The sequence below is a fragment of the Jaculus jaculus genome, chromosome 1 (assembly GCF_020740685.1).
Source record: "Jaculus jaculus isolate mJacJac1 chromosome 1, mJacJac1.mat.Y.cur, whole genome shotgun sequence".
Lineage (NCBI taxonomy): Eukaryota > Metazoa > Chordata > Mammalia > Rodentia > Dipodidae > Jaculus > Jaculus jaculus.
Genome location: NC_059102.1, coordinates 294,876,415 through 295,001,373, shown reverse-complemented (window position 1 = coordinate 295,001,373; position 124,959 = coordinate 294,876,415). Strand labels below are relative to the sequence as shown.

At 43.0% G+C, this 124,959-nt stretch overlaps 2 protein-coding genes across 4 annotated transcripts; one reads left to right on the top strand and one right to left on the bottom strand.

Moving 5' to 3' along the window:
• Nucleotides 1–16,595: 16,595 nt before the first annotated feature.
• On the top strand, nt 16,596–53,384 carry Dhx9 (DExH-box helicase 9). 3 transcript variants are annotated; one of them, XM_045155046.1, is made up of 28 exons: nt 16,596–16,751; nt 20,863–20,995; nt 23,060–23,200; nt 25,979–26,093; nt 27,928–28,040; nt 29,524–29,672; nt 31,775–31,821; nt 34,250–34,386; nt 34,792–34,881; nt 34,977–35,138; nt 36,194–36,271; nt 36,563–36,754; nt 39,531–39,672; nt 40,182–40,264; nt 41,060–41,216; nt 42,091–42,191; nt 43,882–44,095; nt 44,249–44,343; nt 44,588–44,661; nt 46,060–46,212; nt 46,842–47,002; nt 47,930–48,041; nt 48,727–48,888; nt 48,977–49,104; nt 50,124–50,353; nt 50,441–50,556; nt 51,289–51,489; nt 52,469–53,384. In XM_045155046.1, the coding sequence occupies exons 2-28, from the start codon at nt 20,885–20,887 to the stop codon at nt 53,136–53,138; spliced, it is 4,134 nt and encodes a 1,377-aa protein (XP_045010981.1). In that variant the 5' UTR covers nt 16,596–16,751; nt 20,863–20,884; the 3' UTR covers nt 53,139–53,384. The 3 variants fall into 3 exon arrangements, with proteins under 3 accessions (XP_045010981.1, XP_004658782.1, XP_045010988.1); XM_004658725.2 differs by having other exon boundaries at nt 27,925–28,040; XM_045155053.1 differs by lacking the exons at nt 16,596–16,751; nt 20,863–20,995; nt 23,060–23,200; ... (1 more) ...; nt 27,928–28,040; nt 29,524–29,672 and adding an exon at nt 30,946–31,078.
• Nucleotides 53,385–58,274: 4,890 nt separating this feature from the next.
• On the bottom strand, nt 58,275–104,305 carry Shcbp1l (SHC binding and spindle associated 1 like). Its single transcript, XM_045143539.1, has 10 exons — nt 103,778–104,305; nt 97,773–97,922; nt 83,002–83,213; nt 79,855–79,941; nt 79,565–79,783; nt 73,570–73,675; nt 68,155–68,308; nt 66,867–67,117; nt 64,291–64,413; nt 58,275–58,526 (listed from the first exon to the last, which is right to left on the bottom strand). Exons 1-10 carry the CDS (start codon nt 104,303–104,305, stop codon nt 58,275–58,277), a joined length of 2,082 nt encoding a protein of 693 aa, XP_044999474.1.
• Nucleotides 104,306–124,959: the final 20,654 nt, after the last annotated feature.

Genomic DNA, 124,959 nt, shown 5'->3' with positions numbered 1-124,959 from the left:
AGGTGGCCAATAAGTCCATTTTTCAGGGCACTGACATGAACTCTAGGTTTAAATGGAGGAAGAACTGGGGAAGCAAAGAGGCAAGATGTATGCACAATTACAATTGAACAGCTTGGGTCAGAGGAGTCTGGTCTGGTCAATGGCTTTTAATCTTCATTTTGGTTCTACAAGATGCTCTAAAGAAGTTCTTCCTGGAGAGGCCCTACCTCAAGAAAAAAAAAAAAAAGTCCTTACTGGAGAGACCCTACCTCAGAAAACAATAACAATAAAAAAAAAAAAAAGTCCTTACTGGAGAGGCTCTACCTCAGAAAACACACACACACAGAGTCCTTACTGCCTGAGAGGACAAACTGGTTCTCTAGAGATAACAAGGGCTGCTCCAGAGGATTTACCATTATAGATAATTGCCCTCTGCTAGGGCACTAGTCATTCTGTGAGGCTCTGCTGTTCTTGGAATTCACAATGATTACAGACTTAGGACAGTGACTGGAGGCCTTATGTACCTTTAGGGAGTTTGGAACAGGGCATGGTAAAAAGGTGACTGTAACTTGTTCTTATGTTTGTGCCTTCAGCTTTGCAGGGGAATGAGATAGGAGTTACAACAACCCCCTTACTGTATAATGTATAAACCCAAGAAGTCCTCTTCCCATGCAACTATTATGGATCTTCACTGTTAAGGCTTTTTCTTTTTCTTTTCTCCCTCCACCCCCAAGTAAGATATCCCTCTAGCCCAGCTGATTTAGAAATCATTGGTTTTTAGATAGATGCTGAGTGCTTAACAAGCCTATGAGCTGAGGTCAGCAGGTGGCCAAAAGCAAGAGACAGATACAAAATGAAGGCAGAGATAGCAGACTTTCTTTCTGCTCTTAGTGACCTTGTAGGCTGATGTGAGGAGTCAGAACTATTTAGTAGAGTGGTATGGCCAGACTTAGTTGTAATTTCAATCTGATCATCACTCTACTTGCTCCATCTAGATTCCTGTTCTTTAAGAAGAAAAGCCTCTGCTCAAAAACTCCAGGAAGACATGAGATATCTCACCCTGGAGTCCTTTCCTTCTCAGTTCCTCATTGTATCCCTGATATACTTAGTAACAAAGACCAATACTGCCACCCAAGCAGCAGATCTCAAGCTCACTCCATGTTGTCTTTTTCTAGGACAAGGACAGTTATCTCAAAAAATTTGTTCATAAACATATACTTTAGTGTGGTACACACTTTTAATCCCAGCACTTGGAAGGCAAAGGTAGGAGAATAGCCTAGAGTTCAAGCCACCAAGACTACAGGTCAGCCTGGGCTAGAACAAGACCCTGCTTCAAAAAAACAAAAAAGGGCTGGAGAGGTTGCTTAGTGGTTAAGGCACATCCCTGTGAAATCTAAGGACCCAGGTTCAACTCTTCAGGTCCCGTGTAAGCCAGATGCACATGGTGGCACATGCAGATAGAGTTCATTTGCAATGGCTAAAGGCCCTGGTGTACCCATTCTCTTTCTCTCTCCCCCTCTCTCTGTCTCTAATAAATAAATAAATAATCTTTTTAAATATGTGTGTGTACATGGGCTTCAAGGCCACTGAGAAATCCTGCTGAAACTGAGCTGATAACCTCCTCCATGTAGACCAGATGACAAAAAGCTGGAAGAAGCCATTCTGCATGCAGTTCAATGGGAGACAAATCACCAGTAAAGATACTCAACAGTGGACACTGCAGGCCTTATATTTGGCCAGCCAGGCCAAATGAGCCAATGGATGCAATAGTGGCACATCTGTTATGGGGGAAACCAACTGCCCTCTATTTGGACTGGAGGCCCGCTCCATGAGAGAGAATACATCCCTGATACTGAAAACTTAAAACAGGGGTAATCATGAGCCCAAGGGGTGTAATGTCTGCTGCTGTCTGGCTACAGTATATACTCTGCTTATCAAACTGCCCAGTAAGCACTTTTCTTAATATTCATACCTTTAGATTAATGCTACTCTCACTTTTGGTAGAGAATCTTCTCTTTTCAGATGGCAGTGACCTTGGGATGACTCAGAAGGTATCATGGTGTTGGAAAGAAGTGACCGGAGTGCTCAGTACTGTAATATCTCTATCACACCTTCCAAGGCTCAGAGTCCATGGCGGAAGAGGTGGCAGAAATAATGTAAGAGCCAAAGGAAGGGTAGGACTCCTTACAACGTACTCCCCCAGACACAAAATGGCCTGGATATCCATGACCTCACAGTGCCTGACACTACCTACACAAGACCATCATAAGAGGAGGAAAAGATCATGACATCAAAATAAAAGAGAGACTGAGAGGGGGAGAGGATATGATGGAGAATGTAGTTTCAAAGGGGAATGGGGGGAGAGAGGGTATTACCATGGGATATTATTTATAATCATGGAAGTTGTTAATAAAATATTAAAAAAAAAAGAAAAAAATGCGCGTGCACAAAAACAAAACACACAAAAACATGTGTGTGTGTGTGTGTGTGTGTGTACCTAAAGCTTTAGATGGTGGTAGAAATATTCAAGAAAGATGTTAGTTGAGTCCTGCATTAGAAACTAATGGATGAAGATAGAACAGCAGGGAGGTACAGATGAAAATCTTTTGTATTTGTAAATAGTAATGATAAAGGTTATAGGGATACTAAATCTTTCCAATTGAGCTATAGATTTACTGCCATTTCCAATAGAAATTCCAACTGAGATTATGTTTAACATAAGCCAATACTTAAATGTTTATGGGGCTAGAGAGATGGCTTAGTGGTAAGGCACTTGCTTGTGAAGCCCAAGACCTATGTTTGACTCTCCAGGTTCCGCATAAGCCAGACGCACAAGGTGACACAAGTCCACAAGGTTGTACATGCACACAAGGGGGTGCAAATGTCTAGCGTTCTGTTGCGGAGGCTAGAGGCCCTAGTGTGCCAATTCTCTCTCTCTCACTCCTTCATTTAAAAAAAAAAAAAAGTCAGTCTGAGCCAGGCATGGTGGCACATGCTTTAGATCCCAGCACCTTGAGACTACAATGAATTACAGTCAGCCTGGTCTAGAGTGAAAAACCAAAAAAAGAAAGTTGGAGGGAGGTCACTGATACCCCAAAACATCACAGGCCATTCTGGAGGCTCTTGGTTTCCCACCAAGAATAAATGGTAAGACCCTATTGCTGAAGACTCCTCATACTTAGGCTGCAAGCTCACTAAGAAATCCTGCTGGAGCTGAGCTGGAAACCTCCTCCGTGTAGACCAACTGACAGAAACAGCTACTCTGCATGCAGTTCAATGGGAGAGAGAGAAATCACCAGTGGAGATACTCAACAGTAGACACTTGTAAGCCTTAAATTTGGCCAGCCAGGCCAAATGAGCCAATGGGTACAAGAATGGCATGTCTGTTATGGGGGAAATCAACCATTCTTTAATTGGAATGGAGGCCTGCTCCATGGGAGGGACTATATCCCTGATACTTAAAACCTACAACAGGGCTGGAGAGATGGCTTAGCGGTTGAGCGTTTGCCTGTGAAGCCTAAGGACCCCAGTTCGAGGCTCGGTTCCCCAGGTCCCACGTTAGCCAGATGCACAAGGGGGCGCACACGTCTGGAGTTCGTTTGCAGAGGCTGGAAGCCCTGGCGCGCCCATTCTCTCTCTCTCCCTCTATCTGTCTTTCTCTCTGTGTCTGTCACTCTCAAATAAATAAATAAACAAAAAATATTAAAAAAAAAAACCTACAACAGGGGTAGTCATGAGCCCCAGGGATGTAACGTCTGCTGGTGTCTGGCTAAATGTATATACTATGCTCACCAAACAGGCCGGTAAGCACTTCTTATTGTTCATACCCATATATTAATGCTACTCTCATTTTTGGTAGAGAACCTTCTCTTTTCAGATGGCAGTGACCTTGGGATGACTCAGAAGGCATCATGTTGCTAAGAAGTGACAGAGGAGTACTCAGCACTGCAATATCTCTATCACACCTTCTAAGGCTCAGGGTCCATTTTGGAAGAGGTGGCAGGAAGAATGTAAGAGCCAAAGGAAGGGTAAGACTCCTTACAATGTGCTCCTCCAGACACAAGATGGCCTGGATATCCATGACCTCACAGTGCCTGACACTGCCTACATAAGGCCATCATAATACGAGGAAAAAATGATGACATCAAAATAAAAGAGAGACTGATTGAGAGGGGGAGGAGATATGATGGAGAATGGAGTTTCAAAGGGAAAAGTGGGGGTAGGGGGGTTACCATGAGTTATTGTCTACAATTATGGAAGTTGTAAAAAAAAAAAAAATTAGGGCTGGAGAGATGGCTTAGAGGTTATGGTGTTTGCCTGCAAAACCAAAGGACCTTGGTTTGATTCCCCAGGATCCATGTAAGCCAGATGCACAAGGGGGAGCATGCGTCTGGAGTTTGTTTGCAGTGGCTAGAGGCCCTGCCGCGCCTATTCTCTCTCTGCCTCTTTTTTTCTCTTTCTCTTAAATAAATAAATAAAAATAAAAAATAAATTAAAAAGAAAGTTGGAGAAAAAAGGTCAGTCTTTTGGGCATGCCTCAAAAAAAAATAAAAATAGCTGGGTGTGGTGGCACATGCCTTTAATCCCAGCACTTGGGAGGCACAGGTAGGAGGATCGCCATGAGTTCAAGGCCACCCTGAGACTACATAGTAAATTCCAGGTCAGCCTGTACTAGTGTGAAAACCTACCTCAACCCTCACCTCCCAAAAAATAAAAATAAATTTAGCTGGGCATGGTGGTGCACGCCTTTAATCCCAGCATTTGGGAGGCACAGGTAGGAGGATCACCTTGAGTTCAAGGTCACCCTGAGACTGCCTAGTGAATTCCAGGTCAGCCTGAGCTAGAGTGAGACCCTACCTCAAAAAACTAAAAATGTCGGGAATCTGAGTTTAAGTTTGTAAAAATAACAATAAAATAATAATAATAATAATAATAATAATAAAGATGTAGTGAAATGATTAAAAAGAAAAACGAAAACAACTGCCAGGCATGGTGGTGAACACCTTTAATCAGCTCAGCCCTGGGGAGACAGAGGTAGGAGGATCTCTGTGAGTTTGAGGCCACCTGAGACAAAGGCTTCTGCCTCCCAAGTGCTGTAGTGATTAAAGGTGTATGCCCGGCAGGTTTTATTTATTTGTTTTTTTTAACATTTTATTGATTTATTTTTATTTATTTGAGAAAGAGAATTGGCATGCTAGGGCCCTAGCTGCTGCAGATAAACTCCAGATGCATATGCCACCTTGTGCATCTGTTTTACATGGGTCCTGGGGAATCAAACATGGATCCTTTGGCTTTGCAGGCAAGTGTCTTAACTGCTAAGCCATCTCTCCAGCTCTTATTTTTGTGTTGTTTTTTGGTTTTTGAGGTAGGGTCTCACTCCAGCCCCAGGTTGGCCTCAAACTCACAGTGATCCTACTACCTCGGCATCTGGAATGCCTGGATTAAAGGTGTGTACCACCATGCCTTTATCAGTGTTTAACACACCCAACCAGTACAAAGTTTCCCTTCTATATTCTGAATTGCAATTCCTAAATCCAGGAATAAAAGTTATTTTCAAAAAAAAGCTATTTTTCGAGCCGGGCATGGTGGCGCACGCCTTTAATCCCAGCACTTGGGAGGCAGAGGTAGGAGGATCACTGTGAGTTCGAGGCCACCTTGAGACTACATAGTGAATTGCAGGTCAGCCTGAGCCAGAGTGAGACCCTACCTCGAAAAACCAAAAAAATAAAAATAAAAATAAAAAAAAAGTTATTTTTCTTTCACAGTCTCCCACTTTAGATTTTTTTTTTAATTTATTGATTTGAGAGCAACAGAGAGAAAGAGGCAGAGAGAGAGAGAGAGAATGAATGGGCGCACCAGGGCTTCTAGCCACTGCAAACGAACTCCAGATACATGCGCCCCCTTGTGCACATCTGGCTAACGTGGGTCCTGGGGAATTGAGCCTTGAACCGGGATCCTTAGGCTTCACAGGCAAGCACTTAACCACTAAGCCATCTCTCCAGCCCCATATTTTATTTTATTTATTTACTTATTTATTTGAGAGAGAGAGGCAGATAGAGATAGATATATAGGGAGAAAGAGAAAGAGAAAGAATGGGCATGCCAGGGCCTGCAGCTGCTGCCAATGAATGCCAGATGCATGTGCTACCTTGTGAATCTGATTTACGTGGGTCCTAGAGAATTGAACCATGGTCCTTTGGCTTTGCAGGCAAGTGTCTTAACCACTAAGCTATTTCTCCAGCCCTTAGATTTAGAATGATTGACAATGGGAAGTACTAGGGTCAAAATTTAACAGAGGTTAAGGTGCTGGCCTGGGATTGATTCCTCAGTACTCACATACGGCCAGATGCAGAGTAGCACATACATATGGAGTTCCTTCAGCAGAAGGTGGCACTGGCATGCCCCACTTTCTTTTTCTCGGCTTGCAAATAAACAATTTTGTTGTTGTTTTTTCGAAGTAGGGTCTAGCTCTAGCCAGGGCTGACCTGGAATTCACTATATAGTCTAGAACTCACAGTGATCCTCCTACCTCTGGATTAAAGGCATGTACCACCGCACCTGGCTAAATACTTTCTTTTTTATTTTTATTTTTTTAAGCCAGGCGTGGTGGTATATGTCTTTAATCCCAGCACTTGGGAGGCAAAGGTAGAAGGATTGCCAGGGGTCTGAGCCCACCTTGAGACTACACAGTGAACTGCAGGTCAGCCTGGTCTAGAGGGAGACCCTACCACATAAAAAATAAATAAATAAAAAATTAAAATAGCATATGAGCCAGGTGTGGTGTTGGTGCATGCTTTATTTCTTCTCTCTCTCTCTTTAAAAAATATTTATTTTTATTTTTATTAACATTTTCCATGATTATAACAAAAATCCCATGGTAATCCCCCCTCCCCCCCACTCTCTCTTTTTTTATTGACAACTTCCATAACTGTAAACAATATCCCATGGTAATTCCCTCCCTCCCTCCACTTTCCTCTTTGAAACTCCACTCTCCATCATATCCCCTCCCCCCTCTCAATCAGTCTTTCTTTTATTCTGATGTCATCATCTTTTTCTCCTATTATGATGGTCTTAGGTAGGTAGTGTCAGGCACTGTGAGGTCTTGGATTTCCAGGCCATTTTGTATCTGGAAGAATGCATTGTAAGGAATTTTACCCTTCCTTTGGCTCTTACATTCTTTCTGCCACCTTGTGGTGCATGCTTTAAAAAAAAAATTATTTATTTGTTTGAGGGGGAGAGAATGGGCACACCAGCCACTGCAAACGAACTCCAGACGCATGTGCCCCTTACGTGGGTCCTGGAGAATCAAACCGGGATCCGGTTTGCAGGCAAATGCCTTTAAAGCTAAACCATCTCTCCAGACGGTGGTGCATGCTTTTAATCCCAGCACTTGGGAGACAGAGGTAGGAAGAGGATTGCTGTGAGATCGAGGCCAGCCTGCAACTACATAGTCTGTATGAATTCCAGATCAGCCTGGGCTAAGCAAGACCCTACCCTAACCACTAATCAACTGTTAGAATCCCATGAAATTACAAAGCCTTTGTACAGCAAAAGACACTGTGAATAGAGCAAAGCAACAACCTGCAGAATGGGAGAAAATCTTTGCCAGCTATACAACTGTCACAGGATTAACATCCAGAATATACAAATAACTCAAAAAAAAAAAAAAAAAAACAATAAGAAGTCAAACAACCCAGTCAAAAAATGGGCTATGGACCTAATTAGAGAGTGGTGGCGCACACCTTTAATCCCAGCACTTGGGAGGCAGAGTTGGAGGATCGCCATGAGTTTGAGGTCACCCTGAGAATGCAGAGTGAATTCCAGGTCAGCCTAGGCTAGAGTGAAACCCTACCTCGAAAGTCCCCCCCACCAAAAAAAAAGAAGCAGAAGAAATACAGATGGCATATAAACATCTAAAGAATGTTCTACATCCTTAGCCATTAGGGAAATGCAAATTCAAACTACCTTAAGATTCTATCTCTCTCCCATCAGAATGGCTACCATCAAGAAAACAAACGATAAGCCGGGTGTGGTGGCGCAATAGTGAATTCCAGGTCAGCCTGGGCTAGAGTGAGAACCTACCTCGTAAAATCAAAAAAAAAAAAAAAAAAAAAAAAAAGACAATAAATGTTGGCAAGGATGTGGTAAAAGAAGAACCCTTCTGTACTGTTGGTGGGAATGTAATCTGGTACAGCCATTGTGGAAATCAGTGTGGAGGTTCTTGAGACAGCTAAAAATAGATTTGCCATATGATCCAGCTATAGCACTCGTAGGCATATATCCCAATGACTCTTTCTCACTACCTTAGAGATACTTGCACAGCAATATTTATTGCTGCTCTATACACAATAGCTAGGAAATAGAACCAGCCTAGATGTCCATCCACAGATGAAGGGATAATAGAAATTGGTATATAATGGAGTGCTATTCAGAGATAAAGAAAAAGTAAATTATGAAATTTGCAGGGAAATGGATAGATCTGGAAAGAATTATACTAAGTGAGGTAACCCAGGCCCAGAAAGCCAAACTTCACATGTTCTCTCTCTTTTTTTTTTTACAAGTCCATATCCAAGTTTAAACACTATAACAGTAATTCATAAAAGTTAATATTCAACAATGTTTTGGGTATAGTGGCTTACACCTTTAATTCTAGCACTTGGGAGGCCAAGGAAGGAGGATTACTGTGATTGAAGTGAGCCTGGGCTACTGGGTGAATTCCAGGTCGGGTTGAGCCAGAGTGAGACACTGACTCAAAAACAAAACATCAACAAAAAAGAAAAGAAACATAGCAGAAGACATCATGGTAAAACAAAAGTACCTGGCTAGCCAGGCCTGGTGACAAATGACATGTTCTCTCTTATATGTGAATCCTAGCTACAAATATATAGACTTGTGTGTGATCTGGAACCAAAAATCAGTAGCAGAGGCCCATAAACTAGAAAAAGGCTATAAGGGAGGGAGGAGAGGGAAGGTCTTAAGGGGATGGTATTGTATATATATGTAAGTGGAAGAACAGATCACAGGTAGGGGAAAGGCCTAAGCGAGGTCAGGGGAAGAGATTGTATAAAAGAAAGATGGGGGATGGTCAACCAAAATTCAAGATATTCTGAATAAGACATACAAAAATCTACTTTCTCAAATAATGGCACATCCAGAAGCCATAGATTGGGATACCTGCCAGTGAGTTATTGGCCAGGGAGGTCCCTGTTGCCTCCAAAACATTATAGGCTATTGCCAAGGCCCTTGGTTTCCCATGAGAAAGAGATGGTAAGACCCTGTTGCTGAAGACTTCACATGCCTGAGCAGCAAAGTCACTGAGAAATCAAGTTGGTGCTGAGCAGAAAACCTTCTCCCTGTAGCCCAGCCAACTGAAAGCTGGAAAAAGCTGCACACTGTATGCAGTCTTATGGGAGACAGATGTTATCAGTGGTGAAAACAGTGGATACTGGAAACCTCAAGTTTGGCCAGACAGGCTAAATGACTGAATGAGTGCAATAGTGGCATGTCTGCTCTGGGGGAAACCAATTGCTCTCTCATTGGACTGAAGGCCCACTCTGTGGGAGGGAATACATGCCTGGTACTGAAAACCTAATCAAAAGCCTATGGCAGGGGAGGTCATGAGTTTTAGGGGTATAAAGCCAGCTCTTGTCTGAATAAATGCATATATTACTCTCACCAAATTGCCCTGAAAGGACTGCACTTAATGTTCATACTCACATATTAATGCCAATCTCACTTCTGGTTAGAGAAGCTTCACTTTTCATATGGTGATGACCATTGAGATGACCCAAAAGGCAACACAGTACTGAGAAGAGGGGTCAGAGGAGTGTCCAGCACGGAAACATCTCACACCCTCCAAGGCTCAGGGTCCATTGCAGAGAGGTGGCAGAAAGAATGTAAGAGCCAAAGGATGGGTACCACTTTTTGCATACAACTGTCCGGACTGAATTTGGCCTCAACATCCAAGACCTCTCAGTGCCTAGCAATACCCACACAAGACCCTCATAATAGGAGAAAAAGATGATGACATCAAATTAAAAGCGAGACTAATGGAGAGAAGGAGGGGATATGACAGTGAGCAAAATTATGAAGGGGAAAGTGGGGGAGGGGAGGGAAATACCATGATCTGTTGTCTGTAAGTATAGAAGTTGTCATTAAATAACTGTATATATATGTTAAAAATTATTAATTTAGCCGGGCGTGGTGGCACATGCCTTTAATCCCAGCACTCGGTTGGCAGAGGTAGGAGGATCGCCATGAGTTCGAGGCCACCCTGAGACTACATAGTGAATTCCAGGTCAGCCTGCGCCAGAGTGAGACCCTACCTCAAAAAACCAAAAAAAAAAAAAAAAAAATTATTAATTTAAAATAAATAAATAAATTAGGGACTGAAGAGATAGCTTAGTGGTTAAGTCCCTTGCCTGAGAAGACTAAGGACCCAGGTTCAATTCCCCAGGACCCATGTAAACCATATGCACAAGATGCAGCATGTGTTTGGAGTTTGTTTGCAGTGGTTAATGGCATGCCCATTCTCTCTCACAAATTAAAAACAACATTATATATATGAAGAAGGTGGAGGTATCAAGGCTTGTTGAGGCCATTAATGAAAACCTTACTTCCTTCTGGTCAGAATAGAATGTGAATTTTACTTCTAGCCCCAGTTAGGAACATAACAACCCAAACTGCACAAAACATAAGATTACAATCTCCTTCAGACAGTCCATCTTGGCCTATGGTATGGAAGATGGCTCAGTCGTTACAAGGTGCTTCTTTCCAACTGGGCCTGTGGAGCAGAGCATCTGGCCAGAGCCCACCCCTGAGGACACATTAAGGTGATGGGAGTTATAACAATCCCCTTACATTACGGACCCAAGGAGTCCTCCTCCTCCCATGCCTGGCCTGGAATTCCCTATGTAGACCAAGTTGCCTTTGAAATTGTAACAACACTCTGGCTTTAGCCTTCTGAGTGCTGGGATTATAGACATATACCATCATTTTCAGCTCTTCTTCCTACTCTCACTCTTCTTTGTTCTCCTCTTGTGCAATGCTGTTACTGGAATAAGGCTCATACTGTTTGTTATTCTACCAAAAAGCTCGAGAGACAGAAATTAGTGGAAATAATCAAAATTGTGCCCTAGGAAAATAGGGGTGACTTCTGTCTCAAATTTCCATATTGGGGAAGGTTCAGGGCTGGGAAGACCTTTTATGGGACACTAATGGGTTAAAATAAGACACTAGGCAGGCAGCAGGAAATCCTCTTGATAGAGTATTTTCTTCTCTTTCTTTCTTTCTTCCTTCCTTCCTTCCTTCCTTCCTTCCTTTCTTTCTTTCTTTCTTTCTTTCTTTCTTTCTTTCTTTCTTTCTTTCTTTCTTTCTTTCTTTCTTTCTTTTGGTTTTTCAAAGTAGGGTCTTACTCTAGCTCAGGCTGACCTCGAATTTACAGTGATCTTCCTACCTCTGCCTCCAGAGTGCTGGGATTAAAGATGTGCACCACCATGCCTGGTCAGAGCATTTTTCTAAAAATCACTGTTCTCAAGCTTGGAGGTAGCTCAGGGGTTAAAAGCACTTACAAAGCCTGCCAGCCATGTTTGATTCCCAGCACCCATGTAAAGCCAGATGTACAAAGTGGTGCATAAATCTGGAATTAGTTTGACTAGGCAAGAGGTTCTAGGGAACTCATACGCTCTCAAATAAATAAAATTATACATATATTCCCCCCTCAGGTTGTTCTTACTGTCACTGTAGCTTAGACCGACCTGGAATTTACTCTATAGTCCCAGGCTGGCATTGAACTCACAGCAATCCTCCTACCTCTGCCACTGGAGTGCTGGGATTAAAGGCATCATGGTCCACCATGCCCAGCTGAACAATATTAAAAAAAAAAAAAAATCACTGTTGAGCTAGGTGTGGTGGTGCACGCCTTTAATCCCAGGACTGGAGAGGCAGAGGTAGGAGGATCACCATGAGTTCAAGGCCACCCTGATACTACATAGTGACTTTTAGGTCAGCCTGAGATAGAGGAAGTCCCTACTTCAGAAAAAGAAAAAAATAAAAAATCGCTGTTAGGCTGGAGGGATGTTTTCAGCAGCAATGAAGGCACTTGCCTGCAAAGCCAAAGGACCCAGATTCAATTCCTCAGTACCCACATAAACCAGAATCATGCATGTGGAGTTCATTTACACTGGCTAGAAGCCCTGATGCACCCATTCTCTCTCTCTCTCAAATAAATTAATTAATTAAATATATATATATATATATTTTATTTTTCAAGGTAGGGTCTTATTCTGACCCAGGCTGACCTGGAATTCACTATGTAGTCTCAGGGTGGCCTTGAACTCACAGCTCTGCCTATCTCTGCCTCCCGAGTGCTGGTATTAAAGGTGTATACCACCACACCTGCCCCCCCCCAAAATATTTTGTTTGTTTTTGTTTTTCGAGGTAGGGTCTCACTCTAGCTCAGGTTGACCTGGAATTCAGTATGTATTCTTAGGGTGGCCTTGAACTCACTGCGATCCTCCTACCTCTGCCTCCCAAGTGCTGGGATTAAAGGCGTGCGCCACCACTCCTGGCTCAAAATGAAATATTTTAAAAATCACCGTTGTTTCATCTTGATAAATTGTTATGGGGCTTCCTGAGCTTAACTTCTCTAGTTTATTCACAGACACATTACTTTTCTGTCGGTCAATTCACGTGACCTGAGAGGAAGAAGCCATTTATAATACCATGTGAAAGCGATGGTTCCTTAGAACTATAGCGGAAGGAAGCCGGGCGTGGTGGCACATGCCTTTAATCCCAGCACTCCACTGGGGCGGCCAACCTGAGACTACACAGTGAATTCCACGTCAGCCTGGGCTAGAGCAAGACCCTGCCTCGAAAAACCACACACACACACACACACACACACACACACACACACACACACACACAGAACTATAACAGAAGGATTAGGGACAGAAAGCAAAAGTGGTTTCCACCTGCTCTCTTTCAGAGCTGAGGAATAAATCAAGCCTCTGCATGCTCTGCAAGCACTCTGGCAGAGCTTGATACAGGAAACTGAGGCTCACAGGAGCAGAGAGAGAGTGGAGAGTCAGAAAATTTACTCATGTTGACATGGACTCAGGGGAATAACATCCAAAGTCACAGTACTGAGCTCTGATAGCTAGGGGGAGTTTGTAGATAGTGTGGCAGGCAGTTTGGCATCATCTTGAATTCATTATACCATTGGTGGGTTACAGGATTTCTAAGGTTACATGAGTTTTCTCTTTTTTTTTTTTTTTTTTTTTTGAGGTAGGGTTTCCCTCTAGCCCAGGCTAACCTGGGATTCACTATGTAGTCTCAGGGTGGCCTTGGACTCACAGGGATCCTCCTACCTGCTGGGATCAAGCCACTATTATGCCTGGCTCAAGGTTGTGATTTTGGGACACAAACAGAAATTTCCTTAGCAATAAATCAGTGATAAGAACATAAAAATGCAGAACAGCAAGCTGTTTGTTCAGGGGTGTTTGTGCCTATGGTTGTACTAACCAGATAACATAGATAGGGAGGAGACTCAGGGTCATGCTGACTCCCTGGCAAAGCTTGTACAGTAGAAACTGTTTCAGAGTATCCTCTAGGCCTGGTTTGTTAAATTTCTTCTATCATAAACTAACAACATTCAGAGCCTGGGAAAGTTTTTTTTTTTTAATGTTTTTATTTATTTGAGAAAGAGAGAGAGAGAGAGAGAGAGAGAGAAAAGGACAGATAGAGAGTGGTCATGTGAGGGCCTCCAGCTGCTGCACAGGAACTCCAGATGCATGTGCCACCTTGTGCAGCTGGTTTACATGGGTCCTGGGGAAGTGAACTTGTGTCATTTGGCTTATCACTAATCCACCTTCCCATCCCAGAAAGGTTTTTTTTTTCCCCCCTAAATCAGGGTCTTACGCTAGTCCCAGTTGACCTGGAACTCACTCTGTAGCTCAGGGTGCCCTCCAACTCACCATCCTACCTCAGGCCTCCCAAGTGCTGGGATTGAAGACCTGTGCCACCATGCCTGCTCATGCCTGTGGAGTTTTAAATATGTTCTTCCTTTAGAAGTTATAATCGTTTTGTTTGTGTGGCCTTAGGCACAGAAAGCAAGCACTCCACCTCCCTTTCACCCTCAACCCCTAGGTCATTTTAATCTATGAAATAAACTGACAATAGGCAAATGAATAGGGGGAAATAGGCTGAGTTTGGAGTGTAGGTTAGTGGAAGGTCATTTGACCAGCATGCATAAGGCCCTCAGCTAATACCCAGCCTGGCAAAAACAATGAAAAAGAAAAACAAACAACAACAAAAATCCAGTTATTGGAAAAATATGACTCAAAGGAAGACTCCACAGTTGATATTATCCACAGGGAATTTTAGGGGTGGGCGGGGAGTGCTCTAGTAGTTTGTGGTAAAGGTGGAGAGGAGGATCTAGGGTGGACTTCTTCTGCAGACGAATCTTCCAGGTGATTACCATCTGTGGTCACTTCCAGCTAGGTCAGGAGTCAGACTCTCCCAGATCTCAATTTCCTGTTAAAGGATCTTGGATGTTAAAAAAAAAGGGGGGGGGTTGCTGGAGAGATTGGCTTTGTGGTTCTGGTGCTTGTTGCAAAGTCAAAGGACTCAGGTTCAATTCCCCAGGACCCGTTAAAGGCCAGCTGCAGAAAGAGTTGATTTGTAGCAGCTGGAGGCGCTGACACGCCCATTTCTTTCTATCTGCCTCTTTCTCAAATAAATAAATAAACAAATATTTAAAGATCTTGGGCAAGCCAGGCATGTCTTTAATCCCAGTGCTCAGGAGGCAGATGAAGGAGGATCGTTATGAGTTAGAGCCAGCCTGGAACAACATAGTGAATTCCATCGGGTCAGCCTGGGGTTACAGTGAGACTCTACCCCAAAAAGAAAAAAAAAAAAATCAACTCAGGTAGAAAGGATATCACATATCAATTTACATCAGCTATGTAAGCCAAGTTTTTCCTTTCTCCCCTCCCACATTTTGTTGAAAATATTTTTATTTTTATTTCAAATATTTGAGAGAGAGAGAGAATGGGCTCTAGGCACCACAAACTAACTACAGACTCATGGGCCACCTTGTGCATCTGGTTTATGTGGGTCCTGTGAACCTAGGTCTTTTGGCTTAACAGGCAAGTGCCTTAGCCACTAAGCAATCTCCCAGGCCCCCTCCCACATTTTAGAACAGGATGGTGGTGCATGCCTTTAATCCCAGCACTGGGGAGGTAGAGGTAGGAGGATCACTGTGAATTCAAGGCCACCCTGATACTAGTAACACAGTGAATTCCTGGTCAGCCTGGGCTACAGCGAGACCCTCCCTCGAAAAGCCAAAAAAAAAAAAAAAAACCAAACCCAAAATAACCAGGATCTTCCTATGTCGACCAAGCAAGCCTGAATTCAGTCTGGTTTGCCTGCAGCATTTTGATTTAAAGATGTGCTATCATGGCCTGGCTGAGTTTCTATTCTCTCTCTCTCTCTCTCTCTCTCTCTCTCTCTCTCTCTCTCTTTTTTTTTTGTTTATCCAGGTAGGGTCTTGCTCTATCCCAAGCTGACCTGGAATTCACTATGTAGTCTCAGGGTGGCCTTGAACTCAGTGCAATTCTCCTTCCTACCTGTGCCTCCCAATTGCTGGATTAAAGGTGTGCGCCACCACGCCCGGCCGCAGTTTCTAGTCTAAGGAACCTCAATCACCCCTAAATATGCCATTCCAAAGTGCATTTTGGGGGCAAATTTCAAGATAAATATTTGGAGAAACTACAGATGGGATTGAAAGGCTGCCTTTTAGGTGGGCATGGTGGCGCACGCCTTTTTAATCCCAGCACTGGGGAGGCAGAGGTAGGAGGATTGCTAAGAGTTCAAGGCCAACCTGAGAAATCACCACATAGTGAACTCCAGGTCAGCCTGGGCTAGAGTGAAACCCTACTTTGAAAGAAAATTTAAAAAGGCTGCCTTTTGTAAAATAAATATCCAAAAGGCCGGAGTGGAGACCAATGCCCTCATTACTAGAGAGGCAGAGGTAGGATGGCTGAGCTCGAGGCCAGCCTGAGACTGTATAGAGTTTCAGGGTAGCCTGGGTTAAACAAAAGACCCTACCTCGAAAAATAACTACAATAAAAAACATATGTTTGAAGTTATTTTTAATCCACTCGCCCAGTTCCCGTAACCCTGGAGACCCTCCTTGGTGGCATTATGATATTAATTGTGGGGTCATAAATGTAAAATGTTTTATTTTATATAAAATCTATCTACATATGATAAGGGAAATTCGCCAGGCGTAGTGACGCATAACTGTAAGTCTTGCTCTCGGGAGGCTGGGATAGGAAGATGGCCACAAATTCGAGGTCGGTCTGGGCTACCCAGCAAGGCCTCTTCTCAAAAAACTCAAAAAACCCCCACGCCGCACACCCTGCAGCTTCCCACAAACGCTCAAAGGCGCCAAAACTCCTGACAGGAAGTAGCGAAATTGCGCGCGAGGGACTCGGCGCTACCCATCTCCCGGGCGACCTCGAGCTCGAGGCCGGAAGTGGCTGCAGCCCCGCCCCCACTTTCGGCGCCTTCGGCCCGCGAGCTCCTCTTCTGCGCAGGCGCGCACTGGTTGACTCCACCTCTCTGGAGCCGCGGTCGGAGCCATTTCGCCGCTGCTTCCATGCGGGGTGGTGGTGGTGCGTCTGTCTCTCGTCTTTGTTGAAGATCGGAGCTGCGAGCTGCGCTTTTAAAGAAAGGGCAGTGCTCTCGAGCACGCAGAAGCGGAGGCCGGTAAGAGGGGGACGTTGTGGGCCCCGGGCTGGGCGAGCGGGCGGGCTGGCGGGCGGTAGCTGCGCAGCTCTGCGGCGGCCTTTGTTGTGTGAGGCGCGGGCGGCGGCGGTGGGGGAGGGGCGGGCGGACGGCGGGTACCCGGATTACGGGGGTTGAGGGCCGGCCGGGTTGTGGCGCACTTAGGCGGCTCGGGCCTCCGGGCTCTCGGGTCTTCACCCACACCCGACCCTGGCTTTTCCTCGGTCCCGTTGGCCGCTCGCCGAGGCCGCTCTCTTTCTCCTTGGGCCTGGCACGCGGCGGGCCGCCCGTGGGTGGTAACAGCCCGAGTGCCACGGCGCCCTACATCCGGGCATCACGCGAGGGCCGCTCGGGCTCGGGGATGAAGTAACCCCCGCCTCGTGCTCGCTCGTCGCCCTGCGGGCCGGCCGCCCGGCGTGGGGGGGGGGCGGCGGCGGGGGAGGGAGCCGTGAGGAGCCCGCGGAGGAAAATGTCTGCATGATTCAGAGGATCCGGGGAGGGCGGGCGTTCGGGTAACGGCATCGAGTAACGGGGATACCTGAGCCTGTACCTGGGCCTCAGGACGTGGAAGGCGGCCATGACGGAAGGCCCGAGAGCAGCCTGGCGGTGGAAGAGGGGCCGGCCACGTGACTGGAGGGAGGCCGGCATAATCAGCCCGGCTTTTATTTGTTTCACTTGAGACTTCAGGGGATTAAGAGGAGAAAGTATAAAGACTGTACATCCATGAGAAGGCAGGAGCGTTTCTTTTTTATTTATTTATTGTTTTTTCGGAGGTAGAGTTTTTCTCTAACCAGGCTAACCTGTAATTAGTCTTAGGGTGGCCTCGGACTCGGCGATCCCCTACCTCTGACTCCCGAGTGCTGGATTTTTAAAAAGGCGTGCGCGTCCGCACACGGCAGAAGGGGTATTTTGGGAGGGGGCTTCGAGGGAGGGTCTTTAGCCCAAACGGACCTGGAATTCACTCTGTAGCCCCACGCTGGCCTCGAACTCATGGCGATCCTCCTACGTCTGTCTCCCGTGTGCTGGGATCGAAGGCGTGCGCCACCGCGCCTGGCGTATTTTATTTTTTGTTCGAGGTGTAGGATCTCAAGGCGATCCTCCTACCTATGCCTCGGGATTACTGGGATTAAAGGCATGAGCACTATGCACGACCAGAGGGAGTTTTTATTTTTTATGTTTTCCGAGGAAGGGTCCCACTCTAGCCATGGGTGACATTGAAATTCACTATGTAGTCTCTGGGTGGCCTCGACCTCGCAAGATACTCTTACCTCGGCCTCCCGAGTGCTGGGACTAAAGGCGTGTGCCACTTTCCCCGGCTCTTTACATACTTAATATTTGCAAGCGGAGAAAGTATGGGCACTCCACGGACACCATCCGCTAGCGTCATTGTACATCACGTGGTTATTGGGGACTCGAAATCTGTTCGTTAGGCTTTATGGACAAGCCATGTCCCCTTGATCGCTGAGCCCCATCTCTACAGCCAAAGATAGTTCTTTTTAAATTTTAGAGGAGTGTAGAACGGGGTCCCTAAAGCCTTCACCACAATGGAACTCCAGACGCATGCGCCACCTTGTGCATATGGCTTTTGTGGATACTGGGAAACTTGATACGGGGTCTGTAGTAAATGCAGGGAAAATCTTTGAATTCCAAACCTTAAGTTTCTGTTTGTATTTAACCGAAGAATTGGGCAAACCTAACCGGATAACATTATCATTTAGTTTGAAAGGAGAAAACCAAGGGAGGGAAAATGAATGCACCCACGTGGTCTGAGAGCCCATGTGGGCCTAGAAGAAACGTGAACAGATTTAGAGGGAAGAGAATACACAGCTCCTGCCATGTAGAGGGTAGGGGTAAAGGATTCTCCCCTTGTCTTCAGCCCAGCTGGGCCAAGAGGATGGAGACTTATTAGGACCTGGAGTTTAAGGAGTGATAAACCAGCAGCCATGAGGGCTTCCCCTCCCCTCCTTTTTTCTTTTTCTTTTCCTTGCGATAAGGTCTCTAGACCAGGCTGATAAGGAATTCACAGCAGTTCTCCTAACTTAAATGCCTCCCAAATGCTGGGATTGCTCTGCGTCACCACGCCCAGCTTTTGGAGGGGGAGTTCAAGGTAGGGTCTCAACTCTGGCCCAAGGCTGACCTGAAATCACTATGTTGTCTCAGCCTTTCCTTGAACACAAGGCAGTCCTACTTGTGGCCTCCCAAGTGCTGGGATTAAAGGCGTGCAACACCATGCCCAGCTTCTCCCCTCTTAAACATATTTAAAACAGTGCTGCTGGGCTGGAGAGATGACTTAGCGGTTAAAGCACTTGCCTGTGAAGCCTAAGGACCCCGGTTCGAGGCTTGGTTCCTCAGGTCCTACCTTAGCCAGATGCACAAGGGGGCACACGTGTCTGGAGTTCGTTTGCAGAGGCTGGAAGCCCTGGCGCGCCCATTCTCTCTCCCTCTATCTTTCTTTCTTTCTGTGTCTGTCGCTCTCAAATAAATAAATTTAAAAAATTAAAAAAAAAAAGAAACAGTGCTATAGTGGGATTTAAACTTCTGGCTCAGGAAGAGGTCAGCCATGACACCTAAATTCTGGCAACTGAACTTGACCAACAATGTCAGGAGTAGATCTAAATCCTAGGAAAGGGGATTCCCCCCCCAAGGAGGGTCTCAGGTTGTTTGTGGAAAAACAGTTCTAGGGAACTATTTCAGGGGAGATTTAAAGAAGTCACAGCAGAAACTGCTTGCAAATAAAAAAAAATTAAAGGGCCAGAGAAATGACTCAACAATTAGGGCACTTGCCTACAAAAGCCTAAGACTGGGTTTGATTCCCCCAGTAACTATGCAGGTGGCTCTTTGCAGTAGCTCGGAGGCCTTAGTGCACCCATATTCACCCTCCCTCTCTGCATGCAAGTTAAAATATTTATATTCTTTTGATGCAGGGAAAGAGAATGGGTGTGCCAGGGCATCAGGGCATTGCAAACGAACACCACCTTGTGCATCTGGCTTACTTGGAACCTGGAGAGTCCAGCCTGGGTCCTTAGGCACGTGGCTTAACCACTAAACCATCTCTCCAGCACAAAGTAAAATATAAAAAAGTCAGATTGGCTGGGCCATTAATCCCAGTACTCTTTGTTATCTCTCTTCCTCCAGAGTGGTGGGATTAATGGTTGAAGCCATCACTCCCTGCAGGGGAGTAGTTTGTAAAAATATTTGAGAGTGTGCTGGCTAGGTCCACTGCAAAACTGTAGTGCATGCATCACCTTGTGAGTACTGGGGAGTTGAACCAAGGCTGTTAGAATTTGAAAGTTTAAAGAAACATCTGAGTCATCTCCCAGCCCAGGAATGTATATGTTAACTTTGTTTTCCAAGAAAGTGTTCCAGGCTGATTTGCTTTTCACTGTGGTCAGTCTCAGGCTAGCCTCATAATCCTATCTCTGTCTCCCAAGTGGTGGGATTAAAGGCCTGAGCCACCATGCAACACTCATTTTTTTGTGTTTTTTTTCAAGGTAGGGTCTAGCCCAGGCTGATCTGGATTTTTGGTTTTTCGAGGTAGGGTCACCACACCATGCCAGGCTGCTTCTTGATATTTTAAATTAAGTTTTTTAGTTTGTAAGAAGAGGGACAGAATGGGCATGTCAGGGCCTCTAGCCACTGCAAATAAACTCCAGACACATGTACCCCATGTGCATCTAGCTTATATGGGTACTGATTTCTTCTGTGAAGGACAGACAGTAATTGTATGTTTTTCATTGTTGGGATACTATTAAATAAGGCAAACCACAAATTAGGACTAAGGTGTTTAAAGATGAAAATCTACTCTGGGGGCTGAGGTAGGATCACCATAAACTGGAGGTCAACTGGGCTACAGAGGAGGAAAATTGAGGTTAGCCTGGAATAGTGAGACTCTGTCCTACTACCCCCTACCAAAAGGCTGAAAATGAACTCTCCAAAGATAAACAATGGGGCTATTTCTTTCCCATCTTTTTATTTAATGTACTTGAAATATCATAGGATGATGATAGCATTTTAGAATATCTTGAGTTTAAGATTTTTCTGTAATTTCTGGATACTGTTTTAGGTTTTACTCACAATGTTAACTTTTTTTTAGGTCTGAAGAAGGCACGTGAACCATGGGTGACATTAAGAATTTTCTTTATGCCTGGTGTGGCAAAAGGAAGATGACCCCATCTTACGAGATTAGAGCAGTAGGAAACAAAAACAGACAGAAATTCTTGTGTGAGGTACTGAAATACTGTTTGCTTTATGAAGGGCATTTGGGGGTTGATATCATTTGAAAAATGTTAACAATCTACTGTACATTGTGGAAGAATAATATTTATTTGTAAGGGAAGGAAAAAAGAATGTATGTGGACTGTACAAGAACTCTAGATACATGTGTTAGTTTCTGTGTATCAGGCTTTATGTGGGTACTGGGAAGTCAAATCCAGCCAATGGGCTTTGCAGGTAAATGCCTTTAATCATTGAGCAATCTCCCCATCCCGTTTTTTTTTTCAAGGTAAGGTCTTGTTGCCCAGTCTGACCTTGAATACACTACACAGTCTACACAGTCTGGGGGTGACTGACCTCAAACTCACAGTTGGGATTAAGGGCATTCCCCACCACCCCTGGCTTTATTATAAAATAGATTTTATTTATTTTAAAATAGATTTTATTTATTTGCGAGAAAGGCAGAGGGAGGGAGAGATGGGTGTGCCAGGGGCTCTAGCCATTACAAACTAACTCCATATGCATGCACCCCTTTGTGAATCTGGCTCACATGTGTTCTGGGATCCTTTGGCTTTGCAGGCAAACACTAACTGCTAAGCCACCTCTCCAGCCCATAAAACGGATTTCCTTTTTGGCTTTTTGAGATGGGGTTTCACTGTAGTCCGGGTTGATCTGGAAATCACTATGTGGTCTCAGACTTGGAGGGATCCTCCTACCTACCACTGCCTTCAGACTTGGAGGGATCCTCTTACCACTGCCTTCCAAGTGCTGAGATTAAATGGAAAAGACTGCACAACCACAACTAGCTCTAAAGTCATTTTTACCTTACCACTTGCAAGAAGGGAGAATGAGGGGGAGGGGATTGTGTACTCAAGGGCCTCTTTTTGGTTTATTTTTATTTATTTGAGAGCCCAGATAAAGGCAGAGAGAGAATGGGTGCACCAGGGCCTCCAGCCACTGCAAATGAACTCCACATGTATGTGCAACCTTGTGTATCTGGCTTACCTGGGTCCTGGGGATTGAGCATTTAACCAGGTTGATAGGCTTCACAAGCAAACACTTAACACCTAAGCCATCTCCAGCACTCCTGGGCCTCTTCCACTGCAAATGCATCAATCTTACATGGATATTGGGGATCTAAACCTGGGCCACCAAGCTTTGCAAGCCAGCACCTTTAAACACCTAGCTGTCTCTAGTCTTAGGTTGAATTAAAAAAAATTTTTTTTTGAGGTTAGGTCTTAACTGTAGCCCAGACTGACCTGGAATTCACTATGTAGTTTCAGGGTGGCTTTGAATTTAAGGTGATCCACCTACCTTTGCTTCTGGACTGCTGGGGTTAAGGACACATGCCACCATGCCCTGTAATTTAGCTACATTTTTTTTTAAAGTGAATACATTTTATTTTTTTAAATTTTTTTGTTCATTTTTATTTATTTGAGAGTGACACAGAAAGAGTCAGAGCGAGCGAGAAAGGGCATGCCAGGGCCTCCAGCCACTGCAGACGAACTCCAGATGCATGCTCCCCCTTGTGCACCTGGCTAACATGGGTTCTGAGGAATCGAGCCTCGAACTGGGGTCCTTAGGCTTCACAGGCAAGCACCTTAACCACTAAGCCATCTCTCCAGCCCTTAGCTACATTTTAGTGGGGGGTGCTTGTTAATATGTTAAAGAGAATATCGGATTCAGTATTTTTGGGTCAGCGTTTATAAAATAGTATAGCAATTCTTACCAGAAGCAACTTAAGGCTTAAGGTTTCCTGGGGAAGGTTTGCCATAATGGAGAAAAGCTTGGCAGCTGGCAGGCAGATAAGGAGCCTCAAGAGCTGCCCCTAGTGGCACCTCTTTCAGCTCCCCTTCCCAGAGGCTTCACCAGCAGGGGGGCTAGGTTAAAAAGATTAATCCAGTACTTGAGGCTAAGGGGGACATTTACATTCAAACTACAATAGATACTTAGTGTATTTGGTATGTTACTTTTAGTGCATATATAATATATAGATGTTTGTTATACTTGGCTAAGTTTTTAGTTCTTGAATGCATGAATTGCTAAGTTTTAATACATTTTTTTCTCAACTCTTTAAGGTTCGAGTAGAGGGATTTAATTATGCTGGCATGGGGAATTCCACCAATAAAAAAGATGCACAGAGCAATGCTGCCAGAGACTTTGTTAACTATCTGGTTCGAATAAATGAAGTAAAGAGTGAAGAAGTCCCTGCTGTTGGGGTAAGTACTTATGGCCAAGCACTTGAAGTGTGTTAGTCTCAGGTTGCTGGGATGCACTTTCAATCCAGATGCAGTTTATGTAATATCAGGATGGCCTGGAACTCCTGCCTCTGCTTCTCTAGTGCTGGGATTAAAGGTGTGGGTCACCACACCCTAGTCAGGTTTTTAAAAATTTTTGGAGGGTAGGGTTTCTCATCAGCCCCTGGCCTAGGCTGACCTGTAAGTTACTCTAGTTTTATGCTGAATTCCAGATCATGGGCAATTCTCCTACCTCAGCCTCCCTAGTGCTGGCATTAAAAGTGACCATCATGCTTTTTTTTTTTTTTTTGAGAGATAAGAGGGAAACCAAATTGGCTTGCCAGGGCCTCAGCCACTTAAATTACACCACCTAGGTGGGCATATGTGACCATGTGCTTGTATTACTTTTGTGCATCTGGCTAGCTGGGGATCTAGAGAGATCAAACTTGGGTCCAAAGACATAGGCAAGCATTTAACTGATACACCATCTTTTCAGGCCGCAGCTGTTTTTTATACAGTCATCAATGAACATTTGTTGAATTCTTCCCCAGTGTTCATAGGGAAATGGTAGTAATTGTCTGGGTGTGGTCAATTTTGCATTTAATCTGATACTGCTAACCTTCCTAAATTAAGATTGGGGGACAAGGGACTAAAGTAGTCTTCTTGACAGATAAATCCTAAGAAGGCTTCTCATTTCTAGTACTTTTCCAAGTGCCAAAAACTTGGAAGCCCAAGAGACACAGTTTGGGGATAGCAGTCCATGAAGATCAGTTGTAAGGATATTCATTTTCCGGAAGGATCACACAGTCTAGTCCATGTTGGCCTAGGACTCTTGAGGTCCAGGCTAGCTTTGAAATCAGTGATCCTACCTCAGCCACTTAAGAGCTGGGCTCTAATACTGGTCTTAAAATATGTTTTTGTAATTTATGAGAGAACAAATGTGCTGGGCAGGAATTCCAGCCACTGCAAACAAACTTCAGACATGTGTGCCCTCTTGGAACATTAAGCTCACATAGGTACTGGGGAATTGAAGCTGGGCCCATTGGCTTCACAGACAAGTTCCTTAACCACAAAGCCAGGGCTCTAGCCCAGGCTGACCTGGAATTCATTGTGTAATCTCAGGGTGGCCTGGAACTCACAGTGATCCTCCTTTCTTTGCCTCCCAAGTGCTGGGATTAAAAGCCCAGCATAACCTGGATATTTTAAAACACTACCTATACTTACAAAGTGTTGTGTGGTAGACTTTCTGAGGCAGGGTCTCACTCTAGCCCATTCTGACCTGGAATTGCACACAGGCTGGCTTCAGACTCATAGCATTGCTATGCCTGTATCCAGAACCAATACAAAGTCCAACAAGACTGGCCTTGCTTTTTTATGTGGGGTTGGGGAGAGAATGACACACTAGGTGGGTAGTGGATTTGGGTTCTGACTAAGATTAAGAAGTCCTGTCTTTTTTTTCCCTCTTGAGGTAAGTTCTCACTACTGCAGGCTGGCCTGGAATTCACAGTGGCGTCTCAAAGTGGCCTCAAAATCAGAGCAATCCCTCCCAAGTGCTAGTATTTAAGGTCCACAGCCATGCCCACCTAAGAAGTCCTGTCATGAAATATTTTCCTTAATCTGTTTTCATTGGGACACAAATTTGTTAAGGCCATATGCTATTAGGATATCCTTAAATATATCAAGGGGCTGGAGAGATTGCTCAGAGATTAAAGGCACTTGCTTGCAAAGACTTGTCAACTGGGTTTGAATCTCTAGTACATAAAGCCAGATGCACAAAAGTGGCACATGTATCTGGCTGAGGTAAGTAGGATCACATGTGAGTTCAGGGTCAAACTGGGATAGAGTGAGACCCTAACTTAAAAATAAAAAGCAGTGGAGAAAGCCAGTACGATGCTCTGCTGTGCTTCGTATGGCCATCCAAAAACCACATAAGCTGTTTTTAAAACAAAAAGCATTGGTTTTGAACTGGCTTGGATGATAACAGATACTTGGCATGCAAAGCCTGGGTGCAATTCTCCAGCCTCCATGTTAAGGCAGACACAAAGTGGCACATCTGGTACTCCTGTGTGACAAAAGACCCTGGTATGTCCACACAGACCACACATGTGCCCATAAATTAAAAAATTTAAATTCGCCAGTTGTGGTGGCACACCTCTTTAATCCCAGCACTTGGGAGGCAGAGATATTATCACAGCGAGTTCAAGGCCACCCTGAGACTCTAGAGTGAATTCCAGGTCAGCCTGGACTAGAGAGAGACCCTACCTCAAAAACCCCCCAAAAATAAATTCGGTTTGGAGAGATGGCTTAACATTTAAGTTTTTGCTGGTGAATCACAGTTCAAGGCTTGATTCCCCTTGGCCAAATAAGCCAGATGCACAAGGCAGCACATGTGTCTGGAGTTCCATTTGCAGTGGCTGTAGGCCCTGGTGTGCCCTTTCTCTCCCTACCTTCCTCCCTCCCCCTCTCCCAGTCATTCTCAAATAAAATTTAAAAAATTAAAAAAAAAACTGAGTGATGGAAGTCCAGTATGGAGGCACACACTTCAATCTCCTAGCACTTGGAGGCATAGGTAGGCAGGATCATTAAGAGACCATACCATTGGAAAAAAACAGGAAAGATTAAAAATACTACATGAAATAAAATATGGTGGGCAAGGAGTTAATGATTGATACATGGGTCATTTTGAAGTTCAAATGGAATTTACTAGTTCAATTCCACGCTGAAAGGCAAAGCACTGATCCTTCACTTTCTGGCTTGTAGGTTGTACCTACTGCGACCCCAACTACTGAAACATCTGATACCACAGCGACTACTGGAGAAGGTTTACCATCATCTATGGGAGGACCACTTCCTCCCCATCTTGCTATTAAGGCAGGTAAGGTATCTGAATAGGTGCACACAGTTAAATAACTCAGAAAGGCAGATGCAGAATATTAATGGCCATCTTTATAATTTGAATAGCCAGCAGATTTTTTCAGTTTTAGTGGAAAGTCGTCTGGCATTGTTTTCCTTTGTGTGTACACAAGGTTGATGTACAGAGTTGCTCTTTATGTCATTATTTGGTTTGAGGTAGTGAAAGCATAGGGAGAATGAATAGGCATACCATGGCCTTTGCACTGCAAATGAACTCCAGGTGATTGTGCCACATTGTGCATCAGGCTTTATGTGGGTACTGGGAATTTAAACTTGTTGCCATCAGGCTTTGCAGTCTACGTTATTTACTTGCTGAGCCTTTTCTCCAGCTCCAATATGTAGCTTTTGTATGGGTGCCAGGGATCTAAATGGTCCTCATGCTTTTGTAATGGGATCAATATGATGTGCTACAAGGCATACACATACTATGGAGGTCTGAGGACAATTCAAGGTGTCCTTCATCGGCTTGAGATAGGATCACCTTTGTTTATAGTTACTGTTCCTTTGTGCAATAGTTACAGTCCAGAAGCTTCTGGATTTTCTTGGCTCGGCTTCCCATAGGCACCACTCACATGCCACATGCACTTTATCCAGTTTTTTGTGTGTGCTGATGAATCAAATGTGGGCTGCTATGTTTACTGAATCATTGAACCATCTCTTCAGCCCCTAAGTTTCTAGATTTTTTTTTCCTCTTAGGGGGTAGGGTCTTGACCTACCCAGGCTGACCTGTAATTCATTATGTAGTCCTCAGGGTTGACTCAAAGTCTGGCTAGGATTTAAAATAATCTGCATTATTTTTGAAAGCAGAGATAGAAGAGATAAAAAAGGGATATGCCAGGACATCTAGCCATTGCAAACTACAGATACAGGCACCACCTTGTATAGCTGTATTTACATGGGTACTGGTGAATTGAACCAGGGTTGTTAAGCTTGGCAGCCAAGTGCCTTAAACCAGTGTGCAATCTCTCCAACCAACAATCTGCATTTAAAACATGCCATGGGATGGGGCCATAGCTCAGTAGTTAAATGCTTGTTTGTGAAGTCAGCCGGCTCAGGTTCATATGAATCCAGCCTCTCTCTTCCCCCACCCGCCAGGTCTCACTGTAGCCCAACCTGACAGGGAACTCACTCTAGTCTGAGGCTGGCCTCCAACTCAATGATTATACTTCTGCTTCAGTGTGTTGGATTAAAAGCAATAACCATCTCCCAGTCTCAGGATCAATTCTGTATCCATCTGTGTAGAGTTAACTGAATATGCCTGTACAGGGGCAAGAGGTCTTGCCAAGGCCATACACGTGCATGCAAATAAGTGAAAAATAAAATACATGCTGTATTGTCAGTTACTTTCATTGCAAATCAGTAAATTCATAGGAGTCTTAAAATTTGCAATTTAGAAATACATATTTCTGCTGTACTTATTACTCTTTTCAAATTATAACCTTGGAATTTTAAACATAGGATACCAAAATCAAAACTACATTAGGAACAAATTTTTTTTCAAGGTAGAGTCTCAACTCTACCCAGGCTGACCTGGGATTCCCTATGTGGTCTCAGGGTGGCTTTGAACTCATAGTGGTCCATCTACCTCTGCTTCCTGGGATTAAAGGCATGCAACATTACGTCCAGTTTTGTAGTAACACTTAAAATGTTTTCTATTAATTATGGCTAACATGGATACCTGGGAATAGAACCTCAAGCCTTTAGGCATGTCTCCAGCCAAGAAATACTTAAATATTAAGCAGTTATTTGTGGTTTGATTTACCAAACTTAACAATTATTTTAATTATATTTAGCAGAGAATAATTCTGGAGATGAGTCACTTGACTTTGATTCTTCTGGAAACGCTTGGGACCGAGGAGCAAACTTAAAGGATTACTACACAAGAAAGGAGGAGCAAGAAGTACAAGCGGTAAGGCTCTCATACCATGTGTTGTCATTTGGGATTTACTTTATAGCAAGGTTTGAGGATACTCACGAGTTAAGTGATGTGTCTTTTTACTTATGTCAGTGTGTGTTGGGATCTTGCTCTGGCCAAGGCTGACCTGCAATTTACTATGTGGCCTCATGATGGCCTTGAGCTCATAGCAATCCTCTCCTTTCCCAGTGTTGGGATTAAAAGCTGGCACCATCACATGTGGCTTTTTACGTTTTTTTTTTTTTTAATTTTTTTTGAGAGTGACAGACAAAGACAGGGGGAGAGAGAGAATGGGCGCGCCAGGGCTTCCAGCCTCTGCAAACGAACTCCAGACACGTGTGCCCCCTTGTGCATCTGGCTAACGTAGGACCTGGGGAACCGGGGTCCTTAGGCTTCACAGGCAAGCGCTTAACCGCTAAGCCATCTCTCCCTTTTAACGTATTTTTTAAAAAGTGTTTCATGTAACCCAGCCTTTTAACGTATTTTTTAAAAAGTGTTTCATGTAACCCAGCCTTATGTAGCATCCATATGTAACTAAAGATTTTGAATTCCTGTTGTTTTTTTATCCTCGAGGTAGGATGTCATTCTATCTCACATTGACCTGGAATTCACTATTGTAGTCTCAGGGTGGCCACAAACGCTCAGTGATCCTTTTACCTCTGCCCAGTGCTGGGACTAAAGGTGTGTGCCACCACACCTGGCAAACTCCCGGTTTTATTACCCTTTACCCCAAAAACTATGATTATAAACTTAAGCTATCATATACAATTTGATTTTTCTAGGATAAGATTAGTTCAAATGAGGAGCCAAATAAGTATTTAAGTTGCTTAAAGGTCTCCTTGGAAGTGAGTAAGGCACACACCTTTAATTCAAACACCCTTGAGAGGCTGAGTAATTCAAATAAAATTAAAACTAATCAAGTGCATGTGGTGATTCTATCATTTGGAAGGCTGAGACAAGAGCAAAGGCTAGCCAGATTGACACATTCTCCCTAACATCTTGGGAACAATTTGGTATATTGCAGCATTTTAAAGGCTTGTTTAGGGCAGTAGGGTTTACAGGTAGACTAAAATTGGTTCTTGTTCAGTTGTGACTCCAAATGCAGTCGTGATAGTAGTTTAGCCTATTTTGAGACATGGTCATGTCTGTATTTCTGGTGGCCTAGAACTCAGTGCTTTCTGCTTTCCTACTAGTTTGAAACTGTTGCCAGTTCTTGTAATCTCATCCCTGGGTATGTGGGAAAGGATTATGGCAAGTCTGGGCCAACCTGAGCTATATGTAGTTGAGATCTAGTCTAAAATTCAAATTTTGAAGATGCAGCTCATTAGCTTGCCTAGCATGCACAGGGCAGGTTTCAGAACTGCAAAAACCTGGCCTTTTACATTGTAAAGGATGGAATAAGTATACAGTTCAAAATCTTGAAGTATGGATAATTTTTAAAAGGTGCAGCCAAATTTAATCATTATTGATTCCACAGACTTTAGAGTCAGAAGAAGTGGATTTAAATGCTGGGCTTCATGGGAACTGGACATTGGAAAATGCTAAGGCTCGTCTGAACCAGTATTTCCAAAAAGAAAAGATCCAAGGAGAATATAAGTACACCCAAGTGGGTCCTGATCACAACAGGTTTGCTTGTTTCACTCTTTTCCTCTTAAAAGTTAAGGTTGTTTGGATGTTCATTATTAACCAAATTTGATCTTTTTTTGTGATGGTGAATTATGAAGACAACTGTTTTAAGATTTAATGATTTATAACTGATTTTTGCTTAGAACTGCAAAAATCTGCATGGTGACTCATTGAGGCAAAAGTTACCTGCCACAAGTAATGAGTGGCTTGTTGCTAATTGTCTACATCAGCTAGAGGTGGTTAACTTGTTCACAACAGTGTTATTAGAGGCAATTTTAAGTGCTTTTTCTTAATTTAATTAAATGGGTTTTCTTTGTTCCTAGATCTAAATATCACTTGTTTGAAAGTTGCCACCTCTTAGACTCATGCATTAAAAATATGTTAAATATAGCCTCAATCTTGATGTGGTTTAAAGTAGCCTAATTTTTTCTTCTGTTAAGTTTATAGGCTAAAGGTAAGGGAAGATATGTGACCGTATGTTTCTCAGCCTGCTTGATGTTCTTCCTAAGAGCATTCCAGGGTGTAGTACTTATTACTCTCAGGAAGGCTCATATGGATTAGACTCTTCAGGGGAGGCACTACATTTTTATTGAAAGAATGGGAACATGACAATGGAAAACATCTGAATGATTCGATTTGCTGTCCATATACAAAATTCAAAATAAATTCAAAACAAATTCCAGGATGTTTTCCTTAAAAATTAAAGTGTTCTCCCTTGGTTGCAAAGTAGCAACCCTAAAATAATTGCCAAAATGAAAAAAAAATTGGCCATATCATCAAAATAAATTATCAGAGCATGGCTCCTCCTGCTTCCTACTGCTTTGTTCAATCCTGAATTCTCTACTGTATTTGGTGTCAGATTTCTCAAAACATAACTTACCAATTTGGACTTGTGATTTTTAAGAATAATAAGGACTGGGGATGTGGCTCATTGGTAGAGCGCTTGCCTAACATGCGCAAAGCCTTGGGTTGGATCCCCAGTACCAGAACCAAAAAGTCTGATAATATACCTGAGTGTGCCATTAATGATGTCAGTATCTTACTGATTTCTGATACAAAGAAACAAAGAATTCAGGATATGGCAATGTAAGAGGCAGACAGTTGGAGCTGGGACAGATTGCTCTTGTATGTCCTTCATTGAAAGGCATAACAGACAGCAACACCAGAGGTCTGTGTTCATATACACATGTGCTGATGCTTAGGCTGAACTAAGCAATCACATGGGAAACTATTGTAAACTGATTTCTGGTGTTGCTGTTCCCCCCTAGGTGGAGGAGAATGAAATTGAGTGCTGACTTTAAGCCTGGCTGAGAAACATACTGTCATCGGTGTCATTAATGAAAGGGTGGATGTTGTTCCCCTGAAAGCCAATGGCCTTTGACCCCTTGAAGCCCTTGTGCCTGAAGGTCAGTTTACAAGTATAGGAAGGAGACTAACATTTTTTTTTCCTTAAGCCTTTACCTAACCTTTTATTTACAGCCCTAAGATTAGGATGTACCTGAGCAGCAAAAGGAGCAGAATATATATTTGCTAAAAACCTTAATTTACTCCTTAGAATCTGCTAGGAGTTTTAGCTACAATGTGAAGTGACTTTTGTTCTCTAGTCTCTGACCTGATGTAATGTGATATAAATAGGCCTAAGCTTTCTTTCTGTTACCAAGGACTTCTTCCAGCTATATGGATAAATCGGAACTCTGCCTCAGGAGCTACTGGTACACAGTGGTGCATGTTGGAGCTTGTCTTAACAGGTTGCAGTTGTAATGAGTGGCACAAACACAAGAAGCTTAAGATAGTTATAAGTATAATTTTAAATAGTTGTTTTTGTGCTTTCTTGATTCCGAGCGAAGTGTGGAAAATTTAGATCCAACCTTTGGAGTAAGCATAAGTATTGTATACTCTAAAGACCTAACATTTTCTTTTCATGAATAATTCACTTATCAGCTGTATTTTACATACTTTGTTCTAGGATTGGACAGAAAGATGGTCAGAATTTTTTCTTTATATTTTTTATTTAAAGCAGTTGAAGCCTCCCTAACTTGGGAGACCTGGAGTTAATAATTTCTGAGTGAAATCCCTAACCTTGTTTGTATATGTTGTTACAGGAGCTTTATTGCAGAAATGACCATTTATATCAAGCAGCTGGGCAGAAGTAAGTATAACTCCTCCTTCGGTATTCTAAAATTTGTAAGAAGAAAAAATTTCCATAGCAATGTCTGGAGGCTGTATTGTAGGAAGATCATAGGTTACAGCACTGTAGGGTAGTGTGTTAAACTTTGCCCTTTGAAGGTTTGATAGTCTGATGAAACAAACCAACATAACCAGGGAAAGAACCATCACAGATTTAGTAACAGTATCACTGGGGCAATACACTCATGGTTCTCTTATGTCCACTCAAGCAAGGGCTAGACAGTTGAACATGAATGATCTTAGGGCTTAGTAGGTTCTACAAAGGAAGGAAGGTGGTAATGTTGGGGGAAAATTGGAGGTAGAAAGTGAGCAAACATTGTCTTACATTGTACATAATATTTAACAGATACCTTTGGTAGGTACAGCATGTTTGGTAAAGTGCTTATAAAAAGTGAAATACCCATATAATGATTGTAATGATGGACCTTAATGTTGGAGCACTTGCATTTACAAGAAGTTGCATTCTATCCTAAGCATAAAAATAAAGTTCTTGAAAAACAATTGTGAGAATGCTACTTTAAAGAAGGTTATTCACAAAGGTGATGCCTATATTTGTTTTTAGGCACTATGGTACTCACAGTTCCTGTCAGAAATAGAGAAGTACTGTGAGCCTGGTTATGTAATATGTATTCTGTGACTTTATTTTTGAGGTAGTGTCTTATTCTAGTCCAGGCTGAACTGGAATTAGGCTGGCCTTGAACTCAGCAATCTTCCCATCTATGCCTCCCAAATCAAGCACCACCATGCCTCTACTGTGACATTGAGGAAATTATTCTGTCACTGGGGATACGTTAATCTCCAAATTTAGAGAAAGAGCCTGTGATTCTGCATTAATTATGCAGTTTATGCTATGGTTTACTTTAGCATATGAAAATCTGGCTGATACTCAAATCCCTGGTTTATCAAGAAATGGTTTTGAGTCCTGGAGTGATGGCTTAGCAGTGAAGAGGGTTACCTGCAAAGCCAAAGTAGCCAGGTTCGATTACCCAGGACCTGTGTTACCCTGATGATCTAGGGGGCACCATGCATCTGGAGTTAGATTGCAGTGGCTGGAGGCTCTACCATACTCATTCTTTCTGTCAGATAAATAAAAACAATGTTTTTAAAAGATGATGTTGAATTTATTACACTGGACAATAAAACTGGGTGTAGTCTTGCCATATTCTGGAGGCTGTTGCAAGAAGTCTTTCAGTTTAATTCCAACCTGAGCTATAAAGTAATACTCCAAAAAGTGTTAAAACTGCAAGTGTTACTTTGTGCCAGGTGGGGTGATTCATTTCTTTAATCCTAGCAACCCTTGAGACTACATAGTGAATTTCATTAGCCTGGACTCTAGAGTATGGCCCTACCTTGAAAAACCAAAAGAAAAATTTAGATGGTCATGTTGGTACATGTCCCAGCACTCTGGAGGGAGGCAGAGGAAGGATTGACATGGGTTCAAGGACACCCCAGAACATGTAGTAAATTCCAGTTAACTGGGGCTAGAGTGAGAAATTCCCCCACCCTCAAAAAAAAAAAACAAACAATGTTATTTGTGGTACTGGAGTTTGTGGCCCATTTGCAGTACTTGGCATTACATGGGTGACACCTGGAGATTAATTCCCACCACTGCATATATATACACACACAAAAATTATTTTGAATAGATAGGCATTAGAGAATAAAAGTCTTCTAGCCTGGCAAACAACTGACATAAGAATAAATTAGAAAGGAATCTGCATGTAAGTCACCCTTTGTAAAGCTAAATGTATGTACTGTGGGACAGAAAACAATTATTTGTAGCTGTGTTGATACTGTGCTAGGGATTAAACCCACGGCATTGGATAATGTGGTCAAGCATACCTGATTTCATATTTGGAGGTAGTCTCACTGTAGCACAGCTTGACCAAGAATTCACTGTAGTCTCTGGGTGGGTTCAAACTCAAATTGTAGCGTGTCACCACAGTCTGCTACACTTGTTTTTATACTATTTCATTACCATAAACTTAGACCCGTTTGTGCCATGGAAAACCAAACTTTGATTTTGCCGCATTGATGACAAAGGTTAGGCAAGTGTTTTCCCACTGAGCTAATTCACCAGCACAGGAACACTAACGTGTATTGTGCTGTATAAAAGAGTGATAGGGCTTGAGAGATGATGGTTCTGCGGTTAAGAGCCTTGTCTGCAAAGCCTAATGACCTGAATTTGAATCCCCAGTACCCATATAGTTGCACAAAGAGGCAATTGGAGTTTGAAGGAATAGTGAATTTCAGGTCAGCCTGCACTGAGACTTGAAAACGATGGGTTATTAATGATGGGATTACATTTGGGTAATAACATTGAAAAAAGTGATTGTTGCATGTGATGTTTACTTACCTAATTTCTGTCCTTTGCAATCCTTGTATTATAGGAATTTTTGCTCGTGAACATGGATCCAATAAGAAGTTGGCAGCACAATCCTGTGCTCTTTCGCTTGTTAGGCAACTGTATCATCTTGGAGTGATTGAAGCTTACTCTGGACTTACAAAAAAGAAAGAAGGAGAGAGAGTAAGTCTTACACTTAATACTCAGATAATTGTAAGCCTCAGTTAAGTATTTGCCCAGTATTTGTATGAGGAAGTTGAATTCATAGTTGTAGCAGCTATTCCTTTTTTCATTAGTGAGCATGGGAGTAGGGCTTTTGATGTAACATGCCAGGAAATTGCTGCTTATCAAGCTGCATCTGGAGCTCTGCCACTCTTAAATAAAAAGGCTGTAATCATCTTAGTCTGGGAAGATGCTATGTTCATTTTGGCCATAGACTAAATCACTGAAGCTATTCTCTAAAGGGAAGATTTAGGGATATTGAAGACCTTGCATTAGCTGGAGCATGTTAGGTCCTGTCAAGTGGTTGTGAGTTTTTTTTTTTTAATATATGTGCACTGCCTGACTTTCATTATTATTCTTCTGCAGGTAGAACCTTATAAAGTTTTCCTCTCTCAAGATTTAGAACTCCAGCTGCAAAATGTGGTTCAAGAGCTGGATCTTGAAATTGTACCCCCAGTAAGCATATACATACAGCTTTTTATTTTATATTGGATAGAAATTCTCTCATTAGACATGTGTTTATTAAATATATATTGCTTCTTTTCTAACAGCCTGTTGATCCTTCTGTACCTGTTGTACTGAACATTGGAAAACTTGCTCATTTTGAGCCATCTCAGAGGCAGAATGCAGTAGGAGTGGTTCCCTGGTCACCTCCACAATCCAACTGGAATCCTTGGACTAGTAGCAACATTGATGAAGGGCCCCTGGCCTATGTGAGTTCAAATATATTGCTTAACATGTCTATCTTAACTCACAGCAATCTTAACTCAGCCTTGGAAGTGATAGGATCACCACCCCTGGCCCCAACTTGTTTTTTTGGTTTGTCTTTTGAGGTAGGGATTGATTCACTTCAGACCAGGCTGATCTGGAATTTACTATGTAGTCTCATGATGGCATTGAACTCATGGTGGTCCTACCTTTGCTGAGATTAAGGATGTATACCACCAACTTGTTTTTGAGACAGAATATTCTGTGCTAGGGTAGCTGCTCACATCCCTCTAGGAATTGTTTGGCTTTCTAATTTCATAGGAGGCTAGGATCACAGTTAAGTGGGTCCTGGAGGTATGAACTTGCATTGTAAGAGCTTCCACAAACTGCTGTTACTTTTTTTCAATATTTAACCAAGGCTGACCTGGAATTTAGTTTGTAGTCTTAGGGTTGCCTAGATCTCATGGTAGTCCTGATCTGGGTCTCCCAAGTAATGTTACTAAAAGCCTCCATGGCCACAGTAGTATTAACTCATTGACTTACTAGGGCTACAAGGATGGCTCAGTGGTGATAAAAGGCACTTGCTTTCAAAAAGCTTGATAGCCTGAGTTCAATTCTTCAGTGTGTACACAAAGTCCAATTCATTTGCAGTTGAATTGTCTTCTCTACTTGCCAATACATGCATACAACTAGCCTGTTTGTGAGGATGTGTTCAGGTGTGCACATGCACTCCTGCTGAAAAGCAACATCAGGCATTTGCCAATTGATTTGTGTCCAGCTCTTGGGAGTGGCCTGGGAATCAAACCTGAGCAAGAACGGCAGAATCTTTCAACCACTCAGTACTCTTTATGTTCTGGTTTTGTTTTCTTTGAGGTGGGTTCGCACTATGTAGCCCAGGTTGACCAAGCTGTCTTCAAACTCAGAGCAAAACTGCTGAGATTCAAGGCATGCACTACCACACCAGGCCTCAGGATTTTTTTTTAATAAAAAGGCTTCTGGTTTTCTCAATGAATGAAGTGTGTTGAAGATTCTGTTCAAATATTGCTGTTTCATGTTTCAGGCTACCACAGAACAAATAAGCATGGATCTGAAGAATGAATTAACGTATCAACTGGAACAGGATCATAATTTGCAAAGTGTAAGTATAAAATGTTCTAGTTAATATAAATTCTGCATACTTAAATTTTAGCCACTTTTTAGGAGATTTTTTAACCAAAACTGCTAATCATAGTTATTTCTAAGTTTAGAGAGATTGGTCAATAAATTTTGAATTATATTAAGAAGTATTAGCATGTCATGTAACTTGAATCAAATGTAACAGTTAATTCCCTTGACATGTTCATGAAGATTTGATTAAATAGGTAGTGATTCACTGATTTGAATGGATAAGTTATATAAAATTTGATTGAATTTGTAACTTTCTTAACAGGTCTTACAAGAGAGAGAGTTACTACCTGTGAAGAAGTTTGAAACTGAAATCCTGGAAGCAATAAGTCAAAATTCAGTTGTCATTATACGAGGGGCTACTGGATGTGGTAAGACCACACAGGTTCCTCAGTACATTCTGGATGACTTTATCCAGAACAACAGAGCAGCAGAATGCAATATTGTTGTAACTCAGGTGAGTAGAAAGCCACCTTACTATATATGTTAATAGAATTTAAGTGAGAGAAATTACTTGGAACCTAGGGTTTGCATTTTTTTGATCTTTTTATTTATTTAAAATATTTTTTCTCAATTTTTATTAACATTTTCCATGATTATAAAAATATCCCCTGGTAATAATATACCTCCTGGGTTTAATAAACCTCCTGGGTTTGTTTTTTTTTTTAATTTTATTTATTTATTTGAGAGAGACAGGCACAGAGAGACAGATAGAGGGAGAGAGAGAGAATGGGTGCGCCAGGGCTTCCAGCCTCTGCAAACGAACTCCAGACGCGTGCGCCCCCTTGTGCATCTGGCTAACGTGGGACCTGGGGAACCGAGCCTCGAACCGGGGTCCTTAGGCTTCACAGGCAAGCGCTTAACCGCTACGCCATCTCTCCAGCCCATGGGTTTGTATTTTTTTAACCATATCAATTTCATGCTTAACAGGATGCTGAGAACACACCTAGATAAAACTTGTTCAATTCATTATGATCCTGATTCTTTACATTTTGTGGTAGTTCTTAAAGATCCCACTGTAGTCCCAAACTGGTCGTGACAATGGATTCAAAGCGATCCTACTCCTTCTGCCTCACATGTACTGGCATTAAAGGCATGCACCACCATACTCAAGAAAATGTGCCTGGGGCTCCAGCCGCTATAAACAAACTCCCTAATACAGTGCCTCAGTTTTTAAACTGGCTTTATGTCAGTACTAGAAAATAAAACTTGGGATGATTATACCTTGACAGCAAGTGACTTAACTGTTCTGCTAAAGACACTTGGTCTCACTCTAGCCCAGTGTGACCTGGAATTCACTATGTAGTTCTGCGCAGTCACAAGCTTATTGTGATCCTCCTACCTCTACTTCCCGAGGGTTAGGATGAAAGGCATGCACCACCATTCCCAGTTAAACATTGTTTTCTAAACTATTTTATTTGATAGGCAGGGCAGGGCTTAGAACCACTGTGAACCAACTCTAGATGCACGTGCCACCTTGGCTTTATGTGGTTACTGGGAAATCAAACCTGTGTCCTTTGAATTTGCAGGTAAAAATGCTTTAATCACGAAGACTTGCCTCTAGCTTTAGCATACATTTCATTTTTTTATTAGAGAGAAAGGCCGATAGAGAGTGGGCACATTAGGTCTTCATAGCCATTGCAAATAAACTCTATAGACACATGTGCCAACTTGTGCATCTGGCTTACATGGTTACAGGGGAATCAAACCTGGGTCCTTAGTCTTCACCGGTAAGCACCATAAACGCTAACCCATCTTTGCTGCACTTCCTTTGTTTGTTTTGTTTTCAAGGTAGGGTCTCAGTAGCCCAGGCTTATCTGGAACTCAATGTGTAGGTAGGCTGTGTTGGGATTAAGGGCGAGTGCCACCTCACCCAGCTTAAAGATTTTTTTTTTAATATTTTTTGTTCATTATTTATTTATTTGAGAGCGACAGACACAGAGAGAAAGACAGATAGAGGGAGAGAGAGAGAATGGGCGCGCCAAGGCTTCCAGCCTCTGCAAGCGAACTCCAGATGCGTGCGCCCCCTTGTGCATCTGGCTAACGTGGGACCTGGGGAACCGAGCCTCGAACCGGGGTCCTTAGGCTTCACAGGCAAGCGCTTAACCGCTAAGCCATCTCTCCAGCCCAAGATTTTTATTTGAGAGAAAGTGTCAGAGGCAAGTAGACAGAACAGGCACATCAGGGACTTTAAGCACTGCAAATGAACGCCGGGTATATACACCATCTTAAACATCTGGCTTTCTTGCATCAATCACTCTTTTCCTAAGCTAGTGACAGACTCATTCATTCCTCTCCCTTTTCCTGAGTATTGAGATTAATAGTAATTATGCAAGTAATTGGATTTTTTTGTATGTGCTGCCAAAGCAAGCACAAAACTTTCTAAATTTGTAACTTTCAAGGTAGGTTCTCTAGCCAAGGCTTATCTGGAATTCGTTGTGAACTCAACAATCCACTTTAAACTCTTTCCCATTGTTGGGATTAACACCCACACCCAGAGTTACTTAGATTATTTGTGTGAGGTTGGTTGTGCCAGGCCATCTAGACACTGCAAACAAACTCCAGATGCATGTACAACTTTGTTTGGTTGGTTTACATAGGTACTGGGGAGTTGACCCAAGTCCTTAGGCTGTGAAGGCAAGTGCCTTAACCTCTGAGCTATTCTGCCGACCTAGGTAGGTATTTTTAGTTTGAGTGAGACTGACATGAAGTTCACTATGTAGTCTCAGCCGTGTCACTGTGGCCCAGGCTAATCTTGAAACAGCTATATAGTCTCAGGGTGCCCTTGAACTCATGGCCATACTTCTACCTCTGCCTCCATTGTGAAGGAATTAAGGCTTGAGCCGCCAAGCCTTCCCATGATTACATTTTTTAAGGCTTTTCCCCTCGTGAACAATACATGCTTTCTTGATAAATAGTTAGAGGTACTTAAACAATTTTCAACTTGGCGCAAAATTTAATCCCACCACTCCAAAGGCTGTGGTAAGAGGATCAACATGAGAGTAGTGTATTTCAGGTCAGTCTGGGCCCTATCTGGAAAACAAACAATAAAATAGGCTGGATCTGTTGGTGCAGGCCTTTAACCCCTGCACTAGGACAGCTGTGATACAAAATCCAGCCTGGCGTTAGTGTATCCCAGTCAGTCAGGGCTAATTCAATTGTGCACACACAGCCCTATTTAGGTACTATATGTGAATTGGTAATTAAAATTGGAAATTATTTTCTTGTTGCAGCCTAGAAGAATCAGTGCTGTTGCAGTGGCAGAGCGAGTTGCTTATGAGAGGGGTGAAGAGCCTGGAAAAAGCTGTGGCTACAGTGTTCGATTTGAGTCTATTCTTCCCCGCCCCCATGCCAGTATCATGTTTTGCACTGTAGGTAAGTATTCAGTTTCCTTCCCTAGGGTTTTTATTAAGTAAATTAGTATGTAAACAGAATGACTAGAAAATGCAGTAGTTGGAGAAGAGGCAGAAAAAAGTAGAGAATGAAAGTACCATGGCCTCCAGATAGATGCATGCCCCATCTCTCTTGCCCAGTTTTGAAATTCTTTTAAATAGAACCGGTTAACTTTTTCTTGGGGTAATATGTATGATTACCTTCTAGTGCTGTGAATTAATTAAATGAAACAAATTACTGTTAATGACTTAAGACAAGCCAACCACTATAATCTATCTAAGCATTTGGGAGGCAGAGGTGGAAGGATCACTGTGATGAGACCTTATAAACAAGACTTAGCCTGAGGTGTATTTTAGGCTGTTGGTTCCTAATTTATTATTACACATACAAGCTCTCTGAAAGAAAGGCTGCTTAAATAAATACTAAAGTTAATTAGGAATTATCTGTCTTTCAAGGAAACACATCTACTTAATGGGGTTTTTCTTTTTTAGGTGTACTACTAAGAAAATTAGAAGCAGGCATTCGAGGAATCAGTCACGTAATTGTGGATGAAATACATGAAAGAGATATTAATGTAAGTTGCTTGTGAATTGTATGAATGCATTTTTTTCTCTTAATAAGCATATGCTTTTTTTTGAATTATTTGCTTTCTGGTTTTACAAGGTAGGAGGTCTCATACTTGCCCAGGATGACCTCCACATTTCTATGTAGTGTCAGGGTGGCACTAAACTCAGCGATCCTTCTACCTCTGCCTTTGGAGTGGTGGAATTAAAGGCATGCGCTACCACTCCCGGCATTCACTCTAGACCAGGCTGACTGGAATTCACTATGTAGTCTCAAGGTGGCCTCAAACACATGGCCATTTTACCTCTGCCTCCCGAGCGCTGGGAATAAAGGCATGTACCACCATGCCCAGCTGAGATAGGCTTTATGTGAGTCCAATATATCACCTGGTGTGAGTGCTGGGAAGCTTTGCTTTAATATTGTCTCAAATGGCATTAATTTTAGTCTACAACTTTTAGTGTTCATAATGTTGCTTGGTCTGAGAACATAGATCATTTGGCTGGGCAGTTGATTTGCAGGCAGATTGCCTTCCTTGGTTTGATTCCTTAGCACATTCCTGTATGTAATCTGTGCTCTTGTGGAGGCAAGAAGGTCAAAGTTCATAGTTATCAGCTACCAATCCAGTTTGAGGCCTGTCTAGGATACAGAAGACCTTGTCTTGAAGAAAAGTTTTTATACTCTGGCCTTTATCTGGAACTTGGACCAGCTCCATTAAAAACTAAATTGACAGTAAAGCATCCATGGCACTATAGACCATTTTTTATATCCCATGGTACAAAATGGCTGTTTTTTTTTTTTTTAATAGACTGACTTTCTTTTGGTGGTACTCCGTGACGTCGTTCTGGCTTATCCTGAAGTTCGCATTGTTCTTATGTCTGCTACTATTGACACCAGCATGTTCTGTGAATATTTCTTCAATTGCCCTATCATTGAAGTTTATGGAAGGACATTTCCTGTACAAGGTAAATTTTTTAGTGTAGTTAGATGTTTGTGTGTGAGATAAGATTTAGAGTTTATTTTTATTTTTTGGTTTTTCGAGGTAGAGTCTCTCTATCTAGCCTATGCTTACCTTGATTATACTGTGGAGTCTCAAGGCGATCCTTCTGCCTCTGCTGGAATTAAAGGCATGAGCCACAACTCCCAGTTTAAGATTTGGACTTATAAAAAAACTTACTGAGTTTCTTTGTTATAGACAGTAAACTGATAATTACCTCCTTACAACCCCCTTACAAATCCCCAGCAGAAAGACCGAGAATGAGTCTTAACAAGGATGTACCTGGGCTGTAAATGACTTCTAGATACATGTGCCAGTTTATCATTGGTATAGGACAACTGTAGTCTTTAGACATTCAGGCAAGTGCCATAGCCGTTGTGCTGTTATTCCAGCCCAAGACCTGTACTGCTTTTGTGATTTTTGAGGTAGGATCTTGCTTTATCCTAGGGTGACCTAGGATTCACTAAGTATTCTCAGGTAGGCTCTCAGTCTTGCTCAGGCTGACTTGGAATTCACTATGTAGTGTCAGGGTGGCCTCTAAGTCTGCCTCCTAGTGCTGGGATTAAAGGCTTGCACCTCCACACTTTTTTTTTTTCATTATTTTTGGATTTTCAAGGTAGGGTCTCTTCTTTAAGCCCAGGCTGACCTGGAATTTGCTGCATTGTTTAAGGGAGGACTTGGGTGCTAGGAATAAAGGTGTGCATGCCACACCCAGCTTGTTTGTCCATTTTTAATAATTCGGCTGTCAATACATAACATGTAATTGTGTTACAAAAGTTTTAAAACTGTACCACCATGAGAGTTGGTTGCATGCATTGACGTAATTGTATTCTTTCTGACAGAATATTTTCTGGAAGACTGCATTCAGATGACTCAATTTGTTCCACCACCAAAGGACAAGAAAAAGAAAGACAGAGAAGACGATGGTGGTGAGGATGATGATGTAAGTAGATTTTCAGGAAAATGACCATTGGTTCTATGTTTGATTGACTGACTTTTCTCTCCCTCCTTCAGTTCTTCCTCTTTTTTGGTTTTTTCACCCAGGTTCAACCCATTGACCTGAATCTTGAATGCTAGGATTTGCAGAACATAGGAAAGGAAAGAAATTACTAAAAGTACAAAGTACGGCCAGCATGAGTTAGCATTGTAGAAAACTTTTTCAAACTGATTGTAATGCCTAGCTTTGGATTACTACAAGTCATCTCTGGCCTAAGTAAGAAACAAATGCTTGCAAAGACAACTTAATTTTTGTCAATACATTTTAAAAGAATATTTTTATTAGGGATAGAATGGGCACGCCAGGACTTCTAGCCACTGCAGATGAACTGCAGGTGCGTGTGCCAGTATGTGCATATGGCTTGCTTGGGATCTGGAGAATCAAACCTAGGTCCCTAGGCTTTGTTTGCAAGCCCTTAACCACTAATCAGCTCTCCAGCCCTTATTACAATTTTGGGTATGCCACAACAGGACTTTTTGTGCATAATGGGAGGCGTGGTGGCACATGCCTATAACCAGCACTCAGGAGACAGAAATAGGATTGCGGTGAGTACAAGACCAGCCTGAGAATACATAGTGAATTCCAGGTCAGCCTGGCCTAGAGTGGGAACCTACATCAGAAAAAAGAGAGAGAGAGAAAAGAAAATATGAGAATACTGAATATGATGGTGTCCTTCTGTAAACTTTTGGTAGTTGGAGGTGAGGCATAATGATTGAGTTTATTTTATGGTATGGTGGCATATGTACTGTTCTACCTTGTACACCTGCCTTCCATGAGTGTGGGATATGGACCTGGGTAGGAAAGCACTAAGCCATTTCTCCAGCTCAGTGAACACTTGTTTGAGAGAGAAGGTGTAGAAATACAGGGACAGTGGCACACCAAACATGCTCCAGATACACATCACCTTGTGCATGAGGCTAAACCTTGTTTCCTTAGGCTTTGCAGGCAAGTACCTTAACCACTAAGCATCTCTTGATCTATTTGAGAGAAGGGAGAATGAATGGGCAGGGAGCCTACAACTAACATAAGTTTAAGTTACCTCTCCATAAGTAAGAAACATGCTTACAAAGACATCTGTTTCTGTTAATACATTATAAATAATATTTTTTATTAGAGAGGAAGAGAATGTGCACACTAGGTCTTCTGTCCACCACAAACGAATTCCAGATGCATGCACCATCTTGTGCACCTGACTTCTATGGGTCTTGGGAAATTGAACTTGGGTCCTTTGTCTTTGATGGCAACTGCCTTGACTGAGCCTTCACTCCTTAGTTTTTTTGACAGAGGGTCTCAACTCAAAACTATACAGACATGATTCAATTAAAGGTGTGCACTACCATACCCTGTTTCCAATAATTGTTTTAAAAGAATATTTGTTAATATGCACAGTTAGGTTTAAGACAACCCTTGAAATATTGTTGGGAGTTTGCAGAAATACTTTGTAAATGTACAAAAAACTACTTGTTTTGTATTAGTGGGAATGAATACTAGCTTCCATGCTAGTATATTGACTTAAGTCACCTGTTAATAATGTTAGAAGAGGTCCGGTATACTTGGAGAAAAAAAAATCAAGACAACCAGTAGTAAGCTGTAGTAATGGTCACAATCAAATATGTACCCCCATCCCTTTCTGCAGGCAAATTGTAACCTGATCTGTAGTGATGACTATGGTCCAGAAACAAAATTGAGCATGTCTCAGTTGAATGAAAAGGAGACTCCTTTTGAACTCATTGAAGCTCTGCTTAAGTACATTGAAACCCTTAATGTTCCTGGAGCTGTATTGGTATTTTTACCTGGCTGGAATTTGATTTATACCATGCAGAAACACTTGGAAATGAACCCACATTTTGGTATGATTCTTTCAATTCTCACTTTTCTCAGTAAATGTCAGTATTTTGCTTTTGCTAAAACTCACTAGTATGTTGGTATATATTTGAATAAAAATATGAGAACAGTTTAAAGTAGTTCTGTTTGTAATGATTTACCTTTCTGCATTACAATAGGAAGCCACAGATACCAGATTCTACCTCTGCATTCTCAGATCCCTCGAGAAGAACAGCGCAAAGTGTTTGATCCAGTACCAGATGGAGTAACTAAGGTATTCATTAACAGTGATGGGATTAGGGGTGACAAAATAAGCAATAAATACTAAGCTTTCAGGGATCATCCAAGAAAAGATTTAACTATCAGATATAATAGATAGGAAAAATCTAATCTTCAAAGGTAGAGTTTTTATCTGTTAAAATTCCATTCAGGTTATGGGTATTTCTGTCATATTAAATCAATCCTTTCACCTATAGGTGAAAGACTTTCCTAAATGTAATCTTTATATTACTTTTCAGGTCATTTTGTCCACAAACATTGCTGAGACAAGCATTACCATAAATGATGTCGTTTATGTCATTGACTCTTGCAAGTAAGTTTCCAGGGAATCTTTTCTTAATTATTTGCAAGCAGAGAGAATAGGTAGTCCAGTTTCAGATGCATTCACCACTCTGTCTGGATATAAGTGGGTACTAGGAATGCTTCTACACATGCAACCAAACACCTATTTTCAGTGGTTTGCTTTTTTTTTTCACTGTGTAGTTTCAGTGTGCTCTAGAACTCATGATTGAAACTCCTTAGTGCTAGTTTCTGAGTGGTAGGATTAAAGGCATTTTCCATTTCACTTGTCTCTATTTTGCATTTTTGAATACTGGTTGGAGGTAATAATAAGAATAACATTCATGCTAATCATAACAATTTTGATGTGGTAGAAAGGTAATACTTAGGAATAAATTGAGTGCTCTCCACTGATAATTTGCTTTCACCCAATTCATTAATTCCACTGCATTTTTAACTTACTGGTCCTGTAAATGACCATTTTGTATCATGTGTTAAATACTGAACCTTAAAGACACATCTTTTTATTATTATTTTTTAAAGACACATCTTTTTAATAACCAGGCTGTGTGTGCATTTTCCAGGTACCTTTTTGCTGTAGCCCAGGTCAGCTTGAAATTCACTGTGTTCCCAGTATGGCCTCCCAATTCACAGAGATCCTTCTGCCTCTAGACCCCTAATGCTGGGATTAAGAGTGTCTGTAATCAGGTCCAGTTTAGGTGGTGGCACATAGTGCTAATAGTCCCAGCCTGTGAGAGTCTAGGCAGATTTGTCCTAAACTCCAAGCTAACAGGCACCCTTCAGTACTGGTTTGAATGAATCTTCAGAAGTTAATTTGCGAGGCATTGTAATTACATATATAGCCTTTGATGAATAGACAAGTGAACAAAGTAAACTGGGTCATGTTACTTGGGTATATTATTGAGACTTTGGTTCAGTCACCAGGGCCTCCAAACAAGCCTTTCAGGCTGGGGAAGTTGGCTTATTTGGTACAGTGCTTGTCTTGCAAGCATGAGTACCTTATTTTGGGTCTGTAGGAGCAGCATCCACCAAAATTGTATTTACTAGAGAGTCCAGTCTAGTCAGGTTTGAATATAAGACACGTTCTAGACTCAAAGGTACAGTGCTTAAAAAAAGCATTGGCCTCTGACATTAATGCTGCTTGCTCCAGTTGTGTTCTTACACCCATCCCCTCATTAATTTTGTTAAGGTTGTCTCTCACTTTCCTGGGATTAGAGGTTTATATCTCCTGGTCAGGTTTCCATTTCAATTCTTCTAAGTCTTTTAATTCCCTCAGTATTTCTGAGTATCATCTAAAGTTGGTATTGGAGGTATAAATGTCATAAAATACCCAAGGCAAGCCATGTTCATGATGTACCTTTTTAGATTCACAGCTAGAAAAGTTTTGAGAATTAACTCCTTTTTCTCATAGGCAAAAAGTGAAACTGTTCACTGCTCATAACAACATGACCAACTATGCTACAGTATGGGCTTCCAAAACAAATCTTGAGCAGCGGAAAGGACGAGCTGGTCGTGTACGACCTGGCTTTTGCTTTCATCTTTGTAGCCGTGCTCGTTTTGACAGGTAATGACTCTTTTAATGAGTTTTTGTTGTAATTGTGTTTTGTCCCTCTTAGGTAAGGTTGCTTGCTGGCCCAGGGTGCCCTTGAACTCATGGCAATATTCTTACTGTTGTCTCCCAATTGCTAGGATTAAAGGCCACTATGCCCAGCAGAGTAATTTTTATTTTATCTATTCTATTTTGTTATTTTGGGTCTCAGTGTAGCCCAGGCAACCTACCTCTGCCTCCCAAGAGCTCAGAATAAAGGCTTACGGGGGCCATCACCGCCCAGCTTTTTTTTGTTTGTTTGTTTGATCCAAGGGTGACCTGGCATTTCACTATGTAGTCTCAGGGTGGCTTGTAACTCATGATCCTCCTACCTCTACTTCCCAAGTGCTGGGTGTGCACCACCACGCCTGGCTCCAAGTATAGATTTATAACAGTATCAAAAGTGAGCTCAGAATAACTACACCATTTGTATAACATGTAGAATCAGGTATTACAAGCAAGTACTGTTAACTGTTGAGCCTCTTTGCTTCCAGCCCCTGCCTAAAGTTTTTAGCATTTGTTTTAATTGCCAAAAAATCTACCTGATTATTTTTGAAAGATTTTGTTAAATTCTGAGCTATTAGTAACAAAATTTATGGTTTTAGACTTGAAACTCACATGACACCAGAGATGTTCCGAACACCATTGCATGAAATCGCTCTGTCCATAAAACTTCTGCGCCTTGGGGGTATTGGTCAGTTTCTTGCCAAGGCAATTGAACCTCCTCCTTTGGATGCTGTGATTGAAGCAGAACATACTCTTCGAGGTATTTGTAAATGCTATTACTTGTCTGTCTTTCATTGGTAATACTGACTTCTTGGGTACTTTAGAGCTTGTATAAACATTATGAGGTAATTCTGTGTATGTTTCAATTTTTTTTGAAGTATTTTTGAAAATTTATACTTACTTGAGTTGGAAGAGAGGAAGAGGCAGAGAGAATGAATGGGCTTGGGTCTACCATAGCCCCTCCAGTCAATGCTGCTTCACCCATGATTACTGGGGAATAGAATCTGGTTTCTCAGGCATGACAGGCAAGGTCATTGACTGCTAAATTATCAGTGCAGTCCTTTCCAAGTCTTGAAAGGATTTGAATTTTTAACAGAACATTCTCTGTGAACATCAGACTTGATTGTGGTTTGTTTTTAAAGACAGTGTTTTGGTTTCTGGAGGTATGGTCTCACTCTAGCTCAGGTTGACTTGGAATTCACTAGGTAGTCTCAGGGTGTCCTTAATAATGGTGAGCCTCCTACCTCTCCCCTCCTGAGTACTGGGATTAAAGGTATGCACCCAATGCCAGCTTCAAGACAGTTTTTTAATTTGTCATTAACTGGGAACTCAGTCTAGCCTTAGGCTGACCACAAGGTTATTAGGACCGTGAATCAATGTTGGGATTAAAGTGCCATACCCAGTTTTTTTTTTGTTTTTTTGAGAAAACAGATTGGCACGTAAGACTTACAGTAATTTAGATTTTTGTATTATGTTTATGCATTATTATCAAAAGGTCGACTCTTCATCATGGGACCCAGTTATTTCTGTTTGGTCTAGAATTCTGTTTTTGAGGAAAAAAAAAGGTTGTGTAGGTATGGTGACGACCTTTACTAGGCTTGACATACGGTGCATGAATGGAATTGTTTTCACGTTTACTCGCATGAAAATGTGTCCTTTAACATCACTCACAAATGCCTTTCCACAGAGCTTGATGCATTGGATGCCAATGATGAACTGACACCTCTGGGACGAATCCTGGCCAAACTCCCCATTGAGCCTCGTTTTGGCAAAATGATGATAATGGGGTGCATTTTTTAGTAAGTGCTTTGTTTTATTGCTGTTAGTGAAGTAGAATCAGTTCTTATTCTTACTTGACAGCGACAGAAAGGCAGATAGAGAGAATGGGTGTACCAGGGCCTCCAGCCACTGTAAACGAAGTCCAGACACATGCACCCTTTTGTGCATCTGGCTAACTTGGGTCCTGGGGAATCAAGCCTTGAACTGGGGTCCTTAGGCTTCACAGGCAAGACTTAACTGCTAAGCCATCTCTGCAGCCCAGTTCTAGAAGTAGATAGATCCGGTTGAAGTTACAAATCTAAGCATTCTTAAGATTTATGAACTGGGTAGGTGGATAAGAGGACAAACACATTTTATAGACCTTCCAAAGAACTGTAGCAGATAGGTGTCTACAAACTCCAGTTTTCAGATTAAATACTAGTTACTGAAAATTAAAGGCATTGGAGACAGTGGAGGAATTTGTTACCAGAAATCTTAAATATTTAGGTTATTTGTTAGTGACAGAATAGCAAAAGAAAAGTAAAAGTCTTGGTCCTAATTAATAATGGTACATTTATTTTGGCTATTTGAAGTAGTCTCATTATGTTTTCCTTAAGGTGATTTCAGTGTCAATAAAACCAGCATCCTGCATAAAACTAAAATCCACAGTTGAAGATAATGGCAGTAACAAGATTTTCATCTAGTGTTGGTTTGTGTTTGTTTCAGTGTGGGTGATGCGGTCTGCACTATTTCTGCTGCTACCTGCTTTCCAGAGCCCTTCATCAGTGAGGGAAAGCGGCTGGGCTACATACATCGGAATTTTGCTGGAAACAGATTTTCTGATCATGTTGCTCTTCTATCAGTTTTCCAAGCCTGGGATGATGCTAGGTAAAAAAGCTTGAGTGGGAAGTACAAGATTGTAATTTCATTGTAGTTTAACATACTAAGAATGAATTTATACCCAATTTTATTTTAGAATGAGTGGAGAAGAGGCTGAGATACGTTTTTGTGATCAAAAACGACTTAATATGGCTACACTAAGAATGACTTGGGAGGCCAAAGTTCAACTTAAAGAGATTCTGATTAATTCTGGCTTTCCAGAAGGTAAGATTTAACAATTGTGAACTCTTTGAGCTCAGTATGGTGGCTTACACACCTGTAATCCCTGTGCATACCATGTTAATGAAGAGTTGAGTTGGTATTGTGGAATTGACCTCTGGGAAACAGACTTGGAAGCAGAACTCCTTTAGCCACCTCTCTGGCTTCTTAGAAGGCATTCCTAAGAAGTGATAGTTTTTTTCCCCATGGTAGTTTCTCTAGCCCAGGCTGACCAAGAATTTACTAAGATGTAGAGTCTTAGGGTTGCCTAGGACACACAGTGATCCTCCTACCTCTGCTTCCTGAGTGCTGGAATTAAAGGTGTACGCCACCATGCCCAGCTTTAAATAACCCTTCTAAAAAACGTTTATTGCTTATCAGAGCTGCTAGACAGAATGGGCACACCAGGGCCTCTAGCCACTGCAAATGAACTGCATGTGACCCTTGTGCATGGTTTATGTGGGTCCTAGGGAATTGAACCTGGGTCCTTTGGCTTAACCACTAAGCCATCCTCTCTAGCCCTGTGATAAATTATTCTTAAAGCATCTGGATGAAAACAGCCTTCATTTTAGTGGGTTTTTTAAAACCCATCTCTATTCCCCTCCTCTCCAAGGTAGGGGTTTCATTGTAGTCCAGGCTGACCTGGAACTCACTTTGGAATCTCAGTGTGGACTCAAACTCACAGTGATCCTCCTACCTGTCTCCCAAGTTCTGGGATTAAAGACATGCACCACCACGCCCAGCCTTTACTCGATCTTTGAGACAAGTATTAACTAAGAATAGCACACACCTTTGATTATTATCCTATTTTATTATGTATTCAGAACACATTGGTTGACTTGAGGCTTCACTTTCATATTCTAGGGTTTGACAGATTTGAAATCCTCTTTAAATGTGGTATAGGGATCTGAGAACAAGGTTTTAAAATTTGGGAGTCAGGAGAAACAATTTGTGAATTCTTGTAAGTTGTAATGTGACAGTTAAGTAGACACCTAAGATTATTTACAAATCTTTTATCCCAACAGATTGTTTGTTGACACAAGTGTTTTCTAACACTGGACCAGATAATAATTTGGATGTTGTTATCTCTCTACTGGCCTTTGGTGTTTATCCCAATGTATGCTATCATAAAGAAAAGAGAAAGATCCTTACCACTGAAGGGCGGAATGCCCTTATCCACAAATCATCTGTGAACTGTCCTTTTAGCAGCCAAGACATGAAGTACCCATCTCCTTTCTTTGTTTTTGGTGAAAAGGTAAATAAAGCTTCAGAAAAATCTACATTGTTCATATCATAGCCTATTAGGCAGCAGTTTAATAGTTTGCCACTTTGCCATCTGCAGATTCGAACCCGAGCCATCTCTGCTAAAGGCATGACCTTAGTCACTCCCTTGCAGTTGCTTCTCTTCGCCTCCAAGAAAGTCCAATCTGATGGACAGATTGTGTGTATAGATGACTGGTAAGAATCTTCATGTGTGGGTTCCATGCCAACTTATTTTCAAAGGTAGGGTCTCACTCTAGCCCAGGCCAACCTGGAATTCACTTTGGAGTCTCAAGGTAGCCTCAAAGTCACAGCAGTACTCCTACCTCTGCCTCCCTGAGTGCTGGGATTAAAGGCTTGCACCAGTATACACAGTCCAAATTTTTAGAGTTTTTATTAGATCTCAGGTCTCACCTAACTAGTATAAAGCCTAATTTGATGGCTTTAAAGTGATTTACAACATCTTCTGTGTGAGTTGTAAAATTCAGTAATACAGTTTATGTTCAATAAGATGGCTTAGGTCCGTAGTAAAAGTCTAGAAAATGCCAACATTCTGTTACTTTCATGGAGACTTCATTCTGGGTTCTGGGTTTTTTTAAAGATGGGGCTTGCTCTAGCCCCGACTGGCCTGGAATTTACTATGTTGTCTCATGGTGATCCTCCCTCTGCCTCCTGTGTGGTGGGATTAAAGGCATCCAACCACCATGCCTGGTAGAGTTAGTTTTGATGGGTTCTATGGTTAAGACCTAGGAGCACCTAGCCAGCTTCTTGCTGATAGCTGTCAGTATATTTAACTTCATGAAAATTATTCTTACATGTGTCCCTACATCTAGCACCATCCTAATGTAATGGTATTTAAGCAGATATGTGCCATGACTTGCCCCTGTGGAAATTTGGTAACAGGTCATTTCTTGTTTTCCCTTCTTTTAGGATCAGACTGCAAATATCCCATGAAGCTGCTGCATGCATCACTGCTCTTCGGGCAGCCATGGAAGCTCTGGTTGTAGAAGTATCCAAACAACCTAATATCATCAGCCAGTTGGATCCTGTGAATGAACATATGTTGAATACAATCCGCCAAATCTCTAGGCCCTCTGCTTCTGGTATAAATCTTATGATTGGAAATGTACGGTGAGTACCTCATTAATATTATATGCATACATCATTGCAGGCCCATAATTCCCAAAGTTTGACAGAGATACTGCTCCTTAGCTAAAATATTATATATTTGGGCTGGAGAGATGGCTTAGCGGTTAAGTGCTTGCCTGTGAAGCCTAAGGACCCCGGTTTGAGGCTCGACTCCCCAGGACCCATGTCAGCCAGATGCCCAAGGGGGTGCATGCATCTGGAGTTCGTTTGTAGTGGCTGGAACCCCTGGCATGCCCATTCTCTCTATCTGCCTCTTTCTCTGTCACTCTCAAATAAATAAAAATGAACAAAAACATTTTAAAAAGAGGCCAATTTCTTATAAAAATATTATGTATTTATCACTTAATAAATTTTAGTTTGGTTTCTATCCTCAGACCAAAATTTATTTATTTATAATCAGCCCACAGTGTCATCATACCCGACAGAAGGTAAAATTTCTCTGCCACATGTGGGCATACATGTATGCCAGAGGACAAAAACCATGGTACCTTTTTAAAAAATGTTTTTACTTTTTTTTTTTTTTTTTTTTTTTGAGGAAGAGGAGAAGAGAGAAAATGGGCGTGCCAGGGCCTCTAGCTGTTGCAAATGTACTCCAGAAGCATATACCCCTTGTGCATCTTGACTTACGTGGGTTCTGGGAAATCGAGCTTGGGTCCTTTTTATGGGCCCTCTATTTCCCCTACCTCCAACTACATGCACTTGTTTTGGGAGGTAGGGTCTCACTAGCCAATTTTACTATGTAGTCTGAGTGGCCCCAAACTCATGTGATCCTTCTTCCTCCCCTGTGCTGGGATGAAAGGTGTATACCAGCACACCCAGCTTAAACCCACAATTATAAACTACATTGTAATGGCTCTTAGTAAAAATTTGGTCAGGTATGGTGGCATATGCCAGTGTTTGTAATCATACCTTCTTCTAAAAAAGGAAGGAAATTAAATAAATGGCTTTCTGTTTTTCCTAGGTATGGTGATGGTCCCCGTCCTCCCAAGATGGCCCGATACGATAACGGAAGTGGATATAGAAGAGGGGGAGGGTTTGGCGGGGGATATGGCAGTGGAGGCTATGGTGGAGGATACAATAGTGGAGGATATGGTGGTGGGGGCTTTGGAGGAGGCTTTGGAAGTGGTGGCGGCGGTGGAGGCTTTGGAGGAGGCTTCGGCAGTGGTGGTGGTGGAGGGAACTTCGGGAGTGGTGGAGGAGGTTTCGGGAGTGGTGGGGGTGGCTTTGGTGGTGGAGGAGGAGGCTTCGGTGGAAACAGAGGCGGCTTTGGAGGGGGTGGAGGCTTTGGAAGTGGTGGGGGTGGATATGGAGGAGGTGGAGGAGGCTATGGAGGTAATGGTGGCTATGGAGGTGGTAGTGGTGGCTATGGAGGCGGTGAAGGCTATAGTATTAGCCCTAACTCTTACCGAGGAAGTTACGGTGGAGGGGGAGGTAGTGGTGGAGGCTTTAGAGGAGGCTCCCAAGGGGGCTACCGAGGTGGCTTTGGTGGAGAATATAGAGGATCCAGTGGAGATTACCGGGGATCTGGAGGGGGCTTCAGAGGATCTGGGGGGTTCCAGCGAGGGGGGGGCAGGGGTGGCTTTGGTGGGGGCTACTTTGGGCAGGGAAGAGGAGGAGGGGGTGGTTATTAAAAACTTAGTTGTCAGTGCCTCTGCATAGACAGTTTTAAAGAGCATGCTTATGTGTTTTTCCAAGATGTTTATTTTCACCAAAAATGTAAGCCCATTTTTCCACGTAATCTGTAGTTTGTTGTAGTTCCAGGAAACGAATATGTTAGTGATTTTGTTTATATTATGTAAAATATGATCTATTATACAAGTACCATACCACAGTTTGTACCTTTTCTTTAAGGAGTAAAGTTTTGCCTTTTAAATTAACTTGATATTTTCTTGGCTTTCATTTAATACAATAGAAATAAAGTATTACACTGAATATTGACTGTATGGTTGGTTGTTGATCTTAACACAATAGTCCCCACCCAGGTAGGTCTCACTCTAGCCCAGCCTGACCTGGAATTCACTGTGTAGTCTCAGGGTGGCCTAAACTCCTGGTGAACCCTCCTACCTCTGCCTCCGGAGTACTGGGATTAAAGGGATGCGCCACCCACACTCACCTTACAATTTTTTTAATTGACAGCTTCTGTAATTGTAAATAATATCCCATGCTCATTCCCCCCCTCCCCACTTTCCCCTTTGAAACTCCACTCTCCATATCTCCTCTCCCTCTGTCTTAACCAGTTATTTTAGGTCAGTTTAGGCAAGAGTCCTGAGTTGATTTGCCTTCAGTTCTGCTCCAGTGCATCCCCACACAGTATTTTACGGTACCTCTACTTTCCCCACATCCAGTAATCCTACTCAGCTGTGCCACACACTGAAGTGAGCCTTTTAACCCCGTCTATGGACTACTTTCTGTTGACATTAATATTCTGAGGAAAACTTAACATAAGCTTTGTAAAATAATGACTCAACTGGTATTAGAAGTTGGGAATGAGAACAACATTGCTTAGGAGGTAAAGTGCTTGCCAAGCAAGTATGAGGACTTATGTTTAACCCAGCACCCACTGATCCCTGTGACCCCAGTCCTCCAAGTCCAGGAAGAGTTCATCTGAAGGAAGTAAGGCAGAAGAGTGTTGAGGTTTTCTGGCCTCGGCACCTGCCATGCATGCTGAAATAGATGAGAACCTGATGTTGGGCCACTATTAGGAATGTCTTTGTCATGGGGTGTGTTGTCAATTTCTGGAACCACTTGGTCATGTTTCCCTCATGATCCAGTTTCCATACAGAAGCTGTACTGGCCAGTTCCACTTTTCTTAGCAGAAGGCTCACGGCTGTGTGGTGTCTTTGAGCAGTGGTTTCTCAGATGAGTACCCCTCCTCCCAGCTGACCTGGAATTCACTATATAGTCTCAGGGTGGCCTCAAACTCTGTGATTGTTAGGAGCAATAATTAAAAGTAAAATGAGAATTCCCAGAAGCAATAATTAGAAATAGAGCAATCAGCAGTGACAAGGTCGTCATGGTAGTCGGGGCACTTTGCCTGCTGATAAGCAAATGGGCTAACTCTAAGGTGGATAGCAGGTAGAATGAAGAAAAAACGGTATAAGGATCCCACCCAGCAAAGTCTTAGGAAATTGTCAATCAACTCAAAGAGGTAGACTACATCTCTGCTGAGAACCCCCACAAGAACAGCCTGTGGTACCCCTCAGCAGCATGGTACAGAGGGATAAGGCCCGGACCCAGACTTTGATGTTGCCACCCGTGGACGACCAAGTGAAGGCGCTTGTGAGTGCCCCAGGTGGTTAAGGCCAGGAGGCCAGGGTAGTGGAGAGGATTAGGAAAAGGAAATTGGCTTGTGTGAAGAGTGAGTGAAGTGCATGAAATGAATCTACATAGACTGCCTCTTGCGACAGTGATCCTCCTACCTCTGCCTGCTAGTGCTGGGATTAAAGGAGTGGGCCACCCCAGCCACCTCAGTTATCCTTGCCAGTTAAGACTGCCCGGAGACTTCCTTCTAAAGGAAGTCACATCAAGTGTAAATGAGAGCTGCTGACGTGAAAAGGGTCTGGTAGTGGGAGAAGACCTGCCAGGTAATATTTGGAAAGGTGGCATTTCTGCTTACCACCCTTGGCCTCGCTGTGCACATTTGGCACTCTGACCTGCTCTTTTCCAGTTGACAGTGTGCGTGGGGCCTCTCGCTTGTACCTGTTATGTCCTGTTAGAGGGCTGTGGGCAGCGCACACAAGCAGCTGATGGGATTTCAGCTTTGTGAAGCTGTACTCCAACACTCCCGCCCCCAGTACATCACATCAGAACACAGGGTAATCTAGAATTTACTGTTTTCCCCTGCTGTCTTCCAACTCAGTGCTGGGATTAAAAGTATGTGCTGCTTTGTCTGCCCATGAAAAGGAATTGGCTGTTTAGGTTTTCCAAGGTAGGGTCTTGCTGTCTAGTTCAGGCTAGCTGAGACACAGGGTAGTCTCGAACTCTGTCATCCTCCTACATCTGCCTCCCCAGTGCTGGGATTAAAGGCGTGCACCACCATGCCTGGCTTGGAATTTATTTTGAGAAAGGCAGAATGGATGTGCCAGGGACTCTAGACACTGCAAACAAATTCCAGATGCATGTACCACCTTATGTAGTTGTCTTACGTGGGTTCTAGGGAATCAAACCTGGGTCCTTAGGCTTCCCAAGCAAACACCTTATGGCTGAGCCACCTCCAGCCCCTTGAAATGGAATGTCTAATTGGATTGCCACTAAAATATATATATATATAATTCCCCAATTAATGCTGTGTTTGCCTGACTTCCACATATATATACATGAACACAAAAAAGAAAAGATAACATGTATCCCAAGCTGGTCTCAAACCTGCTATGTAGCTGAGGATGACCTTGTGCTCTTAATCTTCCTGCTATATAGGTGTCATACTGTCACATCTAATTTTTTTCAGTGCTGGGGAATGAACCCAGGGCTTTGCACATGTTAGGCAAGTGCTCTACCAATAGGTACATGCATCCCCAGCCCAGTTACTTTGTTTTAGGTAGGGTCTCGCTCTAGCCTAGGCTGACCTGAAATTAGTAGTCTCAAACTAACCTGGAGCTCACAGTGCTCCTTCCTCTGCCTCCTGAGTGCTGGGATTAAGAGCATGTGCCTGGCTTAATTTTTATTTTCAAGGTAGGGTCTCACTGTAGCCCAGGCTAACCTGGAATTCACTATGTACTCTTAGGGTGGCCTTGAACTCACCTCTGCCTCCTGAGTGCTCAGATTAAAGGTATGTGCCACCATGCCCAGCAAGTTAACACTTAAAAAAAAATTTGGGAAAAAAGGCAGAAAATGGGTGTGCCAAGGTCTCTAGCCACTGCAAACAAACTGCAGAGGGATGGATCTTCTTGTGCATCTGGCTGTACGTTGGTGTACTGGGGAATTGAACCTAGGTCCTTTTGCTTGGGGTCAAGTGCATTAAATGCTAAGCCATCTCCAGTCCTCCAGCTACATTTTCTGGAGTAAATTCTATAGCATTTGACTCATGTCTCAGTAAAGCTGATATTTTCATTTGATTTTCCTTTAAATATTTTCTCTACTTTTTTTTAATTTTAATTTTTTTTAAATTTATTTGAGAGCGACAGACACAGAGAGAAAGACAGATGGAGAGAGAGAGAGACAGTGGGCGCGTCAGGGCTTCCAGCCTCTGCAAACGAACTCCAGACGCGTGCGCCCCCTTGTGCATCTGGCTAACGTGGGACCTGGGGAACCGAGCCTCGAACCGGGGTCCTTAGGCTTCACAGGCAAGCACTTAACCGCTAAGCCATCTCTCCAGCCCATATTTTCTCTATTTTTTGTTTTGTTTTTTGAGGTAGGGTTTCACTCTAATCTAGGTTGACCTAGAATTCACTCTGTAGTCTCAAGGTGGTTTTGAACTCAGTGATCCTCCTACCTCTGCCTTCTGAGTGTTGGAATTAAAGGGTGTGCACCACCACTACCAGCTTTAATTTTTCTTCATTTATTTGAGAGAGGCAGAAAGAGAGAATAAGCACACCAGGGCCTCTAACTTACGAAGGTCCTGGGGCATCAAAACTGGGTCCTTAGGCTTTCCAGGCAAGTGCTTAACTGCTAAGCCATTTCTTCAGCCCCTTTAAATGTTATTTAACCTGGGTGTAGTGGTGCACACCTTTAATCCCAGCACTTGGAGGCAAAGGTAGGATGGCTGTGAGTTAGAAGCCATGCTGAAACTACATAGTGAATTCCAGGTCAGTCTGAGCTAGAGTAAGATGCTACCTCGAAACACCAAAATAATAATAATTAAATGCTATTTATTTGGGAGCAGAGAATGGGCGAACCAGAGCCTAAAGCCTCTGCAAATCAACTCCAGATGCATGCGCTACTTTGTGCATCTGGCTTTATATGGGTACTGGGGGAACTCAACCTGGGTCTATGGGACAGTGCCTTAACCACTGAGCCATCTCTCCAGCCCTATTTTATTTTGAGTTTTCTAGGCAGGTTCTCTAGCCTAGGCTGACCTGGAATTCACTATGTAGTCTCAGGCTGGCTTTGAACTCACAGCCATCCTACCTCTCTGCCTCCCAAGTGCTGTGATTAAAGGTGGGAGCCACCACACCTGGCTTCAGCTTTTTTTTTTTTTTTTCTCCTTTTATTTATGAGAGACAGAGAGAAAGGGTGTACCAGGGCCTCCAGCCACTGCAAATGAACTCCAGTCGCATGCACCATGTGCACCTAGCTTAGGTGGGTTCTGGAGACTCAAACCTGGGTACTTAGGCTTCTCAGATAAGTGCCTTAATTACTAAGCCATCTTTCCAGCCCCTTTATTTTTTCTCCTCCTTTTTTCTTTTTTGATATTTTGAGGTAGGGTCTTGTAGCCCAGACTGACCTAAAATTCACTATGTAGTCTTAGAGTGGTCTCAAACTCAGTCATCCTCATATTTCTGCCTCCCAAGTACTGAGAAATTATATGTATTTCATGTTAAAATGAAGGCTGGAGAGATGGTTTAGCGATTCAGACACTTGAAAGCCAGATAGATGCACAAGGTGGTGCATCTGTCTGGAAGTTGTGGCGTGCCTCCCCCCTCCCCCCATTTTCTGTCTCCCTCCCTTTGCCCATTTCAAAATAAATAATGTTAAAATGAAGCATTCAATGAAAATACTTAAATGTTTTAATCTTTTTGATAAACTTTACATTTAAAACTACCATTTCTGTGACATATGAGACCTACTACATTCCTGAAATAGAAAACTTTAACATTTATGGGAATGCTTTAACTAGTGACTATTCTAATGTCCCCCTTCACGTTTGCTTCTATCTTATTATTATTCATTTCCAGATTCAGGTTGTGCATGACATTGGAGAGCATGTTGTCATCTTTCCTGTCTCCTGAAGCAGCTGCTTTGTTGAGCTCATCTTCTGCTACAATCAACACCTGCTCGGACGGCTGCAGGATGCTCACACCATAGCCGCTGTTGTTGTAGATGTGATTGTTTGACATCTTCAGCCTGGGTGCTGGAAGAACCTGTTAAATTAGTTGAGGAAATTAGTTTTTCGGTTATTTTATTTTATTTTTTTTTTCGTTTTTCAAGGTAGGGTCTCGCTTTAGCCCAGGCTGACCTGGAATTTACTATGTAGTCTCAGGCTGGCCTTGAACTCACAGCGATCCTCCTACCTCTGCTTCCTGACTGCTGGGATTAAAGGCATGTGCCACCACACCCGGCTTGTTTGTTTTTTGTTTTTCGAGGTAGAATGTCACTCTAGCCCAGGCTGACCTGGAATTCACTATGGAGTCTCAGGGTGACCTCGAACTCCCGGCAATCCTCATACCTCAGCCTCCCAAGTGCTGGGATTAAAGGTGTGCACCACCACGCCCGGCTGTTTTTAAAATATTTTTGCTTATTTTGTTTGCAAGCAGAGGCAGAAACGACAGACTGAGCATGCCAGGGCCTCTTGCCACTGCAAACTCCTGTCCCATGCACTATTATGTGCATCTGGCTCTACGTGGCTATTGAATAATTGAACCTAGGCTATCAGGCTTTACAAGCAATTGTCTTTAGTTATACAGTCAGATGCTTAATGAAAGAATATTTAAAAGTTCCTTCAGATTGAATGTGGTAGCACATGCCTTGAATCCTATCGCATGGAGCCTGAGGTAGGAGAACCACCATGAGCTCGAGGACAGGTTGGGACTACAGAGTTATTTCCTGGTCAGCCTGGGTTAGGGTGAGAGCCTATAAAAAAAGGAGGGGGGACATTGGAGAGATGGCTTAGCAGTTAAGGTGTTTCCCTACAAAGCCAAAGGACCTTGGTTTAATTCCCTAAGACCCACGTAAGCCAGATGCAGAAAGTGGTGCATGCATCTGGAGTTCGTTTGCAGTGGCTGGAGGCACTGGCATGCCCATTCTCTCTCTCTCTGTCTCTCTCTCAAATAAATAAATTAAAAAAAAAAAAAAACTCCCCCCGCAGAAAGAAAGAACTTTCAGGTTTGTTTGCTTTTTGGTTTTTCGAGGTAGGATCTCACTGTAGCTTAGGTTGACCTGGAGTTCACTATATAGTCTCAGTTTGGCCTTGAACTCATGATGTTCCTCCTACCTCTGTCTCCCAAGTGCTGGGATTAAAGGCGTGTGCCACCACGTCCAGCTCAGTTATCATAAACTGATAAAAATAAATGTTTTTAATGGGGACTGGAATAATAGCCTGCGAAGGTCAGTTCTACTACATCATAAATACATGAAAATACTTTCAAGTAATGTGATATGGAAAGTTCTTATGGAGTGTTTCCTGTTACTTTTATAAATAATGAGATAATCACTCATTGCCATATATATATATAGAGAGAGAAAAAGGGTTTCAGCTAAAAGTAACAGCCATATATGACACTAAATAGAGTTTTCAAAAGAAGAAATATAGATGGCCAATAAACATCTAAGCTAAAAACATTTTCTACCTCTTTAAATATTTTAAAATTTTATTTAGAGAGATATAGAAATAGGCAGGTAGACACAGAGAGAGAATGGCCTGACAGGGCCTCTAGCCGTTGCAAACGAATTCCAGATGTGTGTGCCCCCTTGTGCATATGGCTTACGTGGGTCCTGGGAGTTGAACCTGGGTCCTTTGGCTTTGCAGGCAAGTGCCTTAACCACTAAGCCATCTCTCTAGCCCCATGTTCTACATCTTTAGCCATGAGGGAAATGTAAGTTAAAACTATTTTGAGCCAGGTGTGGTGGTGCACGCCTTTAATCCAAGCATTTGGGAGGCAGAGGTAGGATTGCTGTGAGTTCCAGGCCACCCTGAGACTCCATAGTGAATTCCAGGTCAGCCTGGGCTAGAGTGAGACCCTACCTCAAAAAAAAAAAAAAAAAAGAAAGAAAGGATATCCTGGGTTACATGAGGTAACCTAGGCCCAAAAAGCCAAATACCACATGTTCTCTTACATGTGGATCCTAGCTACAATTGTTTAGACTTTTTCTTTTTTTTTTTGAGGTAGGGTCTCATTCTGGCCCAAGCTGACCTGGAATTCACTATGGAGTCTCAGGGTGGCTTCTAACTCACGGCCATCCTCCTACCTCCGCCTCCGGAGTGCTGGGATTAAAGGTGTGCACCACCTTGCCTAGCTCTGTTGAGACTTTTTTGTTTTTTTGAGGTAGGGTCTCACTCTGGCTCAGGCTGACCTGGAATTCACTATGGAATCTCAGGGAGGTCTCAAACTCACGGCCATCCTCCTACCTCTGCCTCCCGAGTGCTGGGATTAAAGGTGTGTGCCACCACGCCCGGCTTCTGTTTAGACTTTTTATGTGAGATAGAATAAAAATCAGTAGTAGAGGCCAGTAAGCTAGAAAGGGGCTATTAGGGAGGGAGGAGAGGGAGGACTTAAAGAGGAGGGTGTCAGTCAGGTTCACACTGCTGGTAGAAATCACCTGACCAAGAGAAGCTTGTGGGGAAAAGAGGTTTATTTGGGCTTACAGGCTCGAGGGGAAGCTCCATGATGGCAGGGAAAAGGATGACATGAGCAGAGGGTGGACATCACCCCCTGGCCAACATAAGGTGGACCATAGCAACAGGAGAGTGTGCCAAACACTGGTTTGGGGAAACTGGCTATAACACCCATAAGCCCATCCCCAACAATACACTCCTCCAGGAGTCATTAATTCCCAAATCTCCCATCAACTGGGAACCTAGCATTCAGAACACCTAAGTTTATGGGGACACCTGAATCAAACCACCACAACATGCAAGTAGATGAACATTTTACTGGGGGTACCATGACCTAAGTGAGGTCAGGAGAAGGGATTGAGTAAAGGATAGGAGGAATAGTGAAAATTTAAGATATCATGGAGAAATGGCTTAGTGGTAGGTATTTGCCTGCGAAGCCAGAGGACCCAGGTTCGATTCCCCAGGACCAGAAGCACAGGTGGCACATATGTCTGGAGTTCCTTTACAGTAGCTGAAGACCCTAAAACATGCATTATCTCTTTCAAATAAAATAAATATATTGAAAAAAATTAAGATGTCATGAATAAGACATAGAGAAACCTACTTCTTTGGATTATGGTGCACCCAGAAGCCGAAAAATTGTTACTAGAAAAATTTATTGCCAGAGGTGAGATACCTTTCAGTGAGTTGTTGGTCAGGGATGCTCCTCATGCCCCCAAGTCATTACAGGCCATGGCTGAGGCTCTTGGTTTCCCACCAAGAATAGATGGTAAGACCCTATTGCTGAAGACTCCACATGCCTGGGCTGCAAGGTCACTGAGAAACCCTGCTGGAGCTGAGTTGAAAACCTTCCTGTGGAATAGCTGAGAGAAAGCTGGCAAAAGCTATGCTGCATGCAGCTCTATGGGAGCGAGAAGTTATCAACTGTGGCAAACAGCAAGCCTTAAGACTGCCCAGCCAGGCCAAATGTGCCAATAGTGGCATGTCTCTTATGAGGGAAACTGACTTGGTTTGAAGGCCCACTCAATGGGAGGGAATACGTGCCTGGCACTGAGAACCTAGTCCAGAGCCTATGACGGGGGAGTTCCTGAGCCCTACGGGAGTAACATCTGCTGCTGTCTAGCTAAATGCACATATTATTATGCCTACCAGATACGCTGTAAGCACTTTTCTTAGTGTTCATATCCATATATTAATGCCACTCTCACTTTGGTTAGAGAAGTTTCTCTTTTCAGATGGTGGCATTGACCAATGTGATGACTCTTGTCATCACAGTGCTGAGGAGTGACAGAGGAGTGCTCAGCACTGAAACATCTCTATCACACCTTCCAAGGCTCAGGGTTCATTGTGGAAGAGGAGGTGGAAGAATATAGGAGCCAAAGGGGAAGGGTAGGACTGCTTACAATACACTCTTCCACACACAAAATGGCCTGGATATCCATGATCTCGTAGTGCCTAGTACTCCAACACAAGACCTCATCAACAGCACCAATCAAACTCTGAGCCATAAGAAAAAGTAAAATAATAAAATAAAATAAAAAGTAGGACTTAGAGCCAGGTGTGGTGGTGCACGCCTTAATCCCAGCACTCAGGAAGCAGAGGTAGGAGGCTCACCATAAGTTCAAGGCCACCCTGAGACTACACAGTGATTTCCAGGTCAGCCTGGGCTAGAGTGAGACCCTACTTCAGAAAAACCAAAATGAAATAAAATGCAAGTAGCAATAGTAAGGAAGAAGATGGGGTTCAGTAGAAGAAGGTGGGGGGATGAGAGAAGGTAATGGGAGGTGAATATGATCAAAATGCTTTACATACACACATAAAAATTTAAAATTCTAATACAAACACAATCTAGGGCTGGAGAGATGGCTCAGTGATTAAGGTACTTGCCTGCAAAGCCTAAGGACCCAGGGTCGATTCTCCAGTACCTACGTAAAGATATGCATAAGGTGGTGCGTGTGTCTGGAGTTTGTTGCAGGGGCTAGAAACCTGGGTACGCTCATTCTCACTCTCTCTTCTTTCTTTCTTTCTTTTTTTTTTTTTAATTTTTTCTGTTTTATTTATTTATTTGAGAGGGACAGAGAGAGAGAGAATGGGCGCGCCAGGGCCTCCAGCCACTGCTAATGAACTCCAGACGCGTGCGCCCCTTGTGCATCTGGCTAATATGGGTCCTGGGGAATCAAGCCTCGAACCAGGGTCCTTAGGCTTCATAGGCAAGCTCTTAACCACTAAGCCATCTCTCCAGCCCATCTCTTTCTCTTTTTTAGAAAATATTTTATTTAGCCAGGAGTGGTGGCCCTACCTCAGAAAAAACAAGAAAAAAATATTTATATTTCATTTGCTAGGTATGGTGGCACATGCCTTTAATCCCAGTACTTGGGAGGCAGAGGTAGGAGCATCACTGTGAGTGTGAGGCTACCCAGAGACTATAATACATAGTGAACTCCAGGTCAGCCTGGGCTAGAGTGAGACCCTACCTTGAAAAAAACAAAACAACCCCCGCAAATACTTTATTTATTTGAGAGAGGCAGATAGAGAAAATGGGTGCACCAGGGCCTCTAGCCACTGCAAACAAACTCCAGATGTATGTGCCACCTTGTGTATGTGGGTTTACTTGGGTACTGGGGAATTGAAGCTGGGTCTTCTGGCTCAGCAGGCAAGTGCTCTCATTGCTAAACCATCTCTCCAGCCCCCCTCTCTATCTGCCTCTTTCTCACTCTCTCAAATAAATAAGTAAACAGCTATTCTTTTTAAAGCCACAATCTAGGTGGGTCTCAGAAGGGCCCACCCTCCCTGGGGGATCTAGGGACAGAGTGGATGATTGCTGGGGGTGGGCGTTATTTTCTTCATTGCATAGCCACTGGCAAGTTGCCAGTGCTCCTGTAAATAACCCTAATTAGAAATCAGATAAATATTGAAGAAGAAGAGGAAGAAGAAAGGGACTGGGGAAATGGCTTAGCAGTTAAGGTGTTTGCCTGCAAAGCCCAAGGACCCAGGTTCGATTTCCCAGGACCCATGTAAGCCAGATGCACAAGGGGGCGCATGAATCTGGAGTTTGTTTGCAGTGGCTGGAGGCCCTGGCACAACCATTCTCTCTTTCTCTCTTCCTCTGTCTGTCTGTTCCTCTCTCTCTTTCTCTCTCAAATAAATAAAATAATGAAAAAAAAAAAGATATCAGACTCATTGGGTCACAACACACACACCACACACATGCAAAAGTAGAATGAGCAGAAGAGGGAGGAGGACAGGAGAGGGTCACGAGGAGAAATATAATCAAAACACATGTTCATGTGTGGAAATGCCATGATGAAACCCATTACTACACATAATTAGTACAAGCTAATAAAACACAGTACCCGCATATTAACTCCACCTAAGGTGCTTTTTGAACTGTCACACGTTCTGAGGGTATTACAGTGGTGAATCTCGTTCCTCTCCAGAATGGCTACACTCCCAGGGTACAGCTCCACACCAGCACCCTAAAATTCAAGATAAATCAAACAAGTTACAAAGCACATAATACAAACCCTAAATTCTTCAAGTTTTCCTTATAGTTGAAAATTGCAATTTTCACTAAACATGGTGGCACACATCTAAACAAGAAAAGAAACAAAAAGGTAATTGCATATGTTTTCAAATACTGGGGACAGAAGCCAGGACCTTCATGCTAGGCACGTGTTCCATAACTGAGCTACATCCACACCCTGAAAATTATAATACTGGATTAGCAATTTAAACACTAAAATATCTGAAAATGCCAGGCATGGTGGCATGTGGCTTTAATCCCAGCATTCAGGAGGCAGAAGTAAGAGGACTGTCATGAGTTCAAGGCCATCCTGAGACTACATAGTGAATCCCAGGTCATCCTGGGCTAGAGCGAGACCATGCCTGGAAAGATCAAAAATCAAGACAAACTGAAACAAAAAAGATACCTGAAGCTGGGCATGGTGGGGAACACCTTTAATCCCAGCACTCAGGAGGCAGAGGTAGGACGATCGCTGTGAGTTTGAGGCCACCTTGAGATTGCATAGTGAATTCCAGGTTAGCCTGGGCTAAAGTGAGACCCTACCTCGAAAAAACAAGAAAAAAAGAAAAACCTGAAAATATGCTTTAGCAAATGTCTGACTAATGATCTCTTTTATAAACACTGATTTCTAGGGTATTTATTTTTGTTTTACATAGTTTTTATTTTTCCACATAGGATCTTACTCCACCCCAGGCTGACCTAGAACTCACTTTGTGGCCCAGGCCAGCCTCGAACTCCCAGTGACCCTCCTATCTCAGCCTCCCAGTGCTGAGATTAAAGCCATGTACCACCATCATCAGATTTTTGAGGGGTTGGGTGCAGTTTCAAGGTAGCGTCTCACTGTAGCTCAGGCTGACCTGGAACTCACTGTAGTCTTAGGCTGGCCTTGAACTCTTAGTGATCCTCCTGCCTCTGCCTCCTTAGTGCTGGGATTAAAGGTGTGTACCTCCATGCCCAGATTGTATTTTTTTATTTTTATTTTTTTGGAGACAGGATTTCTCTCTCTCTCTTGGTTTCTCAAGGTAGGGTCTCACTTTAGCCCAAGCTGACCTGGAATTCATTATGTAGTCTCAGGGTGGCCTTGAACTCACAGCAGTCTTCCTACCTCTGCCTCCGGAGTGCTGGGATTAAATGTGTGTATCACCACACCTGGCCTGGGACAGGATCTCATGTAGTCCAGATAGACCTTGAACTTGCTATGTAGTTGAGGATGACCTTGCATTTCTGATTCTCCTGCCTCCACCTCACAAATCCTGAAATTACAAGTGTGTGTTACAAGACTTGGCCAGTGATTTCTAATTTAAAGAAAATTACATTTAAAGTGCTGACTTTGACAGCACATATACTAGAATTAGAACAACACAGGAAAAATTACACAAGGGTGGCACACAAATTTGTTACATGTTCCGTATTTTTTGATGCATATGTATGAAATGCTATAATGAGACTCATTACTTTGTATCCTAACTTAAATAAATTTCACTTAAAGCTAATTTCTAACTCTGGACACTTTTTTTTTTTTTTTTTTTTTGGTTTTTCGAGGTAGGGTCTCTGGTCCAGGCTGTCCTGGAATTCACTATGTAGTCTCAGGGTGGCCTTGGACTCACAGCGATCCTCCTACCTCTGCCTCCCAAGTGCTGGGATTAAAGGCGTGCGCCACCATGCCCAGCTTTAACTCTGGACACTTAACCAGTCCTTTTTCCTAAGTGTTGGATGCGCTCTGTTGTTTCTACCACTATTTGTTTGTTTGTTTGAGGCAGGGTCTTGTTCTAACCCAGCTTGATCTGGAATTCATTATGTAATCTCAGGGTGGCCTTGAACTCTCAGCAATCTGCCTACCTCTGTCTCTTAAGTGCTGGGGTTAAAGGTGTGCGCCATCACGTCTGGTCTTGTTTTGTCTTGTTTTTTTTTTTTTTTTTTTTTTTTTGTTTTTGAGATTGTCTCATATAACCCAGGCTGACCTCAAGTTCATTTCTGTAGCACAGAGTGCGTGCGTGTGCGTGTGTGTGTGTGTGTGTGTGTGTGTGCATGTGTGTGCCTATGTGTGCAAAGCTTAGAGGACAAGTTCAAATGTTGGTCCTCAGGAACGACACCTATCTTTTTGGAGACAACGTCCCTCACTGGCATAGAGTTCGCCAATAAGATCAGGTGCCCAATAGATCAGAAACCCTCCCCAGAGCTGGGATTACAGCAGCTGCTACCATGCCCAGCATTTTTATATGGGTCCTGGGGATCAAACTCAGATCGTCATTTTACCATCTGAGCTTTCGTCCCAGCCCAGTTTCTAAGTTGAATTACTGTACTTCTATGGAAAGATAAAGAAGTTACTTTTCATTTTTCCATGAAGATTACCCAAAAGATGTCAATGACAGTCATATAAAGCCATACTTTGTATGAATGAAATACCTGGGCACCGGTGATTTCACTGTCTGTGATCGTCAAAGCAGCCCCAGTAAGAACACACACTCCTGTTCCTTCACACTTCAATATGCAATTTTCTAGAGTCAAGTGACCAGACTCCACCACCACAATACCATCCACTGTCCCTTGTTGTATCAAAGACAACTGAATCAGTTTCACGTTCTCAGCTTTCGACACCACAAAACTGTCACGAGAAGGTTCCGAAATAATCATAATTTCTTCTTTCTTGCCAACTCCTGATGCAGAGACAAAACACAATCAAATCAATAATCTAGACATTTCAAGCTCTTAAGCCATTCAGTTAAATGCGCTATTACCGTTTATCTTCCAGGACTTCCATCCAATGCAAATGTACTCCATAGGCATGTGCCACCTTGTGCATCTGGCTTATGTGGGTACTGGGGAATTTTACCTGAGTTCTTAGGCTTCACAGGCAAATGCCTTAGCCACTAAGCCATCTCTCTAATCTTTTTTGTTGGTTGGTTGGTTTGTTTTTTCAAGGTATAGTCTCACTTTAGCCCAGGCTGACCCAGAATTCACTATGTAGTCTCAGGCTGGCCTCAAACTCACAGTGATCCTCCTACCTCTGTCTCCCAAGTGCTGGGATTAAAGGCATGAGCCACTATACCCAGTGTTCTGATTTTTTGTAATACACAATTTTTTAGCATATAATACTTTTTTGTTTTGTTTTTCGAGGTAGGATTTCACTCTAGCCCATGCTGACCTGGAATTCACAATGTAGTCACAGGGTGGCCTTGAACTCATGGTGATCCTCCTACCACTGCCTCCCAAGTGCTAGGATTAAAGACGTGCGCCACCACTCACAGCTCAGCATATATTACTTTGTCTTTTTGTTTGTTTTTTGAGGTAAGGTCTCACTCTAGCCCAGGCTGACCTGGAATTCATTCTGTAGTCTCAGGGTGGCCTCGAACTCACATGATCCTCTTACCTCTGCCTCCTAAGTGCTGGGATTAAAGGCATGTGCCACCACGCCTGGCCTATATTGCTTTTTTTCTCTCAATTTTTTTTAACAGTTTCCATGATTATAAAAAATATCTCAGGACAATACCCTCCCTCCCCCCACTTTCCCATTGGAAACTCTACTCTCCATCATATACCCTCCCCATCTCAATCAGTCTCTCTTTTATTTTGATGTTTGATCTTTTCCTCCTCTTATGATGGTCTTGTGTAGGTAGCGTCAGGCAGGCACTGTGAGGTCATGGATATCCAGCTATATTACTTTTTAAAAAGCTCCAAAGAACAGCCTGCTAACCCTTTATAATGATGTCATCAGTCAGTGAAGCCAAATTCGCTGCTTGGTATTCTCCTGGAAAGATCATGACTGTGTCTCCACTATAGCAACTATCCAAAGCCATGTCCAAATCATCATGCTGCTGGAGAAGTGTGTCTGAAGACAAGTCCTTCACCTGGAAGGAAGCCAAAGCAGGACTTTCAGTAAAGGGGAAGCTGGAGTGTGCCCTTTTCATCACATTGTCTTATTTATTTGACAGAGAAAGAGAGACAGAATGGGCACATCAGGGCATCCAGCCACTGCAAATGAACTCCAGACGCATGCGTCCCCTTGTGCATCTGGCTAATGTGGGTCCTGGGGAATGGAACCTGGTTCCTTTGGCTTTTTGCAGGCAAGCTCCTTAACCAATAAGCAATCCCTCCAGCCCTTCATCATAAAATCCTTTTTTTTTTTTTTTTAAGGTAGGTTCTCATTCTAGCCCAGGCTGACCTGGAATTCACTATGGAGTCTCAGGGTGGCCTCGAACTCACGGTAATCCTACCTCTGCCTCCCAAGTGCTGGGATTAAAGGTATGCGCCACCACTCCTGGCTTCATCGTGTTCTTATTGGGCACATAATTCTCCCAAGATGCTGACATAGAGAGTATTTATTTATTTTTTTGTTTTGTTTTTATTTTGAGGTAAGGTCTCACTCTAGCCCAGTTTGACCTGGAACTCACTGTGTAGTCTCAGGCTGGCCTTGAACTCATCCCATCCTCCTGCCTCTACCTCCCAAGTGCTGGGACTAAAGGCGTGCGACCCCACGCCGGGCTGAATGTGTTTCTTCAATCAATTACAAGCTGATGGTGTACAACAGCAATAAGGAATGATGAAACTGTCTTTAACTTACTAATAATTTACATCTGTTGGTATTGGTGTGCGTCACAGGCCAGAAATTATTTTCAACATTCCATATTACATCCTAAGCAATGAACAGCCCAAAGACACAGAGATATAGTGGAGTCAAGCCTTGCATAAGGGCCGTGTGACACTTCCAGGTCTCCATACTTTCCTGCGGATACCGTTTTCCTCCACTTCTCCTCCTCCTCTTTCTTCTTCTTCTTCTTGTTCTTCTTGTTCTTGTTCTTCTTCTTGTTCTTCTTGTTCTTCTTGTTCTTGTTCTTCTTCTTCTTCTTCTTCTCCTTCTCCTTCTCCTTCTCCTTCTCCTTCTCCTTCTCCTTCTCCTTCTCCTTCTCCTTCTCCTTCTCCTTCTCCTTCTCCTTCTCCTTCTCCTTCTTCTTCTTCTTCTTTTGTTTTTGTTTTTGTTTTTTGAGGTAGGGTCTCACTCTAGCCCAGGCTGACCTGGAATTCACTATGGAGTCTCAGGATGGCCTTGAACTCATGGCGATCCTCTTGCCACTGCTTCCCCAGTGCTGGAATTAAAGGTGTGCACTACCACGCCCAGCTTTTTTTTTTTTAACAGATAAATTCTCCCTAAGTACCCCAAGCTGACCTGGAACTCCAGAATCTTTAATATAAACTTGTGTTGCTTTACCAGGATTGGAAGGTCACTCTGAGTTAAAGAAACAAGGGAGAGCTGGGCACGGTGGTCTACTCCTATGACCCCGGCGTTTAGGAGGCTGAGGCAGGATCGGGAGGTCCAGGATAGCCTAGGATACTTGGGGAGACTTTGTTGAAGAAAGAAAAGGAGAAGGAAGTAGGGAAAGATGATAGAAGAGAAAAGGAGAGAGGAACAGAGGAGAAAGACTAGGAACAGAGAAAACTTCCTCAACATTCAGATGGAATTTATGGAAAACAGCAAGTTAATATCAAGCTCATCAGTGAAGGACTAAAATTGTTCTATGTATCAGTTTGCTAGGGTTGTTATTATATGCTATGAAAAACTACTACTGGCTTGGTAGCTTAATAGAAATTTATTTCAGGGCTGGGGAGATGACTCAGTGATTACAGATGCTTTCCTGAAAGACCTGCCCACCTGGGTTCGATTTCCCAGACCCACGTAAAGTCAGATGCACAAAGTGGTACGTGCAACTGGATTTCATTTGCAGTGGCAGGAGGTCCTGGTGTGCCTATTCTCTCCCCATTTCCTCTCATTCTCTCTCTGCAAATAAATAAATAGATAAAATATTTAGAAAGAAGAAATTTATCTGCTTTCCTTTTTTTTTTTTTTTTCCTGAGGTAGCATCTCACTCTAGACCAGGCTGACCTGGAACTCTGTAGTCCCAAGCTGGGCTCAAACTCACAGTGATTATCCTATCTCTGCCTCCCAATAGTTGGAATGAAAGATGTGTGCACCATACTGGGCTATTTTTTTAATTTTTTTTTTTTCCAAGGCAGGGTCTCACTCTAGCTCAGGCTAACCTGGAATTCACCATGTAGTCTCAGGGTAGCCTTGAACTCATGACAACCCACTTACCTCTGCCTCCTGAGTACTGGGATTAAAGGTCTGCACCACAATGCTGGTCTAAAAAAATATTTTATTTTTATTTATTTATTTGAGAGAGAGAGAGAGAGTGAGAGAGAGAAGAATGGACGTGCCAGGGCCTCCAGCAAACTCCAGATGCATGAACCACCTGTGTATCTGGCTAACGTGGGTTCTGGGGAATTGAACCTGGGTCCTCTGGCTTTGTAGGCAAGCCCCTTAACTGCTAAGCCATCTCTCCAGTCCTACTTACTAAATCTATTTAAGTACCCAGTTCTGGAGATCTCAGATCAGATCTATACTCACCCTACTGGCTTCATTTTATCACCTCTTAAAAGACTTTATGTCCAAATATGGCTCCATTCTTTTTTGCATGCGTGTGCCCATGTTCATGTGCGTATGGGAGCATGTACGCGCAGGTGCCCGTGAACGTGTGGGTGAGTGCGTGGGGGCGAGAGGCTGATGATCAGCATCTTCTTTTATCGCTGGCCACTTAATTTTGCGGAGTCAGCATCTCTCTGCTGAGCCCGGAGCCCATCGTTTTGGCCAGTCTTGCTAGCCAGCTTGTCTCAGGGATCCCCCTGCCTCCACCTCCCAAGACTTGTGATTAAATTCACCTCATCTGCTCTGCTTTTATTATGTCAGCTTCCACCCACATATGTGAGGGGCTGTGAGCCAGCCTCTGCTCTGTCGGGCACGCCATGATGAAACTTTGCCCCCAGACTGTAAGCGGAAGTAAGTCCTTTCTTCCCAGAAGCTGCTTTTGGTCAGGTTATTATTATTATTATTATTATTATTAGTAGTAGTAGTAGTAGTAGTAGTAGTAGTTTTTTGAGGTAGGGTCTCACTCTAGCCCAGGCTGACCTGGAATTCACTGTGGAGTCTCAGAGTGACCTCAAACTCATAGCAGACTTCTTTTAGTTTCACTTTGGACTTTAGTTTCTTTTCACATGTTCATTTATTGACTCAACAAAAGCTGTTACTGGGCATCTACTGTGTGCCAAGTGCCATGCTTGGTGCCTGCATGGATGGTGAGAACATATCTCTTTGTCCTCAAGAAGCCAAACTCTACTGAAGAGACACTGAACAACAGCCACACCAGCAGGTATGGCTTGGTGCCTGTATCCCAGCAGTCAGGAGGTTGAGGCAAGAGGATTATGAGTTCCAGGCTAGCCTGGGCTGCAAAATTCTGGCTTTTAAAAACAAAAACAAGGGCTGGAGAGATGGCTTAGAAGTTAAGGTGCATGCCTGCGAAGCCTAAGGGCCCAGGTTCGATTCTCCAGATCCTAGGTAAGCCAGATACCCATGGTGGTGCACGTGTCTGGAGTTTGTTTTCAGTACATGGAGGTCCTGGTGTGCCTATTCTCTCTCTCTCTCTCTTTCTCTGTCTCTAATAAATAAGTGAATTAAAATAAATCCTTAAAAAAAAAAGCAAGGGCTGGAGAGATGGCCTAGTAGTTAAGGCGTTTGCCTGCAAAGCCAAAGGACCCAGGTTCAGTTCCCCAGGACCCATGTTAGCCAGATGCACAAGGAGGCACATGCGTCTGGAGTTCGTTTGCACTGGCTGGAGGCCATGGCGCACCCATTCTCTCTCTCTCTCTCTCTCTCCCTCTTTCTCTGTCAAATAGATAAATAAAATTTTTTTTTAAAAGAAACAAAAACAAGAACACAGCCACAGGAAGTAGCATTGTTATAGTTGTGATAAGGAAAAATGCTATCATTGTATATATTAGTCTAATGTTTTCCTCATAGGTCAAGAAGGCTCTCTCTCTCCTCGCTCTCTCTCTCTCTCTGTCTCTCTCTCTCTCTCTCTCTCTCTGTATTCACCTCTTTTTTTCTCTCTCTCTCTGTGTCCATCTGTCTGTCTGTCTCTTTCTCCCTCTCTCTGACAGGGTTACTAGTTACTAGATGAGGACCAGGCTGGCCTCACACTCCTGATTGTCCCCTGGGCACTGTGATTACAGGTATGTGCTTCCAGGTCAGCTCAAGAAGGCCTTCTCGTGGCTCATCACACAAGAGAAACATCAGCTCACTCCAGGATGTGATGCCCACTACTGAGTAAACATGTGCACAAAAGTGATTAGGAAAATTGCAATTAGCAATTTGATAGATGGTGGTACTGTTTTCTGAAACAGAGAACTCTGGACTATGAGTGAGTCAGTGAATAAGATCATGATTTTAATTGAAGACATGAATTTAACTACTGGAGACATCCATGTGTGGTGAGTAATAGGCAGTTGGATTTAGTTGGGACTTAGCTCTTCTGGCATACATAAGGGCCTCTTGCTACTGCAAATGAACTCCAGACACATGCACCACCTTGTGCATCTGGCTTTACATGGGAATCAAAGCCAGGATGTTACTATTAGGCTTTGCAAGCAAGCTCCTTTAACTGCTGAACCTTCTCTCCAAATCAAGCTAAGCATGATCCTAAGACTTGAGAGGCAGAGGTAGAGGATCGCTGTGAGTTTAAAGCCAGCCTGAGACTACACAGTGAATCCCAAGTCAGCCTGTGCCAGATCCTACCTTGAAAAACAAAAAGCAAAACAAAACAAACAAATAAAAAAAGAATCAAGACTGTAGATCTGATTCAACCACATCTCCTCTGTCATTTTTTGGGGGGTGGGTGGGGAGGTTTGAGGTAAGGTCTCACTCTAGCCCAGGCTGACCTGGAATTCACTATACAGTCTCAGGGTGGCCTTGAACTCACGGAGATCCTCCTACCTCTGCCTCCCGAGTGCTGTGCCACCACGCTAGGCTTCCTTGGTCATTTTTATGTCTTCCTAACCATGACATGAATGTGGGTAGCACCCAACAACCAGGTTGGGACTCTGTAAATAGTTGTCTGCATCTATTTACTTAGAACCAATATGTCAAATTGCTGAGCTGGAGGGAATAAAGGAAACATGGCATTATTACTGAGTCACTGAAGAGCTCTACCTGTAAGAAGCTTCTTTTCAGATTACATACAGAAGAAACTTAAACGAACAAAGAAGAATAAAGGCTGTTTCTTACCATTTCAGTCGTCATCACTTTTGCTACAATATGTGTTATAGTCTTTCCAAAGTCTCTTTTTCCTTTCCTACGTCTCAGAATCCTTGGAAAGAATGGTCCATGAACTCTATAGTTGAAAACATTTGTGATTAAATGAACATGGAAAGGACTTGACCTGTCTTCAACTTAGTAAACACAAACTTAGTATTAAACATTTTTGAGAAATAAGCTTTATTCTTAATCATGAGCTCTGTGACAACAGTGAGCAACGTGACAGTGATGTGATAATTCAGATAGTTTTAAGTCAGGCCTGGTGGCACATGCCTTTAATCCCAGCACTCAGGAAGCAGAGAGGCTGGAAGATTGCCATGAGTTCAAGGCCACCCTGAGACTATGAAATGAATTCCAGGTCAGCATGGGCTAGAGGGAGACCCTGTCTTCAAAAAGACAAAAAATAGGGCTGGAGAGATGGCTTAGCAGTTAAGCGCTTGCCTGTGAAGCCTAAGGACCCCGGTTCGAGGCTCGGTTCCCCAGGTTCCACGTTAGCCAGATGCACAAGGGGGCGCACGCGTCTGGAGTTCGTTTGCAGAGGCTGGAAGCCCTGGCGCGCCCATTCTCTCTCTCTCCCTCTATCTGTCTTTCTCTCTGTGTCTGTTGCTCTCAAATAATTAAATAAAAAAATACTAAAAAAAAAAAAATTAAAAAAATTTTTTTTAAAAAAAGACAAAAAATAAAAAGAAGATATTTTTAGACAACTGTATATTTAAAATATATCTTATTTTTATTTGTTTATTTGAGAGAGGGAAAGAGGCATAGAGAGAAAGACAGAGAGAGAGAATGGGCGCACCAGGCTTCCAGCCACAGCAAACGAACTCCAGACACATGTGCCACCTTGTGTAGCTGACTTACATGGGTACTGGGGAATTGAACCAAGGTCCTCTGGCTTTGCAGGCATGCTCCTTAACCACTAAGCCATCTCTCCAGCCAGACAACTGTATATTTAAATCCTGAGACTTTAAAAAATTTTCAGTCAGGTTGTACCTGGAAATCTGCATGCAACCGACTATAACAATTGCTTCTATCAATTCAACTTTCCATTACAGTAGAGAAAACTTCCTGATTATATTTTCACAGTGCACTAAGTTAGACTCACACAAAGCAGAGATGGTTATGTTTTGTGATACTGAAGCAAAAAAAAGTTTCAGGACATATTTTATTTAAAACAGTATATCTAGTTAGCAGACTGTTTTGTTTCAAAGGATATGGCTGTTATCCTGGCAGACTTATTATGTTTTAAAATTTTAGTTATTAAGTATTTGCAAGGAGAGAGAGAGACAAGAAGATGCATGTGCCACTTGTGCATCTGGCTTTAGATGGGTCCTGGGGAATCAAACCCAGGCTGTCAGACTTTGCAAGCAAGGTTCTTAACTGTGGAGCCATCTCTCCAGCCCGTATTATTTTTATATTATTTGTCATTTGGCACTGCTTTTACTTCCATTATTTTCTTTTTATATCTTATTTTCCATCTCTTAATCATTTAAGTATCTCACAGACAAAATCAGAAAAAAAAATTGAGTGTAACTGTTGTCTTTTATCATTACTATCAGTTGAATGGCACACTCCCTTTTGAATAGCTATAAATTTATCACTAATCTCCCCAGGTATATAGTATCTGGGTTTTTTAATTTTATTTATTTATTTATTTTGCTGTTTTGAGGTAGGGTCTCATTCTACTTCAGGCTGACCTGGAATTCACTGTCGTCTCAGGGTGGCCTCAGATTCATGGTGATCCTCCTACTTCTGACTCCCAGGTGCTGGGATTAAAGGTATGTACCATGATACCTGGGTAATATCAGTAGGTTTTATATTTTCTTTATGTATTTGCACAGATAGAGAAGAGAAAGAGAGAGAAATGGGCACACCAGAGCCTCTAGCGACTGCAAACAAACAAGTACGTGCCACCTTATGCATCTGTCTTTATGTGGGTACTGAGGAATTGAACCCTGGTTGTTAGGCTTTGCAGACAAGTGCCTTAACCACTGAGCCATCTCAAGCCCAATATTAATATACTTATTTTTTTTTGATGGTGCACACTTTCTTAAAAATATTTTATTTTTATTTATTTATTTATTATTTGACAGAGAAAGGCGGGGGGGGGGGGGAGAATGAGAAAGGTGCACCAGGGCTTCCAGTCATTGCAAATAAACTCCAGATACTTGCATTCCCTTTTGCATTTGGCTAGCGTGGGTGTCCTGGAGAATTGAACCTGGGTCCTTCTTATTTTTAACAATTTTTTTTCTGTTAATTATTTATTTGAGAGACAGAAAGAGGCAGACACAGAGTGAGAGAGAAAATGGGCATGCCAGGGCCTATAGCCATTGCAAACAAACTCCAGATGCATGTGCCACCTTGTACATCTAGCTTATGTGGGTCCTGGGGAATTGAACCAGGGTCCTATGGCTTTGCAGGCAAATGTCTTAACCACTAAGCCATCTCTCTAGCCCCAATATCAATATTTTTGAGCTTATATCTAAATTAAGATATTTGAAGCACAAGATTTCAGGAAATTGCTTTCTATAATTTGTTATACTAGTACTAAAACTTGAATTTCAACATGTTAGCAATCTTTCTAAAGCAAACATCTATAGCATTATACCTATTTAGGCATGAGAATCAGAAAACCAACCATATGTTATTTTCACATATAGTAGATTATTAACTGCTCTATAGTAAAGTATTCAGGAATTATATAGTAGTTTTTCACATTTCCGCATTTTAAAATCAAGAGTATATATATCATTTTTTTTTTCGAGGTAGGGTCTCACTCTGGTCCAGGCTGACCTGGAATACACTATGAAGTCTCAGGGTGGCCTCGAACTCATGGCGATCCTCCTACCTCTGCCTCCCGAGTGCTGGGATTAAAGGTGTGCGCCACCATGCCCAGCTTTATATATAATTTTTAATATATCATTTGTTAATTTAGTGTGTTGTGAGACAGAGTGCACACATTCCAGGGTCTCTTGCCACTGCAAATGAATGCCAGACGTATATGCCACTTTGCATCTGGCTTCAGGTGGATGCCGAGAAATCTCATTCAGGCTGGCAGACTTTGCCAGTGTGTGCCTTTAACCACTGAGCCATCCCCAGACACCCCTCCATATATATGTATATACACATAATTAAAAAAAATAATTCCAAGGTAGGGTCTCACTCTGTAGCTCCAGGCTGGCCTTGAACTCATGTTGATCCTCCTACCTCAGGATCTTAAGTGCTGAGATTAAAGGCGTGCACTACCATGCCTGGCTTTAAATTCTTCTTCTTCTTCTTCTTTTTTTTTTTTTTTTCTTCCATGTAGTGTCTCTCTCTATAGCCCTGACTGACCTGGAATTTACTGTGTAGTCTCAGGGTGACCTTAAACTCATGGTGATCCTCTTACCTCTGCCTCCCAAGTGCTGGGATTAAGGGAGTGCGCCACCATGCCCGGCATGTGTGCTTTTCAAAAATTAAATTTATTTCAAAAAATTAAATTTATTGAGATACAACTTGCATTAAAATATTAATTTTAAGTGAACTATTCTGTGGTTCCAGCAAATGTTTAGAGATGTTTAACATAACCACGCAATCACAACAAAGAGCCTTTTTATCAAACTGTTGAGTCCTGCCATGCATCTTTGCAGCTAGTCCTCCGTAACACTCTGCTTTCTGTCATTATAGAATTCCCTTCCTTTGAATTTCTGGGGTTAAGCGAGAGGCCACACATCTGTAACTAAAGTGAAGAGCCATTGAGGAAGACCCTGATACCAAATCCTGGCCATACATGCACACACATACATACACCTGACAAGTAATTTCAGGACTGGGGAGATGGCTTGGTTAATAAAGTGCTTGCTTTACAAGATGAGGACCTGAGGTTGATGCTCAGAAACCACATAAAAATACGAGGCATGGGCCGGGCGTGGTGGTGCACGCCTTTAATCCCAGCACTCAGGAGGCAGAGGTAGGAGGATTGCTCTGAGTTCGAGGCCACCCTGAGACTACATAGTGAATTCCAGGTCAGCATGGGCTACAGTGAGACCCTACCTTGAAAAAACCCCCAAAAAGAAAAATAAATTGTACCTTGTTCTTAACTTATAAATGAGACAGCTAATTTCATAAACTTTGTTTTAGGTAAGCTCTCATGCAGCCCAAGCTGGCTTTGAATGTCGATCTTCCTGCCTCCATCTCCAAATGTGAGGTTGCATCACCACACTCAATCTATATGATAAATGTTATTGTAAAAAAAATGCCCACATATTTTTGTTTTGTTTTATTTTTGAGGTAGGGTCTAACTCTAGCTCAGGGTAACCTGGAATTCACTATGTAGTCTCAGGCTGGCCTCAAACTCATGGTGATCCTCCTACCTCTGCCTTCCAAGTGCTAGGATTAAAAGTGTGTGCCACCATGCCCGGCTAATACTTTTTGTTGTTGTTTCTATCTAAAATAAGCAACTAGGCTGGAGAGATGGCTTAGCGGTTAAGCGCTTGCCTGTGAAGCCTAAGGACCCCGGTTCGAGGCTCGGTTCCCCAGGTCCCACGTTAGCCAGATGCACAAGGGGGCGCACGCGTCTGGAGTTCGTTTGCAGAGGCTGGAAGCCCTGGCGCGCCCATTCTCTCTCTCTCCCTCTATCTGTCTTTCTCTCTGTGTCTGTCGCTCTCAAATAAATAAATAAAAATGCTTTTAAAAAATAAATAAATAAATAAAAAATGGAGCAACTGGGTTCAAAAGACGATCAGTGGTTAAAGGTGCTTGGTGGAGGCAAAGTTGCTCCTGCCATTTGACACAGTCCGGGATTGGAGGAGGTTTCCGCATGGTGCAGCTTCATGATAGAGCTGAAACCGTTCAATTCCCTGTGTTTGCTTTCTTTCTTTTTTTTTGTTTTTCGAGGTAGGGTCTCACTCTGGCTCAGGCTGACCTGGAATTCACTATGTAGTCTCAGGGTGGCCTCGAACTCTCGGAGATCCTCCTACCTCTGCCTCCCGAGTGCTGGGATTAAAGGCATGCGCCACCACGCCCGGCTAGGCTTTCTTATTAGCAATAGCACTCCTGTTTTTTTTAGGCTTTCAAGAAAAGGAAACTCAAACTGTTCCCTGCTGTAGAGAAATAAGAGGGCTGAAAGAAAATGAAACTAAAACCATTTGTACAGACTTACGCTCCCCAGATAAATATAAGAATATGACTAATAAGGAGTTCTTTGCAAAGCTAATGAAAAAAGAATTACTCGATCCTTCCATTACGACACCAGAAATTCCGAAGTCCACGTCGAGGAGCTAAGACAAATACATTTAGGTTTCCTGACCCACCTCTACCCTATACAGGAATTTATGATGAAAACTTAGGTCATGTAGTGAATAAGAATGGAAACTGGGCACGCTATAGTTCATTGCCCTTCTTGGAAAGGCTTGCTCCATCAGGCCCTGCATGGTGTTTGTTTTCCAGAGAACAATAGAACTCTTTAGTCAAACAGGTTAATAAGTGCTTTGCTGAGCTTGGCTACAAGGAATGTTTAAGAAAGTTAGAAGAATGGCCTTTCAGTATGAAAAGTTTGTCTAGCACTTTGCTAATTTTTTTTTTTTTTCTGAGAATTGAGTGTTTTGATATTTCCTGGAAAATAAGCCTGCTTTTGTTCCATAGTAGTATAAATAAAATGCAAGGTTTTGAGGAAGGCAGAGACGCCTGAATCAGCAACCTGGTGTCTCTCAATCTTTCTCCACCGACTCTGCCTTTCCTTGGAGGACCTCACTTTCACTGGGGCTTGCTCCCGGCAGGTGCTTGCTTGCAAAGCCTGATGGCCTGGGATTGATTCCCTGGTACTCATATAAAGCCAGAGGGACAAAGTAGCTCATGTGTCTGGAGTTCATGTGCAGTGGCAGGAGGCCCTGGTGCACCCATGCTCACTTTCTCTGTCTGTACATGCGCCTCTCTCTCTCAGATAAATTGATACATTTTAAAAATAAAATAAAATAGAGCAACTTATTACCGAAGGCGTAAATCTTCCCACATCTTCAGTAATCCACAGAGCATTACGATCTCGTAGTATTTTTTCCAGCATTCAACGGCCTCTGCTGCGCACGGGTCTTCTTTGATATTGTTCTGGTACTCTATGAGCTCAACCCGCTTGCTTTTATATTTCTCCAGAGTTCTGTTAAACCGCTCTGCGATAGGACCAGGTATTGTTCCATCCTGTATGTCACACCACCTAGAAAGCAGCGAGATAGTCAGACGCTCCTCCTTCGGAATGCGCTGAAGATTTTTCTCAACTGTACTTACAGGTTAATCCTTTCTTCAATAAGGGCAGTATAGTTCTCACAGCTTTCCTCATCATCCCAGTCTCTCCAAAGGAAATCATAAAAAAATCTACAATAAACCAAATTGGGATGAGAGTAATTAAGTCCATCTAAACTATGTTCAGAATGAAAGAAAAACAATTGCTGTTTAAACTCTCTACATAAAGAGCTGGGTGTGGTGGCACACGCCTTTCATTCCACCACTGGAGAGGCAGAGGCAGAGGCAGGAGGATTACCAAGAGTTCAAGGATACTCGGACATTACATAGTGAATTTCAGGTCAGCCTGAGCTAGAGTGAGACCCTACCTCAAAAGACCAAAACAAACAACAAACAATCAAACAAAAAACCTCTCTACATGAATTTTTTTCTTTTTCTTTTATTTTCTCAATTTTTATTAACATTTTCCATGATTATAAAAAGTATCCCATGGTAATACCCTCCCTCCCCCCCACATGAATTTTAATTTTATTAAGGAAAAGATTTTAATAAGATTTTATTTATTTTTATTTATTTATTTGAGAGAAAGAGAGAGAGAGAGAGTGGGCACCCAGGGCCTCTAGCCACTGCAAATGAACTCCAGTCACATGTGCCACCTTGTGTATCTAGTTTAGGTGGGAATTGAACTTTGGTCCTTAGGCTTTGCAGGCAAACACTTTACTTGCAAAACCATTTCTCCAGCCCAGGAAAAAAAAAAAATTAGTGAGTCATTGAGTTTATTTAGGGAGAAATTATGATTTGTGAGGTTTCTTTTAGGGTGAATTATGATCCAGGGAGGAAACTAGCTGAAAGATTTGAGCCAGAGGATAATTTTTTTTATTTTCCTCTTTTATTAGTTTGGTTTTCTGAGGTAGGGTCTCACTCTAGCTCAGGCTGACCTGGAATTTACTGTGTAGTCTCAGGGTGGCCTTGAACTCATGGTGATCCTCTCACCTCTGCCTCCCAAGTGCTGGGATTAAAGGTGTGTGCCACCACGCCCAGCCTCATTCTTGTTTGCCTAGAAAGGGAGGGAGAAGACAGAGAGACCTACTTGAGACAGGCAAAGTATAAAAAACAAAAGATCCCCTTCAAATAGATGACCAGAGAGGATTAAGAAATAGCGAAAGAAAAGGAGACATAAAGGGAAGAGAAAGGAAGGGAGGAGGGTACTTAATAGGTTGGTATTGCATATATGTAAGTACAATGATTGAGATGGGGAGGTAATATGATGGAGAATGGAATTTCAAAGAGGAAAGTGTGGGGGGAGGGAAGGAATTAACATGGGATTTTTTTTATAATCATGGAAAATGCTAATAAAAATTAAAAAAAAAAAAGCAATAGTGAAAGACTCAAGAGTACAAAGATAAGTCATACATGTAATCAAAGTGAGAAGGCCCTCCAGAGGACGACACAAACAGGAGGCAAGCAGAGAAGTACCCAGGTCACGGTAAGCTCTCTCCCTACCAGCCTGTCTGGTCCCAGGCAAGCTGAGGAGAGAGAGAGACTTACAAGCATGCTCAAGCCAGGTCACAGGGCAAAAAGAGAGGGCCCAGGGAAATACTTTTTTTTTTTAAATTTTATTTATTTATTTTTTAAATTTTTATTAACATTTTCCACGATTATAAAAAAATATACCATGGTAATTCCCACCCTCCCCACCCCCACACTTTCCCCTTTGAAATTCCATTCTCCATCATATTACCTCCCAGGGAAATACTTTAAAGCAGCCTATGAGCGAGCTAATAAGAGGTAAATGAAGTTTTAAACATTAAAATTTCAATTCTAAACTTAGATCATTGCAGATAAGAAGACTATATTTCTGGAAATGGGATTGTAAAATTTGGTTTCTAAATTTCATAGACTTTTGGCTGTGATTTTGTTCAACAGAGATATGTAAGCTATAACACTCATTAGAAAAATAACCTACCATACATATCGCATACTTTGTTTATAGATAGCTTTGTACAAATAGCATCAACTTATGAGAAACAATAATGTAGATAATGGCATCTAGGATCTGAAATGTCATTAAATGTAAAAAATGAAATCTAGCTAAGATGCTTAAACATGAATAGAAGTTTATACTGATTTTTCTTTTCTTTTTAACAAAGCTTCATGTAAGTTAAGCTGCCTTGAATTCATTGTGGGACCAGGGATCATCTCGGGCCTCTGATCTCCCTGTTTCCACATGCCAACATAGCAGGATTCTAGAACTTTTCTTAAAAATTAATAAATTAATTAATATGTGTGTGTGTGTGTTTGCAAGGCCACTTGCAAACAAATGCCAAATGCTTGTACCACTTTTTGGATCTGTTTTACCTGAGTGGCTGGGGAATTGAACCCCAAGCTGTTGTTTTGCAAGCAAGCACCTTTAACTGCTGAGCCATCTTCCCAGCCCCTAGAACTGTTTTGAGCTCAATTAAAAAAAATAAAATGCAAGATGGCAGCTGGGCGTGGTGGTGCACGCTTTTCACCCCAGCACTAGGGAGGTGGAGGTAGGAGGATTGCTGTGAGTTTAAGGCCAGCCTGAGACTACATAGTGAATTCCAGGCCAGCCTTGAAAAACTAAAAAGAAAGAAAAAAAGCGGCAAACTTTTCATTACTCATATATAATATTTCTGCAATGATGTAACTAAAGCAGTTATAAATACATTCTGTTAATGAAAAACAGACAAAATTGACCCATCAGTAACTATAGTGGTTTAATTCAGGTGTCCCCCATAAACATAGGTATTCTGAATGCTAGGTTCCCAACTAATGGTCATTTGGGAATTAACGCCTTCTGAAGGCAGAGTATTGTTGGGGGTGGGCTTACGGGTGTTATAACCAGCTTCCTTTTGCCAATGTTTGACACACTCTCCTGCTGCTATTGTCCACCTGGTGTTAGCCAGGAGGTGATGTCCACCCTCTGCTCATGCCATCGTTTTTTCCTGCCATCATGGAGCTTCTCCTCAAGTCAGTAACCCAAAATAAACCCTTTTTTTTCCCCACAAGGAGTTGTTCTTGGTTGGGTGCTTCCTGCCAGCAATGCAAACCTGAGTGCAACAGTAACAAATCAGTCAATATGAAGTGCTTCTATAAGCCGAGCTTGCACATTCAATGAAATATTGATGAAAGAAATCTTAAGTTTCACAAATAAGAAAGCCCTCTTACCTCACAGCCTCCAAGGCCAGAGCAATAGCCTGTGCATCTCCAACTTGTCCTTCAATAGGATAGACTTCTAGGAGAGGAACACTGTGCTCCATTTCCTCCAAAACCTCATCAACCAAGTCCCTTGGAATGTTTGTGATGTTGGAAGAAAAGGGCTCAGCAACAGAAACGGTAACTTTGAAACATGAAGAGTTCTGATGGGGTTTACAAGTTACCTAAGATAAATATCATAAAACATGTTATTTCAAATGTACAAACACCTCAAAGGTTTATGTTAAAAATTATGTGTGGGGCCTAAGAGATGACTCAGCGGTTAAGTCGAAGGACCTACGTTCAACTCTCCAGGGCCCATGTAAGCCAGATGCACAAGATAATGCAAGCGTGCAAGTTCTCAAATATGCACAAGGTGGAACATGCATCTGGAGTTCCTTTGCAGTGGCTGGAGGCCCTGGCATGCCAATTCTCTCTCTCTTGCTCTCACTCTTGTCCTCTCTTTTTCTCAAAAAAAAAAATTTAAAAAATGTTTGTATGTATGTATGAGAGAGAGAGACACACACAGAGAGAATAGGTGCACCAGGGTCTTCTGCTGCTGCAACTGAATTCTAGATGCATGAGCCATTTTCTGCTTCTGGCTTTACATGTGTACTGGAGTCAAACTCAGACTGTCAGGCTGTCAAAGTACCTTTAACCAATGAGCAATGTCTCTAGCCCAAGGATTTATTTATTTTTTAAAAATATTCTTCCCAGCACTTGGGAGGCAGAGGTAGGAGGATCGCCACGAGTTCAAGGCCACCCTGAGACTACAAAGTTAATTCCAGGTCAGCCTGGACCAGAGTGAGACCCTACCTTGAAAAACAAAACAAAAAATAAATAAATAAAAATATTCTTATTGGGCTGGAGAGATGGCTTAGTGGTTAAGGCACTTGCCTGCGAAGCCTAAGGACCCATGTTTGATCTCTCTCTAGATCCCACGTAGGCCAGACATGCAAAACTGAGGCAAGCACAAGGTTGCACAAACCCATTAGGTGGTACTACCATCTGGAGTTTGATTGTAGTGACTGAGGCCCTGGCATGCTAATTCTCTGTCTCTCTCTCACTCTCTCTAAAAAATATTTTTTAGGGCTGGAGAGATGGCTTAGCAGTTAAGTGCTTGCCTGTGAAGCCTAAGGACCCCAGTTTGAGGCTCTATTACCCAGAACCCACGTTAGCCAGATGCACAAGGGGGCGCACGTGTCTGGAGTTCGTTTGCAGAGGCTGGAAGCCCTGGCGCGCCCATTCTCTCTCTCTCCCTCTACCTGCCTTTTTCGTATGTCTGTCGCTCTCAAATAAATAAATAATAAAAAAATTATTTACTTAATTGAGAGACAGAGATGGAAAGAAGCAAACAGACACAGTGAGAGAGCAAGAGAGAGAGAAAAAGTATAGGCATATCAGGACCTCCAGCCGCTGCAAAGGAACTCCAGACACACATACTACTTTATGCAACTGGCTTTATATGGGTACTGGGGAATCGAACTTGGGCCATCAGACTTTGCAAGCAAGCATCTTTAACTACTGATCCATCTCCCCAGCCCAGGATTTCTTCCATCCTTCCTTCCTTCCTTCCCTCCTTCCTTCCTTCCTTCCTTCCTTCCTTCCTTCCTTCCTTCCTTCCTTCCTTCCTTCCTTCCTTCCTTCCTCTTTCTTTCTTTCTTTCTTTTTTCCTTTCTTTCTTTCTTTCTTTCTTTCTTTCTTTCTTTCTTTCTTTCTTTCTTTCTTTCTTTCTTTCTTTCCTCCTTTCTTTTTGAGGTAGGGTCTCACTCTAGCTCAGGCTGATCTGGAATTCACTATGGTGATTCTCCTATCTCTGCCTCACGAGTGCTGGGATTAAAGGCATGCACCACCATGCCCAGCTCCAGGACTTCTTATATATGGGCTAATTATAACATTTCTTTTTCTACACTGCTAAGATTTATCTAACAATAAGTAGAATGGTTACAAACAAAATTTTAAATATCAAGTTTTCCCAACAGTTTTTAATGTTTCATGAAAAAGATTTTTATATCTTCTACATTATTTACTATATTTCTCTAAAAGCTTGAGTTGCTAGATTATAAGATTTCATAAAAGACTAATTTTATTGCAATAATTTAGTCACAAAAGTTGTTTAAAAATTATTGTCTAGCCGGGCGTGGTGGCGCACGTCTTTAATCCCAGCACTCGGGAGGCAGAGGTAGGAGGATCACCATGAGTTTGAGGCCACCCTGAGACTACATAGTTAATTCCAGGTCAGCCTGGACCAGGGTGAGACCCTACCTCGAAAAACCAAAAAAAAAAAAAAAAAATATTGTCTAATTTATATCAATTGTAAAAGAAATGCCATTCAAATACCCTCCTTCCCTCAAAACAGACATTTAAAAAGTCATCAGTTTGAAGTCTGGGGAGATAGTTCAGAATATTTGTCATGCATGAATGAGCATCTGAGTTAGATCCCCAGCACTTATATGAAAAATGGAATTCCTGGGCTGGGTAGATTGCTTAGCAGTTAAAGGTGTTTGCTTGCACAGCCTGCTGGCCCAGGTTCAATTCTCCAATACCCACATAAAGCCAGATGCACAAAATGGTACATGCATCTGGAGTTCATTTGCAGTGGCAAGAGGCTCAGGGGCACCCATACTCTCTCTGCTTTCAAATATATGTATGTTTTAAAAGTGGTACAGTCTCTGGCTCTGGCTCAGGCAGTGGGAGCAGCCGCTCCAGCAGTGGCAGCTCCAGAAGCAGTGGTGCCAGTCTGCAGGGCCACACTTCCAGGCTTGGTTTGCCCCGCAGGAAAAGCCAGTGCCAATTCCAGAAAACAGAACAGCGGTCCAGCAATACAGCCAGCCTACTTGAACCTACAGGGCACCAATGAGGGATGCAAGCAGAGCGCAGCATAACTGAGACCAAAATCATCCAAAGAGGTAACTGGGATTGCACCAGGGAAGGGCCTCACTTGGTCGCAAGCTGACTTGGATCCCTCAACAGACCAGAAATCTTAACTTCTTTATTGATAGAGGATCTGGTTGTTATAATACCTACTCTTGCATAAATACTTGGTGCTATTTTTGATTGAATGTGTACATTGTTTAGTTAAATTTTAGAATCTATCTGCATTTTGTTCCACTCAGCCTACTTGAATACTCCCATAGCAGGCAAACCCAACACCTAGGAACACTTTTGTAGATATTCTGAGACTGTTAAGAGCCACACCTAACACCTTAAATTCATACCCTGAAGATATATAACATCAGATCCATTTATACAGCTAAGAATACTCAGCTAACTAGAAAATCCAAGCATTAACTTAATCCAAGATGCAAAAGTGTATACATTATAACACAAGAAACACCAAAAGTCAAGACAATATAAATCCACCAAAAAATATTAATTCATCAGAAATGACCTCCAGTGAGAATGAGTTAGAGGAAATACCTGAGAAAGATTTCAAAAGAATGATTGTTAATATGTTCAAAGAAGTCAAAGAAGAAATCAGAGGAATCAAAGAGGAAATCAAAGAAATGAAAGAGGAAACCAAAGGAATCAAAGAAGACACAGGACACAAATTTAATGAAATAAAGAAGTCAATACAAGACATAATTAAGGAAATAGAAATAATAAAGAAAAGCCAGTCAGAATTACTAGCAATGAAGAACACAGTTAATGAAATAAAAAACTCTGTAGAAAATCTCAACAGTAGAATGGATGAAGGAGAGGACAGAATATCTAAGCTAGAAGACCAGGTGGCAGATCTCATACAGTTCAACAAAGAGAAAGACAAACTAATAGAAAAGTATGAATGGGAATTTCAAGATACTTGGGACACTGAAAAGATCAAACATAAGAATTCAGGGCATAGTAGAAGGAGAAGAATTTCACTCCAAAGGAACAGTAGGTGTCCTTAGCAAAATCATAGAAGAAAACTTCCTCCAAATTGGGAAAGAGGTGCCAATGCAGATACAGGAAGCCTTTAGAACCCCAGTCAGACAAAACCTGGAAAGAACCTCTCCTCGCCATATTATAATCAAACTACCAAGCACACAATCCAAAGAAAAAATATTGAAAGCAGTTAGAGAGAAAAATCAAGTTACCTACAAAGGCAAGCCCATCAGGATTACAGCAGATTACTCAACACAAATTTTAAAAGCCAGAAGGGCGGGGAGTGATGTATTCCAAGTTCTGAAAGATAACAACTGTCAACCAAGGTTACTTTATCCTGCAAAGTTATCCATTCAAATAGACGGAGAAATAAGAACATTCTACGACAAAAGCAGGTTAAAGGAGTATTTGAAGACAAAACCAGCTCTACAGAAAATACTTGAAAGACACCTCCATGCCAAAGAGAAGGAAAAGCACACATATAAGGAACCAGGAAAAAAGAAACAATACTCAAATACTAGTTAACACAAGGGAGCAAAGGTAGAACTGAAACCACAAAAAAAAGGGGCAAACATAAACACATACCTTTCAATAATATCTCTTAATATCAACAGCTCAAGGCCCCAACCAAAAGACATAGGTTTGCAGACTGGGTTAAAAAGCAGGATCCTACAATTTGTTGTCTCCAGGAAACTCACCTTAAAACAAAGGATGGACATTATCTTAGGGTGAAAGGTTGGAAAATGGTGTTTCAAGCAAATGGACCTAGAAAACAAGCAGGGGTTGCTATCCTAATATCAGACAAGGTAAACTTCAGTCCAATGTTAGTCAAGAAAGATAAGGAAGGTCACTTTGTATTGATTAAGGGCACACTCCAACAGGAGGACATTACAATCCTGAACATATATGCATCTAACATGGAGGCCCCCAAATTCATCAAACAAACGCTATTAGAACTAAGGTCACATATAACACAAACACAGTGGTAGTGGGTGATTTCAACACCTCACTCTCATCAATTGACAGGTCATCCCAGGAAAAAATAAACAGAGAGGCATCTGAACTAAATGATGTCATAGAAGGAATGGACCTAACAGATATATACAGGACATTTCATCCAAATGCTGCATGCAGAATATGCATTCTTTTAGCAGCACATGGAACATCTAAAATAGACCATATGTTAGGACACAAAGCAAATCTTAACAAATACAGGAAAATTAAAATAATTCCTTGCATTCTATATGACGACAATGGAATCAAACTACAAATCAATAGCAAGAAAGGCTATAGAGCATACACAAAATCATGGAAACTAAACAATACACTACTGAATGATGAATGGGTCAATGAAGAAATCAAGAAGGAAATCAAAAAATTCATAGAGTCAAATGATAATGAGAACACATTATGCCAAAATCTCTGGGACATAATGAAGGCAGTTCTAAGAGGTAAATTTATAGCTTTAAGTGCCTATATTAAGAAATCAAAAAGCCGGGCGTGATGGCGCACGCCTTTAATCCCAGCACTCGGGAGGCAGAGGTAGGAGGATCGCCGTGAGTTCAAGGCCACCCTGAGACTACAGAGTTAATTCCAGGTCAGCCTGGACCACAGTGAGACCCTACCTCGAAAAACCAAAAAAAAAAAAAAAAAAAAAAAAAAAAAGAAATCAGAAAGGTTGCAAATAAACGACATAATGCTTCACCTTAAAGCCTTGGAAAAAGAACAAGGCAAACCAAAAAGCAGTAGATGGGAAGAAATAATAAAGATTAGGGCACAAATTAATGAAATAGAAACAAAAAATACAATCCAAATAATCAACCAAGAGTTGGTTCTTTGAAAGGATAAGCAAGATTGATAAACCCCTTAGCAAATCTGACTAAAAGAAAGAGAGAAGAGACACAAATTAATAAAATTAGAGATGAAAGAGGCAATATCACAACAGATACCAGAGAAATTTAAAAAAATCATAGGGACATACTATAAAAACATATACTCCACTAAGTATGAAAATTTGAAAGAAATGGATGATTTCCTTGATTTATATGACCTACCTAAATTAAATCCAGATGAGATAAATAACTTAGACCTATAACAAGTATGGAGATCCAAGCAGTTATCAAAAATCTCCCAAATAAAAAAGTCTAGGCCCAGATGGATTCACTGCTGAATTTTACCAGACCTTCAGGGAAGAACTAACACCATTGCTTCTTAAGCTTTTCCATAAAATAGAAAAAGAAGGAATCCTACCAAATTCCTTCTACGAAGCCAGTATCACCCTGATACCAAAAGCAGTCAAAGATAGAACAAAAAAACAAAATTACAGACCAATCTCCCTCATGAACATAGATGTAAAAATTCTCAACAAAATGTTAGCAAACAGAATAAAAGAATATATCAGAAAGATCATTCACCCAAACCAAGTAGGCTTTATACCAGAGATGCAGGGATGGTTCAACATATACAAATCAACAAATGTAATACATTATATAAATGGACTGAAGGACAAAAATCATATGATCATCTCATTGGATGCAGAAAAAGCATTTGACAAAGTCCAACATCCCTTCATGATAAAAGTCCTACTGAGTGCTGGAGAGATGGCTTAGCGGTTAAGCGCTTGCCTGTGAAGCCTAAGGACCCTGGTTCGAGGCTTGATTTCCCAGGACCCACGTTAGCCAGATGCACAAGCGGGCATACCTGTTTGGAGTTCGTTTACAGTGGCTGGAGGCCCTGGTGCACCCATTCTCTCTCTCCCTCTCTCTCTCTGCCTTTCTTTCTGTGTCTGTTGCTCTCAAATAAAAATAAATTAAAAAAGAACAAAAAAATTAAAAGTCCTACAGAGACTAGGAATAGAAGGATCATATCTCAATACAATAAAGGCTATTTATGACAAGCTTACAGCCAACATATTACTAAATGGGGAAAAACTGGATGCTTTTCCACTAAAATTAGGAACAATAGAAGGGTGTCCACTGTCCCCACTTTTATTTAATATAGTCCTGGAAGTCTTAGCCATAGCAATAAGGCAAGAGACACACATAAAAGGGATACAAATTGGAAAGGAAGTTATTATTATTTGCAGATGACATGATTCTATATATAAAGGACCCTAAAGACTCTACCAGCACACTGTTAGAGCTGATAAACACCTACAGCCATGTAGAAGGATACAAAATAAACAACAGAAATCAGTAGCATTCCTATATGTTAACAACAAACACACAGAGAATGAAATCAGAGAATTACTCCCATTCACAATCGCATCAAAGAAAATAAAGTACCTTGGAATAAACCTAACCCAGGAAGTAAAGGATCTCTACAAAAACTATAAAACACCCAAGTGAGAAATTGCAGAAGACACTAGGAAATGGAAAAACATCCCTTGTTCCTGGATCAGAAGAATCAATATTGTGAAAATGGCAATCTTACCAAAAGCAAGCTACACATTTAATGCAATCCCCAGCAAAATTCCAATGGCATTCTTCACAGAAATAGAAAAAACAATCCAAAAATTCATTTGGAATCACAAAAAATCTCGAATATCTAAAATAATACTGAGCAACAAAAATAAGGTTGGTGGTATCACCATACCTGATTTTAACTTATACTACAGAGCCATAGTAACAAAAACAGCAAGGTGCTGGCACAAAAACAGAGATGTAGATCAACAGAACAGAATAGAGGACCCAGATGCAAGTCCAGGTAGTTATAGCCACCTTCTATTCTATAAAAATGCCAAAAATACTCATTGGAGAAAAGACAGCCTCTTCAGCAAATGGTGCAGGGAAAACTGGATATTTATCTATAGAAAGATGAAAATAGATTCTTCTCTTTCTCCTTGCACAAGAATTAAGTCCAAATAGATTAAAGACCTTAACATCAGACCTGAAACTCTGAAACTGTTAGAGGAAAAAGTAGGGGAAACCCTTCAACATATTGGTCTTGGCAAAGACTTTCTGAATACAACCCCAATTGCTCAGGCAATAAAACTACAGATTAACTGCTGGGACCTCATGAAATTACAAAGATTTTGTACAGCAAAGGACACTGTAAATAAAGCAAAGAGGCAACCTACAGAATGGGAAAAAAATTCTTTGCCTGCTATACATCTGATAGAGGATTAATATCTAGGATATACAAAGAACTCAAAAAAAATTAAATAGTAAGAAATCAAGCCAATTAAAATATGGGCTATGGAACTAAATAGAGAGTTCTCAAAAGAAGAAATATGAATGACATATAAGCATCTAAAAAATGCTCTACACCCTTAGTCATCAGGGAAATGCAGATTAAAACTTCATTGAGATTCCATCTCACTCCTATCAGATTGGCTACCATCATCAAAACAAATGACCATAAATGCTGGCAAGGATGTGGAAAAAGAGGAACCTTCTACATTGTTGGTGGGAATGCAATCTGGTCCAGCCATTGTGGAAATCAGTGTGGAGGTTCCTAAAACAGATAAAAATTAATCTACCATATGACCCAGCTATAGCACTCCTAGGCATATATCCTAAGGACTCATCTCACTACCTTAGAGATACTTGCTCAACAATGTTTATTGCTGCTCAATTCACAATAGCTGGGAAATGGAACCAGCCTAGATGTTCCTCAACATTTATACAATGGAGTTCTACTCAGTGGTAAAGAAAAATGAAGTTATGAAATTTGCAGGAAAATGGATGGATCTGGAAAGGATTATACTAAGTGAGGTAACCCAGGCCCAGAAAGCCAAGTGTCATATGTTCTCTCTCATATGTGGATCCTAGCTACAGATGACTGGGCTTCTGTGTGAGAAGGTTAAAACTCAGTAGCAGAGGCCAGTAAGCTAGAAAAGAGATATAAAGGGAAGAGAAAGGAAGGGAGGGGGATACTTAATAGGATGGTATTATATATATGTTAGTAGAAGACTAGATTAATGGGGGTGAAAAGGCCCAAAATGAGGTTTGGGGAAGAGATTGAGTAAAAGAAAAGTGGAGGGACAGCTAATCAAAAGCTAAGAGGATATAAATAAAACATATGTAATCTTACTTTTTTGGACAATGGAACACTCAGGAGCTGTAGATTTTGGCTAGAAAATTTTCAGTGCCAGGGATGGGATATCTTCCAGTGAGTTGTTGGCCAGGGAGGTCCCTGATGCTCCCAAAACATTATAGGTCATTGCTGAGGCCCTTGGCTTCCCACCAGGAAGAGATGGTAAGACCCTATTGCTGAAGACTCCATATACTTGCGCTGCAAGGCCACTGAGAAATCCTGCTGGAACTGAGCTGACAACCTCCTCCATGTAGACCAGCTGATAGAAAGCTGGAAGAAGCCATTCTGCATTCAGTTCAATGAGAGAATGAGAAATCACCAGTGAAGATACTCAACAGTGGACACTGCAAGCCTTTTATTTGGCCAGCCAGGCCAAATGAGCCAATGGGTGCAATAGTGGCACATCTGTTATGGGGGAAACCAACTGCCCTCTATTTGGACTGGAGGCCTGCTCCATGGGAGGGAATATATCCCTGATACTGAAAATGTAAAACAGGCATAGTCATGAGCCCTGCGGGGTGTAATATCTGCTGTTGTCTGGCCAAATGTATATACTATGCTTATCAAACTTCCCAGTAAGCACTTCTGTTAATGTTCACACCCTTATATTAATGCTACTCTCACTTTTGGTAGAGAATCTTCTCTTTTCAGATGGCACTTGGGGCAACTCAGAAGCTATCATGGTGATGGAAAGAAATGACTGGAGTGCTCAGTACTGCAATATCTGTATCACACCTTCCAAGGCTCAGTGTCTAATGGGGAAGAGGTGGTGGAAAGAATGTAAGAGCCAAAGGAAGGGCAGGACTCCATACAACATGCTCCCTCCAGACACAAAATGGCCTGGATATCCATGGCCTCACAGTGCCTGACACTACCTGCATAAGACCATTATAAGAGGAGGAAAAGATCATGACATCAAAAGTAAAAGAGAGACTGATTGAGATGGGGAGGAGGTATGATGGAGAATGGAGTTTCAAAGGGGAAAGTGAGGGGAGGGAGGGTATTACCATGGGGTATTTTTTATAATCATGGAAGTTGTTAATAAAAAAATAAATAAATAAAAGAATTTAAAAGAAGCACTGGGTGCAATGGCACATGTCTTTAATCCCAGCAGTCAGGAGGCAGAGGTAAGAAAATTGCCATGAGTTCAAGGCCACCCTGAGACTACATAGTGAATTCCAGGTCAGTCTGGACTAGAGTGAGATCATACCTTGGAAAAAAAAAGTGGCACATACATCTGGAATTCATTTGCAGTACACAGATGCAAACTATATATAAAAATATTAGAGCTGGAGAGATTGCTTAGTGGTTAAGGCACTTGCCTGCAAAACCAAAGGATCCAGGTTTGATTCCCCTGGACCCACGTAAGCCAGATGCACAAGGTGGCACATGTATCTGGAGTTTGTTTGTAGTGGCTGGAAGCCCTGGTATACCCATTCTCTCTCTCTCTCTCTCTCTTTGCCTCTTTCACACTCAAATGATAAAAAATAAAATTTAAAATTATTTAAAACAGATTCACTTATTTCTTTCTTATCAGACTTTCTCAAAACATCAAAATAATACATATTTAAAAATCTATATCTATATCTATCTATCTATCTATCTATCTATCTATCTATGAAATATAGTTATAAAATTTGATGTGAGCCACATATCAAAAATTTTGTTGCTGGGCTGGAGAGATAGCTTAGTGATTAAGGTGCTTGCCTGTGAAGCCTTTGGACCCAGGTTCAATTCCCCAGGACCCATGTAAGCCAGATGCACAAGGGGGCCCATGTGTCTGGAGTTTGTTTGCAGTGGCTGGAGACCCTGGCATGCCCATTTTCTCTCTCTCTGCCTCTTCTCTCTCTCTCTCTTTCAAATAAATAAATAATAAAATAATTTTTTAAATTAAAAAAAGAAAAATTTTGTTTTTTTTTTTCAAGGTGCTGAGATTAAAGGCATGTGCCACCATGCCTAGCTACAGGTTTCCATGCACAGTCTTCGGCCTTGGTTCCATTCTGGGAATATGTCAAGGCAGGACATCATGCAGAGAGCACAGGCGGAGGAACTGCTCATCTCATGGTGGATGGGAAGCAGATAGCAAAGAGAGGACTGGGGACCAGGATGAGCCTCCAAAGGCACATTGGTCCCCACTGACATACATACTCCAACTCAACTTAGGGACTGAGTCCAGGGCTTCATGCTTATTAGGCATCATTCTACCAACTCAGCTACATCCCCAACCTGAATCCTCAATTTTTTTTTTTTTTCAAGGTAGGGTCTCACTCTAGCCCAGGCTGACCTGGAATTCACTATGTAGTCTCAGGGTGGCCTTGCACTCACGGTGATCCTCCTACCTCTGCCTCCCAGGTTCTGGGATTAAAGGCATGTGCCACTACACCCAGTTTGAATTCTCGGTTTTTAAACTTTATACATATCACTGTGAACACCGTAAGACATAGATCTCACTATGTAGCCCAGGCTGGCCTCAAACTCATGATCCTTCTGCCCTAACCTCCTAAATGGTGGGATTATAAACATGTGCCACCACACCTGGCTTGCCTTTCTGATTTTCATAGTATAAATGTATAGAAATACGGTGAACTATTTTAAAATTTGATTTTTAAAAATATTTAATTAATTAATTTATTTGAGAGAGAGAGAGAGAGAGAGAGAGGCAGATATAAAGACAGAATGGGCACTCCAGGGCTTGTAGCCACTGCAAACAAACTCCAGACACATGTGCCCCTTGTGCATCTGGCTTACGTGGGTCTTGGGGAATTGAACCAGGATCCTTAGACTTATCAGGCAAGTGCCTTAACCACTGAGCCATTTCCCCAGACCTTATTTATTTATTTTTTTTCTCCTGAGGTAGGGTCTCATTCTAGCCCTGGCTGACCTGAAATGTACTATGTAGTCTCAGGTGGCCTCAAACTCATGGTGATATTCCTACTTCTGCCTCCCAAATGCTGGGATTAAAGGCATGTGCTACCATTCTGACTAAAGTTTGATATATTTTGCCAAGTTGTTTTCTACAGAAGTTATAGAAAATTTCCTATTAATTTCTGCTACTTTATATCCCAAATTAAGATTTCTTTTAAAATATATTTTTAAATTTATTTGTTTGCAAGCAGAGACATAGAAGAGAGACAGGGAGATAGAATGGGTGCACCAGGGCCTCTAGCCACTGTAAATGAACTCCAGATACAAGAGTCACTGTGCATCTGGTTTTATGTGGGTACTGGGGAATTGAACCCTGGAAGTTAGGCTTCACAGGCAAGTGCCTTAACCACTGAGCAATCTCTCCAGCCCCCAAATTAAGCTTTCTTTCCAATCAAGTATTATGTTTCTGAGATATTTGGTCATTGCATGAATCTGTGGTAGGGAGAATGATGATCCCCAAAGGACGCCCAGGTCCTAAGTTTTGGAACCTGTGAATAGGTTACTGCACATGGCAAAATGGGCTTTGTAGATGTGATTACAGCTAAGAACAGTCAGAACCTATCCTGATGACTCAGCTGTGTCCATCCTAATCCCATGGGCTCCTTAACGGGGACCATCTTTCTAGCCTGAAGAGAACTGTTATGATGTAATGTCAGAGGGAATCTGAGGACGGAGGGAAGTGGCCACAAACTAGAGAGCCCAGGCAGCTTCCAGGAGCTGGAAAAGGCGCGGGCTTTCCGCAGGGCCTCCAGAAAGGTGCATTGCTCTGCCTGCACCTTGATTTTAGCTTGGGCAAGCGTCAGGCTTCTGACCTCCAGAGCAATGAGCTAATCCACCGTCTAATCCACCAAGTTTATAGCTTTAGCAGCAGCAGCAGCAGCAACAACACAATAAGAGCTGCGGGGGGGGGGGGGGTTAAGTCCGTGGTGGCGGGTCTAGAATGCATGAAGTCCCTAACATCACAAAAATAATGACAAAAAGAAAACTAGAGCTCCTTGAGAACGTGCCAGGTTGGGGTCTGGTCCACAGGAAGAAATGACTGTGACTTCCGAACAGAGAGTGTGACGTAGCACTGCTGGGTCGCAACTTGAAGCGCCACTGACTTAGCAGGGGCGGCAGATCAGTCTGAAGTGCGCAGCACGGGGCGGTCACGACTTAAGGAAGCAGACCACCTGGGCTTCATTTTGCCCTGTCTTTGTAGCGTTGAGACAACTCCAGCATTTGGAGGCTGTTAGCGTGCAGGTGGGGCGGCTCACACCGTAAGCCCAGCACTTGGAAGGCTGAGGCAGGAAGACGGCTGCAAGTTTGAGGCCAGCCTGAACCACATAGTGAGTTCCAAGCCAGCCTAGTTTACAGAGGCTCTATCTTTAAGAAAAAAGTGAAAATAATAATAAAAATGATATTAGCAAGTCCTAGAAGTTGCATGACTTGTAACCCCAGCACTAAGGAGGTAGGAGAACTGACAGCCTTTTCTACATAAGAGAGTTGCAGGGCAGCCAGGGATACATGGCAAGACTGGGGACACACACACACACACACACACACACACACACACACACGAGACAAGGTGAGGAGACAGATTCTAAAACAATATTACTATAATTGTGCTTACTTTTAGAATAAGGCAGAGAAACTGAGCATGGTCTTTAATCGCACCAGGGTCTCCAGCCACTGCAAATGAACTCCAGATGCATGTGCCATCTTGTGAATCTGGCTTACGTGGGTCCTGGGGAACCAAATCTGTGTCCTTAGCCTTCACAGATAAGTACCTTAAGCGCTAAGCCATCTCTCTCTTTTTTTTTTTTTTAGTCTGTTTCTTATTTATTTATTTATTTGAGAGCGACAGACAGAGAGAGGAAGAGGGAGAGAGAGAGAGAGAGGGAGAGGGAGAGAATGGGCACGCCAGCGCCTCCAGCCACTACAAACAAACTCCAGACACGTGTGCCCCCTTGTGCATCTGGCTTATGTGGGTCCTGGGGAATTGAGCCTCAAACCAGGGTCCTTAGGCTTCACAGGCAAGTGTTTAACCACTAAGCCATCTCTCCAGCCCAGCTAAGCCATCTCTCTAGTATATCAATTTTTGTTTTTGTTTTTGTTTTTTTTGAGGTAGGGTCTCACTCTAGCCCAGGCTGACCTGGAATTTACTATATAGTCTCAGGGTGGCCTCAAATTCACAGCACTCCTCCTACCTCTGCTTCCCAAGTGCTGGGATTAAAGGCATATGCCACCATGTCCAACTTTTTTTTTCAATTTTTAAAGAAATACATTTTTGGGGGCTGGGGAGATGGCTCAGTGGCTAAAGACACTTGCTTATATAGTCTTTCATACTAGGTTCAATTCCTAACACCCACATAAAGCTGAATACAAAGTGGTATATATGTATGGTATTCATGCGCACACATGCACACACACTAATAAATAGCTAAAAGTGCAGTTTTGTTATTTCTACATTATTTGAGCAATTGAAACTAGGCTAATCCATATACTCCAATGCTGCTAAATTTTATTTATCATTGCTTACTTCTCCTCTTTTTTCATTATTGATTTGCTTAGAAACGTAAAAGAAAACCTGTCTATTTGATAGGTGTACAAATAAAGTTCTAAATGAACAGAGTCATATTTCAATCTTAAAAAGGACTGATAGCAGGCTGGAGAGATGGCTTAGCAGTTAAGCGCTTGCCTGTGAAGCCTAAGGACCCCAGTTCGAGGCTCGATTGCCCAGGACCCACGTTAGCCAGATATACAAGGGGGTGCACGCGTCTGGAGTTCGTTTGCAGTGGCTGGAGGCCCTGGTGCATCCATTCTCTCTCTGCCTCTTTCTCTGTCTGTCACTCTCAAATAAATAAAAATTAAAAAATATATATACAAAGAACTGATAGCTCCAGTTAGAAGATGAAAAGCAAGTAAAACGTGTGTACCTCCACTAGTATGCCAACAAAAGGGATGGAAGAGTCTTCATATCTCTCAAAGAACAGCTCAGGATTAGCTTTCCAGACCCCAAGCCATCGGTCCTTCAGCTTCAACTGTTCTGCTAGGTACTTGCTCATAGCATCATCGGCATCTTCTGCCTGACAGAAGAAAATTCTTATGAGTAAACACATGAGATTAGAAGTTTGTAACAAATGTCTTTACTGATTTTTTTTTTTTTTTTGGTCAAGTGAGTTTAAACGCACTTTATTTATTTTTCTTTTTGCACGTTATTTTTTATTGATTTTTATTTTATTTATTTACTTATTTATATTTTGGTTTCTTGATGTAGGGTCTCACTCTAGCTCAGGCTGACCTGGAATTCACTATGGAGTCTCAGGGTGGCCTTGAACTCATGGCGATCCCCCACCTCTGCCTCCTAGTGCTGGGATTAAAGGAGTGCGCCACCACGCCTGGCGCACTCTGGCTTTTTAATGTAGGTGCTGGGGATTCTAACTCAGCTCACCACACTTGCACATTAAGCACTTTGACCCACTAAGCAAACCTCCCCAGTCCTTGTGTTTTTTTGTTTTGTTTTGTTTTGTTTTTAGGTAGGGTGTGCACCACCATGCTCAGCTGTTTTTAAACTTTTAAAAATAAGTGGTCTGAGTTGGACATGGTGATCCATGCCTTTGAACCCAGCACTTTGGAGGCAGAGGTAGGAGGATTGCTGTGAGTTTGAGGCCACCTTGAGACTACATTATGAATTCTAGGTCAGCCTGGACTAGAGTGAGACCTTACCTCAAAAAAAATATGTGTGTTTGTGTGTGTGTGTGTAGGTTTCACTAGAGAGATGGCTCAGTGGTTACTTGTCTGTAGAGCCTAATGACCTAAGTTTGATTTCCCAATACCCACGTAAAGCCAGATGCACAAAGTGATGCATGTTTCTAAAGTCCATTCTGCAGTAGCTGGAAGCCCTGGAGTGCCCATTCTCTCTCTTTCTGCTTGCAAGTAAATAAATAAAATTATAAAACAAAAAAGTCATTTATTTGCATATGTGGGGGGCACTTATGGGTGCTCCAGGTCCTTTTGCTGCTGCAAATGAATGTTTAGACACTTGAGACACATTTTTCCTTTTTTTTCTTTTTGTTGTTTTTTGAGGTAGGGTCTCACTCTAGCTCAGGTTGACCTGGAATTCACTATGTAGTCTCACAATGGCCTCAAACTCATGGTGATCCTCCTACCTCTGCCTCCTGAGTGGTGGGATTAAAGGCGTGTGCCACCACACCTGGCTTTGTATTACTTTTTGCATCTAGTTTATATGGCTGGTTTGGCAATAGAGCCCAGTACAGCAAGCTTTATAAGTGAGTACCTTGGAGGGTATTACCATGGGAATTTTTTTATAATCATGGAAGTTGTTAATAAAAATTTGAAAAAAAAAAAAAGCTGGGCGTGGTGGTGCACACCTTTAATCCCAGCACTCAGGAGGCAGAGATAGCAGGATTGCTGTGAGTTCGAGGCCACCCTGAGACTACAGAGTGAATCCCAGGTCAACCTGAACTAGAGTGAGACCCTACCTTATAAAACCAAAAAAAAAAAAAAAAAAAAAAACCTTAAAAAATATAAGTAAGTACCTTTAACTGCTGAACCATCTTCCTAGCCTTCTGATTTATATTTTAAAATATTTTATTTATTTATTTGAGGGAGAGGTAGGGAGAAAGAAAGAGAGAGAGAGAGACAGAATTGGCATGCCAGGGCCTCCAGCTGCTGCAAACTCCAGATACATGTACCACTTGTGCATCTAGCTTACATGGGTCCTGAGGAATTGAACCTGGGTCCATTGGCTTTGCAGACAAATGCCTTAACAGCTAAGCCATCTCTCCAGCCTCGCAGAAATTATTTTTATGAACTTTAAAAATGATGTCACCTATGTTCAATATATTCAAGGAGCAAAGTGGCCCACATCTATAATCTCAGCACTTGAGAGGCAGAGGCAGGAGGATCAGGAATTCAAGGTCAGTCTCCACTTCATAGTGAGTTCAAGGCCAGTCTGGGTACATGAAAGTGTCTCAGAAAGAAAATAAGTACATAAAAATTTAAAGTTGTGGGCTGGAGAGATGGTTTAGAGATTAAGGCATTGGCATGCAAAGCCAAAGGACCTTGGTTCGATTCCCCAGGACCCACATAGGCCAGATGCACAAGGGGGTGCCTGCGTCTGGAGTTCGTTTGCAGTGACAGGAGGCCCTGAAGCACCCATTTGCTCTCTCCCTCTTTCTCTCTCTCTCTCAAATAAATAAAAACAAAGTGAACTGGGTGTGGTGGCGCAAGCCTTTAGTCCTAGCACTTGGGAGGCAGAGGCAGGAGGATCACCATGAGTTTGAGGCCATTGTGAGATTACATAGTGAATTCCAGGTCAACCTGAGCTAGAGTGAGACCCAACCTCGAAAAACCAAAATATAAAAAAAAATTAAAATAAATAAATCAATAAATAAAGTAAAAAATTATTTAAAAACTTAAAGTTGTGAGCCGGGTATGGTGGTGTGCACCTTTAATCCCAGCACTTGGGAGGCAAAGGTAGGAGCATCGCCATGAGTTCAAGGCCACCCTGAGACTACAGAGTTAATTCCAGGTCAGCCTGGACCAGAGTGAGACCCTACCTCGAAAAGCCAAAAAAACTAAAAAAAAAAAAAAAAAAAATTAAAGTTGTGGGGTGGTTAAGGCACTTGTCTGTGAATCCTAAGGACCCATGTTCAACTCTCCAGGTCCCATGTAAGCCAGATGCATAAGGTGATGCAAACACGAGGTTGCACACAAGAGGGCACAGCTTCTGGAGTTTGATTACCCTGGCTGGAGGCCCTGGCATGCCAATTCTCTCCTTTTCTCCTTCTCTTTCTCTGTCTTGCTGTGGCTCCCTTTCATTCAAAAAGGGGGCAGTCTGTTGGGCTTGCCTCAAAGAAAATTTTTATTTCCCCTTCATTTTATAAAATATATGAATATATTAAGTACCGATAAATATTTGCCCATTTGATTAAAAAAATTATTTTTGTTTTTCAAGGTAGTGTTTCACTCTAGCCCAGGCTCACCTAGAATTCACTATGTATAGTCTCAGGGTGGCCTCGAACTCATGGTGATCCTCCTACCTCTGCCTCCCGAGTCCTGGGATTAAAGGCGTGTGCCACCATGCCCGGCTTAAATAAATAAATACATACATACATATATATATATATATATATATATATATATATATATATATATATATATATGTTTTTTGAGGTAGGGTCTCACTCTAGCCCAGGCTGACCTGGCACTCATTATGTAGTCTCAGGGTAGTCTCAAACTCACGGTGATTCTCCCACTTCTGCCTCCTGAGTGCTAGGATTAAAGGTGTGAGCCACCATGCCCGGCTTTTATTTTTCTTTGAGAGAGAGAGAGAGAGAGGGAGAGGGAGAGGGAAAGAAAGAAAGAGGCAGATAAAAAGAAAGAACAGATGTGCCAGGGCCTCTAGCTACTGCAAAAGAACTCCAGATGCTCGTGCCACCTTGTGCATTTGACTTATGTGGGTACTGGGGAATTGAACTTGTGTCCTTACGCTTTTCAGGGAAGCACTTTAACTGCCATCTCTCCAGCTCCTGATTTTTACTTTAAATTCAGCTACCTACAGGATAGTCTATTATGAAACATATTCATTTGGCAATAATTAATGATAATAAATTACATGTTTTTCTGCTGATTTTAATAGACCCGTCCTCCAATTCTTAATATCTAATATAAACTAGTCGTTAATAAACTCCTAGTTTATAGTGATGGTGTTATTTATTTTTTAAATTATTTATGTATTTGAGAGAGAAAGAGGGAGAGAGAGAATGGGCATACCAGGGCCTCTAGCCACAACTGCAAATGAACTCCAGACACATGCACCACCTTGTGCATCTGGCTTACATGGGTACTGGAGAACTGAACCAGGGTCCTCAGGCTCTGCAGGCAAGCGCCTTAACTGCTAAGCCATCTTTCCAACCAGTGTTTTTATTTTTATTTATTTACTTATTTTTGGTTTTTCAAGGTAGGATCTCACACTGGTACAGGCTGACCTGGAATTCACTATGTAGTCTCAAGGTGGCCTTGAACTCACAGTGATCCTCCTACCTCTGGCTCCCAAGTGCTGGGATTAAAGGTGTGCGCCACCACACTTGGCTGTTTTTATTTTATTTATTTATTTATTTATTGGTTTTTTGAAGCAGGGTCTCACTCTAGCCCAGGCTGACTTTGAATTCACTATGTAATCTCAGGGTGTCCTCAAATTCATGGTGATCCTACCTCTGCCTCCCGATTTCTGGGATTAAAGATGTGTACCACCATGCCTGGCTTGTTTTTATTTTTAATATTTATTTTGTTTTTTGAGGCAGGGTCTCACTTTAGCCCAAGCTGACCTGGAACTCACTGTCAGCCCAGTCTGGCCTAGATTTCATTTGATCCTCCTCCTACAACCTATCTCAAAAAGCAAAGAAAAAAGACTGGAGAGATGGCTCAGTGGTTAAAGATACTTGCTTGCAAAGCCTGAAGACCTGGGTTTGATTCAACAGTATGCTCAGTGTCACATGCATCTGGAGTTCAATTACACCTGGCAGCCCATTCCTTTTCTCTCTCTCTCTCTCTCTCTCTCTCTCTCTCTCTCTACTTGCAAATAATGAATAAAAATATTTATAAAAAATAAGCAAGCTGGGCATGGTGGCACATGCCTTTAATCCCAGCACTTGGGAGGCAAAGATAGGAGGATCACAGTGAGTTCGAGGCTACCCTGAGACTACAGTTAATTCTAGGTCGGCCTGGGCTAGAGAAAGATCCCACCTTTTAAAAAAATTAAAAAAAAAAAAAAAGGAAGCAAAAGTCACATTGTCAGGTAGCAAAAGCAGGAATGGTCGCACTTCATTGCCCACCGCCAGTGACACACTTCCTTCAGCAAGACTCCACCTCTTAAAGGTTTCACAACCTTCCAAAACAGCGCCACCAGCTGGGCACCAAGGGTCCAAGCACATGAGTCTGATTTTACATTCAATGCGTGTGCGTGCGTGCGTGCGTGCGTGTGTGTGTGTTTTGATGGTGTGTGGAATCTTCAGGAACATCATTCCCCTCCTCTAAGACAAGGTCTCTTGCTGGCCTGGAGTCACCGGTTACAGTAGCCTGACCTTGCTGTTTGCCGCCTCAGGGATTACAGGTGAGCATTCAGAGCCCCGCTTTCTCCCTGGGTTCTGGGGATCTAATTCAGGTTTTCACGTTGGCACAGCAAGCACTTTTATCACTTTACGGACTGCGCTATCTCCCCAGCCCAGAGAACCATTCTTTTGTTTGTTTGTTTGTTTTGTTTTGTTTTTCTAGGTAGGGTCTCACTCCGGCCCAGGCTGACCTGGAATTCACTATGAAGTCTCAGGGTGGTCTCGAACTCACGGCGATCCTCCTTACCTCTGCTTCCCCGAGTGCTGGGATTAAAGGCGTGCGCCACCACTCCCGGCCCAGGGAACCATTCTTAAAGCATAAACATTTTAGAATTCCAATGCCATCTTAGATTTACGTTTGGGCACCAATTGCTACCGCTATCTGAGAATACCAAGATGTGTGCCCGGGGTAATGATGAAACCCCATATGCCTTCATGTCTCAGCCCTCCAAACGCTCCATCAGGCCGTCGTCTTAAGTGACCTTTCATGTATGGCAATCTAGTCTGGAATTCCTTGGGGAGTTCATGGGAGCCTCCTCCTACAGTCCATCTGTAAAAGCAAAGGAGCAGGACTGGAGAGATGACTCGGGGGTCAAAGGCGCTTGCTTTGAGGATCTTAGCGTGTGGGTGCCTGTCACAAGTTGGGAATTCTCTAGGGTTTGGATCAGAAGTCTGTTTGGAAGTGCGTGTGCGTGTGCGTGCGTGCGTGCGTGCGTGCGTGCGTGCGTGTCCTTAGAGAGACGCGGACTCCCGGGCCGGCCGCCCCCGTTCCCGCCGAGGCTTCCCGCTTCCCGGGCGTGGCGCACCTTGCAGCCGCGCAGCACGCCGTCGCAGAACAGCGCCACCCTCTGCTCGCGCCACATCGCCCGCAAGGGGTTCGCGCAGCCGGGGGGCAGCGGCCGCGCCTCCTCGGCCGCCACCTCGGCGACGTGCCGCTCCCCGTCCTCGGCGGCCGCCTCCCCGGAGCCCTCGCCCCGGACCCGCTGCAGCTGGAGCCGCCGCCGGGCCGCCTCCCGGCCCGCTCTCCCCTTCACCGGCCGCGGGGACACCACCACCGCCCGCAGCGGGGACGCGGCGTCCTTCGGGCTGACCGTCGCCGCCGCCTCCGCCGCGGGCCCCGGGGAGGCGGCGTCCTTCTGCAGCCCGCCGGGGCTCACGTCCTCACGCTCGGCCGCCCTGGAGGTCGAGGCCATGTCCGCCGCTCCCTCCACACCGTCTGCTGCAGCCGTTGGCGGAGCCCCGCGCCGGGACGCGCGGCCGTCACGAGCGCCGCCCAGGCTCGAGGGGACCCCGGGGCCGGGCGAGTCCTCCCGGGCCCTCCCCGTCTCAATCATTGTACTTACATATCTATAATATCAACCTATTCAGTACCCTCTCTCTCTCTATATATATATATATTTAAAGTTTTATTTGTAAGGGACGGGTGGGGGGGGGCTATGGATGAATGAAAATGGGTGCCTGGGCCTCTAGCCACTGCAAACATACTCCAGATGCACGCAGCACTTTGTGCATCTGGCTTTATGTGGGTACTGGGGAACTAAACCCAGGCCATCAGACTCTGAAAACAAGTGCCTATAACCACCGGGCCATCTCTCCAGCCTTGGGGGAGGGGGGACGGGAAATAATGTGGGTTTTTTTTTGTTTTGTTTTTTTGTTTTCCGTTTTTCGAGTTAGTTTAACTCTAATCCAGGCTGACCTGGAATTAACTATGTAGTCTCATGGTGGCCTTGAGCTGATGGTGATCCTCCTACCTCTGCCTCCCAAGGGCTAGGATTAAAGGCATGCAACACCATGCCCGGCTATGGAAAAAATATTTTTATACTGGGAGGTAGTGGTATCTGGGACCATCTACTTAGAACTAGAGAAGACACTAGGATCTGCCCCCAACTTTCTTCATAATTCTCAGAATAAGATTTCCTTTACATTTAAAAAGGATGTTCACTTTTTGTCAAGATGTGGTAATGCCCAATGGACGAGTTTGGTCTCCTTTACGCTGCTCAAAACTCTCACATGAAAGATTCTAGACTGGAGAGATGGTTCAGCCCTGAAAGGCGCTTGCTTGTAAAGCTTGATGACTGGGATTCGATTCCCCAGTGCCCATGTAAGCCAGCTTCACCAAGTGGTGTATGTGTCTGGAGTTCCTTTGCAGAGGCAGGAGGCCCTGTTGTGCCCACACACACTCTTCCTTTCTCCCTGCCCCTCTCCCCCGGCTCCCCTTGCAAATAAATGAATTTAAATAAAAAAGATTCTGTTATATAACTGCTAAAGTGCACACATTTCCAGTGGGAGTCCTGTGAGCAAACCATGAATATTTTCACATTAGAAGTCTACTCAAGAGATCACATTTGGGAGACCAGCAGATGGAGTGTAGAACGAGCCAGCTGGAATAAAGTTTGTCTCCAGTCTTGTTGTGAAATACCGTGCCGGGCTGACAGCTCCTGTGGAGAGGAGTGTAGGAAAAACACCTCCCTTCCGTCACCCTCCTCTGGAAGAACATCCTGTTAAGCTCTGAGGTTTTTTTGAGGAAAACAGTATTAGTATCATTTTAGTAGTTCAGGGAATAATTACAACACACAACATGTTTTAACTCTTAAGTTTATCCCTTTTGTCAGAAGTCCTGCACTTTTTGTTGTTGTTCAATGTAGGGTCTTAGTTTATAGCCAGGCTGACCTGGAATTCACTATGTAGTCTCAGGGTGGCCTAGAACTCACAGTGATCCTCCTCTCCTCCTACCTCTGCCTCTTGGGTTTAAAGTGCTGGGTTTGAAAGTGTGCACCACCACAGCTGGCCCATACTTTATTATTATTATTATTTTATTTGGATTTTTGAGGTAGGGTCTCACTCTGGTCCAGGCGACCTGGACTTCACTATGTAGTCTCAGGGTGGCCTCGAACTCACAGTGATCCTCCTACCTCTGCCTCCCCAGTGCTGGGATTAAAGGTGTGTGCCACCACACCTGGCTCTCCAGGCCTGTACTTTCTTGAAAGTGATACCATTATAACTGCAGATTTCACTCATCAAATTAAAATATATTTCTTCATTTCTTTCTTTTGAAAATATATTTTATTTATTTAGGTAGTTATTTGAGAGAGAGAGAGAGGCAGACAGAGAGAATGAACACACCAGGACCTCTAGCCACTGCAAAAAAACTCCAGATGAATGTGCCCCTTGTGCATCTGGTTTACATGGGTCCTGAGGAATTGAAGGCTTTGCAGGCAAATGCCTTAACTGTTAAGCCATTTCCCCAGCCCCTCTTCCTTCTTTCTCTACCTTCCTCCTTCTCTGCCTTCTTTCTTCCTCTTTTTTCTTGCCTTCCCTCCATCCATTCTTCCTCCTTCCCTCCCTTCCTCCCTCCCTCCCTCCCTTCTGTCTTTTTTTTTTTTTTTTTGAATCAGGGTCTTACTCTAGCTCAGACTAACCTGGAATTCACCATGTAGATTCAGGCTGGCCTTGAACTCAGTGATTCTCCTATTTCTGCCTCCTGAGTGCTGTGATTTTATCCATATTATAGAAGAAAACTACCATTTTTCCAGATGTGATATTTAACATGAATTTTTTTTCTTTTCTTTCTTTTAGTTTTTTGAGGTAGGGTTTCACTCTAGCCCAGGCTGACCTGGAACCTGGAATTCACTATGTAGTCTCAGGGTGACTTCAAACTCATAGCAATCCTCCTACCTCTACTTCCCCAGTGCTGGGATTAGAGGCATGTGACATCATGACTGGCTTCTTCCTTTTTTTAAAAAAAACTTTTTTTTTTTTTTCTTTATGGCTTTTTGAGGTAGGGTCTTGTTCTAGCCCAGGCTGACCTGGAATTCACTATGTAGTCTCAAGGTGGCCTCAAATTCATGGCAATCCTCCTACCTCAGCCATGCCTGGCTTTAAACTTTTTTTTTCTATTGACAACTTCCATAATTATAGACAATAAACCATGATAATTCCCTTCCCTCCCCCACTTTCCCCTTCACAAATCCACTCTCCATCATATTCCCTCCCCCTGTCAATTAGTCTCTCTTTTATTTTGAAGTTATCATCTTTTTCTCCTATTATCAGGGTCTTGTGTAGGTAGTACCAGGCACTGCAAGGTCGTGGATATCCAGACCATTTTGTGTCTGGAGGAGTGCATTGGAAGGAGTCCTACCCTTCCTTTGGCTCTTACATTCTTTCCGCCACCTCTTCTGCAGTGGATCCTGAACCTTGGAAGGTGTGATAGAGATGCTTCAGTGCTGAGCACTACTCTGTCACTTCTTCTCAGCACTATGGTGCCTTCTGAGTCATCCCAGAGGTCACTGCCATCTGAAAAGAGTAGCTTCTCTAACCAAAAAGGAGAGTAGCCTTAATATATGGGTATGAAGGTTAAGAAAAGTGCTTACAGGGCAGTGTGGTGAGAATAATATATGCATTTGGCCAGACACCAGCAGGCGTTACACCCCGACAGCTCATGACTTCCCCGTCGCAGGCTTTTGACTAAATTGTCAGTCTCTGGCATGTATTCCCTCCAGTGGAGCAGGCCTCCAGTCCAATTAGAAAGTGGTTGGTTTCCCCCGTAACAGACGTGCCACTATTGCACCTGTTGGCTCATTTGGCCTGGCTGGCCAAACTTAAGGTTTACATTGTCCACTGTTGTTTATCTCCACTAATGATTTCTCTCTCTCCCATGGAGCTACATGCAGCATAGATTATTCCAGCTTTCTGTCAGCTGGTTTACATGGAGGAGTGTTGGGCCTTGAGAGGCCCGGATGTGAGGCCTAGTGGAACTTCCTGAGCCTAGCTAAAGTTTGGCAAACTACCTCCGGCCAGCTTTGACTCAGCAGGAAGCCAAATGGCCTCTGGCCTGCTACTTCCGCACAGGAAGTTAGAGTTAGAACCAGTCATCTCAGAGGTCGCAGTATGCTATTGGCCCTTACACCTCACCCCATCCTAAAATCCCCACCTTCATTCTCAACATTATATAAACACCTGCTGGTTACACTAAAGTGAGTTCTTGCTTTGATGAGACTCCGGGCTTGGTGGTTTTGTTCCTGGCCGTGGACACCCACCCTCCTCCTCAACCCCTTGGGAGGAACCAGCCGGCCTGGTCCTCCCCCAGCACTACCCGCGGGGGAGCTGGGCAGAGGGGGTTTTCAGCTCAGCTCCAGCAAGATTTCTCAGTGACCTTGCAGCCCAAGCATGTGGAACCTTCAGCAATAAGGTCTTACCATCTATTCCTGGTGGGAAACCAAGAGCCTTGGCCATGGCCTTTAATGTTTTGGGGGTATCAAGACCTCATTGGCCATCAACTCACTGGAAGAAGATATCCCATCCCTGGTACTGAAATTTTTCTAGTAATAATTTATGGCTTTTGGGTGCACCATTGTCCAAAAAAGTATGTTTCCATATGGCTTATTCATACCATCTTAATATTTTTAAAGATTTTATTTTTATTTTTTTATGAGAGAGAGACAGAATGGGCATGCCAGGGCCTCTAGTCACTGTAAACAACTCCAAATGTATGCGCCACCATGTGCATCTGGCTTACATGGGACATGGGGAATCAAACATGGGTCCTTAGGCTTCACAGGCATGTGCCTTAACTGCTAAACCATTTCTCCAGCTCTTTTTTATTTTTTTTTTTTGAGGTAGAGTCTTGCTCTAGTCTAGGCTGACCTGGATTTCACTATGTAGTCTCAGGGTGGCCTCATCCTCCTACCTCTGCCTGGGATTAAAAGTATGAACCACCACACCCAGCCATCTTAAATTCTGATTAATCCTCTCCTCACCCTTCCTTTACTCAGTCTATTCTCCTGACCTCCCTTAGACCCTTCTACCCCCAGTAATTTGTTCATCTACTTACTTATATACAATACTATTCCCTTAAGTCCTTATCTCTCTTTTTTCTTTTCTTTTTTTTTTTTCATTTTTCTAGGTAGTGTCTTCCTCTAGCTCAGGCTGACCTGGAATTCACTATGTAGTTTCAGGCTGGCCTTAAACTCACAGTGATCCCCCTGAGTGTTAGGATTAAAGGCATATGCCACCACACCTGGTTCTGTGTTTTTTTTTTTTTTTTTAAGATAGTTTTAATCTCCTTATTTGAGAGAGAAAGAGAAAGAGAGTCAGTTAGGGAGAGAATGGGTATGCCAGGGCCTCTAGCCACTGCAAAGGAACTCCAGATACATGTGCTACCTTGTGTATCTGGCTCTATGTGTGTACTGAGGAATGGAATCCAGGTCCTTAGGCCTTAGTGGCAAGCACCTTAGTCACTGAACCATTTCTATACGGCACCCCCCCTTTTTTTGGCTTTTCGAGGTAGGGTCTTGCTCTAGCTCAGGCTGACCTGGAATTTACAATGTAGTCTCAGAGTGGCCTTGAACTCACAGTGATCCTCCTACCTTAACCGCTTAACCGCTAAGCCATCTTTCCAGCCCCACTGAGTCTTTTTAAAAATCACTTTAGGGCTGGAGAGATAGCTTAGTAGTTAAAGCACTTGCTTACAAAACCAAAGGACCTAGGTTTGATTCCCCAGGAACATGTAAGCCAGATGCAGAAAGTAGCACATGCATTTGGAGTTCATTTGCTGTGGCTGTATGCCCTGGTGTGCCTACTTTCTCTCTCAAATAAATAAATGCAAATAAAATATTTTTTTTTATCACTTTTTTTTTTTTTTCGAGGTAGGGTCTCACTTTAGCCCAGGCTGTCCTGGAATTCACTATGTAATCTCAGGGTGGCCTTGAACTCATGGTGATCCTCCTACCTCTGCCTCCCAAGTGCTGGGATTAAAGGCGTGCACCACCATGCCCAGCTAAAAAATCACTTTAAAAAATGTATTCATTGAATGGGAGAGATGGCTTAGTAGTTAAGGCTCTTGTCTGCAAAGCCAAAGGCCCCAGGTTCAATTCCCCAGGGCCCACATAAGCCACATGCACCAGATGGCACATGTGTCTAGAGTTTGTTTGCAGTGGTGGTTTGATGCCCTGGTGTGTCCATTCACTCTCTCTTTCTCCCTCTCTCTTCCTCTTGACCTCTATCTGCTTCTTTTTCTCTCTCTCTCAAATAAATAAATAAAAATAAAATATTCTTAAAATGCACTAATTTATTTAGTAGTGTGTTTGTATGTGTCAGTGTGGGCACACATGTGCTTAGGAGGCCATGTGTGGAGGTCAGAGGACCACTTTCAGGTCATTGCCTTCCACCTCTCTCTCTCATTGTTGTTCACCACTACATTTCCAAGGTTCTGGCAAATTCTCCTGTCTCTGCCTCCCTTCTTGCAGACTGGGGTTGCATGAACTTGCCACAACTTCTGGCTTCGTAACTTGGATCTGGGATCTGAACTCAGGTGTGCAGGGGTGCGCAGCAAGTGCCTATCTTCTGAGCCAGGGGTGACAACTCATGCCAACCGCCCCAGCATATGGGAAGCTGAGGCAGGAGGATTGCCATGAGTCTGAGACCAGCCTGAGCCATGTAGTGAGTTCTAAACCAGCCAGTGCTACAGATGTTCCCTGTCGCAAAAGTTATATAAGGCCTGGAGGGATGGCTTAGCAGTTAAGGCGCTTGCCTGCAAAGCCGAAGGACCCAGGTTTGATTCCCCAGGACCCACATTAGCCAGATGCACAAGGGGGCACATGCATGTGGGCTTTGTTTACAGTGGCTGGAGACCCTGGCACACCCATTCTCTCTCTCTCTGTCTTTAAATAAAAAATACTAAAAAAATTTAAAAAAGTTATATAATCCGGGCGTGGTGGTGCACACCTTTAATCCCAGCACTTGGAAGGCAGAGGTAGGAGGATCGCCATGAGTTTGAGGCCACCCTGAGACTACATTGTGAATTCCAGGTCAGCCTGAGCTAGAGTGAGACCCTATCTCCAAAAATAAACAAACAGACAAAAAAGTTATATAGCAAGCTGGGCGTGGTGGTGCAAGCCTTTAAGGCCAGCACTTAGGAGGCCGAGGTAGGAGGATCACTGTGAGTTTGAGGCCTGCCTGGGGCTACAGAGAGAGTTTCAGGTCAGCTTGGGCTGGAGCGGAACTCTACCTTGGAAAGAAAAAGGTTATAGTAATAAAATTTTATTGTATTTTCTTAATGATATAACAATGCTTTTATCCTGAGTGAATTTTATTTTATTATTATTATTTTTTTTTTTTGGTTTTTCGAGGTAGGGTCTCACTCTGGTCCAGGCTGACCTGGAATTAACTCTGTAGTCTCAGGGTGGCCTTGAACTCATGGTGATCCTCCTACCTCTGCCTCCCGAGTGCTGGGATTAAAGGCGTGCGCCACCACGCCCGGCTTATCCTGAGTGAATTTTAGTATGTACGGAGAAGCTTAATAAAGAAGAAAAATCAACTTATAATGCCAGGGTTCAGCAATGACTATTATTAGATTTTGGGATTGTGTGTGTATGAGGCAGCATCTTGCTTTGTAGCCCAAGCTAGCTTTGAACTCATGGCAGTCCTCCTGCCTCAGCCTCTTGAGATTTTTCCTATCACATATTAAAAAAGTTAGCTCATAGTAACTTTTATTTTTTATCTTTCTATTTATCATTTTATAAATTCTTTTTTTTTAAATTTTTTATTTATTTATTTGAGAGCAACAGACACAGAAAGAAAGACAGATAGAGGGAGAGAGAGAATGGGCGCGCCAGGGCTTCCAGCCTCTGCAAACGAACTCCAGACGCGTGCGCCCCCTTGTGCATCTGGCTAACATGGGACCTGGGGAACAGAGCCTCGAACCAGGGTCCTTAGGCTTCACAGGCAAGCGCTTAACCACTAAGCCATCTCTCCAGCCCTTTTTTTTTTTTTTTTTGGCTTTTCGAGGTAGGGTCTCATTCTAGCCCAGGCTGACCTGGAATTCCCTATGGTGTCTCAGGGTGGCCTTGAACTCACAGCGATCCTCCTACCTCTGCCTCCAAGTGCTGGGATTAAAGGTGTGCGCCACCACGCCCGGCATAAATTCTTTAAATACATAATTTCCAATAGCTGCATGTAATTTCTTTTTTCTTTTTTAGGTAGGTTTTCACTGTAGCTCAGACTGACCTGGAATTCACTCTGTATTCTCAGTGTGGTCTGGAACTCACAGCGATCCTCTTACCTCTGCTTCCTGAATGCTGGATTAAAGACGGGTGCCACCATGACCGGCACGTGTAATTTTTTATGTGGATTTAATTTACTTTGCTCTATTTTTCTTCTTTTTCTTTTTCTTTTTATTTATTTATTTATTTTTTATTTTTTTAATTTTTATTAACATTTTCCATGATTATAAAATATATCCCATGGTAATTCCCTCCCTCCCCACCCCCACACTTTCCCATTATTTTTCTTTTTTTTTGTTTATTTTTCTTTATTTATTTGACAGCAATAGACAGGGAGAGAGAGAAGGGAGAGAAAGAGGGAGAGAAAGAGAGAGAGAGAAAGAGAGAGAGAGAGAGAGAATGGGCACGCCAGGGCCTCCAGCCACTGCAAAGGAACTCCAGATGGGTGTACCCCCTTGTGCATCTGGCTAACGTGGGTCCTGGGGAATTGAGCCTTGAACCGGGGTCCTTAGGCTTCAGAGGCAAGCACTTAACTGCTAAGCCATCTCTCCAGCCCACTTTGCTCTATTTTTCCAGATGTTTAAGTTACACTAATTTTTTGTTAAGTATGCCATTTTGAACATCTCTGTGCATAAGCTTTTGCCTGCAGTTCTGATTTTTCCCATGGGGGAGGCTGGATTGCTAAATCAAGATATATTAGAACATTGTGTTGGCAATCTCAGTATTGCCCAATTTTTTCCCCAAAACCATTAATTTTTATTCTATTACTAGATAAAATACCAGAAGGGCTGATTTTTGTTTTGTTTTGTTTTGTTTTGTTTTGTTTTTTGAGGTAGGGTCTCACTCTAGGCCAGGCTGACCTGGAATTTGTTATATAGTTTCAGGATGGCCTCAAACAAATGGTGAAACTCCTACCTCTGCCTGGTATTAAGGGTGTGTACCATCACGCCCAACAGGGCTGAATTTTGAAAGAGAAGTAGGCCATAAGCAACTGAAGCAGGGCCGCAATAGGGGTAAAGTAGGGTTAAATTGCAGTGAGGAAGCGGGGGGGAGGGGAAGGGAGAGATTAGTGTTTTCATAGAGTGGTAAAATAAAATAAAATAAAATAAACTTGGCCTAGGTAGACTGGTATAGTAGAACAGAGAAGAAAAATTAGGACCAAAAACTCAGGTTGTTGGGCTGGGTAAATGGCTTAGCGGTTTAGGCATTTACCTGTGAAGCCTAAGGACCCCCGTTCAATTCCCCAGGACCCACATAAGCCAGATGCACAAGGGGGTGCATGTGTCTGGAGTTCATTTGCAGTGGTTGGAGGCCCTGGCACATCCATTCTCTCTCTCTCTCTCTCTTCCTTGCTCTCTCAAATAAATAAATAAATATTTAAACAAAAAGAAAATTAGAAAAAAAAAAACAACTCAGGTTGTCAAGATACCCAAAAACTGCCGGGTGCGTGGTGGTGCGCATCTTTAATCCCAGCACTCGGGAGGCAGAAGTAGGAGGATCACTGTGAGTTCAAGGCCACCCTGAGACTACATAGTGAATTTCAGGTCAGCCTGAGCTAGAGTGAGATCCTACCTTGAAAAACCAAAAAATAAAAATAAATAAATAAAAAGATATGCAAAAGCTGTATCACAAAGGGTCACATATATCATGTGACTAACTTAAAGTCTAGCCATATCGATCAGCTCTCTGTTGTCCAAGCCTATGTCCCTTTCTGTGCTCCAATGCCCTTGGTGTCCACTCCCAGGTAAGCTCCCCAGTTCTGGTCAGTCCACATGAGCAGATTCCTCAGGGGCTGGGCCTTTTCCTTCCCCAGCAGCCCAACACCTCCTTGGCTGGAATATTGCAGGTTGTGACTGTCCTTATTGGTCCGATGGCCAGTGGCACATGTGCTTTTCAGAGTCAGGAGCCTATGCATCATCTGTAGGCTCAGAGGGCGCTGGCCCTTAGCGGACAGAGATAAGCACAGAGGCTCAGAGGAATCTAGGAAGACAACTTTTCAATCTCACCAACCAAGATGTCCCCATCTCAGGATCCCAACCTTGCCCATCCGAACCTGACTTTGCTACAGCAAGCTTCAAAGTCAACCTTCCCTTAAACTTGGTTGGCTTGATTAAAAAAAAAAAATCCTGGAACTGGGCTGAAGAGATGGCTTAGCAGTTAAGGCGTTTGCTTGCAAAGCCAAAGCACCCAGGTTCGATTCCCCAGGACCCAAGTAAGCCAGATGCACAAGGGGACGCTTGCATCTGGAGTTCATTTGCAGTGGCTGGAGGCCCTGGCACACCCATTCTCTCTTTCTCTACCTGCCTATTTCTGTATCTCTCTCAAATAAATAAAAATAAAATATTTTAAAAACCTGGCACTTAGAGACTGGAGAAATGGCTCAGTGGGTAAGAGCGGTCACTGCACAAGCATGAGGACTTGAATTTGTCCCTGGCATCCACATGAAAGGCTGGGCATGGCCACACACGCCTGAAACCCCGGGACTAGGGAGCGGGTCAAGACAGATTGCTGGGGATCGCTGGGGCTTGTTGGCTAGCCAGGCTGACCAAAGCGCTCCAGGCTCAATGAGACTCTGTCTCAGGGAAGTGAGATGGAAGAGCGATAGAGAACACCCTCTGGACTCCACACACACGCATATGGGGCTTGCATGTCTACACACACGTGTGCATATACCACACACATCAGTAAATAAGTAAACCATGGAACTCAGGTTTTCTACCCTTTAGTAGGAAATGAGGATCTTTTCTTTTCTTTTTTTTTTTTTTTTGTTTTTTCGAGGTAGGGTCTCACTCTAGCCCAGGCTGACCTGGAATTCACTATGGAGTCTCAGGGTGGCCTGAAACTCACGGCAATCCTCCTACCTCAGCCTCCCGAGTGCTGGGATTAAAGACGTGTGTCACCACACCTGGCGGAAATGAGGATGTTTTCATGGGCTGCAGTAGATGCCTGCTGACTCTCACACTTCCCTTTAAATTGTGGATTAAGCACACCAGCCTTCCTTTCTTTTCTGCCAAAGAATCTGTATGGGAATGAGAAGCACAGGAATGGGGAAAGGGCGTTGTTTAGGTTATTAGTAAATATGAATCATTGTAACTGAATTCTCAGCTGCTCTTAATGGGGTTCCTAACTGGGAAACTGGGATGACCCTTCAGAACTGTCCTGCAATAAATTAAGGGGTAGGCTTTTCTTTTCTTTTTTGTTTGTTTTTGTTTTTCAAGATAGGGTTTTGCTATAGCCCAGACTGACCTGGAATTCACTATGTAGTCTTAGAGTGGCCTTGAACTCACAGCAATTCTCCTACCTCTGCCTCCCAAGTGCTGGGATTAAAGGTGTGTTTCACCACATCTGGCTTCTTTTTGTTTTTTTAAGGTAGGGTTTTGCTCTGGCCCAGGCTGACCTGGAATTACTATGTAGTCTCAGGGTGGCCTCAAACTCATGGAGATCCTCCTACCTCTGCCTTCCAAGTGCTTGGAATAAAGGCATGTGTCACCATGGCTGGTGTTGCAGTCAGGTGCGCATTGCTGGTAGAAATCATCCAACCAAGAGCAGCTTGGCTTATAGACTTGAGGGGAAGCTCCATCATGGCAGGGAAAATGATGATGTGAGCAGAGGGTGGACATCACCCCCTCACCAACATCAGGTAGACAACAGCAATAGGAGAGTATGCCAAACACTGGCATGGGGAAATTGACTATAATACCCATAAGCCCGTCCCCAACAATACACTGCCTGCAAATTTCCAAATCCCTATCAACTGGGAACCTAGCATTCAGAACACCTAACTTTATGGGGGACACCTGAATCAAACCACCACACTTGGCTTCCATCTCTACTCTTTCTGGTCTTTAGATGTGGGCTCCCAGTGAGAAGACACATAACCTTGGTTATGGCAGCTCCCTTTGGCCAAAGCTGACTTGAAGATAGAGGCTCAGATTTTTAGCAGCCAATACTTCTGACAACTAAGAGAGTGAATGCCTTGGTTTTAAAAAGGATTTGGGAGCCAGGTGTGGTGGCACACGCCTTTAATCCCAGCACTTGGGGGCGGGGGGGTTGCAGAGGTAGGAAGATCACCGAAAGTTCGAGACCACCCTGAATTCCACGTCAGCCTGAGCTAGAATGAGACCCTACCTGGAAAAACCAAAAATAAATAAAAATAAATAAAATTGGTTTGGAGCAGCACCCCAAAGCCAAATTAATTCTAGCCTCTAGTATTGTCTAGGAATTAAACTATCATAGCTCTAGGTATTTACTGATTAAAAACATTAAGTTGGGTGCTGGAGAGATGGCTTAGAGGTCAAGGCACTTGCCTGCAAAGCCAAAGGACCCAGGTTTAATTCCTCAAGACCCATGTAAGCCAGATGCACAAGGAGGCACATGCATCTGGAGTTCATTTGCAGTGGCTGGAGGCTCTGGTATGCCCATTCTCTCTCTATCTGCCTCTTTCTTGCTCTCAAATAAATAAAAATTAAAATTAAAACATGAATTTGGGGCTGGAGAGATGGCTAAGCTGTTAGGGCACTTGCTGGCAAAGCCCAATAACTCTGGTTTGACTCCCCAGTATCCATGTAAAGCCAGATACACAAAGAGACACAGGCTCTGGCGCGTCCGCTTTCTCTCTCTCTCTCCTCTCTGCTTGCAAGTAAATTAAAAAAATTAAGATATGGATTCTAGCCAACCTGCCTAGGAGCAATGGCTTGGCTACTCTGTAATCATAAAGTTTTTTTTTCTCTCTAAGGCCTTGGTTTTCTTGCTTGTAAAACACAACTTAAATAACAGTGTGTGGTAATGAGTATATGTACACTTTATGTTTAGCATAACACTAGACACATGGTAAGTGGCCCACTGATTACAAACCAGTAAATGCAATGCTTTCTTACAGTTAAAGCAATTCTCACATTAAACACATGGCATGACATCTGGTTTTTCCTTATGTTTTCACTGGAGGAGTTCTCTTCCCCCAGAAATCTAACAGGAAGGACTGAGGAGATGACCCAGGTTTGATACCCCAGTATCCACATAAAGCCAGATGTGCAAAGTGGCACAGGTGTATGGAGTTTGTTTTGCAGCAGCAGGAGGTCCTGGTACACCCATACTCTCTCTCTCTCTCTAATTTTAAATAAATAAACATTTAAAAAATAAACCTGAGCTGGGCGTGGTGGCATGCCTTTAAACCCAGTACTCAGGAGGCAGAGGTAGGAGGATTACTATGAGTTCAAGGCCACTCTGAGACTACATAGAGAATTCCATGTCAGCCTGGTCTATAATGAGACCCTACCTTGAAAACGAAAAAATAAATAGATAAATAAATAAATAAACCTGACAGGATGATGTGAATAGGATTATAAAGCCCATGAACAGCTGGCATGGGAACTGGACTGACCAGCTCACTCCCCATCCAGAAAATTCCCAGAAAAGACCCCAGTCAGAGCCACCAGAAGGGGTTTCCTCCTGCCTTCCGCCCTTCCCTTATACTCTATAGTAAGCAAACTCACTCTCTCTGGTCTGTGGGTTTCATTCTTCAAATTCATCGCACAAGAACCTGGAGACCACTGACTCCGTGGCAGTTTTGCATGAGTGTGACCCTAACTCCTGGGTTAAAGCCCAACCAAGACTCAAGAATGGCTCTGCCAATCTCAGAGACACTCCACATTCCCATATTGGAATTGCCAGGCAGATTGCTCGCAGGGGAGCTGTGTCTTCTTTCCTTTTCTTAAGGTCTATAATAAAATCTTCCTGAACCTCACCCTCGGTGGTCTATGGATTTCATTCTTCAAATTCACAGGACAATAACCTGGAGGTCACTGACTCAGTGGAAGGTTTGTGTGACCAGGAGTGCCTGGCACCTAACTCCTGAATTAAGAGCCCAACCAAGACCCAGAAATGGCTCCATCGCTCTCAAACGTAACCCAAATTCCTGAGTCACCTGCACTTGAAGTATTTCCAGCATCATGCAAAATGGGGCAGAATGTACTGTACAAACATGGAAGAAAACAGGGTTCATTTTGATTAGAGCCACATGTTAGAACCTGGCCTGAATGTTGGGAGGTGGAAACAAGCAGGAAGAGGATGCCAGATGAAGAAAACCACACGAACAAGGCAGGTCAGTGGCTACTGTCAGCTCCCTGAGAACAAGAGACAACAAAAGATGCTCTGGACCTCAATTCAGCCACAGCCAAGCATCCTGAATGTAAAGCCACATGCATAAAGTGGCCCATGCATCCAGAGTTTGTTTGCAGTGGCAAGAGGCCATGGTGCGCTCTCTCTTTCTCTCTCTTACACAAATAAATAAGTTACTTTTTGTTAATTTTTTTTTTTTTTTTGAGGTAGGGTTTCACTCTAGTCCAGGCTGACCTGGAATTCACTATGTAGACTCAGGGTGGCCTCAAACTCATGGCGATCCTCCTACCTCTGCCTCCCGAGTACTGGGATTAAAGGTGTGCCACCATGCCCAACTCAGGTTTATTTTTTAAAAAAATGTTTATTTATTTAAAATTACAGAGAGAGGGTATGGGTGTACCAGGACCTCCTGCTGCTGCCAACGAACTCCATACACATGTGCCACTTTGTACATCTGGCTTGTACATCTGGATACTGGGGTATCGAACCTGGGTCATCTCCTCAGCCCTTCCTGTTAGATTTCTGGGGGAAGAGAACTCCTCCAGGGAAGACATAAGGAAAAACCAGATGTCATGCCATGTGTTTAGGCATCTTTTAATCTTATTCTCCTCAAGTATCTAGGGAAGGAGAATTAATTTAGGAAAAAAAGAAATAAGGAACAATCAGATCCCCTCCTACAGACTCGAGGATATTTCTGGCTTTAACCAGGTGAAGAGAAAACAAAAGAAAAGAAAAGAAAACTATTCATTTTGGGTAGACCCTAATATCCTCAACTGCCTAGCCAATTTCTTTCTTTTTTTAATTTTTTTTTTATTTATTTATTTGAGAGCGACAGACACAGAGAGAAAGACAGATAGAGGGAGAGAGAGAGAATGGGCGCGCCAGGGCTTCCAGCCTCTGCAAACGAACTCCAGACGCGTGCGCCCCCTTGTGCATCTGGCTAACGTGGGACCTGGGGAACCGAGCCTCGAACCGGGGTCCTTATGCGTCACAGGCAAGTGCTTAACCACTAAGCCATCTCTCCAGTCCAATTTCTTTCTTTTTTATTTTTAAATTATTTTCTTTCTTTTTAAAAAAGATTTTATTTTTATTTATTTACTTATTAGAGACAGAGAGAGGGGAAAAAGTGAGAATGGGTGTGCCAGGACCTCTAGCCACTGCAAATGAACTCCAGGTGAATTCCTGGAGAATTGAGTTTCCAGGCGATATCAAGTGAGGTTGTAGGAAATGTTGAAGTTTTGTATAGGTGGAAATTTGTTTTTTAATATTTGAAGATGTGCTCAAGAGGATGCCATGAAATGTACTTGCACCAGTTTATTTTATGGTTCCTTCAACTGAACAGATAAATAAGGGTTAAACTTTCCATTTAGCAATGGATCTGAGTTTGTTTTTCTCCCTTGGATGGTGTGTATCTCCTTACTCTGACCAGAGGAGGGCAGTAGAGAGCTGTCGGGCCGTGCAGTCCCAATCTCAAAGGGCGGGGCGGGGCGGGGCGGAGGCCGCAGCCGGAGCCCTGACTCAGAAGCCGGGAGCAGAGCTGGTTTAGAGGACAAGCAGACACATGCTCTTGCTTCTTGAACCTCCGGCGTGACGTGCTGCTGAATCTTCAACCTTTGACGATGAATGCTGAACCTAAACCTCCCATACTTCTTTTATCTTCCACTTTTAACTCTGAGATAAATACAGGATTTTAAATTTCATTTTACATAAACCAACACGAAAAGAGACTCAACCTTGTAAGTTTAAGGGCACATGAGCTTTGCCAAAGAGAGGCATGTGGGTCCTGGGGAATTGAACCTGAGTCATTTGGCTTTGCAGGCAAGCGCCTTAGCGACTGAACCATCTCTTCAGCCCCATCATGTCAGTCTTGATGGTCGCTACCAGCGACAACAGTTCTGTAATTTGAAAAGAGCATACATTTCTTTTCTCCTTCCTCCCTTCCTCCCTCCCTCTCTCTCTTTCTTTTAAACTTCAGAAAGAGAGAGAATGAATGGGTGGGCCAGGGCCTCTTGCCACTGGAATGAACTCCAGACACAAGCACACTTTGTGCATCTAACTTTATGTGGGTGTTGGGGAAATGAACCCAGGCTGGCAAAGGCAGGTAAAGGAAGAGTTGTGAGGTGGCAGAGCCAGGATTCCAAGGCAGGCAGCCTGGTTCCACAGTTCATGCTCTTAACGACCATCCAGCAGAAGGTGTTTAGCAGTTTTTGTAATGGTGTAAGTTAGAGTAAACAATGTGATTACCGGACTAAACAACCAATGACAATAAAATGAAGGCTTTGGAAAGAGCCCCCAAAGACATACTGTGAGGAGATGGGACACAGGGGAACAATTTGCAGAATTGTGTGTGTCATGAAAAAGCACATATTTAAGCTGGATGTGGTGGCACACGCCTTTAATTCCAGCACTCAGGAAGCAGAGGTAGGAGAATCACTGTGAGTTCAAGGCCACTCTGAGACTACATAGTGAATTCCAGGTCAGCCTGAGCTAGAATGAGACCCTACAAAAAAGCACGTATTTGAAGTTGGCGTGGTGGCTCATGCCTTTAATCCCAGCACTGGGGAGGCAGAGGTAGGAGGATTTCTGTGAGTTGAAAGCTAGCCAGAGAATGCATAGTGAATTCCAGATCAGCCTGGGCTAGAGAGACATACCCTACCTTGAAAAACAAAAAACCAAGAAACAAAAAAAAAAGTACACACACACACACACACACACACATACATGTATACACATACACACACATCTGAGAGAGGGAGAGAGAAAGAGTCAGGGAGACGGTGAGGGAGGGAGAGAATGGGTGCACAGGGCATTCAGTCACTCAAACGATTTCCAGACACATGCACCACCTTGTGCATCTGGCTTATGTGGGTCCTGGGGATTCAAACCTGGGTTCTTTGTCTTTGCAGGCAAATGCCTTAACCGCTAAGCCATCCCTCCAGCCCACTTTAGACATTTTTGAGGGCTGGGAGATGACCCAGTGGATAAAGCACTCACTATGCAAGCCTGACCCCAGGCAATACTGGCTAGTCTCTGTAATCCCAGTGTGCCTAGGGCAGCAAGGGAGGCAGACACAGGAGAATTTGCCAGAAGCTCATGGACCAGGTAGCCAGGCAACCAGAGCAAGCAAAGTAAAAGGTGAGGACCTACCCACAAAAGCTGTCCTCTGACCTCCACATGTGCTGTGGTATGTGTGAGCCCACACTCAACGCACACCCGACACACCCCCAAAATTTACATGTTTGTGGTTGGCCACTGTTGCAGTCTGGTTCACATTGCTGATAGAAATCACCCAACCAAGAGCAGCTTCTGGGAAAAAGGTCTATTTTGGCTTACAGGCTCGAGGGGAAGCTCCACAATGGCAGGGGAAAATGATGGCATGAACAGAGAGGATGGACATCACCCCCTGGCCAACATAAGGTGGACAATAGCAACAGGAGAGTGTGCCAAACATTAACATGGGAAAACTGGCTATAACACCCATAGTCCCACCGCCAGGAATACACTGCCTCCAGGAGGCGTTAATTCCCAAATCTCCATCAGCTGGGAACCTAGCATTCAGAACACCTAAGTTTATGGAGGACACCTGAGTCAAACCACCACAGCCACCTGTGGAAGCCCAGAAAAAGGCTGGAAGGAAGTTCAGACATCACACGGCTGTGGCCCGCAGAGGAGAGGTGCCGCTGGGAGGAATATGGTTGTGAGAGAGGAATTTCAGTAGGTCCCATACGATTTTGTATTGCTGAAATGTTTTAAAAGAAAATCTTGTGTTCTACTTTAAAAGAATGTAAATGTATTTGTGCATATGTGTGTGCGTGCGCCAGGGACTCTTGCTATTGCAAAGGAACACTAGACACTTGCACCTCTTTTTGCATCCAGCTTATGTGGTGGCTTGTGAACTTAGCACCGGGCCAGTAGGCTTTGTAAGAAAGCACCTTTAATAGCTGAGACATCTTCCCAGTTCCCTTTATTTATTTATTTTTAAGTTTAATTTTTTTTTGTTTATTTATTTGAGAGTGACAGAGAAAGAGGCAGAGAGAGAGAGGGAGAGAGAGAGAGGATGGGCGCACCAGGGCCTCCAGCCACTGCAAACAAAATCCAGATGCATGCGCCCCCTTGTGCATCTGGCTAATGTGGGTCCTGGGGAATCGAGCCTCAAACCGGGGCCCTTAGGCTTCACAGGCAAGTGCTTAACTGCTAAGCCATCTCTCCAGCCCTTAAGTTTAATTTTTAAAATATTTATTTGAGGCCGTGAGAGAGAAACAGGCAGAAAGAGGGAGAGAGAGATTGAGAGAGAGAGAGAGAGAGAGAGAGAGAGAGAGAGAGAGAGAGAGAATGGGTGCGCCAGGGTCATCAGCTACTGCAAATGAACTCCAGACTCATGTGCCCCCTTGTGCATCTGGCTTATGTGGGTCCTGGGGAATCAAACCTGGGTCCTTTAGCTTTGCAGGCAAGCGTCTTAACCACTAAGCAATCTCTTTAGCCTCCCCCTTTTTTTTTTATTTCATTTGTATTTACTTATTTATTTATTTATTAGAGACAGAGAGAGACAGATAGAGTGAGAATGGGTGTACCAAGGCCTCTATCCACTGCAAACGAACTCTAGACACACATGCTACCACATGCATTTGACTTATGTGGGACCTGGAGAATTGAGCCTGGGTCCTTAGGCTTCGTAGACAAGCGCCTTAACTGCTAAGCCATCAGCCCAGCCCTTTAGAAAATTTTTTGTTGAGGTAGGGTCTCACTGTAGCTCAGGCTGACCTGGAATTCACGATGTAGTCTCAGGATAGCCTCAAACTCAAGACACTCCTCCTACCTCTGCCTCCCAAGTGCTAGGATTAAAGGCTTGTGCCACCATGCCCGGCCTTTTAAAAAATTTTAATAATATTTATTTATTTATGATAGAAAGAGACAGAGAGTGAGGAGAGAGATAGGGGGAGAGAATTGGCACTTCAAGGCCTCCAGCCACTGCAAACAAATTCCAGACCCATGCACCACCTTGTGCATCTGGCCAACATGGGTCCTGGGGAATCAAACCTGGGTCTTCTGGCTTTTCAGGCAAGTGCCTTAACCTCTAATTCATCTCTCCAGCCCCAGTTTCCTTTTTTGCCCCTTTTTGTAACAAGGTCTTGCGTGGTGACACACACTTTTAATCGCAACACTTGGAAGGCTGAGGTAGGAGGATTGCTATGGGTTTGAGTCGACCTGAGACTACATAGTAAATTTCAGATCAGCCTGGGCTACAATGAGACCTTACCTTGGAAAACAAAAACAAAAACAAACAAACAAAAAAAGACTTTTGGAAGACCAGGTGTGGTGCACACCTAGAATCTCACAGTTTGGGAGGTGAAGGCAGGAGGATCAAGAATCCAACATCACTTTCAGCTATTATTTCAAAGTCATGGTCAGTTCATGAGCTCATGCCTTAAAAAACAAACAGAAAAATGGGCCAGGGATATAATAGCTCAGCTTGGCTAGCATTTTTAAGGTTCTGGGTTTCTGATTCCCCCCCCCCCCACCAAAAAAAGAAAGTGAAAGAAAAGGGGCTGAGGAGATAATCAGTAAAGTGCTTGCCCCTGAAGCGTGAAGACCTGAGCTTGGTTCCCAGAACCCAGGTAAAGCGCTTGTAATCCCAATGCTGGGGAGGTGGAAGCAGGAGGATCTTTGGGGGCTTGCTGCCCAGTTAGTTTAACCTAATTGGTGAACTCCAGGTCAATGAGGGACTCTAATAAAAGTGGATAGCCTTCCTGAGGGGGACACCCAGGGTTGTCCTGTGGCCTCCATACCCATGCACACATACATGCAGACACACCCACATACATGTATGCTCCTGCAAACCCACACACCCACACATGAAAAATAAAAAAAGAATCAAAGGTAATTCTTTGTCTCAGCTCTGAAGCCTATTGAATTGTGTGGAAAGGGAAGAGGGTCCTTCTCCTGGAGGAAATGAAGTATTTCCTGGAGGAAAAGTGGCTCCGGCAAGCTCCTCCGTTCCTGATGCGGAACCCTAGCTCAGTGGAATTCCCAGGGAGAAGGCTTTCGGAGGCCACTTCTGGAGGCAGGACACGCCTTTTGTGCTTTACTAGTCAGTATACTTGTCAGGACAGAGAACTCTGGAAGCCAGAACCACCTTTGCAGACAAACAGGCTGTGTGAACACAGCCCATCGAAAGCGATGCAACCTCGAGAAACACATTTGCCTTTCTGAAGTTCCATTTCTCCTACAAGTGGGAATGACAGTGGCTATGAGAATTAAATGAGATACTGTGTAAAAAGAGCTTAAAATTTCATTTGGCGTACAGATGTGTTCAGTTTACGCCTCCCTGGGTCAGCAGCAGAACGTCCCCATCTCCAACTCCATATATCCATCTTCTAGTGCATCCATCAAAACCACAGGCTAGGGCTGGAGAGATGACTCAGCAAGTAATGCGTTTGCTTGCAAAATCTAGCAACTTGAGTTTGATTCCCCAGTACCCACATGAAGCCAGACGCACAAAGTGGCACATGCATCCGGAGTTCGTTTGTAGTGACTGGAGGCCCTGACATGCCCATTCTCTCTGTCTCTCTCTACATGTATCTGTCTCTTTCTGCTTTTAAATAAATAAATAAAAATATTTAAAACAAACAAAGGCTATCCCACTGAGAAAATGTCTTCAGTGCTATTTCAGGCACTCATACTAAATAGCTCATTGGACAAAAATAGAACGACTCTCCTTATTAAAATGCAGTAAATTTGAAAACAAGAACTAGAAATGCTTTTTTTTCAAGCTAGGTATGGTAGCACATTTATGTAATTCCAGGGTTAGAGGCAGAAAGATCAGCAGGCCAAAATCAGCCTGGACTACATAGTGAATTTAAGGTCAACCTGGA

Excerpts from the sequence above, each read along its gene's own strand:
- Dhx9 (XM_004658725.2), top strand. The coding sequence starts at position 20,885 with ATGGGTGACATTAAGAATTTTCTTTATGCCTGGTGTGGCAAAAGGAAG. Across the intron at positions 26,094-27,924 it reads CCATCTTGCTATTAAGGCAG|CAGAGAATAATTCTGGAGAT; the intron begins GTAAGGTATCTG and ends AATTATATTTAG. Across the intron at positions 36,755-39,530 it reads GCAATATTGTTGTAACTCAG|CCTAGAAGAATCAGTGCTGT; the intron begins GTGAGTAGAAAG and ends TTCTTGTTGCAG.
- Shcbp1l (XM_045143539.1), bottom strand. The coding sequence starts at position 104,305 with ATGATTGAGACGGGGAGGGCCCGGGAGGACTCGCCCGGCCCCGGGGTC. Across the intron at positions 68,309-73,569 it reads AAGTGATGACGACTGAAATG|GTGAAGGACTTGTCTTCAGA; the intron begins GTAAGAAACAGC and ends GCTTCCTTCCAG. Across the intron at positions 67,118-68,154 it reads TGATGACATCATTATAAAGG|GAGTTGGCAAGAAAGAAGAA; the intron begins GTTAGCAGGCTG and ends TCTCTGCATCAG.